Here is a 142,103-nt window from a genome sequence, read left to right as displayed (position 1 = left end):
GATAAAATCAAACTCCAAATAGCGATTTTCTCAAGAAATTATAACAATGGCCGTGAACATCTATAAACAGGAACCATTCCATCACAACAACAACAGCAGCAGCAGCAAAACAAACGAAGAACAACAAGACAAAGAAGAACAATGGATAGCATAGCATCAATGCAGAACTAGATCGACCTTTCATTGTGAAGGAATCCGGCGAAGAAATTCACCAAGATCACTGCGCTTCCTCTCGTTCTATTTCCTCGGCGTTCTTCGCTCTAATATTGGGAAATAATTCAGAAATTATTTATATTTTGTGAAATTCCCTAATTTAGATTTATATTTTGTAAAATTTCCTAATTTAGATTTAATTTTGGGCTTTTTTTCCACTATAACCATCCCTTTTTTTTTAAAAAAAAAAATTGTTAAAATAACCCTACCCAAAATATATTCACCAAACTAACCATGAAACCATCTCATCATCCTCCGTTTTTAAAATATAAAATATTAGATATTTTTTCAAAAAACACCCTTTATTTAAAAAAATACAAAACAAAAACCATTTTCTTTAAGTTATTATTAATAAATATTTATTATTTTTTTATAAAAAACAGAAAAAAATAAAATAATTTCTTAACAAATGCAAATATCAACCCATATGTGTTGTGCCCTTCTTGGTATACTTTAGGCTCCTACAGTAGATATATACTCCATGTTTTCATCAAGTACTGAGTTCATAGTTTTGGCAATCCGTTCCTGAACCAAAGATGGTTCCACTTGTAGGACAACGGACTGCTGGCCGACCAAAGATCAGACATAGACCCATGCACATGTATTTTCTATTTGTACTTAAATGCAATTATTATTTTCTTAACTATAAATAAGTTATTCGATAATAATAATAATAATAATAATAATAATAATAATAATAATAATAATAATAATAATAATAATAATAAAACTATAAAAATAAGTTTTTAATAATAATAATTATTACTTAAAAATAAAAAGATATATAAACCAATAATAATAATAATAATAATAATAATAATAATAATATATTTTTTAAAATAAATGCCGTTAAAAAAGTTTTGGTGTTTTTAAAAAATAATAATATATATTTTAAAATAATATATCTTTTAAAATAAATCCAGTTAAAAAATTATTTTATTTTTTTGGTTTTTTATAAAAATAATAATAAATATTTATTAATAATAACTTAAGAAAATGGTTTAAAAAATAAAAATATTTTTGTTTTGTATTTTTTTTTTTCAAATAAAGGGTGTTTTTTAAAAAAATACCTAGTATTTTATATTTTAAAAACACATGGGTGATGAGATGGGGTTAATGTGATGGTTTCATGATTAGTTTGGTGAATATATTTTGGGTAGGGTTATTTTGATAATTTAAAAAAAAGAATGGTTACAATGGAAAAAAACCCTTTAATTTATATATATATAGATATGTTTAGGGGTCTAGTCATGGGTATACAAGTTGGGTAGAGTAGTGAGAGGAAAATAATCCATTTTTTTATTTTTTATTTTTTTTTTTAATTTACTCAAAAAATTATGGCATCAATTGAATTTTATGCTTTACAAATTTAATTGATTTATAAAATAAGATGGCATGCATTTAAAAATATATTTGTGGAAGAACTTTTAGTAGAAAATATTTTTGTGGCCAATTTTATTCGTAGAGTTGGTTTGATTTTAATATTATAACTAGTAAAATCAGGGTGATTTTAATTTTTTTTATAAATTAAAAATTACACAAATTGTAAGGAAAAATATTAGCTTAATGATTAAGGAAAATTATTAGCTTAACAACAAAAATTTTCTTCTAAGAAAACGGGAACATCACACACTTCAGAGCTTGAATTATTTATTTTCAAAGTCATTTAGAAAGAAAATTAGTGTTTTTTTTCTTTTTTATTTTAAATAAAAAAACTAAAAACAATTATAATTTAAAAGAACATGACAACATGATTCAATCTGATAAACCAAATCCCCACCCTTAATTTTTATCTTCACAAATCTCAAAGCAACCATTGAAATGTATAACACATTTCAGCACAACAGATGACTACACATTCCTGCATATCTTGCTAAATACCAAGCTTATTTCTGGGTTGAATATCATATAACAAACAAACAAACAAATAAATCAGAAATTTATAAACATGGAGGTGAGAATTATGGGAGTCAAGAAAGCAGAGTTTGTAGGGCAATAAAACATGAACACAAGCTGCAGAAATTCTTCCTACCAACCATTAGTTCCATCTCAAAGCACTCCTTTGCGCACTGTATATTTATGATGCTCATACTACCTAGATGAGTTGAAAACAAACCATTATGAATAACCCAACTAAACTTCAAACTGGCAACAAACTCGAACCCTCAGGTATCGTCGACTTGAGAGTGAAACACAAAGCTCGGGAATGTTGTTGTGATGTCCCTGATCGATAAAACACAGCGTTAATCAAAAAGAGTAGAAAGGTTTTGGAAACTGATAAAGAATGTAAGGACATATGTTTAAAATTTCTGTTTAACTTAATTTTAAGGCATTATGATTCACCAACTAAAGATACAAGTTGATATCCTAAAATGCATGAAAACACTTGCCGGGAGGAAATCTTTGTCATCCCCAGGTTCTCCTTGATGTTGTATAAATAATGCTTGCTCTAAGTTGTGTTGAAGTTAATTGGCAAATTGAAAGATGGACTTACTTGAGGTATTGAAGAGTCATATTCTTCAAAAGAGACGGGTGTCGTAAGACAAGATTGCGCCACTCTTCTTTGTCAATTTTCCCGTCATGTTTAGTATCGGCTTCTTCAAATGTCTAAAATAGGAAAGAAATTAGGACAACATGAAGAAAATAATTAAAAAGAAACATAGGCAAAGAAAGTCACACTACGGGATGAAATGAAATAGTAGTATGAAAGAAATAAGACATTCCCAATTGTCCTGAAGATTTTTAAGCACTAAATGGATTACAAAAGCATGATTTATTCATGAAATTTGATTCTGAATAATCAGATTGTTCATAGTAACTAATATAATTCTTTCTGAAACAAGAATTTGTGAGCACCAGTACAGCACTATCAGCGGTAGCAATGCATGCAACAAAAACAATTCCATGTTACAGTCATATCAACTACTCAAAATCAAGATGCATGCTAGTTTTACTTAATTTGTTGATGCAAAAGCCAGAGTGAGTCAAGATTCCTCTTCGCAATGGCAACTTGAATAAGATTTCACATATGACTCAACAAAGATTAGATTCATACAACTCCTTAGTCTTCAAAATCATATCATGCACCAAGAAAATAAATTGGTTATCATTTTCTTCAATTTGAATACCGAGTCATCAGCAGAAAAATTCACTGTTCTCAGTGAAAATAACCAACCGAGAAATACACACTCAATGAAAAACTCAAGCTTTATTATCAAATCAGAAAGGCATGGATAGGCATGTAAAACTGATTTATGATCACCAAAATGCACTACAATCACTTAATCAATGAAGGAATCAGATAGCATAATCTCGTCAAGGAAAGGCTATAAAAATATCATGCAGTGAGCACCTTGTCAATGATGCTTTCTATGACTTCATCAGAGAGATTCATGCCAGACTCGGCAAGAGTGGCCACCACCATTTGCTTCACCTATACGATCAAAACAAACAGTGATTGCACCAAAAAAAAACTCGGAAGTTGTATTCAGTAATGGTAGTATTACACTTTTCAAAGCATCCTACAGTAAAAAGTAAAAACCATAAAGACTGCATAAAATGTTTATGCACACAATCACTTTACAGGCCCAATTGATACTTACAGAAAAATAACATAACAAGAATTCTTTCTGCACAAAAAAATCCACGGTAAATATTTCTCTCATTATGACAAAATATACATACTTAACCCTGGCAGGTTGTGTAAATAAGACAATTGATTGGTTCTAGAAGGATAGGCACTGGGATTAGACAAGTACAAAAGCAGAAGATTTTGGAATAAGGTTATCCACACAATTTATGTCATTAACATTGAGAAAATGAAAAGACATTGGGTATCAATAGTTTCAGAACTGATAGTTGCATGTAGAGATGATAAATAATTTACCTCCTGCCTTTCAATAAAGCCTTGTTGCTTGAGATCATATAACTGGAAAGAAACTGCAATTAAGAAATTAAGTAAATAAGTATTTAACTTCAAATGTTGCAAATAAATACCAAGATAAATACAAACATTCAAAATTAAAAAATACGGATGAAGAGAACATGCGAGTCATCAAGGAAAGGCATGGAAATGTACAAAAAGCAAATTTACTTCCCTATTAATTCAGACCTTGACTTCTAACAATCAAAAGTGTCACCTAAACTACAATCAAGCTGTCCAAACCTCTTTGGATGCAAAATACTCTCTACAAAGACAGTAGAATAGACAAACTGTTGTTCTGGTATAAGAAAGTGTCAGTTATCCCAGGCACCAAAGCAGGATCACATAATATCTTGAATTTTATGAATGATAATGATACAAAGCGTATTTATCTGTGAAAAAAGATAAAATTGATGGCAATTCACATATATATAATCACTGTCCATGAAGCAGACAAATCAAACCTCTGGTAGACATCAGCTTTAAAAAAGAAGCATCAAAACTTCAGTACAGATACATACTACCAAATGGCCATAACTCTATGTGGCACAATAACATCACAAATTGTGGCATTTTGGTGATTAAACTGCTATTTATTAGTGATCTAAGTAGCAAGAGTTGATCTCTCATCCTATCGTCAAAAATGGTAGAGATCGATAGAGAGGAAAGCACAATGTAAGCACCTTTAATTCCAATTATTTCCTTCACATGAAAGACAATAAAGATTATCTTACATAACCAGTGAAGCAATTGAATAAAAGCACATATTACTCATCCTAAGATTCAGGCCATTGATGCAAGTGCATGACATCACCACATCTACCAGGCAAAGTGGCCTAATTCATAACATTGTTGTTTGATGACCAAGTTGCACACAAGTTCTCATAACAGTAACCTATTATGATGTCAACAACAAAAGGCTGACAAATTCAAGCCTCATCTTCTTCACAAGTTTCACCATAGAATAGCAAATCTTGACTTGTTGAGCTCCTGAGTGGTAACCAATCATATTCAAACCAGTCAGTTATAAATCCAAACAAACTTAAGGCCCAGAGCTAGGCATAAAAGAAAATTTGTTTCCTTCATTAAGTAGACAAAATTTCCCTTTCCACAGCTACATCAACCCCTTGCAGGAAAAAAGAGATATCAACCCTCCAATTACTCTAGAATTAAACTCAAACCTAATGTTCTATCTCCTTTGCAAAACTATCATATGCATGTTAAATGCCTAATGTTGCATGCAATTGCAGAAGCCATGCCTAGACCAGTCTCCTGCACATGCCTTCCTGTACAAGTTTACTCAATAGTCTGTATAATACTCAAATTTAGTAGTGGCATGGCCCCCAAGGGCAAAATTACAAAGTAACCAAATGTACTCAAGGAAGCTGGCTTATTACCTATTACAGGCTATAAAAAAGGAAAACTTTGTGCTAGTTTACAGAAGGCAACAGAAAACCAGCCTTCACCAAGTACTAATTCAGGCTACAAACTGAAAGACTTGGAAATATAAATGATCAATAAAATGGAAAAAAAGGGCTTACATTCAATCTTATCATCAATTGGCGCATTTGGATGAAAGACAGAGAGAGCACGTGCAAACTCTTCAAAACCTAGGATCCCATTATGCTTTGTGTCAAACAAGTCAAATACCTGCAAGAATATTTAAAAAAAAAAAAGATGAAAACAAGAAGATTTGTATACATAAGAAGAACCTTTTATCAACAAATACATTTTTTGCTTGTGAATCCTTACAAGAGAATAATTCCAATAGCAGATCATTTTCGAGTAAAGTATAGAATATGGCTAGAAGAAGCATAATCAGCAGCCAGCATCTACTAGCTAGTTATGAATGCTATAAGATCAAAAAGTCTGAGTTTCTTATTCTCGTGCTATGATTACAATAAAGGAACAGTATGCTCCAAACCGAAGGCTGATAACAAGGAACATATCATGAGAAAACTAAATAAATAACGACCGTTATTCTAAATAAGAAATGTGGAGAGTATAACTGGTCACAGGAGCTGCACAAAAGACACATTATCGGCAAAGAATGAAAAAGAAGGAAAATAATGATGTTGAACTTCTTCCCAAACACATGCTTAGATTACAATTTCCCCTGCTAAACACAGATAATGCAATATTAAAAACATTTTAATATTACTTAATATCCTAATACAACGTGTAATGGCATATTAGACTTCAAAGGATTAAGCACAGATATAACGTAAGCATTGAAAAGAGGACTGTAATTCTATAGCCAACAGTCAGCTTAGTCCAACAGTACCCGATCAGCAAATAAGCTCTCTTTCTTGCTAGTCTTGAATAGTGCTAGCTGGAACTCTTCCTGCAGCAAGATAATTAAAACAGGAAAGTAAATACGACAATGTCACCTAGTTAATGCTAGAACAAGATGCGCTAAAATAATGATAAGATTCAAAGTACGACAAATGGAAGGTGAGTCATATAAAGAGACACGTGATACCAGAGTTATTAAAAGCGAGAAAGGCGCTCACCTAGGCGCTCAAGGCGAGGTGAGGCTCTAGCGCCTCAACACCCTCCAGGCAAGGCGCCTTCAATGAGGCGAGCCCAAGCGAGCGCTTTTTGCCAGACAATAGGCATAAAAAAAGCACGTCTGTCTTTTTTTTATTTTATTTAATACTATCAGCCATATATTTAATGTTTTCAATTATTGTTATTGGGATTTTAAAAAGGCACACTTACTAATAAGGAAGAAAATTAATTTAGGAGAAAAAAACTAGGAGATTTTAAATAGCACACCTACTAATAAGGAAAGAAATAAATTTAGAGGAGAAAAACTAGCGACTTTAGAAAAACACGCCTACTAATAAGGAGGGAAATAAATTTCGGAAAAAAAAAACTAGGTGATTTTAAAAATGCGCACTTACTAAGAAGGAATGAAATAAATTTAGAGTAAAACTAGGTGATTAAAGTGTACAATTGCTATTTTTAAAAAAATAATGAGTAAATTAAGGGGTTAACTACTCCCTCCATTCCTAAATACATGTCGTTTAAGGATGTTGCACAAGAATTAAGGATAGCATTAAATTATCTAAACTTTAACATAAAAACCAATCAAATTACTAAACTATCCCTCTCTTGAAACCATATATTTCTTTTGGGACTATAAATATTACTCTCTTCATTTATATAACTTAGGAAATTGAAGATGGGTAAAAATTGGAAAAAATAAATAAATATTGCATTGATATTGTAAAACGACAACTATTTTGGAATAAATTTTTTTTTTCTAAAATGACATGTATTTTGGAATTGAGGGAGTAATTAACAAGAGAAAATTGAAAAAGCAACAAAAGTTGCACTCTAAATCTAGTGATGGGGTTGAAGTTAGTTTAGATGATGAAGATGATAATATTGTAGAAATAGATGACTTATGAAGATAGAATTTGTACTTTAAAAACTTGAGTGATTCTAGACTTATAGGAGTGTTTTGTTTGAGTCTATGTTTTGCTTTGCTTGACTTTAATTATTCCAAAAATTATATATATATATATATATATAAGCTATTTATTAACTACCGCTTTACTTCGCTCAGGCCTGTGCCTTTCGTGGCGCCTCTTGCCTCTGGCAATAAGAAGTCTTGGCGCTTTAAGGGCGCCTAGCGCTTTTAATTACACTGCGTGATACTTGCTCATGTCTTTGGCATGCAAACACTAGATAAAGATGATCTAATGCGAAACTCATAATGATTTGATTCAAATAAGAAATCAAAGGTAATATAGAATGAATGGGATCAAAATTAGCCCCAGATTTAGGAAAGTAGCCAGTGTTTTTGGGCTAAACAAGGTCAGCATGATATGGTATAATGTGTGTTTCCAACATAACATTAGGCCATTGCACTTATAATTCGGAAGTTAATTTTTCCAAAAAATAATTGGAAAGGATTTTTTTTGTGAAATATTTGATCTAAGCTTCACAATGAGCGGATTGATAATCTTATGGACAAGGTTCATAATTCACTTAATAACAGATAAAGTCCACCATGCATGCTTACAAAGATGCCTCATATCACTACACTGCTAAACGACATTATTAGTTTATTACACAGTGATGGTTGCAAGATGCAAAGTGGTACCAACAAAAACTTACCAAAACTAGACGACAAGATTGGGTCATCAGTTTGATGAGAACGACAAAATACTTATGCCCTTGTTATTTCTCAACTGTCATGAGACAAACAAGAAATACGCAAGTTTATTGGTGCTTTCGCCATCATGTTTTTTCATTTGCCATTGGGGGGTTGGTAAACAACTTAAATACTCCCTCCGTTCCTAAATACATGTCGTTTAAGGTAAATGCATGTCGTTTAAGGATGTTATACAAGAATTAAGAATAACATTAAATTATCTAAACTTTAACATAAAAAACAATCAAATTACTAAACTATTCCTCTCTTAAAACCATATATTTCTCTTGGGACTATAAATATTACTCTCTTCATTTATATAACTTAGGAAATTGAAGATGGGTAAAATTGGAAAATAAATAAATATTGCATTGATATTGTAAAACGACAACTATTTTGGAATAAATTTTTTTTTCTAAAACGACATGTATTTTGGAACGGAGGAAGTCCTTTCCCATGGATAACCTCCATAAGAATGCTTTAAATTTATGTGGGCATGTCTCCTAACATAAATTTGGAAATTTATCTTTTGAATTCTAAATTTATACTTCACACAAGTCATTAACGGAAAAAAAAACATATTAGAAAACTTTTCTCAAATCTCAGAACCTACCATGAGAGAGGGATCAATCCAAATTCTGAAAATCCACACATGTAATATCACAGGCATGAGAAAATGAAGAGAAAAAAAATATTGTATTTCAGATGACAAAAAAAATTGTGGTATATATGCAAAAAAAAAAAATGCACAATGTTGCAAGAATTAATTCATAACTACCAAGCAATTAAATTTCTCTACTATGGCAGAAAACATGAAATGAATATGAACAGTAGTCATATTTAATGTAGTTTAAAAAGTTGATGAATTAAGATAATCTGAGCAAAGATATTACCTTGTTGATCAACCCGTCATCAATCACGGCACTACTTATCTTTTTGAATAACTCATATAATGCTTCTATTTCACTTACACTAACTGCAAATCATCAAGGTAACATGGATTAAATTTCAAATAAACAGAACAAAAATTACAATGACAAGAAGTGCATAGATCAATGATAAATCCTCAAGAAAAAAACCCACACAAAAGGTGACCATTATCAGATTATATTTTTTTGTCCCTATAAACCATTAGAAATCTAGGAAGTAGCAAGCAGACATACAAACAGTTTCCCTTGCTAGAAGTTCCGGATCTTCAAGTCCCTTCGGCTGCTTGAAGTCAATATCACAGCACTTCAGCAGGACAGCAAACAAGTGCTTAAACCCCTCTAGGCACTGCAACATGATATTCCCCGTTCATCAACACACTCCATACCTACAGGATTGAAAGAGATATCATGAATAGCTTCTTTGAACATCAAGTTTCTCAGAGAGAAAAAGAAGATACCTTCTGGCCATCTATAGTTATTTCTAGCCCAACCCCAAGTGCAACGGATCATAAGAAATAAAGAGCAATCGAAAAGCATACCTGAATCAAGCAGCAACAAGCAAACTTACATGTTACTACAACTTATTAACACTCACAATCTATGTCAAAAGTCAAATAGAAAGCATATATAAAGTAATCCGGCAATAGCTAAACAACTACAGAGAAACACTTCTTGGTATCAAACCATTCTTTCAACATCATCATGAAAAAAAACATCAAAAGATGAAATTTTTAAATGGTAAAAAAAAAAAATCAACTAAATATAAAAATCTAATGAAAAGCTACTGCCCAAAAATTGTTTTTCACACGAAAATAAACATCAAGAAGAAAATAAGCGATTGCATAGCAATTATTCCAAATTTCCACATCGAATCCCTATTCCAACAACAATCAACTCTCAAACTCCATTCAACTGCCAATAGAGATCATCAAAACACCATCTCTTCAGGTTCCGATCCAATCCCAACGAAAAACCTGAATCCCTCACAATTCCTCTCAAATCTGACGATCATCCACCACTCAACCTACCAATCCAAACACCAAAATCCACGCAAATACAGATTCAAACACAAATCCATCAATCCCCATCCCCCATCCAGAACAATTCTAACCCAAATCCCCCGATCCAAATCCCACCGATTCAAGACGAAACAACACACAAATCAACAGCCAAAATCACCAAAAAGGGTCTCAAAAAGATCAGAAAAAACGAAAATCCACAGAAAAGGAGAAGAAAAGCGAGAAAAGGCGAGAAAGAACCGGCCTTTAGAGGAGAATCCATGGAAGGGGATCCAGAGCTGCAAGCATGCTTCTCCTCTCGCTTCACGTTCGCCATCCCCTCTGAACAGCCTGCCTAATTTATATTTTTCTTATTTTTCTTATTTTTAAAATTTATTATTTTCAATTTATCTAATTATTTTTTCAATTATTTTGAATAAACTGATTAAATAAACGATATTATTACTGTTGCCGTCCATGTGAGCGAATGATTGGTCACATCCGAATCCGATAAAGCTTTGATATGAACCGGGTCGGATCTTCAGCACTCCATGCCCGAATCCGAAAATACTTTTTAAATTCTCCCTGCCATTTGTCTCATTTCAGAAGTTTTCTATAGTTATTTTACATGTCTCATTTTAAAAAAAAAATTTGGTCTTTTTTATATGTCAATTTAGAAAATATACGAAGTATTAAATAGCTTTTTTTTCCTTTTATTTTTAAGATACTATTATATTTTTTAATATTTTTTAAAAAATTAAAATACTATGTTGGGAGAATAAAAAAACAAGTAAATTATAATGAAAAATTAATGAAATCTTAATGGATTTTAAATGGGGTAATTTTAAAATTTTAATATAATTTTTTATATATTTAAGACAATAATTAATTTTAACTGATTTTTTTAATGGGTGTGGATCGGTTAAAATTAACAAAAAAAAAAAAAAACCGATAGAGTATATTTTGAAATTTGAAATCATTTTTTCCTCATTTCTTACTTTTTGAACATCTTTGAGTTTGCCGAGTTACTTTAAAGAAATAAATTTTTGACTAAAAAATATTTTATTTTTTAATTGGACCAAGCACATCTAAAGCATATAATAATTTTTTTTATTTAAATTGATGAATATTTATTTTCATAGTGATAATTATAAATGTAATTTTTATAAATAAAAAATGATATAAATGAGTGCCATCTATTTTTTGGATTTTTTTTTTTTATTATGTGATGTGGTTTCAAAAAAATATATAATAATTAATTAAAAATAGGTGAAAATCTTTTATTGGTCCAAACAATCACCTTTGTCGTTTTATCTCACACAATGCATATGATAGCATGGTAATATGGTAATATTTTATTTTATTTTATTTTTCTAAAATTCAAATGATCCGTTATGAAATAACTAAAGATTCATGCGTTAAACGTGAATATATTTGTATGCTTTTAAGATCAAAGTGATATTTTTGAAGCAAAAATAAAAAACAACACGAATACATTGATTAAATAGAAAAAAATTATGTAATTTAAATTATTAGCAATTTAGAATTATACAAGCCCGATGATAACATATATAAATATTTTATTAATTAAATTTATGTAAATTCGAGTTGTCTACAATTTTTTGGTCTTAGCACCAGACCCCTTGCTTAAGATATTTGTATTTTCTCGATAAGAAACTTTAACTCATAAAGGGTGAAAGCACAAGTGCGATAAAAATATTCATTTTACGTTTATGCTTATTTTTGACATAATTTGTTCATTTTTATTAAAATAATATTTAAATAATTAAAAATTGAGTAAAATATTTAATTTTGTATCTATAAAAATATAGATTGGTGATGAAATTTAATTTTTTTATTTTAAAAAAATAACAAAGTAGATATTTCAAACACATATGTTTTAAACCACATCATGTAAACATCACCATCATGCCAAAAATGGTCAATTTTCAGGACATATCATGAATATGACAATAATCCAACTTTATTCTTGATAAATTTCCAATTAAATAATTCTTGTGAGAAAATGAGTGATAAATAAATAGCAATCCATAGCAAACGTAGACAGCACTAGATCATTTGGTCTATTAATATAAACACCCTCAATAGGATGTTTGTCTCGTTGAAAAAGAGAGCTCCAACCCCAACTCACATTTGTTAAGAAATGATGATAATAATATTAAATTAAAATAAATAGCTCTTTTGTTTATATATTTTTTAGCTTTATATTTTTATAAATTTGATTCATAAAATAATATATTTTAAAAAATTAAAAAAAAAAAAAAACTTTTGTCTATCAGTATTGTAGTCATTCAAACCAAATCAAACCATGACAATAAAAATCTCTCAAATCAATCACAATTTTTTAGAAAATAATAATTTTTTTTTATTTTCATATTTTATAACTAAAAACGGTTTTAAATAATATGTTTAACCTATTTATGTGAATGAGTTGAACAACTTCTCCATTTTATGGTATATGAGCAAATAAAAAAAAAATTGATTATTAAATTTTCATTGCATGGATAACTTAACATTTTGAACTTTTAAAACTTAATCTACATGTTCATCATTTTGTCCAGCAATAATAATAGTAGGCTCCATACCCCATTTATTATGTATAAAAAAAATCATTAATATTTTAAACATGAATTTTGAAGAAAATAAAATAAAAATTTTAAGTTGGACTAGATTTTTTTAATATAATTTTAATTTTATTGAATATTTGTTGAGCTCGTATCAATGATTTATTAAAAATTATTGGGTTTTTGGTTTTTAGCGGAAAAAAGGTACAAAGTAACAAATCCCTCTAGTGGATAATCCTGCTACGTTGGATAAGCATTAAAGCTGGTTAAATTACCAAAATACCCAGAAACTTTTAGAAAATTACTCATCATCAAAATCTCAGCCGTCCGATTCTGATCGGACGGATAAGAATTGGGGATTAACGAAATGTATTAATCATGGTGAAATCTTTTAATATCATCATGTGAAACCAAAGTCAAGTTAATTATGATTATTAGTTCCATCCAAATGGACCCCGCTTTTGCTTTATTCAAGAGATCAGAACCGTCTGATCTACCTGAGTGACAGATCCAACGGCTGAGCATGTCTCTCTCTCCCAAAGAATGGTCACTTCCAAACAGGAAGTCCATTGCATTATTTTGGATTTTTTCATATTTTCAAATAAAAACAAAGTCAACTGTTTGTTTAGTAATGATTAAAAAACATTAATTTATCAAATATATTCTATACAAATAGAATTATTGCTGCTTGACATGATATTTTTGGTAAAAAAAATATTCCTAAAACACCTAGAGCAATATTGATTTGTTTCTGTTGGCCCAAAATATTGGCCCAAAACCACTGGTACAAACCATTGACCCAAAACTAATGGCACAAAACCAATGGCCCAACTACCAAACCATGGCTTCTCTTCTCCTATAAATAGAGAAGATGAGGTTGCCATTCAACACAACCAAAGTGAGAATGTGAGTAAGGAAAAATGAGAGGGAGAGAGAAAGAAGAAGAGTGAGAATACGTGAGAAAATATTTTGAGAATTAGTCTATTTTTCTAGTATAAGAGAGAGTACTGATTTTTTTTTTTTTGTTATTAGAGAGTTTGTAACTTCTGAAAATTTTTCACTTAGTAAATTCTTTTATCCTTGCCCGTGGTTTTTACCCTAATTATTTAGGGGTTTTTCACATAATATCTTTGTGTCCTTTATTTTTCAGCATTATTCTTATTTATTTTGCTGCAATACTGCTCTATTCGGTCTTATATTTTACGACAAGTGGTATCAGAGTCAGGTTATTGACGTAATACATCTACTTATTGTATGCTCTGTGATTGCTACTATTAGTGGATCCTCCACATCAGAAAATAAGTTGGATTATTATTCACCTTTTGAAAGATTGATTATTGCTCTTGTAGCAATTTTTTATAGAAGCAATTGCTGCAAAATATGAGATTGAAAAATTCAGTGGAACTAACTTCTCATTGTGGAAGCTGAAGATGAAGGCAATCCTGAGGAAGAACAACTGCTTAGCAGCCATCACCATAAGGCCAGTTAAGGTCAAAGATGGCAAGTGGAACGAGATGGAAGAGAACGTTGTTACCAATCTTCATCTAGCACTTGCTGATGGAGTTCTATCAAGCATAACAGAGAAGAAGACGGCAAAGGAGATCTGGGATCACCTCACTAAGTTGTACGAGGCTAAGTCACTTCACAACAAGATTTTCCATAAGATGAGACTCTAAACTTTGCATATGGGAGAATCTACTTCAGTGACGGAGCACATGAACATACTAAACACTCTATTTACCCAACTCACATCATTAGGACATACAATAGAGTCAGGTGAACGTGCGGAAATTCTACTCCAAAGTTTACCAGATTCATATGATCAACTCGTCATCAACTTAACAAACAATGTCCCCACGGACAGTCTAGTCTTTGATGACATTGCAGCTGCTGTTCTGGAGGAAGAGAGTCGCTGCAAGAACAAGGAAGACAAACTAGCAATTTCACAACAAGCGGAAGCCTTGATGGTGACAAGAGGAATACCAATAGAATGTAGATCCAGTGGGAGCTACAATCATGGTTGGTCAAAGTCGAGGAGTAAGAAGACTTTCAAGTGCTACCACTGTGGCAAGAAAGGTCACTTGAAGAAGGATTATTGGAGTCTTAATAAAAAGAATTTCTATCCTCAAGGGAATGTTGCAAACACTTCAGATAATGGAGAGGTCATGGTGCGTGAAACAACAACTACATCAGGTAAAAGATTTGCTGATGTATGGCTTCTTGATTCAACAGCCACTTTTTACATGACTTCCCGAAGATAATGGTTTCATCACTATGAACCTATCTCTGGGGGATCTGTGTACAGCTGTAATGATCAAGCCTTGAAGATCGTTGGCATTGGCACCATCAAATTGAACATGTATGATGGCACAGTTCGGACCATACAAGAAGTCCGACATGTGGAGGTCTTTAAGAAGAATTTGTTGTCTATAGGACAAATTAATGATCTTGTTTGCAAAATTGAAGTCCAAAACAAGATCATGAAGGTAATTCGAGGAGCACTTGTATGCATGAAGAGAGAGAAGATAGCTGCAAATTTATACATGCTGAAGGGAGAAACTTTACAAGAAGAAGAAGCTTCAATTGTCACAAATAGTCCACGTGAAAGATACACAATGACATGGCACAGGAAACTTGGACACATGTCAGAGCAAGGAATGAAGATTCTTGCAGAGAGGAATCTACTTCAAGGTCTCACAAAGGTAACACTACCCTTTTGTGAACAATGCATTGTGAGCAAGCAGCATCGACTGAAATTAACACATCTAATTCTAGAAGCAAAATAATTCTAGAATTGGTTCACTCTGATGTGTGGCAAGCACCGGTTACATCCCTGGGAGGAGCAAATTACTTTTTATCATTTATTGATGACTATTGCAGGAGATGTTGGGTGTACCCTATCAAGAGGAAGGTTGATGTGTTTCAAGTCTAAAAATTTTACAAAACGCGGGTAGAACTTGAATCCAGCGAGAAGATCAAGTGCTTGAGGACTGATAGTAGAGGAGAATACATTGACAAAGAATTTAATGAATTCTGTAAGCAAGAAGACATCAAAAGACAATTTACTACAACATATGCTCCTCAACAAAATGGAGTGGCAGAGCGGATGAATAGGACTCTGTTGGAAAGAACAATAGCTATGATGGTAGCTACAGGCTCAAACAAGAAGTTCTGGGCATAAGCAGTCAGCACCACCTGTTATGTGGTGAATCTGGCTCCATCAACTACAATCGAGTTGAAGGCACTGATGGAGATATGGACTGCTAAGCCAGTTGATTTTTCAAACCTTCATATATTTGGAAGTGTTGTATATGTAATGTACAATACCCAAGAAATTACAAAGCTGGATCCAAAGTCCTGAAAATATATGTTTTTAGGATATGCTGATAGTGTTAAGGGGTACCGCCTGTGGGATCCCACTACCCACAAGGTTTTAATCAGCAGTTATGTTATCTTCATAGAAGACAAAGAACAAGAGCAAGTAGATGGTGAAAGCACTTCAAAAGAAAGCACAGAGACTACAACAGTACAGGTAGAAAAATAAGCTGAAATTACACCAAAACACGAGGTAGAAGAGCTAGCTGAATATGAAATTCCAGAAGTTCGGCGGTCAACTCGTACAAGAAAGAAACCTAGTTGGCATTCTGACTATATTATGGAGGGTAACATTGCGTACTGTCTTCTAACTGAGGATAGAGAGCCATCAACTCTTCAAAAAACACTAAACAATTCAAAAGCATCTCGGTGGATGACAACAATGGAAGAAGAAATTGAAGCTATTCATAAAAATAGGACATACGAACTAGTGTCACTACCACAAGGGCGAAAGCCCATTGGCAACAAATGGGTCTACAAGATCAAACGCAATAGTTATGATCAAGTAGATCGTTATCGTGCTAGATTGGTGGTAAAAGGATATGCTCAAAAGGAAGGAATTGACTTCAATGAAATATTTTCACCTGTGGTTCGACTCACAACAGTCTGAGTAGTCTTGGCGATGTGTGTTACATTCAACTTGCAGCTTGAGCAGTTAGATGTTAAATTGTATTTTTTTATGGAGATCTTGAAGAAGAGATTTATATGCTCCAACTAGAAGGATTTGAAGAAAAAGGTAAAGAGAACTTGGTTTGCAGGTTGAACAAATCTCTGTACAGTCTAAAGTAGGTGTCAATATGTTGGTACAAGAAATTTGATTCTTTCATCATGAGCCTTGGATACAGCAAATTCAATACAGACCCTTGTGCATATGTCAAGAGGTTTGAAAAAGAAGATTTTGTCTTCTTGTTGCTGTATGTTGACGACATGTTGGTAGCAGGCCCCAACAAAGATCGTATCAAGGAGTTGAAGGCACAATTGGCTAGGAAGTTTGAAATAAAGGACTTGGGACCAGCAAATAAGATTCATTCTAGGGATGCAAATTCACCGAGACAGAAATAATAGGAAGATTTGGCTTTCTCAGAAGACTTATTTGAAGAATATCTTGCGACGCTTCAACATTTAAGACTGTAAGCCAATTTCTACCCCACTTCCTGTTAATTTCAAGTTATCCTCAAGTATGTGTTCTAGCAGTAAAGATGAGAGGATGGAGATATCTCGAATACCGTATGCATCAGCATTGGGAAGCCTAATGTTCGCTATGATTTGTACAAGACCAGACATTGCACGTGCAATGGGAGTGGTAAGTTGGTATATGGCTAATCCTTGTCAAGAGCATTGGAGTGTTGTTAAGAGGATTCTCAGATATGTAAAGAGAACCTCAGATGTTGCATTATGTTATGGAGGATCAGATTTTACTGTCAATGGATATGTTGATGCTGATTATACAAGTGATCTTGATAAAAGCAAATCCACTACTAGATATGTGTTCACACTAGCAGGAGGAGCTGTGAGCTAGGTTTCAAAACTGCAGTCAATCATGGCTACGTCAATGACAGAAGCAGAGTATTTGGCAGCTACACAAGGTAGTAAAGAAGCAGTGTGGTTGAAGATGGTGTTGGAAAAACTTGGACACAAACAAGAGAACATCACTCTATATTGTGACAATCAAAGTGTATTGCATCTTGAAAGGAATCCAGCATTTCATTCAAAGATAAAACATATCAGAGTTCAGTACAACTTCATTCGTGAGAAAATAGAAGAAGGTACAGTGGACATGCAAAAGATTCATACTAAGGATAATCTAACAGATTTCATGACAAAAACAGTCAACGCTGATAGATTCATATGATGTCGATCCTCTTATGGTCTGACAAGGACGTAAGCAACATCGAATGACAAGGTAGAAAGAATGGTGTGAAGATCTAATTGGATTTCAATCAAATCTTCAAGTAGGAGAATTGTTGGCCCAAAACTAATGGCACAAAACCAATTGCCTAAAACCAATGGCCCAACTACTAAACCATGGCTTCTCTTCTCCTATAAATAGAGAAGATGAGGTTCTCATTCAACACAACCAAAGTAAGAGTGAGAGTAAGGAAAAATTATAGAGAAAGAGAAAGAAGAAGAGTGAGAATGTGTGAGAAAATATTTTGAGAATTAGTTCATTTCTTTAGTATAAGAGAGAGTAGGGGTTTTCCACGTAATATCTTTTGTGTCTTATATTTTTTAGTATTATTCTTATTTATTTTGCTACAGTACTACTCTATTCGGTCATATCTTGTATAACAGTTTTTGAAGATATATTGAGGATTTTTTTATATATAATTTTAATTTTTTTTTATGAATTTTATGTTAAAATAATGAATATGTGTGTGCGCGCCCGCAAATGTTTAGGCAAATAATAGGACAATTAAAATAATTTGATGTCAAATAGATAATTAAAAATAATTTTATGATGTATAAGAGAACATGATAGTAAATGCCGATTGTTTTTTTTTTTAATTATTTTTTAAAAAAAACTCATTTAAAAAATTAAAGAGGATACTTTTTATTAAGTACTGGTTTAGATTTTTTTTTTTTTGATGTGATTTGACTATTGGGATAAAAGCAAATTTTAATTTTTTTTTTAATCCAACAGTTCAAATTTCTCTATTGTTTATATAAAGTTATATTTGTTGGATGGCTATGAAAGAGAGTGAGAGATGGAAATGAGGATGAGTGATCTTGTATATATAATGTAAAAAAAAAATAATAATAATAAAGAAATTAATAAAAAAAAAGAGCTCTTGTTTTTATGTGATCTCATTAAAATAAGATAAAATCTTTATTTTTGAGGTAAAGTAAAGTTCTTAGAGCCTAGTAACTTTTTAGTAATTTTATATTTATTTCCTGTACTCTTGTAAAGTATTGTTCTCTTATAGATATTGTGGGCCCACACATTTTTTAATTATTTTATTAATTGTGCATGGATGACAGTTACGGAATTTTATTTATTTATGTTTTATTTAGGTTTCAAAAACCCCTCTTTGTTTCCTCGTTATGGATCTTTGTTTTGGATTAAGGAAGAATGAGAGATCTAGTTTTTCCTTTTTTTCCTATTTTTTTCTTTTGATTTGGTGTGTGGTGTGGCATGAAAGACGAGGGATAGATCCTCCGCTGCGGGTTTTTGTCTCTTACGTTGTGAGGTTCCATCGAAGAAATATCGTAGGATTTTGGGGGGTTTTGAGCGATCGACAAGTAAGTAAACCACATATAAATCTATATATATATGTGTGTGTATGCAAATTCTGATTTTCGATAATGGTTTATATAATTATTTTGTTAATTTAGATTTTATTGCTTAGAAAATAAAAACCATTCCTATTCACAGATTTATGTTTTGATTTTTGTGGTTATGTTGACCATTATTTTTAGAATTTATTAATATTTATTAATTGTTTATTTTATTATTGATAGTTTGCCCATGATAATTACTTTCAAATATATTAATGTTATTTAATTGATTTATGATATTTTTTGCATAGTACGGTTTATATAAGTTAGACATTAGTTTTTCATTTGGTTATTTATTGTTTACTTTGTTTTATTTTATTATTTGTTTTACTTATCAAATTTTTAAAAGAAAAGAAAGAAACATGTTGTTGAGTGTTGAATTGTTTCACAGATTCTATATATATATAATCTTATTTATGTAGACAATATTGATTATTTATGTTAAGAGAGGTTGTCACATATTGGCATTATCTTATTTGATATAATTGGAATTATTTTTTGTTAGAATTTCAATATTGTTGTGTTGACAATAATTTTGAACTCGACATATTTTTGCTATAGAAACTCGTAGTCCCCAATTAACTGTGCAATAACCTTGTCACTAGGGGTTAAACACTGACCGTGTCGACACGTACTTCTGACATAAAAACTATAGTTTTGCAATGTTCCGTCGGTGAAGAATAACGGCTTTTGATATTTTGGCTCGGGTCACCGAGGGTAAACCTATGAGTTCTGAAATCTGACTCGGGTCACCGAGTTTAAATAAATGAGTTCTGATATTTTGTTTTGGCATTGGTTGTTTGGGGGACTTATATGCTCGTTATTTTGATAAATTAAATCTGTTTTGAACCATTTCTGATTTATGGGTTCATTTTGATATTTATTTCATTATATTACATTTTGTATGTTTTTAAAGATTATTGGATATTTTGTGATCCTGATATTTTTAGTGGTTACTTACTGGGCTCTCAAGCTCATAATCCTGTTGTTAATTTTTTTTTTCTTCAGATTTTGAGGCCTTATATGCCTACTTGGTTTCGGTCTTGTAGGTGTACCGCCGTTTGTCGGCGTCTCTGGTCCATAGAGCTAGGTTCGGGGCGTGACAGATATAAATTTTTTTTAGTTGAACCACGTTAAATTTGATGCCTTCTTTTGGTATTTGTGAAATTGTACATTAAGTGTTCAATGAATTGCTGCACTCGTTTGGTGCTTCCTCTCACGCAACACTCTTCATCGCTCATTTATTACTTTTATGATAAAATTTGTCCAAATATGCACATAGTTGTTATTAAAATAATTCAAACTTAGAAAGGGACAGAATAATTGCTATACCGAGTATATACTTGGGATATCCAGGCCATCCTTTTCAATACAGGTTGTATTATTTGTGAGAGATTTTTTCACAAAATCCCAATTTAATCATGCATTTTTTTGCCTTCCACATTCATCTTTTAAAGGATGATAATTCAAACATAAAATGAAAGGAGCAAAAAATGCTGTAAAAAATGGTCAAACTCAGGTATACAGTTGACCATTTTCATCGATAGATTCGCAACAATTCAGACTTCAAAAATTCTCAGCCATTTGTAATGACTGCAGTATGTATTGAATTAATAATCAAAAGTTATAAATCTCTCATACAAACAACATAATTAGATACACATTAAGTTATTGTACAAACAGATGGCTAATTACAAACATCAATGAAACCATTGTTAGTAACAAAGAACTCCTCAGTGTCACTTTGCAATTTCTCAATCCTTGTCTGCAGGGACGCATATGCATCATGGCATACATTTCTAAATCAAATTTCCGGGAGACTTAACAGACACATCGAAGAAATTAGTGAAGTTAAAAATCAGTATAATTGAGCAGCATCTCCGGCTTCATCCTCAGTGTCGGGATTGCTTGTTTTCTCTATGCTAAATACAACATTGAAGATTTCTGAATGATAAATTGATCTCTTGAGTTTGAAGAATCATGTGTCGTCCGTGCAATTGTTAGTGACGATGAATAATTGTTGTGTTCAAGCACTATTTTGCTGTTGTGAACTCCTTTTCGACTTGCTTAAACATCTCTTTAAGTCGAATGGAAGAATTGGAAATTACATTCTTTGAGATTCTCTTTTGATGCTTGGTACTCTTCAGCCAAGCAATTCCGATAGATACCAGGACATTGCATGCATTGGATTTTGGGTTATCCTCTATCTGGTACCTCAAGTGAAGCTGAAAGACGAAAACCAGAGAGTTAAAAGAAATTTTGGAGGATAAAATGAATATTTAGTTAAGAATGTAAAATCAAAACAGTAGAGATGTTCCTCACATTGAAGAAGTCACCAAGTAGTACTCCTTGTAGTGACATGACCTCTTCGATAAGCCATCCTTTCCGGTCAGCCAACATGGATTTTTGTTGAGTGCTCGTAGCTTCCCCTCCGTAACGGGACAAGTTCTTGTCAAATTTGTAATTAATTTGTCTCTGAAATGCATCAGATCTAACTGGTTCCCATGGCGTGATGGAATAGTCAACACACCCGACTTTCTCCATTACTCTTCTTTCCAAATCACCCCCTTCAAATATCTCCATCAGTGAGTTGATCTGATTGTGAGGTAAGAAAATATCAGGGCTCTGATGTCATTAATATAAATTTAAGCAAGGTATCATGCAAATGTGACAAGAATCAGATGACTCACAGAAACTGGAATCGTTGAGTTAAAAATCTCTGACATATTAGCATCCTCTATGCCTAAGAAAGATCCACTTTCTTCGCTCTGAAGGGTTTTTGCTTCGGAATCTTCCTCGACAATTTGCATCTTTTGTTCAATACTCAACGATCTTGCTTTCCATAGAGCCCCGATTGTTCTGTTAGTCATAATCAGCAATTCCAAGTCAATATTTATGCCAGAGTATATCAAGGTAACAAGTAACACCTTTCAAATTCTAATAACACTGAAACAGAAACTTGACTATGATGAGAATGAGCTACCTCTTGAACAATTGAGATAGGTAAGATAGTTACAAGGAAAAACTTACTAGACATTCATCCCGTTGTTTTAAGTTCATAGAAATTTTACTTGTATAAATAGAAAATTAAGCAATTGATGATCACCTATTGGCCACACTGAATGAAACAAATGATTGGAAATGGAACTTCAGCTTTCCATCTGGGTCTAGGGACTTTGCTCCGTGCTTTGCATCCATACCTCTGCCCTTGCGAAGTATAATAATCATAGACGGGCTACCCATTGATGCAAGTGTTGGAGGAACCACCTGAATGTCTTCAATGTCTTCCCACAGAACAAAAAACTTCGTTTTGTGCCCAAAAAGATTTGCGTGAAACCCAATTATTCGTGGAGATAGAAAGAGTCGTCCCTAAAGAAAAGAACAATACTACATCAGTCAGTCAAGTACTATAATAAGGAAATTGTTTAGATGTTAGCAAGTATAAACGCAGGATCAATGATGATCATCTTTACATCCATGTAAGAGCTACCTGCATCGGCATTTTTCGCTTCAAGTGACAAGTGAAGTCATTAATGAGGAACTCTTCTGGTGGCAAGCCAAAGATCTTCTGGAATGCCGAATTTGTTTGAGGTGACCTCAAATTTATCTACAAAATCAATGTCATCACATAAGAAATAGAAAGGCATTGACCAGATACAACGAAAGGAAACTGCTAAACATGAAGCGACAGCTAACCTTCTTTCCAACTTCTTTCTCCATCTTTGATATATATTGTGTCACGACTTCAGCTCCCCGTGTATTATTTAAAAAGATCCTCATGTGCAATTTAGACTGGCATGCCAAAGCTAGCTTTCCTTCAAGTGTAATCCAAACATCAGCTAGCTCTGATAAATTAGATTTAACAAAGTTGATTTCCGCCTGCCCAAGTGATGTAGCTTCGTCAAAAGGCCCATCAAAGTCATAAACATCAATATTCATCACAGATGGAGGATCATCCATAGCATCAAATTCAAATATTTCTGCATATCCAAGTGATAATAGATTAAAATATGAAATGCAATCAAAGGAGTAATTCACAGATCATTCACAACAGTCATCAAACTAACTGATGTACCATATTAAGTATTAGTTCAATCATTTGAAGGGCTAAAAACATTAACACTAATGGATATATCATCAGGGCAGCTCTCTAGAGAAATTCAATAGTTGCAGAAAATATGCTTCCTAAGCATTAGTTTCCAAGAAAGTTATAATTGAGAAGTCCAAGAGATCAGATAAGTAAAGACTTTATTGGACAGGTGGAAGCTTCATGCTAATGCAGCGTCAGGTGAGATTGTAAGGATCTGGAGAACTTCCTAGTTCCAACTATAGTTTGAGTACATGTTATGCCTGCTTCACAATCTAAGTGCTACTAATAAGTAGACCATCTATTTTTTAAGGCCTATGATTATCAGAGCCTATAATTAGTTTAAAATCCTACAGCCTGTGATCTAGACCAGCTTGTTGCACAAATTCAGATCGGCTAGTTTACTGATGGTGCATCCAGTATCTTGCCTTTGCCATCCTATGAGACTACCATCCCTAAGCAGAAAAGATAAAATACTATGACCAAACATCATAAGGAAGCAGATGCAGCGAACTTATCTACACCACCAATTTCAAGAGAAGCATGCCAAAGGTGGGTTTGCATAGAAGAAATTTCATGCTAAGAGACTAAATTTCTAGTTCACTTAAAGTCTTCCAGTAAATCATAATGAAATATGGTTACAATCACAGCACTTGGTTGTATCAAAATCTAATAGTTGAAGTCTATCAACCATGGACAAAGTTAGCATTTATTAAGATCATCATATATGCAGTATGGCATCATTCAACTCACTTACCATTCCACTGCGGACTGAGAGTTTGGAATTTGATCGAGCTAGTTTTTGTTTTACCATTGCAAGTGAAAACTACATAGGGATCAGAATAACCAGTTGAATCCACAGCAGCTAAGTTAGTCCCCTCAATCAATGCAACAGTCAATATCCATCCATCTCCACGTGCTTTGACTCCATGATCACCACCTGCAGGGAGGCCAAATTAGAATTGTAAATTTCTGTTGTATCATTAAGAAAAGGAAACTAAAAATGTTCAAGTCTTGCCACAGCCTATAGGAATACTGTGTATGCTTACACTAGACATTTGATTGAGGGAAAAGGCATATGTGTGTGTGTGCTGACACTATACTCTTGTTCAAGATGTGAGAAATTTGTCTGGACAGTTCTATTATGCTGCTAACAAGTTATTCAAGTTCAAATAGATGGACTTGGTACAAAACAAAGCCAACAGAATTTCAAGTGAACCAACATGTCCAGTGAGATACTTGTGACCACAGAAATAAACATTGTACTAAGACTTCTAAATTTTTTTTTTAACCAGTTCTTTAAACGTAATTTGATGCATGACAAAACAGTCCCAACTGATACTAACCAATTTAAGCAAGCATTCAGAAACCAGAAACTGGGATTCCTTATTAAAACTAAACAGAGTAATTTTATAAAAAGAAGTATGACAGTTATAGGAAAGGTGAAGGCACTTGCTAGTAAAAAGATTATAGAATACCTCTCTGCTTCCTAGCCTGCAAGAAACGCCCAATCATCTTTAGGACACGCTCTCCTTGAAGAACCAAAACTCCACAAACCACAACTTCTCCTATGGAATCAGGCAAATCAAGACCAACAAACTCGAGCCCTTGGATGGTACTAGGGTTGGATAGAAGGATATGTGCAAGAACATATAATCCAACAAAAAATGTTGATATGACTGTGAAATTCCCAAAGAAACGGAAAGCCAGTCTCCAATCTGACTCCTGCTGTGTCTGTAGAGAAGATAAGATCTGCTCTTTGTTTGAACCACCCATGTCTTTTAAATCAAGTGGTTTAAAACTTTGAGATAACAATTCAGTGAAATGCACATAACTCTCCTTCAGGCCTTGCCTTGTACCATTTTCAATCATTCCTTTCATAATTGTACTCTGCAGAAAATTTGTTCGCCAGGATATTACTAAATGACAAGATTGTTCTTCAGTCGTTGATTCTGGTCCTGGCGTAATGCAATAAAGAACTTCAGTCTTAAAATAGCTACCAAATGGAACATCCGGAGTACTAACACTAGCTAAAACAGAATAAGACTTTCCATCAGCCTTTAAGTAAGTCTGCTCTTCCGTGGCTTTCACAGCTTTCACAAGTTTAGTTGCAGCTTTTGTGTAGGTAATCACTCTTTTCAAGCTGTCTCCATTATTTTCTAGTTTCCAAGCTCCAATCTCTAGCCCCGTGTTCCCTTGAATTTCAGCCAGAGTACGGGAGAAATTCGAACTTGGTGAAAAGATCAGAGAGTTCAGCTCACTAGGAGAGGCAGCATAATACTGGTCAATGACCAACCCTCCTGGCAAATTTCCAGGCATTTCAACAAGCTCACCTTTTGCCTCAATGGTTTTCAATAGTTCATCAAATGTCACACCAGAGCTTTCCTCATCTTGTTTATTAGAAGTTTCAGGCTTTGAAGTTATCTCTTGGATCTCATCAGCCTGATCTTCACCAACTTGGTCTCCACTATCAGATGATTCAATTGGTACATTCCTCCAACCAATAAACTCAAACAAGCGGTCAACCAATGATGTTGCATTCAATTTGTCTGAATCAGCAGGATCCATTTCTTCTGCTATCAGGTCACCAGATGGTTCTTCATGGCCATTGGAAGGTAATGAGAATGATTCTCTTGCTAGTTCCATGGATTTATCTGAATTTGATGCAACATCATCAAAATAGGATTTGGAAATCGTAGATGTTTCATCAAAAGAGTTTTTCTGTGATAAAGATATATGGAGACGAATTTCACCTGCATAATAGATACAAAACACAGTTACTCTTTTAAAGAATGAAGTCAAAGTTTGAAGCAGAAAGACATAATATCAATTGTTTCAGTAAGCAGATATCTATGTGATATTATGAAGCAACAGCCAGTGACCAAGATGAATGGCAAAACAGTGCTATAAAGAATATAATATTAGATCATCAAATACATATATGTATGTATGCATGTATATATGGGAATCATCACAAACTTATTGATGAAAAATGTGACTGAATGTCTTTGTCATCTAATTCAAGATTAACAATGATAAATATAGAAAGAAAGGAGAACAAGATACACAAGAAGTAGAACAATTTCAAATCCTATGTTCATTTAGATAAAATAAAATCAAGCTAATAAACAAAATTATAACCATAGCCATTAAAACAATGGTTACAATCGCTTTAACCAGGGATATCAACCCTACCTAAGTAAAATTTCTACTCTTCTAATCAATCCGATCTAATGTATGATCTTAAGTATAGCCCATGACAGAAACTTGTGAAACAAGCTAATAGCTTGTAAAGAAGCCAACCATATTGATTCATGCAGCAGAACACCTAATTGTCCCTGCTAAATAAAGGACATCATAATTAAACACTAATCAAAGGCATATTATCTTCTTACTTTAGTTTGTCGCAACAAAAATGGTTGATCTGTTTAAAGCTTTTTTTTTTTTCCTTTTTCTCGTCAGTTACTTAATATCTGCTTACAATTTCATATTCTATTACCATTAACCACAATAAACCTTCTACTAATGCAACCATAAACCAAAAAATTTGACAGCATTCTACATTTAACTACATAAATTTTCAATAATCTACAACAACTCCATATCACAGCCATGACAACCAAATAATATGCAAATTAAAGCAACAGATATCACAATTATAAGAACACAAAACAAAAATTAATGCAAGATAGTTCATTTACCACATTCCTTGATCTTTGACTTCTTGTTCTTGGGCTGCAACTGATACCATGCAGTCCCAAGGGTGAGGTTTTCTGCATCTAAAACCTTCCACAATGGCACCTTCACCTGACCAACAAAATCATCACTGAAGTACTTATCTTCATCCAACACAGAGATAGTTAGCTCATCCCCAAGGTCCCCTACAACGAATCGGAAGTTCTCATCCCACACTGGGTTCAGGTTTTTCCTGATCACCTTTGTCTTCCCTCTTTGCTTTCCAAGCTGCAATCTCACATATGGATCACTCAAACCATTGAGGTCCATGGCCGGAAGGCAACGAGCCTCAATCACACGCACCAAGAGCAACATTGCCAAACCCAATGAATCACAACACCCTCAGAAACCAAAACAATATTACAGACAAAAACTTCAACTGTTTCACAACAAAATCGTTTGCTTGAAGAAAGATTACAAAAACTTCAATGGATTTTACAACAAATGATGAAAAAGGACATATAAATCATATTTGTTTTTACCCAAAAAAGGTTTCTTTTTGTTCCTTAGCTGACTATCTAATCCTCAAATCCTCAAATCACCAAAAAAAAAAAATAATAACTCAAATACACAGGAACAAATACAAGCACATCAAATCACATTAAAATAGAAGCGAAAAGCAAATAAAGCAAGAAAAAAATCATACAAATTAGCAGAAACCAAACAAAAAATAGCAAGAAAGCAAGGTCATTTCCACCAAAGAAAACTCAATATCCCAAGATCAAAATCCAAATGAACAAAAGCAAGCAAATTTGGGGCACTTTCCAAGAAAAAAAACGGATTTTCAAGCCAACCGAACCACAAGGATTGATTCAGAAGCCCTAATTGATGACCAACGTGTGGGATTTATGACAAAATAGAGCGGAGATGGACGAAGGAAGAAGACTTCTCTCTCTCTCTCTCTCTCTCTCTCTCTCTTCGTCTCCCCCGCGTACTCTGCTGACTTTTCTTTTTTTCCTTTCTTTTTTTACTTTTTTTTTTTCTAAGTTTGATTTTTCTTAATTTTATATTTAATTTTTCTAAGTATATTATTAAATTATTATTAATTATTTTTAATGATTACTTGATTGCTTTGAATGCTTAGCTTGTGCTACTTCCCAATTGCTTAATAAAGGAAAACGGAAAATGGGAAACGATGACTTTTTTGTTTAAAATTGTCAATAAATTAGGATAAGGATTGATTTTATTTTCTTAATTGATTAAAATGAACTGAGAGAACTATGGAATAAATATTTATTTTTCATGTATATAATTTTTGAAATATTTATTATATTTTATGTCTTTTAATTTGGTTCTAATCATGAAGAAAGTTTAGAAATAATCTCCAAATTATATATAAAATTTATTTTAACCATTGACTAAATGCATAAATTAATTTTTATTCTCATGAACTATAATAAATATAATTATAGACTAATGATCTTTTGGTCTATTGGTATTTTGTTCATTTTATAGGTTGTTCGTATTTTTATTGAGGAAATGGATTTAAAACTTTACTAAAACAGGATAAGTCCACAGATATATTAAAATATTAACTCATTATTTATATACACTCTTGATGTACCTTGTCATGTTCGGAAAAAATAATTTTTAATAAAAAAAAAAGATCAATTTACAATTTTTTTTGAAAAATTAACAAAAAAAAAAAAAGATACATATAGCTCATGCTAATTTTTACAAATATAGGACTAAATAAATAAATAAATAAAATTATAATTATTTCAGGGTTATTTATATTAAAAACTAAGACAGAATGTTGGATTTGGAGTCTTCTAATTATGAAAGGGAAACGCGTTTGTTGACCACATGTAAGACAGGGAAACGTTTGTGTATCCACTCGGTCCGACTGTTCTAAGGTTGTATTTGCCACGTGTCAATATCTTGTGACTAGGAGAAAGAGTCAATTTTGGACAAGATTTTATAATTCTAAAAATGATTTATTTATTTATTTTTGAGTTCAATGTGCATGCATGCTGACCTAAGTCAAGTGGGCCCATCTACCAAAATAAAGTGACCATTTAGACCATTTCTAATCATTCCAAAGTTGGTTTAATCTTTGTGTGGGTTGATGATTAAAAAACTAAAAAAGGGCAAGTGTGTGTTTTCTGTTTTTTGGAGGAAAAAAAACATGGCAATGTGGGGGAATAATCAACGTTTTAATTTAATTGTTCAATTTGCTTAAAATTTCTCTCTTTTTGTGTTTAATAACTTTTATTTAAGTTTTGTACTCCCATCGGTCCTATTTATATGCCCACTTTAATCAATTCATTATATAAAAAAATCAGTTAAAATTAATTATTGTTTAAAATTTATAAAAAATTATATTAACTTTCTAAAATTAATCTCATTTAAAAACCCATCTAGATTTTACTAATTTATCTTTATAATTTAATTGTATCTTTATTTCGAACAACATAGTGTTTTAGTTTTTTTAAAAAAAATATATTGGAAAATATAGGTGTATATTAAAAATAAAATGTAAAGTTGGACATAAAATTTATTTAATGTTTTATATATTTTTCTAAAAGGATATGTAAAAAAATTTAAAAAAATTAAAATAGAACAAATAAAAAAGAATAGTGGAAGTAGTTATTTATTTAAATTAATATAATGAGATGGAAGCAGACTAAGAGGTAAAATTGAAAATAAAAAGATGAAATGAGATGAGATGTCAAAAATGATTTTTCCACATCTACCATAAGTAGAGGGGGGCACGGGCCAATTAACTGGGGTCAACCCATCAGGTTTGGTTCACAAAACCCGGACCTAGACCCAGGTTATTACATAAGAAACTTATAAGGCCGGGTTGACCCGGAGAGGTTCGGTTTTATCATTAAAGTGAACTAGGCTCGGCTCAGATGACCCCAACAACCACTGGGTTCAAGCCAAGCCTGTCTGACCAGGCGGGATTCGAATTAAGGACTTGCATCAAAAATCAAAACTAACAACACTTTAACCACTTGACCTATGGTTGTTTGAATATTGATTTTAAAAATAAATAAAGAAAACTAAATCTCAAAGTGATTTTTTTTAATTATAATCTTATGAATAAAAAAAATTAGAAAACAATTTAAAATTTTTTAAGACAAGTAAAATTGATTTAAAAATAAAAAATAAAAGGCTTGCACATAATTTGTATATCTATTGAATTAAGTTATCGATATATTTTCTTAAATGATAGAATAAAACTCATATAGTTCTCTTTCTTTAGATCAAAGTTGCCATCTACTTATATATTTATTACAATCAAAATGGGCTATTACCCTTAATTTTATTTTCGAACTCTAAAAATTATCATTATTGTACTCATCATGTTGTCATTTAAAAAAAATTCATTAGTTTCAAGGTTTTCGAACATAAAACACCAAAATATATTTTATAATTAATCAAAATAATATAGTGCAATTTTTCATTATTTAGATACTATTAGAAAAAATTGAAATTCATATTTATATTGATACTCTAAAAGATGGATGCAAGTAAATAATATCAAAAGTTAAATTATAGATCAAGTGGTGAGTAAAAGTTAAATTGTAGATCAAATGGTGTGTTTGTTGGAAAACAATCCGATGAATCATAACCAGGCTTGCTACAGTGTGGCTGATTACGGTTTTCAGGCCTAGCCTATTGGGTCAGCTGACCCGGTGGGTTTTGCAAAGTCGGGCCAAATCTCGGCCCGTGTCTCTCTTTATAAGGAGTATAATAGAAATGCTTTTAGAGGTGTGTATAAGTTGAATTGTAGATCGAGTGGTGTGTTTTTTGGAAAACAACCCGATGAACCATAACTAGGCTTGTTACAGTGTGGGCTGATTACGGTTTTCAGGCCCACCCTATCGGGTCAGCTGACTCGGTGGGTTTTGCGGAACCGGGCCAAATCTCAGCCCGTGCCTCTCTTTATAAGGAGTATAATAGAAATGTTTTTAGATAAATTCATTGAGCCATCATTGAAAATGACTTTTGTAAAATATTTTAACATAAAATAATTAAGAATGACAAATATAAATATTGGGAATATATTGTAAGATTATTTATTATTTGAGTAGATATGGTTTATATTTGGTTAAATTCTCATTGTTAACAAACTTAATAAACACTAAATAAATTAAATTCAATGAAGGAAAACCACAAGAAAAATTATTAGCTTTGTTGTATGTTATAATTATGTTATAATATTAGCTCTTTCTTTGTTGGAAAAAGGAAATTAAGAAAAAAAATGATTAAGATGGAGATTAATATGATAATGTGGAGCTTTTTTTTCTCATTGATGTTATGATGATTTTCCTAAATACTTTGTACTTTTTAGATTTATTTATTTATTTTTATTTTTTTTGAACGACTAATAAAGTAATATAATAACCACAATTTCTCATCCTATTTTGAGTTTAGTGTTTGTTTGGAAAGTTTTGGAGTTACATGTAATTTGAATTACTGGGTTTTTATAAATTTAGTGTTTCATTCATATGATTTTAAAAACTCATGTAACTCATATTACGTCCAATGAGGGATTTAGTTTTACAATCAAATTGGTTGTAAAACCATATCCTTTATTTTTAGGCTTCTTCACATATATAACTTGTGACGTATATGTAATTAATTAAGGAAAAACAACTATTGTTAAACATTTATGGATACTTTGTTAAGCGGAAAAATTATAAAATCTAATAATAAATTTAATAGTTATTTTTATAATTAATTTAATAATAAATTAATAGTTAAAATGATCAATACGATAATTAAAATCATTAAATAATATGCTGGAAATGTATGAAAAATTCATAAATACTAATTTTGTTGGGTTATAATTAAATAATTTTTTTTTTAAAATATAATAAATTTTTTTAATAATATACTAATAAATTTAATAACTAATATAATGATAAAATTAATAGTTAAACTAATTAATATGACACTTAAAATCACTAAAATAATGTTAAAATATTTAGTATGTAAAATGTTTTTAATTTCAAATTTACAAATTTACAAATTTCTCTCACCAAATACAAAATCTTGTAATACATCATCTTCAGTTGTACCTAACTAAACATCGGATTTGACTGCATTATATTTTAAAATTTATGAATTTTCAGTTACATTGAAAATGGAAATCTACTATATTTACAGTTACATTATAGTAAACACCATAACAATTGTAATATTATTCTCAAAGGTAATGCTTGTAACGAAAATGGCAAAGGTAACATTTAATTAATTTCAATGTTTACTTACGAATCTTGTTCTATCTTTCTCTAATTAAATTTAAAAAAAAATATTCTTTTTTACAAATAGATGGCAAATGTCCCATTTAACAAAAGTCAATGATGTGAATAGTTTTAAAGTTAATATTTCAACGCATATATGTAATTATCATTGAAACAAACACCATACACAAAGACCTTGGTGTTAATTAGAGGCAGGCCAATAGGTTGCTAGTAAAATAATTTTTTTTATATCAATACTATACATATTTAATTCTTAAAGGATTAAAAAAATTACATAATTCATATAAAAAATGAAAGTTATTAAAAAAAAAAAAATCAATTAGTTAAAAATTCCAAACTACGCACCAAATAATTTCTCGACAAATACAAAAGAAGCAAACAAAAAAAAACCTCTCTTCACGCTTGTTCATTAAACCCATCTTTCCGATGAGGTTAAAGTGGTGCAATGAGCTAAGAAACCTCATCTATAACCATTAGTGATGGTTGCCAAATCTCTATCACTCTCACTCTTTGTTTACCGGACCTATGTTTCACAAACATCATCTTTGATCTATTAATGTTTTCATTAGTACTATTATTTCTCCGAATTCGTCTTCGGAGCTTAAGTAGAGTGTTGACAGGCATGAGATAGAGTCTTTCACCAACAGATAAGATCTCATCTGGATTGACAAGAGAATCCCAGGGCTTATGAAACACTTCCGGCCGGGCCAAGACCGACTTCGGATACTTTGTCATGATCTCTGATGCCGGAATTGCCATGTAATATTGCTCTACAAACCCCCCGGCGTGAATGATCTTTAACGGAGATAGTATTCGATCTTCGTCTATAGCCGGCCGGGAAGGTGGTGAGCACCGGAAACTAAAGAGGTTGATTTTCATTGCTATTGATAGTTAGGCAAGTGGAGGGAATGAGGTGGTTAGTTTTTATAGTTTGAAAAAGGCGGGAAAAGCAAGAGAGTGATGTTGATGATGTTTTGTTGGCAGTCCTAATGATCATTAATGATGTGCTATTAATTGTTGTGTTTTTGTTGTTAAAGATGAAATCTATGGGATTATTGTTATTGTTTATGTTTTGTGAATGTGATGTTTTAGTGTTTTGTTGTGGGTTTAATTAATTTAGTTGGGGAATTAATGGCCGGAAGAATGTTCTTTTCTTTTGGATGTGCTCAGTTGGATTCTGATATTTGGTTCTTTGTGTCTGAAAATTTTATGGTAGATGTTAAGATTTCTTTTATTAAAAAAACATCGAGTGAGAATTTTTTTTTTTAAAGAAATATGAACAAATAGTAAACTATATTATTTATGAATGTTAAAAGTATAAATAATAAAAAATATTTATTTATTTATTTATTCATTTATTTGAAAAGTTGACACATCACATACATTTTTTTTAAAAAAAAATACACCAACTAGAAATGATAGAAACAAAAGACGCAAATTACAATAAATCTATTAAGAATGGAGATGTAGTAGAAATAATAATTAAAAAAAAAAAACCAACACAATACATAAAGAAAAAGTTATGAAAAAAAACTCTTGGTGGGCGAGAGGAATCCCATCATGGTGGGTAAATATGAAAATAAGCTAGACTAGTATGTTGCATGTTAAGAATCCCTTTCCCTTGCTAGTTAAGACCCTAAGAACTCCAAGTTGCATTTAAGTATGGTAACAGAATCTTCCGACTTCAGTCTCTTTACCCTTGGAGCTTTTAATGGAGTGTTTAGGACCCCTTTCTTTTTAGTTGACTTAGGGGAATGAGCTAAAAAACCTACTTTATCATTCTATCTCGATGATGACTTTTTTCGATCATTTGTTTCTCCTAGCACCCTGCTTGTGGGATGAAGTCGTTTGGACTGGGTCAGGTCATGAAGTCACGCCTAGCCCAAATCCAAATCCAAATCCAAATCCAAAACATGCAGATCAAGCTCAACCAACTGCCCTTGTCTGGACTCAGGTTTGGTGTGAGATGCAGCCACCTTTGAACTAATCTAATTGCTTTTCTCTTTGTAACCCATCTTTACCAGCTTATCTAGAGCATCCCATGAAACCAGCTGATCATCCTTGCATGGTTTAAGTTTAACCACGGGATGGACACATGGCAGTGAAGCGCATATGTTTGCATAGGAGTCGTTGTTTTCATGGGATAATTTATAATAAATAAATTTAAATAATTAACAAAAAAAACATATTATTAAAATTATTATAAATCATGTAAAAAATATAATAAAATTGTTAATATGTATTTTTAAAGAAATTCTAACAAGATAAACTCTATGAGGTTAAAGACCGCTTGGTCTAGTGGCATTGAGTCCCATATATATGTTGGTTTGGTGGCCAAACTTCGATCCAGCCCATTTATTATTAGTAATAAAGACATGGGGCAAAATGCAAAAGAAACCCATGTGGCTATTGAGAAGGCATCGATAGTGAGAAAAAAGAAAAAGAAGCGTGGTTTTATTCTCTGTGTTCATTGGAAGGAGAAAGGTGAAGAAAGCATATCTTCTTCTATTGAATCCTACTAAAATCGGCAAGTTTGTTTGGAGCAATCTTGGAGGGTAATTTCTCTAGTTTTTTTTTCTTCTTGATGTGATCATTCAAAAAAAGGGGTTTTCTAGGGTTATTATTTGTATTTCTCCATTCTTGGTGGTGATCTCAAGTGTGCATTTGCTTGAGAGTTTTTTTGTACTTGTTGATTTTGATAGTAAATTTGATTCAGAGTTTGGCCCGTGGTTTTTTCCCTCTGAATAGAAGGGTTTTCCACGTAAATTTTGTGTCTGCTTGATTGATTTCATTTATTGTTCAGTTTAGTACCCGAAATTATTTTATTTACATCAAAAAGCATTTGCTGTGTAAAAACTCAACAATATAAAGTGTTCATATTTTTACCGATGAGGCGTGTTTAAACTTTATCTCATACAAGATGAGAGCACTGGTGATGTGCTTGATTAACTAGTGACATCTTGTTCTATGCATAAGGAGTTTCACCGATGGAATATTCATTATTAATGACAAACGTTTTTTTTTTTCAATAATGAACTGTTTTTTTGTGGTAACTCCACGTTTATACACACTTTAGACATCACTTGTCCACATTTCGGAAAAAAAATAAGATAAGATAAACGTTAGAAATTTTATTTTAAAGAGGCAAAACAATATTTTGAATAATAGACGACAAGCGCCTTTTTTTTATGAATATAAACATTACTAAACAGTACTAGAACCCGGATGTATAGTATATGTACATTATGAGAATAGTATAAGAATTCAGAGTGAGCGATGTATCGCAGATGACGGCACATGATCTTTGTTGGGGAGAGATTTGAACACATGACCTCCCCTTACATTTTGATGTCATACCATTGGACTATCTTGGATCTCGATTTGGATTCCGATTTTGATGTCATACACATGACGCAAAACAATTTATTTATTAGCGTTTATATGAACGTAATATAAACATTTTCTTTATATTATAAGGGGAGGTCATGGGTTCAAATCTCTCCCCCAACAGTATTGTTCCCCCGTCATCGTTCATACAATCGCTTACCCGAGATTCCTATATTATTTTCATCATCGTACATATCATCAGATATCCCAGGGTTTCAGATCTTTGCTTTAAGATCTGCTTTCTATTCATAAAAAAAGCGCTTATTGTCTATTATTCAAAAATTATTCACTCATAGTAATGCACGTACCTCTTTTGAAACAAGAGGGCCAAAATTAAAAAAAAATAGCAATTAATGCTTGTAGAATTTTTAAAGATGACAAGTAATTTAATCAAATGTGACGGTTAATACGAAACGAAGGAAGTAGATTTTTTTTTTTTTCTAAAAATCAATACTCAAATGATTTTGTTAGCATCAAGTATGGAATCATTTATTTTAATTTATCAATAATAGTAAAATGACAAGATTAATGTTATATATATAATTTTTTTTTGAAAGATTAATGTTACATTACGATGAAACTATATAAGATAATAATATAATATTATAAAATCTTAATTTAGCTATCATATGCTATCAAATTTCACTAAAATGAGTTTGTAAGTAAATTTTGGATTAGTTGTCCACAATATTAAATATTTATAAGAGTACATAAATTAAAAGTATAATTTTCTAAATTTTTTTTTTATTTTTTTAATTTTTTTTTTATTTCTCTATTTATATTGTAATATTTTAGTTTCTCTACTATTTTAACTGAGCCACATTAGCCCTCATAAACCCTAAACTCTAATTCTAAACTTTCAAGAAAAGAGAGTGGCATGGCTCAATTAAGATAGTAGATGAACTAAAAAAATAAGTTTGAAAAAGTTAAACAACTATTTATGAAATTATACCAAATTAAAATAAATATATAAAAAAAAAAAGCTAAGAAATGGCTTTTGTCCACGTCTATAAGTAAGAGAAAGCTCGAAATTGGGATATAAAATCAATATAAGATCTTCAAACATAACCATGAGTTGAAATTATCCTAAATAATAATTTAATTCAGTTTTTTTTTACTTGTCTTACTTTCACACTATTTCTCTTTTAACTGTAGAATCACTTAACTATATTCGGCTGTTCTATGTGATTCCAACTATTTCATTAGTGCATTATATATTTGTACATATATTCCAATTTTTTATACATATGTATTGTATGTCCTTATTTTTGCATTATATGTGTAATTACTCTTATTTCAAATATCACTACTAGAAAAATTATTTTTTACTGTGACCAATTACCGTCGCAAAAAACCTAAATATCGTCGCAAAATATTTTTACGATGGCCGCATGTCGTCGTATCTGCTTCCATCACAAAAGATTGTTTTTATGATTAGCTTTGGATCTTCATAAATGACTGTTATTGCGACATCAAAGTGCCATCACAAAAAATTAAATATCTAATTATAAAAACTTTAATAATGTGACGAAATATTGTTCGTCTCAGAAGGTATTATTTACAACAAAGAGTAAGTTGTTGCAACATATTATTATTTGTGACTAACTATTATCCATTAGGAATGAATATTTTTTATGACTAGCTTTGGATCTTCACAATTGAGTGTTATTTGCAACCAATGGACAATGGTCGTAAATTAATATTTTTGCTACGAATTGGTATTATCATAAATAAATTTTATTTGTGACTAAGTCGTCGCAAATGCTTTATGGAAAAATGGGTAGCATACGCCTCATTAATTAGAATCTTAAATTACAATATAATTTAAATTATATAACAACAAGCTTGCACATAACAAACTCATTTATCATAACATTGACTCAATTTAACATGTGAACTTAATAGTAGATTAATATCAATTCATGTTTAATAAAATTAAATATTTATAGATTTCTACAAAACAATGACACAATAAAAGTTCAAATCATGAAAATAAGTATATAAAATAAAGTGTTGTAGACTTTTATTAAACATTGATTCACTAAAAGTTTGAAAAATAAAATTCAATGAGACTTGAAAACATTTAAAACATTTAAATCTTCAATCATTATTATCGTTATCTTCACCATTATCTTTATTTTCATTGTCGTCATCATCATCATTATTTTTTTAAAATATTTATTTAAATTATTCTCAATTTTTTTATTAGCATTTTTATAAAAAATACCTTTTATATTGTTTTTAGAATTAGCTATCACATCTTCAAAATTATGATCACTTCTTGCGTATAAGCATAATAAATAAGAACAATTTAAAAATCAATACCACACTATTATTAAAAAGAAAAATATCCATTAAAGCAAAAGATGGCACACTGTTTTGGATGATTTATTTATTTTTCAAAAAAATTAATCTAGTATAAATCTAAGTACAACTTAATATAATAAGCCAAGGTATCATACTCACTTCTGTTAAAACTATTTAAGAAGCATTAAAATCAAAGACGAATAAGTATACATTTGTATCCACAAAGAACATTTAAAAAATTGGACCAACAACATCTCCCATGATTAAAAATATAAAAGCACAAGACAAGAAGCCAAATTAAAATCTCCTCTCATCAAACTAATAACTTGAAATTTGTCTACCAACCAAACTTAAAAAAATCATCAACATCAAAAAGATTATATGGTAGAAAATATGTATCTATTTAGTTTTTAATATAATTGAAAAGATATTTATTTATTTATTTATTTATAATATGAACAATCCACTACACATACCTCTTTTATTTAGATCTTAGCCATACAATATAAAACAATCAAATTTTCAATTTCTCTCATAGAAGTCAAATATTTTTACTGCTACGCTATTGCGATAATGGTTAATCTATACAAATTAATTTGTCAATGATTTTTTGTCTACTAACACCATATTCCCTCATAGAGTGTTCATATTCGCCGAGAAAATGAATTTGAGCTTCGTATCAGTTTATTCACACCCCAAGCACATGACTTGTTGATATTTAATTGAAAAAAAAAAATTTGACTTTAAATTGTCCATCATTCTTATTTCTTACAAAGAGACAGAATGATATTCCAGTTTTGGACCCAAATCAAAATACTCCATCTAATCCCCATATAATTTAACCATAATAATTTCATATAACAGCATATAATTAAATAAGCAAGGATGTAGTTAGAAAACAGGACAACCATCAACAACAACACCAGGAGCAGTAGGACAAGAAGCCAAGGGACAATGATCATCAAGCACCAACCCCCACCACTGCACACCTTGAATGTTCTTAACCTGCAGAGCAAAATAAGACAATATAGCCATGAACGCCACACCAGCATCCAGTCCAGCAGAGAGCACATAGTTATGCTTTGCCCACCACCCTTTGTATCTTCTATACACCACAAAGTTAAAGAAGATGCCCACAGCTCCCCACATTATATAGTTCACAGCTCTGGCCGGCGGCATCATGCTGGTAGCACTGAGGAGAACCGGCATGTTAATGAGTTTGATCCACTTCTTCTCAGGAAAAGCAACAGAGAGGAGCCAGATAGGGAAAGGGAGGAGAAGTCCAATGAGGAAGAAGTAGTTTATGTTCTCGTAGAGGCCTAAAGACCCGAACATGCGCTTCGGGGCGACAACGCCCCAAATGATCGATGCGCTGAAGAAGACGGCGTCACCGGGGCACGTCCATGGACTTCCCTCCGGTAAGTTGGCCGGATCACAGATGTGATCAACTGATTCCAGTAGCCACCATGCTGTGCCAAAGTACACTGATGATGCTACTACTGTTCCTACTAACTGTAAATTAGTTTTAACAGAATCAGTGAATTAATCAGACACAAAAAGTTTTATAAATAATTAAAATAATAATAGTAATAATGAAAGATGAATGGTATGACCTGAACAATGAACATAGATTTGGGAGGGATCTTCATGTAGTGGCCAAGCTTGAAATCTTGGAGGAACATGATGGCTTGTGACATGCTTATGTATCCATAGGTTTTGAAGGCCACATTGGCCAGTGGCTTGCCAGGATACAAGTACCCTATTATCAATTCTGTTATCACATTCAACCCTGGTTGCTATTCAATCAAATCAACGTAGATATCACCAACCATAGTTAGTTTAGTTAGTTAAGTTAGTCAAACATTATAATATTACTTTTATTATATATATTTATATTTATGCAAAAGTGAAGGCTCAATTGCTTACTTGATTGGTGGTGGCTGTGATGATGCCAATGGGGAGGGTGTAAACAAGAGCAAGAGCTCCTGCAAGAAGAACACCCCAAAAAGGAAGTTGAAGTTGTTTGCCAAAGCCCTCCACAGAGAAGATTGCTAGAGCTAACATGCAAACCAAGATGGTGTAGAACCACCACTGAGGAACAACTTCATAATTCTTCTTCATTATTCTTGTATGCACATCTCCAAACTGATCTGAAAATGCTGCCTTTGTTTGCCTCCAAATACTCCTGATATTCATGTATGAGAAATATGGGACAAATACATTAATCAAATGGGATGAATTATATATATATATATATATCTATATATTATTAAGCTTACTTTCCATGAAAGAGAGCAACGTGAGAGAGAGTGGCAGCAAGGGTGGCAAAGCTTAAGCCATATGTGAAAACAAAGAAGGTACTAAGATTAACTTGGCCAATTTGGTCATAACCATGTTGGCTAAAAGAGAATGTCTTAGGATCAAGAACAGCATTGAAATTATAAGTGCTGCCATTGGCTTGGTAGACATGAGAAGAGAAAATGGGGAAGTTCTTGGCATGATAAGTGTTAGTCCAATAACTGATAGGAGTGATAACATAGAGAACAATGACAAAGCCAACCATGACATTGATGATGGCAAAGCCAGGAGTGGCTAAGGGGCTGCCGAGAAAGCCGGCTACGGTGGACCAATCGAGGGCAAAGGAGCCGAGGCCGAGACCGTAGAGGCCGGAGCCGAGCTGTTGGGCGGTGATGGAGGAGGTCCAGAACCAGCAGATGAAGGAGAGGGCAGTGATGGATGGGAAGAGGTAGTTGGGGATGATGTAGTAAGCAAAGCTGGTGATGAAGACCATGAGAAAAAATTGAAGTCTTGTTAGTCCTCCTTTGGGTCTTCTCTCTGCTTCATGCAATGCTCTGCATGTAATTTCATTCATTCATTCATTCATTTGTATAGAGGAAATTGATAAAAAAAATATTTTCAAGAATTATAAACATTATCAAATTATTTGAAATCGCGTACCTAATATTATTTACTGGAAGATTTATATGTCGAAATCTCTGTTCTCAATATTGACAAAAAAATTATGAAAATTAACTGTTTGTTTGTATGTATCTTATTTATATATGCATGAAGTTGGCGAGGGAGTGTTGTGGGTAATTTCATATAACTATTAATAATAAAATTGTTGTTAAAATCAATGGATTGATGCCACAGAGTCTTAAAAAAAAGCCAAACTAGAAGGACCGACTACTACTACTAAACACAATCTGGAGTTCTTTAAACACTTTATTAGACGGAAAAAAGACTAGCAATGTAAAGGAGAGAAGCTTAGTATCTTGTTTGGTAGGTAGTTTCTTAGGTCTCTTCGGAGCCTAATGACTCATTTTATTTTTTTCTAGGTTTAATATTTGTTTTTGTTGTTATTTTGTTTTGTTCTGCCTGTGAACATTGTGTTCGTTATTGTTGTTTTTTGTCAGGTTTTCACACAGCCTGTGAATAGTGATGTTTTTTATTTTTTATTCTTGATACATGTGGTTTATTTAATTTATAAAAAAATATATTTTTTTAAGAAATTAAAAACAAAATAGACCTGAAAAGTGAAACTTGAACTAGATTTGCAGGCCACCACATGTAAGGGGAGTCTACAAGGAATTTTCTGAATACGCCAGCCCATCCATATCCCATCATCTGGTTATTATTAAAAAAAAACAACAACAACATTAATGTATAGAGCATTGTAATGAAATGAATCAATGATATATCATAGTCGAGTTCAGTAGAAATTTTGTTTTTCCATATAAAAATTAAAATTTTTATATTATAATATATCATTAATTGTGAACTAATGTAATGAAATTACATAAGATCTATATAATAATAATGAATGTGTTGTGATTTATATATATATATGTATTAATTTGCAATCTAATGAAATTACCTAAAAGGCATGACACTTAAACACCAAATTTATTTATTTAATTGTTTCCTTAAGTTGTTGGATTACATTAAGATTTTAGCAAATGCGCAAACTAATTAATAACAATGATAATAAAAGTACAAAACCTTAAGATACATAAAATTTATCTAAACTTTTGGAATTATTTTCTAAGCTCCAAATATTATATAAAAATTACAAATGAAGACAGACAAGAAACTCATTGTACCCATGAATGTCATCAAATTTTCTTTAATTTATTTTTAAAAATATATTTGATATTTAACAATATTGGTATAAATAAATAAATTAAAATCTTTGCACCGGCTAAGCAAAAATATATATATATATATATTTGAATATAATTCTTTTATATATTGATGAACATCATAAAAGTATTTTTTTTAAAAAAAATTTCAAGTGCTTGTACAACCCTAGAAGGACGCATTCTATGTGAACCTAGCTACACCATCATTCATCTTCAAGAGCTCAACTGTTATTATGGTTGGCTTTAACGTGAAACCATCAAAGCATCAACTCACTTTTGGTATACCATATATTTTGTTGTTCTAAATTTTGAAAAAAAAGAAAACCCTTATAAAAAAACACTAAAAAAATAAAAATTTAAAAGAATTTTCAAGTAAAACCTTTTTTTTTTTGTTAAATGAAGACAAACCTCACACTCTAAACTGTGATTTGAGAGAGAGAGGAAACTTTGATTTTTTTGGCTTGGAAGAAGAATAAAATACCGATTTTTCCTGGGAGAGTTACTTCAATAGTTATATTTAAATATTAAATCAATTCAAAAGAAAATTTTTTTTCATTCTTTTCATATTGTTTATTAAAAAAAGAAAAAAGAAAAACATATATAGATAGAGGCAAACTTTATAGAAAAAGAAAGGACAAAACACAAACAAATGGTACAAAAACAAGTTGAACTACTTATTAGATGAAAAGGAAGACTAGCACTAGCAAAATTAAGATAAAGAAAAAGAGAAGACTTACTTGTGTAGTTTGAGTCAACAACATGGCAGCCAATGGATTCAAGCTAACCTTATAGAAAGCCTTGACAATTGTGATGATATTAACAGCATAAACAGAGTTTGAACCAGAGTTGGCAAAGATGGTGATCAAGACATGTTCTTTAAGGTTGAATGGCCCTGGATTGAGTGAGAAAGACCACCCTACAAGAGGCACCTTTACGACGGTGGCCGGAAGCCATTTGGCCATAAGCTTGCCGACCGGTAAGACGGCGATTTGTGCCGATACCGAAGATATATACAATGCATTTTGTCGATACCCGAAGAATTGGTTCAAGAAGGCGAGAAAAGCACATGATATAAGCCCGAGTGACCATGTGCGGAATGTAAGTGCCGGTAAGGTAGGATCATCTGTGATCGGCACAGTTAACCGTACTTGCTCTATCGGATTATCATTCATCATTTCTTCTAGTTTCGCCACTGTTTATACATCATAAGAATATATTTTATAAGCATTTATTTATAATCAGAATTTTGCAAAAAAAAAAAAAAATTATATACCTTTTCCCGGTGGTGGTTGTTCAAGAATATCATCGGCGGATATTGATTTCATCGTCGGAGACTTTTATAGTTTTTGAAAAACACTGTGATGAAGGAGAAGGTATTTGGGTGGGGAACTAATTTATATAAAACTTTTACTTTCTAAGGGTGCTCAGAAACGCTCCATACTCTATTATATATATATACTATATATATATATATATATATAGAAATATGGAAGGATATCATGTATCACAGGAAATGCAACTGGAATATTAATTGGCAATTAATAGGAATACAAGGGAAAATGAGAATGTTGTGAATTCCGGAAATGGAAGGATGATTCAACAAGTTTATTGCTTGAAAACATGAGATTCTATTAAAGAAAGGTCTCTTGTTAGGGTTTTTGGACTGGCATGCAAAGAATGTGGGATCTTTGGCCAACTTTTCTTTTATAACTAGCTTAATGGAGGTATTTTGGGGCACATTATTATATTCAGTAACATGGCTGGTTGCATGCCATTCATGAAAATTAATATCTTTAATGTGATTGCAAGAAGTATGGAGGAGAACATGGACGTCTTTTCTTCTTCTTTTCCTTTATTATTATTGTTAGTTATTTTGCATATATGTATTATAATAACAATTGTTTTTTTGGCATTAGAGGAAAAAAAGAGATTTTATTTTATTTTTAAATTTTTTATGCATAAGAAAAACATAGTTTAATTAATGAACATATATGCTTAGAAGATTGTTAACACCGATCAATTTACATGTCATTCTATACTAAACTCTGATGACACAATAATAATATTTAAACTAACGTGTTAATAAAAAAAATTAAACTAAATGGTCTATTGGTATAGGGGTCACCGATAGAGCTCTTCATTGAGTGGTGAGAGTTCGATTCTAGGCTGAGGACACATTTCTAAGAGATGTGAGCTGTGGTTGTGTGCAGGTGGTCCTAGCGTCCATGTGTGCATGGGCCGCCCTCACTTGCTCCACCAAGGTTTGTGTACGCCCATGACGGTTTAGCAGGGCCTTCGAACTGTCTGTTCTTCTTGTCAAAAAAAAAATCCAAACTAAAGTGATGCAAGAATAATTTTTTATAACCCAATTTTACTGGAGTATAAATATATTCTCCCTCTGTCAGCTCTTTTGAAGTAATCCCCTCTTTGATGTACTCTTCCATTTTGTTGTAGTTTGTCGTTTTATTAATGTATATGGTTTATCTTTTTTTTTTTTAAATATATATTTCATATAGTTGTAATATATTTTTGATAAAATTAGTTATAAATCAGGCTCTATATCGATTAGATCTTTTTCTCTCATTGCAAATTTTATATGATCATATGTTCTTGAAAAATGTTAATGAGCCTTAAAATTTTATTGGAAAATATTGGTAGAATAACAAGATTTTGATGCGTGCTTTGTTTTTTATTTTCCATTTATTTTGATAATTTGTTGAAGTTAATATTATTTTTAAAGTTGAGTAGGGAAAACATTAATGAATTTGTACTTTTTTTTAATTGAATAAACCATAATTGGTTGAATTTGGGCTGTTGATGTTGAAATGTGCATGTTTTATTAAAGTTAATATTATTTTTTTAATATTTTAAAACTTTTTTTAAAATTTTTGAGGGATTGTGCTGAACAAATTTCACATGATAAAATAGTGGAATGGTCTAGTTAGAAGCAAATGATCACTCAGGCCCCCTCAAATGAATCACCATCAAAATATTCCGTACTCTCCAGATAGCAGTTGGGGATTTGTATGAAATATGAAAATAAAAAAGGTCATTTATAACAAGGTGTAATATTCTATATGGTCCCAATTTCAACTATGCTTGTTCAATTTTTTTATTCCAATTGTTTTGAATTGAGCCTTTTTATTATTGTTTGAAATGAGAAAAAATCAGTCCAGTGACTAATGGGAGTTAGCTTTTCTGTCTTAGTTCACTGAGGTGGATTTTTTTGCACATTATTTTATTATCAAAATATTTAATAACAAAAAAAAAAATACACTTGACACTTCGAACTCGGATCCAATGATTTATACCTGCAAATGATCACGCAGGCCCCCTCAAATGAATCACCATCAAAATATTCCGTACTCTCCAGATAGCAGTTGGGGATTTGTATGAAATATGAAAATAAAAAGGGTCATTTATAACAAGGTGTAATATTCTATATGGTCCCAATTTCAACTATGCTTGTTCAATTTCTTTGTTCCAATTATTTTGAATTGAGCCTTTTTATTATTGTTTGAAATGAGAAAAAAATCGATCCCAGATGACTAATGGGAGTTAGCTTTTCTGTCTTAGTTCACTGAGGTGGATTTTTTTTTTGCACATTATTTTATTATCAAAATATTTAATAACATACACTTGACACTTCGAACTCGGATCCAATGTTTTAAACCTGATCCATTGTCTTCACTCTTTTCTTCCATTCCCATCCACATCCCCATTCCCATTTCTTCTTTTTTTTCTCCTCATCCATAGGTCATGTTCCCACTCCAATGTCTTACTGCATCATTCGTCTGCCATAGCGGCTATTGAGTCTTCACCTTCATCCTGCATCACTTTCTTTTCCTCATCAGTCTTGTACTATGTCAAAGCTCGACCTGAAGACAGAGCATTTGAAGAGATCTTAACGAACATAATGGCATTCGAAAATTAGTTGAAAGACTTATGCTTGAACCATTTCTTGTTTTGAAAATTTTGTGAAATTTGTATGGTTATACACAAATGTTTACATTACAATTATGTACATGATTAAATGGGTGTTCTTTTGTGGGAAAGTGGTCTGAAGTAAAAAAAGTGAGGGGAAATATCACTTTTATGAAGTAATAGGAAGTTAATATCACTTCTAATAGTTATAGTGTTCATTTTATAAAAAGTAAAAGAAATTCTAAAACGGGGGAAAATTGGGAGAGTGGGTTTATGTAATATTTTATTTTCCCCACTTCGGTGAAAAATAATGAAGTGGACTTAGTTCAAAATCCAAAAAGTGCTGAAGTGGGGGGAAGTAGCATTTCCCCTACATTAGAGCAAATGAACATCTGAAGTGGGGGGAAGTCAATCCACTTTAGTGACTTCCTCACCACTTTCTCCCAATCGAACACCCCCTAATTAAGTCTTTTGAATTAATAGAGTTGTAAGATTTGACCTCAGTTTTCCTTCTTTTTTTTTTATGTATAATTAAAGTGCTCCACTAGAGCTGATATGCACAAAGCGTAAAATTTGTGCAGTTGGACATGAATGTTTGTTTTGATACCTTGTTTTCTTGTTTTCATACATGAGTGATCACAATATAAGAAACACCATTTTGATGCAAAACAATATCATATTAGTGGACAATTTGGCCTGAACAAAAGTAATAAGGTATTAGAAACTTTAATTTCATTGATCAAATTGAATTTTGCAATTTATCTACTACCCATTAAACAAAACAGTGCATGGCTACCAACTAAGTGACATGCAAATAACATAACATTCAAAACTTACATGTCAATTTCCTCAACATTTGAACATCAAGCATGAAAAAAAAAACAACAAAAAATCAACCCTAGATAACTATATCCTTGTAAAGTATTTGCCTTAGTTGTGCTTTGTTGAGTTAAGAAATCAGGAAATTCAATGTCAATGAAGTTTTGTTAATTTTCTTCAGCTTGTTTTGTCGTATCAGCAAGCTTTGTATCCCTCTATTCCTAATCATCAACCATGGCAAAAGAAATAATGACATATATTTTTATCCAATGAGTGAATCTTATGATAAGATGGAATTAAAATGATAAAAAATAGGTTACGAGCAATTGATTTGTAGTATGAATGAAGTTTTATTTGTTGTCTCCCTTCCAGCAGTAAGGCTACCAAACTAACACAATTCAACAATTCAACATTAAGTTCATCAAACCAACACAATTCAATAGTAAGTTCATCACAATAGAAAAGGGTCAATTTTTTTGGAGAGCACTAAACTATGACATTTTTTCATTTTAGGGTCCAAACTTCAATTTGAATTAAAGTGATTACCCAACATCAATTCTGTTTCACTGGGAAGTCACCCAAAAGATTTCGGTCTATTCGTGATGATGTGGAGGCCGAAAATTCTCTGTCAGAACATAATTGCTATGTCGTCCACCCAACTGGAAATGCCATGTCACTTATTTTGCCACATCACCTGCATAACTCCAAGTGTCAATGAAGCCCCATCCAGGTGTCTCAAAAAGACCTTTCTTTGGAAGATCACCATCAACACCATCTTTGTTCCCAAACCAAGAGACAAAAGGAGAAAGGGGTAACAGTCATGTGTGGATTCTTCAATCCAACTAAGGTGAGATTGAGGCCGCCAATGGAGGACGAAGCCAAGGTCGCCAGTGAGCTAGAAAAGGAGAAGGTTCACCCTTAAAGATGATAGTAAACTGGGAGATACAGTAGGAGGGGAAATAAGCCGTCCTATTGTAAGTGGCATATTCCAAAACCCTGTGTTATCCTGTGTTATTTCTAATTCTTGAAATAGAGGTTCATGTGAAGTTAGGGTTCACATTGTTAATTATTTCTTTTTGGTTTCAATATCTTGAAAGTCTCAAACAATGTCTCTACCGCAATCAACATGAATTGAGTTGGAGAATTCCTTATTATTCTTCTTTTTAAACTATAGTTGGAGATTCCTAAACATTCTCCTTCTTTTTGAACTGTATTGAAGAATTCATAAGTTTTATACAATGTATTGAGTAAAATATGATTTATATATGTGGTGTACTAACAAACAACTTGTGCTACTCAAAAAGCTTGAACATTAGATGATGTCCACAAGAAAAAAAAAATAAAGAGAAAGATAGAAAATACATGGAAGTAAACATCCTTTAGAAAGCTTGAATAAAAATAGACTTGAGCACTCTTTGCCCAAAATACAATACAATATAATACAATAAAATAAAATAAAAACTTGGACACTTATATGATACAGTGTAGTATACAAGTATAGTTGATGTCAAATTCACAATTGGAATCAGTATCAGGAACTTCAATATGTCAACATTGGGAAGATCATTGAAATCACATGGGAGATTAGAAAAGCTACTCAACATAGTATAAATTAATTACCTGCCTTTCAAGGATGAAATTAATTCCCTTAATGATTTTACATGTCAAGGATGCTTGAAATTACTTTTCCTTGGCATAGTTTCACTATTTAGTTGTCATTGATGGATGCAAATGTTTATCTTGATGATTTTTTATGTGGAGGTGCCATTGATTTAATTTACTTATCTTTCATGGAATTAATTTCCTTAATGATTTTTCATGTCAAGGTGGCATATCAATGTGCCATGTGATTTAATTTACATGTCATTGACAGGTTCAAATGATTTCCATGACGATTTTACAAGTCGAGGTGCTACATGAGTTAATTTTCTTAAATATTTTCTTTAATATTTTAATTAATTTTCTTAAATATTTTGCATGTCAAATTGTCATGAGATTTAATTAACTTGCCTTTGATTGTCTGAAAATTTTTCCTTGTTGATTTTACATGTCAAAGTTAGGAATTCTAATTTACTCATTGTTGGTGGTTTCAATTAATATTCTTCATGACTTTATATGTTAAAGTGCCATTTGAATTAATGTAGTTGTCATTGATGGGTTGAATTAATTTTTATTTCATTGGTTTTACATGTCAAAGTGTCATATGATTTATTATACTTGTCATTGAGGTGTTATATAATTTAATTTACTTGTTTTTGGTGGTTTGTATTGATTTCTTTTATGAATTTTCATGTCAAGTTGATATGTGATGTAGAATCCGGTTTCCCTTTGGTGGTATGAATTTATTTATTTCATCTTGCATGTTGATGTGCCACATGATTTAATTTACTTGTCTTTGGTGGTTTGAATAAATTTCTTTTATGGTTTCACATGTCATGTTGCTATGTGATTTAGTTTAGCTACTTTTGGTGGTTCAAATTAATTTAGTTCTTCATGGAACATGTTTAGGTGTCACATGATTTCATTTACTTCCCTTTGTTGCTTTAAATTAATTTCTCTAATTGCATAGGAATATTATTCTTCCTTTTGCGGTTAGTCCACTTACTTTACCCCATTTATTTCCAGTACCAAAAGGAGACCAAAGGATCATGACTCACATGTGATTTTTGCTGGTAAGTATATTAGGAGTTGATGTATTGTTTATGTATTTTGTTTTTTTAAACATTATAGGCAAGTACACTTGTTGTTGAAACACTAAATCGGCCACAAACCTCAAGAGAAATATATAAAAGGGGCAAGAAAAACAATGGCAAGGACATAGGAAACAAAGACTATAGAAGAAGGGGCACAACATGCAAAAAATCCAACAAGAAAATATATTGCTTTTGTTGTAGATGTTCTTATGCTAAAGTCTCAAGGGAAACACAAGGATGCCATAGAAAAAAGCAGAGCAGCAGGTGCTGACAAGAAAAGGAAAATATGCCTACCACTAGGAGTTGGAACCTCTATTGCCTCAGCTAACCCATGCAAGAAGGATTCTTGAAGGAATTGCACTTTTATGTCAATTTCGTGCAATCTTTTTTGTTTTGTTTTTTGGGTTGGATGATTTTGTAATTTTCTTATAGTGCTATGTACTACCACTAGGAGTTGGAGATTGTCCAGGTTTAGCATAGAAACGAAAGAATGCACTTTGCACAATTTTTCTGATTTGGAGGTTCTGTAAAGCTATGAGTTCTGTAGCACTTTGTACATTTAAAAGTATGTCAACAATAGAATACTTTCTTTTCTAGTGGAATGCTGGCATGATTCAGTTCAAAAAAATGCTTTGATTGTTTTTGCAGATTTATACTGAAGTTCATTATCCAATTTCATTATTTCTGCAGATTTTGTAAATTTAATAATTGAATCCTTTTTAAATTATGTAGATTCAACTTAAATGTGGATAGCCCAATGGTATGACATCAAAGTGTAAGGGGAGGTCATAGGTTCAAATCTCTCCCCAACAAGATCGCTCTCGTCATCGTTCATACTGCTCACCCGGGATTCCTATATTATTCTCATATCATGCATATACATCGTACATCCGAGTTTCGATCTGCTTTAGTAATGTTTCCATTCATAAAAAAAGAGCGCATTGTCGCCTATTATTAAAATGTGTGTAGCTTCATTGGTGAGGATTTGCAGCTGCAGGATTTATTTAAATGCTTTATTTGTTTAAGATAGATCTTTTTTATTTACAACTAAAAAATTAAACGATTCATTCAAATGCAACCTGGAATACTTAATACAGTTGAAATGAGAATATAGTTTAAAAACAAATCATTCAAATACAATTCATTCAAATGAAAATACAATTGAAAAGAAAAAAAAAGAAAGAAAGAAACACAACCATATTCGAGAATACATCCACAAATGAAAACTCACATCAAACCCATGAATTCCGTAAAACAAATTATAATGAAATCATAAAAACTAGTACAACTGTTCCCCACTCACATCATCATGGGTGACCCCTAATTCAACTCCTAGCTCACCGATGATTGTGGCTTCATCCTTTGCACTCGGCCTCGCTTTCTCCCTCGTTGAAATAGGGAAGACAAGCATGATCCGATCCCTTTCTCCCTTTCTGGCTCTCTCTTTCTTGATCACGGGAATGAAGAAGAAAATGGTGACCATTCTAAGAGGACGGGGTTGATGTGGAGTTATTCAAGTGATGTGGTAAAAAAAAGTGACATGGCATTTTTAGCTAAGCGGACGACGAGGCAATTATGTGCTGACAGAGAATTTCCGGTCTCCAAATCATCACATATAGACCGGAATCTCTTAGGTGACTTTCCGATAAAACATAATTGAAGTTGGATAACCACTTTGATTCAAATTGAAGTTTGGACCCCAAAATAAAAAAAAAACCATAGTTTGGTGTCCTCTTTAAAAATGTACCCTAGCAGAAAATTTCTCCCCAACTTTAGAAGAAAAGTAATAAAGACATTTCTTACTTTGAGTACTTTTACTCAAACATCATTTACTCCCTTCTCGCTGTTTGATGCAACATACATGCTCTTCCCCTTTGATGCTTGAGCAAAGATAGATTTCCTTTTAGGTTTTCCCTGCCAATATGAAGTAGTATTAGCAGTATTTGATTTTGGAATTATATCAAGTTGAGACTGGTCATTTGTGTCTTGCATAAGCACATTACAAAAATTAGGATCAATCATCAATCAGAGTGGGAACTAAACTAGGGTTGGGGAGAAGATGAAGATGGGATAGGATGAGCAGGAAGGAAGAGGTGAAAATGGTGGATCAAATTTAAAACCTCGAATCCGAATCTAAAAAAGTAAAGTGCATTGTTTAATATATTTTTTAGTTAGTGAATATTTTAATAAAAATAATATGTGAAAAATAAGAAGAAAAAAAAAAAACTTTTGTTAGTGGAAACAATAAAGGGACTCAATTCGGCCTAATCACAATTGAGAGACTGACCTGACATAGTCTAAACCTTACAAGGATCAAGTAGGGTATTACACTCTTACCCCTTGTTTGGCTTAGAGGGGAGGGGACCCAGGGGGGAGTAAGGAGGGAGGAATGGAGGGTTTGAAAAAAATTTATGTTTGGTTCAATGGAGGAGTATAGAGGGGCAATCTATTTTTTATTGTTTGATTGGAAGGAGGAGTGATGAGAGATATAATGTGTATTTTACTAATTTGCCCTTTTATATAAAATTGATCATAATAAATTTTTTATACGTATCTAAGATTATTTTGCACAAACTTTGTTTATATTAATATTAATATTACTAATAATATTATTTGTACAATAATATTATCATTATTATACAAAAAATAATATTTAAATAATACTATAATTATTCAATTTTTTTATATTTGTTTATCTTTTTATATTATTATTATTATTCAAAAAAAAATTATTATTAATCTTCAATTGACACATCAAAATATAAAAAAATAATAATATGAAAAATGAAATTAAATTTTAAATAGATATTATGATAATTTTTCAAATTAATAAGGGGTAATTTGGTCTTTTCATAAAGTTTTAATAAGTAAAAGATAGGGTGTTGTACCCTGTCCTGATTTAGACCTCGGGCCTCTTTAGATTTTTATGCTTGTATTAGGGCTAAAATGGTCATTTAGCAGTAGTGGCATTTTTGTATGTTTGCATGGTAGCTTTTATGTGAGGAACCGGGGGTAATTCCGTCATTTGGATCCATTTTCTATTTCTCTATTAGGAGGACAATTAGGTCATTTCTTATTTATATAAAAAAAAAAGAGAAAGAAAGAGAGAAAGCCCAACCTGTCTCCTTCTTCTTCATTTCTTTTTCTTCTTCGTTTCTTGTTCGGCCGACCACAACATTAGAAGAAATTTTTTTTTTCCCGGCGGGCATTTCCGGTGAACTAAAATACCAAACTTCTTTCTCCTCCACTCTTGAACTCGGTAAGCCTTAGATCTAATGTTTATATTTAGTATTTCTCTCGTATCTCTTGTTTTTAAAATTTTTTAAAAAACTTCGACCTCTCCATGGATTTGGTGGTTTATATGCTCAAATTGAAGCCAATGATTTGTGATTCATGTATGAGAATGTGGTTGAAGAAATTTATTGATTTAGTATTGTAAATTTGAAGAAAACCATAGTATAAGGTCCGGTTTTACTGTAGTAAACCCAAAGTTACTGTAGTACCGAAAATTTTGAGCCTTTTTCGGGTTCTTCCTTGGTCCAAATTGAAACCCTTCTTACCCTGAACTCTTTGGAACTAGGTTTAGTTCATTATGATGTCATTTAGGTCCAAAATGACGTTGTTTTGCCTCAAAACCCTAAGGTTTCGTAGTCGACTTGTATAATTGCAATTGCATGCATTCCTTTTAGCTATCATTCTTGTGTTCATTAGTATTTGGATTCCCTGCTTGTATCTAGGTGGCGAAACATCCTCCAAGGGGAAGGAACTCGCTGATCAGTGAGCGCGTTTCGAGACGAGACGACTATTTCTGTGAGTGGTTTAATTTGTAAATTCATAGATTTAACAACCAAGAGTATTACAGTATTTCCTTATGTGTTTTATAACATAAATTTGATGCATTGGAGTTCATTTGATATATATATATATATATATATGTTGTGAGTATGAATATATTTGAAATGTCTAAACCTAGAATACTTACGTGTATTCATTTTGGAATAAACATGTTTACATGTGTAAGTATGTTATTTGTAAATGGAATAAGGGTTGATGCACATTTCCGTATTTAAACATTGTTAGATGGTTTCCTTGAGTTGGAAATCGGAAAGAATTTTATTCTTGTATTTGATATTTGATGGTAACTACGGACTTTAGTCCAACACTGCAGTGTGGGGTTCCACGGTCCGGCCTAATGGGAGGCGGCATGGTTAACCCTGTGTTTACTCTGGTCAAAAGGTGCGCAGAGCCATTGACAAGGGTTCTTTTTTTGAGAAACCCGGGGTTACCACAAGGGAATCTCAGTGGCCAACACCAAGGAAATGACAACATTATTTATTTTTTTTCGTTTTAAAACATCTTGCTGGTCCCGTAGCTAGTCGCTGCCACGATTAGCTTGGGAATTGTTTGAGGCCAGACTGTATTTTTTATTTAAAAACTGTGTTCAATGTGTTGAAAAGGTTACTTGCTTATTCTATTGTCAGGCATTGTGTTATTTGTTAACCTATTGAATACTTGGAAATTTCTTTTATATGTTAGTATTATTGTGGTAAATAAAAATTTGAAATACTTTATCTCTCTGTTATATCTATGTTGTCACCACTCACTGGGTAACATGTGTTACTCACCACTTTCGCAGACTGCGACGTCGGACTGGGTTGTGCTGTGCAGGCAGTAGAGTGATTGTTTGTTCTCCTTGTCTAGGTTTGTTATAGTGTGCATATAAATTTTATGGATCCATTAGACTTGACCATTATGTATTGTTCTTATATTTGTACCTTTGGATTGTAACTGGAAACCCTGGTCTGTATTTTCTGCGGCGATGTTCTTTTGTATTTAGGGTCCTTGGTGTGAGGGAACCCTATTATGTTTTCATTGTTGATATTGTTCCATGTTCTAGTAAATGTATCAGGTTTGTGTTGAGCTTTACAGCGACTTGAAGGTGGGGGCCGTTGTGGGACCCACTTTTTGTTGTCGTGGCTGTTGCCACGTGCTCGGCTAGGTTCGGGGCCTGACATAGGGTTTCAATAAGTAAAGGATATAATGGGAATTATTAAATAAGTGAAGGGCAATATTGGTATTTTATATTATTTAACAAGGAAAAAAATACAAACACCCACTCTTCTAAAAGACCCCAATTTGGGGAAGTGGGTTATGAGGGGTGAGGAGGGGTGCCTCACCCCTCCTCACCGAGTAGTGATCCCACGGACTCTAGTCCGTGGGATCTAAGGTGGAACCGAGACGTGGCTGCTATGCAGCCACGCTTTTTGTTTTTTGTTTTAAACTATTTTTTAAACATTATTATAATTTAAACTATAAGAAAATAAAACAAAGGGCAGTATGGTCATTTACTTTAACCATACTGGCCTTCTTACCTATTTCTTTTCTTTTCTTTCATCTTTTTCTTCTTTTCTCCTTATTTCCTTCTTTGGCTCCCAGGCTTCTCCATTTCTCTCACAACAATTGTGCCTAATTAAACAAGTAAGCTCTCTCTCTCTCTCTCTCTCTCTCTCTCTCTCTATATATATATATATATATATATGCAAATTCACTCTTAAATTTGGGGAGAAATTAATAGGATTTAGTATTTCTATTTGCCTAAAAACACAAAGAGGCCGAGTTTGATTGAATCTAAAGCTGGATTTGTGCCTATCCTTCTTATTTGGTACGTTCTTATACGTTTCTAGTTGAATTTATCTTGTCATTCATGATTTTTTTTTTCTTGTTATTCATGATAATTTTGATATTAAACTAGTATGCTTTACCAGTTAAACAGATACATAATTTACTTTCTAATATTTTCTGGAAATGACAAGTACTAGTGAGGCACAAAGTTTATGTCCGGATGTATGAGAAGTGGATGGCCATATTTATAATGCAAGTGAATTTGAGTCAGAGAAAGAAAATGAAAACCGACCTATAAATGAAGATGAACTCCATGAACCAAATGAAGCACAAGGAGTATGCTTTTTGATTCGATGGATGAAGCATGTGATTTTTATAATCAATATGCATACAAAAAAGGGTTTAGTGTGAGAAAAATAATAATAAGAAAATCTGCAAAAGATGGTATTGCCATTGGATGACGCTTGCACTGCTCTAAAGAAGGTTATAGAGAAGAAAGATTCAAGAAGACTGAAGGTAAGAAGAAGAGGCATCGGGGTGAAACACGTTGTGATTGTAAAGCTAAACTTTTAGTAAACAAAAACTCATATGGAACTTGGGTGGTTTCGATGTTTGTGGAGGAGCACAATCATATCTTAGCAACTCCAAGAAAATGCCATCTTTTACCATCACATAGAAAAATCGGTGAAAGTCAAAAAGGCATGATTGATAAAATGAGACAGTCAGGCTTTAGAACCAACCTCATGATGAATTATCTTTCACAAGAATCTCAAGGGAGTCGAAATGTTGGATTTATCGAGCTAGATGCAAGGAATTATATGTGTACAACAAGAAAAATAGAATTCTCTGTGGGATAATCATAAAGGTTGTTGAATTATTTGAATGAAATGCAAATAAAGAACCCCCATTTTTTTTTATGCAATTCAACTTGATGTTGATGGAAAATTAACAAGCATAAATTGGAGTGATGCAAGATGTAGAATGGATTATAGCTATTTTGGAGATGTTGTTTGCCTTGATCCAACTTATGGAACAAATAAATATGCAATGCCATTTGTTCCAATTATAGGTGTTAATCGTCATCTTCAAATTGTATTATTTGGTTGTGTATTGATTTTTGATGAAACAGAATATACTTTTATTTGGATACTTGAGAATTGGCTACAAGCAATGAAAGGAAGTCATCCCAAAGTGATTATGACTGATCAAGATTCTGCCATTAGTGATGCAGTTGTCAAATTAAAGTCTTGCCATGTACCATTCATCGATATGGCCTATGGCATGTTTTTCAAAATGCTAAGCGAAGGGAGACTATTCACAAGGGGGGTCCAAGTTTGGACAAGATTTGTCTTATTGTATAAGGAGTCCTGAAACTAGTGAAGACTTTGAAAAAAAATGGAGTGAATTGTCACTAAATATGATTTGAATGAAAATAATTGGATATTGAAAATGTATAGAAAGCGCCACCGTTGGGTTCCTGTGTATTCGCATGAATTCTTTTGTGCAGATATGTGTACCACTCAACGAAGTAAGGTGGCGTTTGGTTGGATACAACTGTAAACGCGGTGGATTTGTAGTTACAATGTAACTGTAAATACTTGGATTTTAAAATTATGTATAGTTAAATCTGGTGTTTGGTTGTCTGTAATTGGAGATGCTGTATATGCAAATTTTGTGTTTGGTTGGAGGAATATGTAAACCTAGAATTTGAAAAAATGTGTTTGGTTTGATGGATTAGATGGATGTGAGCACTCAAGGTGAGATTACTTCCCAAAATCTATTGCATGCTAATTTTTTTATTTATGTTAATGGATATTATTTAAATGATTATAACTATGTGTTAATTATTACTAATATTAACTTTATTAATACAGTATTATTTAATTTATTATAAAATGTAATATTGATTATGTTACTTTAATTTTAATTAACTATTAAATGTATTTTTCAAAATTTATAAAATTTTTATTTTGAATATTTAATCTAATAGCAAGAGCTCTTAGATTAACATATTATAACACAATAAAAAAAACTAAAAAAATGTTACCAAAATAAAAAATTTGCCATTCAAGAAATTGGTTTAGGTTTTGCCTATGGTTCCAATTTCTAATGACAAATGAATCTGGCACATTCATGGTAGTAACATAATATAAAATACTCAAACATTGCATTGTTTTGATAAATGTTTCAAATAGGTTCTCAAATAATTTGAGTCCCAAATACACACTAGATAAATATTACATATACTTCAAAGCAAATCCAAAGAAGCAACATAGGTAAAATGGATACATCATCATGGTCTTTCAATAGTACATAAGCTATATGATCATGAACAAAGAACAAAAGCTTGCCTACCTTGAGTGGAGAAGCTGAGCACCAACCCAATAACGATGTTTGGTGGCGGTGGTTTAGCAGCGGTGGATTAGGGTTTCAAGAAAGAGTTCAATTGAGAGTGCTATATGATTACTCCTCCAGTTGATTACCAAATTCAATGACTCTTCACGTGCTATGCACGTGTAGGAGTGGACATGGGCCGGGCGACCCATGGGTTGGCCCGAACCCAGCCCAAAAAATACAGGGCCTGGGTTTAGAAAGTTGGCCCAAAAAACTGGGTTGGGCTCAAATGTTTTGGCCCGATTGAATTTCGGGCTGGGTTTGGGTCAGATGAATTTTGACCCGACCCGACCCGACCCGGCCCGACCCGAATAAATAAATAATATATATATATCATATATTATTTATAATATATATAATTATATATATAATATTTGTTGATAATATTACTACTTATTTATATAGAATTTATTTGAACCATTTATAATACTTGTATTGCATTTTTTTAAATGTTTGAAAAAATTTTAGGGGTTGTAGTAGTAGTTTTATTTAGTTATTTCAATTATTTCATAAAAAAATTATTTATTTTTTGGGTCGGGTTGGGCTGGGCCTGGGCCTAATGACAATCAAATGGGTCGGGTTTGGATCAAAACAATTTGGCCCGAACATGGCCCGGCCCAGCCCAGCCCGAATATATGGGTTATATTTTTGAGTCTAGCCCAGCCCAGACCCGACCCAGCCCGGCCCATGTCCACCCCTATGCACGTGAAGGAGTTTAAAGTCACTGCATTTTGTCTTACGGCCAATTTGGTCGTAAGACAAAATACTCCATGTAAGGCATTTTCACTTACAAGAATTTCTAAAATTCGGTAAACCAAACATCAGATTTTTAAAAACCTAGTAACTTGAGTTACTTGTAACCCAAAAATACCCCAAACAAACACCCCCTAAAAAGTATAAACAAATTTTTCAAAGGGTTTTTGAGTAGAAAAATGTTGTTGTTGAAGTTTGTTCAAGGTGTTGATAAGGCACTAATTAGACTTCAAGATATAGAAATTGAAACTGATTTTAGAATGAACAATATGCAACCATCCTTAATACTTCATATGCCTATTGAAGAAGAAGCAAGCAAACTATACACACCGGCTATCTTTGATAAATTTCAAGAAGAACTACTTGGAAGTCTTCGATACAAGTGTAAAAAAATTGAAGAGAATGAGAATATAGCTTCATATAAATGTTGGATACCATACAAAGAAGTTAGACTTGTTAAAATGTGCTTGGAATCTAGTTCTTTTGTGAGATGTAGCTATTGCAAGTTTGAATTTGCGGGTTTCTTATGCCGTCACATATTAGAGGTATTTATTATGGCTAATGTGGATAGGATTCCAAGATAATACTTGTTAAACCGTTGGACAAGAGATGCAAAATGTGAAAATTTTTTTGATGAAGAAGGTGAAGAAGTTCAAGAAGATTGCTATACTCATTTAACACTTAGATATAGCACCCTTTCCCATGAAGCACAAGAAGTTGCAACCAAGGAATCTTGCTCTACGCAAGTTTACAAAATAGCTTTGCATTGGTTGAGGAAGACAAGAGAAGAGGTTGAAAAGGCTATTAAAATGCACAAGTTTGAGTTCCAAATAACATCATTGACAAATGTTTATGATAACAAACGATTATGTCAACTGAAGTAACAATCCGTGACCCTCCACTAGCAAAATGTAAAGGAAGTGGTGGAAGAAAAATAACATTTTGGGAGAAAAATCTCAAGAAAAGAAAGGCCAAAGTTGCTATGGGAAAGAATTCACAGATTACTATAGCTCAAGCAAGTAAAGGTACTCAATAAAGTATTAATATTTACATTGAAAAAAAAATGATATATATGTAAGATATTATTATCATAATCTCTGTTTTATTCTTGTTGCAGCACTATTGGTTGAACCTCGACAAGTTTTTGTTTGTGGTGATGATTCCAATTCAAGTGTATCAATCAAGGTTAGTTTTAGTGTGATTTATTAACATGTACAGGCTTTATTGTTGGTCATGTATATAATAATCCTTGTATATTGACTTCGAACAAGAAAATGCTACATTTCAACCTGCCTTTACTAGAGCCAAAATGGCTAGAATTGATGTACTATAGGCAATAATTTCCATGGTAATGATGCTTACGCCATTAAGTTCATTAAGGTAAGTTGCATAACAAAAAAGATTCATTCAAACCTAGTTATTGTATTTAACTGTTTTATAATATTGTCATTGATAAACTTTTCATCCTTTTTTTTTTCTCTAAACAGTATTGCTGGGAAGATTTTGAAATGGAGATGACTATGTTGATACAGAATTGCTAACTACTGTATCTTATTCTACTGCATATTTTTGTTTTAAGAAAAATCTTGTTTACAAGATTTTGTTGTGTGTATATATGATTTTTATATGTTTTGTGGTTTGGGGAAATAGTTATGTATGTGCTTCTACTGATTGATCTTCTCTTCATGTTTATAGTTTTTATTTGTACTATGATGTTTCTAGCATAGGCCAGGCACTAGGGCAAGCACAAGGGGAAATAATTCTTCAGTATTTTCATCTAGTTCTTATTTAATATAGCACATATCAACATTTTATCTTAACAAAAACACTTTGCTTCTTTGTTTATATTTTATGGATTCTTGTAGATGTATGTTTAAACTATTGTATTCTCGTAGAGTTCACACTATTACACCAGAATTGAGAAGCAGAAACACAATGGCTGGAATACTGATGAAATCAATTAAATCAAGAAGTAGAGAGCAACCTAAAACGGATGAGATAATTACAAACAAAGTTAAAATTCAAAATCAAAATCAAGAACATTCTAATAATCCCCTTGCCAATCATAGTTAACAAACAATTAATTAGGCACACTGCGAACCCCGTCATGGATCCTGCGTGATGGCGACCTCCAGTAGGGAACTTCCTCGCTAGTGTTTTGGCACCGGCATCCACATATTGCATCATTGCCGCTTGATGACTCGGGCTAGGGATTATTGTCGTATTAACCGAACCTCACCGGAGACATACCACGGTTGTGGGGCCATCATGATTCTTGGGATTCTAATGGGGGACAGAAGACTACGAGCTCTAGGAGGTGTTCATAGAGACAAAAGACGCATACCCAGACTCCGCCTTCGAATAGGTAGCGCTTGCACTTCATCGACACCGCCGATCGCCGCTCCTCCTTCCATCCGCCATTGCAGACGCCACCATGGATTTACAAAACCTAAGAAAGGGAAAGAGGTAGGTAAGAAAGTCAGTATGGTTAAAATAAAAGACCATACTGTTCTTTGTTTTATTTTCTTATAGTTTAAATTATAATAATGTTTAAAAAATAGTTAAAAACAAAAAAAAACAAAAAACAAAAAACAAAAAACAAAAAAAGGTGGATGCAGGTCTCGGTTCTACCTTATATCCCACAGACTCGAGTCCATGGGATCACTACTCCTCACCCTCTCTCACCCCCTTCACTCCCCCAACCAATCATCCACTGCAACCCTAAACACCCCCTAACCCCTCCCCATTCCCCCAACCAAACATAGCTTTAAAAAACCATTTAACTTATTATTATTATTATTATTATTATTATTATTATTATTATTATTTCATTTTTAAATATCAGGTCATAAACCCTAGAGTGGGTTTTAACTCCAAGAGCAGAGCTCTTTGCGACTCCGCTTCAATGGCTGCTGTCAAGAAGAAGAATCGCGGGAAGCCCCAGAACCCTAACCCTAAGAACCAAAGGAAGAAGAACCAGAAGCGTGAAGAGGATGAGGAGGAGCTTGAGGTCGAGCCCATGGACACTGCCACCGATTCAGACAACGATGTTGCGGAGGTTGAGGGGGGATCTCCATCCGAGGTTTCCAGTGATGACGATGAGCCACTTGGGGATGATTTCTTCGGCGCCAGCGATGATGGTGTGGAATTTCTCGAACAGTTTCTTGTTTTTTTTATCATTTGGATTGGTTTTGATGGGTTTAGGGCTGAAAGTAGAGTGTTTTTTTTTTTTCCTTTGCAGAGAATGAGGAGGGATCGGGGTCGGAAGATGACTTGGAGGCTAAATCAAGGGCGATTGAGGAGGCAAGGGCGAAGGAGGAGGAGGATGCCGAAGCCGAATTGAAGCTTAATATCAAGGAAGAATCCGACGAGTTTCTGTTGCCCACCAAAGAGGTCTATATTCACTCTATTCTGACATTTTTTCTTATTTTTTTTTTTAAAGTAAGGAGCTTGAATCTTTAAACTTTGTTTTGCAGGAACTTGAACAAGAAGGTAATCTCCCACCTAATCTTCGGAGCCTCAACAAAAGGATTAATGATAGTAAGTGTTCACTCTTTCTCTTTATCTAGTCACTCTGGATGTTGAATAACGTCTGATTTTTCATGTGAGCTGATTCTTAAGGAAAATGATTATTTTGATTAGTTGTTCGCGTGCTCACCAATTTCAAGACTTTGAGACAAGAGGGTGCTACAAGGAAAGATTATTTGTCGCAACTCAAGGCTGACCTGATTTCATACTATGGTTACAATGAGTTTCTCATTGAAGCACTTATGGATGTATGTTGAAGTCTACTATCTCCTTCTGTTTTTTTGGTTTTCATATTTGTTATGTTGATTAGGTATAGTTTTTTTGGGTATATCTTGATAGTTATTCCCTGCATTGGAACTTGTGGAACTTTTGGAAGCTTTTGAAAAGAAACGGCCCATATGCTTAAGGACAAACACTTTAAAGGTAAGTTCTAATTGCACACAAATAACTTCATGATTTAATTCCCTGAAATTGATGCGATCAATTGCAGCAGCTTAAATGGTGATATCATATTATTTATCTAGCAAGTTTGCAGGTGTTTAAATCAGCTTTTTAAGAATATTTTTATTACTCAAGGCAATTATTCATATATTAGCAGGCACAAGTTTGGATTTTTAATGCATTCTTTTGTTTCATATACCATTTGTTCAATGTGTATGATTTTTTGCTGTACTGTCTTTACCTGTTCGCAGACTCGTAGACGGGATCTTGCTAATGTTTTGATAAATAAAGGAGTGAACCTGGATCCCATAGGCAAGTGGTCAAAGGTAATTCATTTGTTAAAATTTATTTGATTCCTTGAAATTTCTTTTTATTCTGTAGATTTCTAAACACGGTAATTGATGTGTGAATGACAGGTTGGGCTAGTTGTGTATGACTCGCAAGTTCCTATTGGTGCAACTCCTGAAATTATGGCAGGCCATTACATGGTACTTATGCTTCTTGTTATAATCTTTTGTTCGCTTTCTTTAGAATTTCTTGATAGGTATTGTTAACATATGTTCCTTTTCCTTGTAACCTTGTCCAGCTTCAGGGTGCAAGCTCCTTTTTACCTGTTATGGCACTTGCTCCTCAGGAAAAAGAGCGTATTGTGGATATGGCGTAAGATCATGAGCTTCTTTGCTTGATTAAGTAGTTTGTTCTTTTAACTTAAAATTAGTTCCATATTGAGTTTTGCCTATTAATTCATGGTGTTTTTGTGTGCAAACTTATTAGTCAGTTTTCAACTTGTATGTGCTTGGTAGTCTTGTACTTTTGACTTGCATTACAAGTAAAGTTGCTGATAGTCTCTTATCTCTAATTTCTAGATGAGGAGAGCGAAACAATAGTAACTTTTAACAGTAGAAGGTTGCTTGTAGGCTGCCTAATACTCTAGATTGCATTGCTGCAACTCTGGAGGCTTCAGAAGAAACTTGCATTTGTTGTTTGAGTGATTTGCTTCAAAGTTGCGAAGATAAACAAAATGTCTCCCTTTTTGTGTTAAGTCCATGATTTTGTCAAAATATTAATAGAAATTCTTAAAAAACTTTAGCTAAAGTGGCGGTTGGATAAGTATCGGTTATTGTCAAGGTTAGGCATAATGTGAGATGTCCATTTGAACATGGCTCTGGAATCCAGTTAGCAGTAACTATTGAGTGAAATTGGACGCAAACTCCTGTTGTCTGACCTTTGCGAGTCATAATGGTTATTGGTGGGAAAAGCCTTACATGTTAGAATGTTATGCATTAATTAGCCCTTGGAGAATTGATAGAAGTTTAAGACTCTATATTTTCATATTGTTACATGGTTGTCTGCAAGAACAGAACTTTCTGTATTTCTTTAGTTATGGCAGAGTAAGGTGAGAAGGTACTGTGTTGATCAAATGGGTTTGGTGTAATGAATGCATGGCAATGATTTGAAGCTGTTTTTGAGCATCACAGGTCTTATATGGAAAAGAAGAATGGGACAAAGACTTAAATTGTAATTAGAATTTTATCCTAAAAATCATACTGTTCTTTGGATATTGCTAGAGGCAATACAATCTCCCAACATCTAGCTGTATTTTGTGGGTCCCCAGATAAGAGGGAGGCAAAAAGGGAAATTCGCCTTGTGTTTGAAAGTTGTCCATTGTAAGTTTTATGCAATGTGCAAGGCAATGTTTTTCTTCTCCAATGCATCATTGTGAACTCACAAAGATTAATTTTTGATGCTTGCTTGTCTTTGAAGCAAAGTCGCTTCTTAGTTATCTGGATATAAGGTGCATGCAGTAGTAAATGGTGCTTGTTTTTGAATAAACCTTGTTCAACTTATGTGTGAAATTGATGTTTGATTGTATCCTTTGGCAAGACAATTGATGAAGCAAGCAGTAACTTTGGGACAATCAATAAGCATTCTCAGCTTTGTTACAGAGTATGGCACATTAGTTCATTTCTCATAAAACTGTGTAGTCATTAACTTCTTCATGTTTACTTCATCAGAAGTCCTTTGTTAGATGTTGAGAAAGTGCTTTGTAATACTTTTACAATTTACGGTGCAAGGGCTGTGGATAAAAAAGTCTTAACTGTATTTGATATTGAGAAACCCTCTTTGAGTCAGGGATGTTTTGGTGATTTAAATGGCAAGACTAACTTGTGTTCTCACGGGAACACACAGATAGACACTTCTGTTTCAAGAAATAGCTAGAGATATGCTTCTTATGCTTGCTAATAGCGTAATATCATTTGCTACTGCAGGGCTGCTCCAGGTGGTAAAACAACGTATATTGCAGCTCTTATGAAGAATACTGGTACATTATGTTTTTTTATTCCTTTGGTTTGCAGAATGAATAATTTCTTGAACATCTTGGTTTAACATGAGTTGGATATACAAATATTTAATTTTTAAGAAATGATGGGTACATTCTTTATCATGATCGTTTAGCTTAGAGGCCTTGTTACAAGTTACAGGAATGCTTGAGGTTTGTGTGAGAAAAAACCAATATATTGTCCTGTACACCTGAGTTTCCTACATATCCACATCTTGCTTTTTTTTTGTTTGTTAGGAAAATTATTTTATCCTTGTTTTTTTTGTCTGCAATCATAGCATTCTATTGATGACTTTTAAATCTACCTCATACATTCTTCTGGTATATGTTCTGCAAATTGTTGACTGGAGTTTCTAGATATTTTCTTCCCTTCTTCCCTGCTCATTTATGTTTGTTTCTGAACCTGCAAAATTTCTTTCATAATAGTTGTTTTGTTTTGTTTTTTATTTTTTTATTTTTTTGGGGTGCGCTTAGACCTTGTACTTACCATTTCTTTTTCTTTCTTACAGGAATAATATATGCAAATGAGCTGAAAACTCACAGGCTTAACTCATTAACAGCCAACATACATCGTTTGGGTGTGACAAATACTATAGTTTGCAACTACGATGGGAAAGAGGTAGGGCATCATGTTTGCACTCATTGCGGTTATTCTAATTGCCATCGCCAATTTTGTGACTGTATTGCTTGGCACACTGTGATTTGCTGCTATTGTCTTATGAGGTTTTGTTTCTTTGAGATTTCCTAAAAGATATAGTTTGCTTCTATTTCTTGCTGTTAAGTGCATTGCTATATTCTTTTTTTATTTGGAAGGCAGTCTGTTGATGACTTGATCGAGTTCTTATGCAAGCAGACTATTTTAAGTTTTAACAGTTTTTTGCACTGATCTTTCCTCTCCTATAGATATCCTAGATATAGACAATTCTTATGAGGCCTTTCTTGCTATCTTGTCTATCACTTTAGTACATTAAGAGTTGTTGTTGGCTATTTTGTATGCCACTTTAATCCTCTCATGGCATTGCTTGCTATATTGTTTATCACTTTAGTGCCCCTGTAACGATCTTTGGGCTGGTGTTTCTCACTATTGCCATGTCTTTGTGTATTTTGCTAGCATTTATTTCTCTTATCCACTATGTTTTAGTCCTCTGTTCGATGTGCCAAAAAGTGCTGTAGTTAGATGCAGAAAGGCCATCAGATTTATTTTATACTGATTATGTACTAATCTGATAATGATATGTCTTAATTTTGGAGTGAAGCATTATACTCACCAATATCCTTTTCTGTCTTCATCAAACTAAAATCAGCTACCTAAGGTCTTGGGTTTAAATTCAATTGATCGGGTGTTGTTGGATGCCCCCTGCAGTGGGACTGGGGTGAGTGAATGGAATGTCACGTATACTTTTAATGCAAAAGTTTTCCATCTATATTATGCACTATACTGGTTTTTTTTCCTCCTTTTTAAAGGTAATATCTGAAGATGCATCTGTTAAAACTTCAAAGAGTATTGAAGATATACAAAATTGTGCTTTCCTCCAAAAGGTATGATCGTGTAATCATTTGGAAGTTCTCTTTGCACTCACCAATGAGGTTTTGTTTATGATGTGATATATGTCCTTTGTGTTAATTATCGGTGAAGCAATTTAGTGAATTGACTTTTCTTGCAGCAACTAATTTTAGCGGCAATTGACTTAGTTGATGCCAATTCAAAATCAGGGGGGTACATAGTTTACTCAACTTGCTCAATAATGGTTGCTGAGGTTTGTATGAGATAAATCTGCTAAGTAAAAAAAATATAAACTTCAATGGTGATTATGCATCTTCTGTGGCATTTATTTTTGTAGAATGAAGCGGTCATTGACTATGCACTCAAGAAAAGAGATGTACAACTTGTGCCATGTGGGTTGGATTTTGGCCGGCCTGGGTATGCAACTTTCACATTATGCATTTCTTTGTCACAAGTTGTCTAAGTGACCAACTTTAAATTAATTTTCCAGGTTCATACGCTTCAGGGAGCACCGTTTCCATCCCTCATTGGAAAAGACTAGGCGTTTTTACCCACATGTAAACAACATGGATGGTTTCTTTGTGGCCAAGGTAATTATTTCTATTTCCATCTCATAAGAGAAATCTCCCGATTTTCTGGACAGATTTTTGTACTTTTTTGCGCTAGACACATTCTTGATAAGGTATGGTATTCAAAACTCTGCTTGGTGAATCTGGGCGACAGGTTTTAGTGAGTTATTTATATACAAGTCGCTCATTAATAGGTCTCTATCTGTTACCATTAGTATTGAGGTATTCATATTCAAGTCATTGTCAAACAGCCTCTCTCTCTCTCTCTCTCTCTCTCTCTCTCTCTGTGTTACCATTAGTCGAATAGGAAGAAACCATGGGAAGTGTGAATCATGCATATTGCTGTATTACTGATTCTTTACTGTGTCAAGTGAAAAAGTAGTGATAGCATGTGCGGTTCCCATTTGTCTCTTCCTTTATTCTTGTCTCAAGTTGATCTTGTTGAAGGCATAGAGTTGCCACCATTCTCTATATAAATTGCATTGGAGCAGACCAACAGGCATAGATTTGTTTAATCAACTTGCTTCCATCATCATTGTTTGATATGCGTCATAATACTTGCCCAATTTTCACTGACATTTATAAACATATTCGTTCACATAAGTGCTAGTTAGACTTAAGTTGACTATGCCTGCAATCTAACTGAGGTTGTATATGCCTGCAATCTAACTGAGGTTGTATACCTTATATTCCTGCATTACATACTGTAGCGGCAATTTAACATGTGAATTTCTATGAATGCATTTAGTTATCCCCTGCATTCCTGTACCTGGATTTTTCCTTGTTTCGCATGTGTCTGCCTATGCCTCTGCTGCATGCCCATGGTATCATTTAATTCACTGAAGAAATGAGTGGCATGAGTGAATGCTGGAAGATCTTCGAAATTTTGCACTTGGTATACTTGGAAATTTCAATTTGTTTGTGAACTTGATCAAAGTGGCAGCAATTATACATATCAACACCTTGGTTAACGAAATAAATGTTTCTTATCCATATGATCACCCATTGCAGTTGAAGAAGATGAGCAATTCCAAAAAAGCAACTGAACCACTAAAACCATCAGAAAAGATGGAACAAGCTGCTGGAACAGATGATGTCGAAGATGTTCCAGATGACAAAAAAACTGAAGATGTTCCAACCAAAGATACCACAAAAGCAAGCCAACCTACATCTGGCTTGAGGAAGAAAAAGAAATTCAAGGCGAAACATCCCAAACCACAAAAAGATGGAGCAGTAAAAGAAAATGGAGTTTCCAATAAGACAGATAATGGAACAGCCAGAGAGAAGAGGAAGAAAAGGAAGCCTCCACCTAGAGAGGAGATCTCCCAATTGAGGTGAAACTTCAGAACTATCAATTGCTTTACCAATGCACAGAGATGCATATTGTTCACATCACAATGCAACAATTACCAAGTTGTTAAAAGCATTTACTTAAGATTTTGCTCATTTGTTTTTGTTTGATATTTGCAGAGAGAAGAAAAGGGAAGCTTTGAGGAATAAGAAAGCAAAGAAACAAGGCACCTAAACAGATAGAGAGTTTTCTGTGTGGAAGACATTGCCTTGAGCTCTCAGGCTGAAGAAGAGCTGCTTGTCTTGTGAAGCTTTATATAGCTTTGAAGCATGCAAGCTGTTTTTGACAATGCATTTAGTGAAAGTTTATCAGAGCTATATATCCACGTTCTTGAGCTTATTAAGTGCTGAAGTATTTCAAGATGATGTATAATTTTATTGTTTTCAATTTGCTAGCCTTTTTTTAATTCCTCATTATTAAATCACTGTGCTCAATTGTATTGTGAGAAAGCTTGTTTTGTATGACAATGTTTTTTTGACAAATAGACCCCTGTAAAATTTATTTAATTGCATTTTTTTCTCTCTAAAACCTGTGATAACAATATTGTTCCTAGATTATTTTATATATTTGTAAAACATTTAATCGAGTAATTTAGTTGCTGGTGATGGATCGATGACAAATTAATCCGTGCTCCAGAGTAAAAGAGGACTGATGAGTAATTCAACCAAGACGAGGACCGGAAAAATATTTCTGATATTATTGGGGATTAAAAAGTAAAAACTTCTTTTATTATTAATTCAAACTGTTAAAAAGATCAAACGAATGAACTAGAGGCGATGAGTTCCTTCACTCTCTCACTCCCTCTCACCGTTCAACCCCATCACCGGAGCTCCTCCGCCTCCTCGCCGGCGAGCCCCTCCCAGCTTAAACAACTCCACGCTCACCTCCTCAAAGCCGGAATTCCTCTCTCCTCCGCTGTCTCCCTCTCTGACGTTGCCTCCCTCTGCGGTGTCTCGGACGCCGCCTCCTTCTCCTATGCTCGCTCCCTCTTCCGCCATTGCTACTCCTCCACAACCCCTGAACTCATTCTTTGGAACTCCTGCCTCAATGCCTTGTCTTCCTTCTCACCCTCCGACGCGCTCCTCCTCTTTTCTCGCCTCCGCTTCGCTGACATCCTCCCCGACACGTTCACTTGTTCCTTCACTCTCAAGGCCTGCTCGCGCACCTCCTCCCTCTCCCTCGGCATGGCTGTGCACGCTCTCATTGAGAAGCTCGGTTTCCAAGTTGACGTTTTTCTTCTCAACACTCTGCTTCATATGTATTGCCGCTGCGAATCAATGATAGATGCACGACGAATGTTTGAGACAATGCCGCTGAGAGATGTCGTTACTTGGAACATTCTCATCACGCAGTATACGAAGCTTGGTGTGATGGAGATTGCCCGCGAGCTGTTTGAGGTAATGCCTGAGAGGAGTGTTCGGTCTTGGACGGCGTTGATTGCTGGGTACGTGCAATGTGGACAACCTAAGGAAGCAATTCAGTTGTTTCAAGAGATGGAGAATGCCGGGTGTCAACCCAATGAAGTTACTGTTGTTGCAGTGCTTGCTGCTTGTGCTGATCTTGGTGCATTGGATCTTGGAGAAAGACTCTGCAAGTATGCAGAAAGTTGTGGGTTTTTGAAGAATGTTCGAGTTTGCAACACTTTGATTGACATGTACATCAAATGTGGATGTGTTGACATTGCAAGGAATGTGTTTGATGGAATGACTGAGAGGACTGTGGTTTCATGGTCGGCAATGATTGGTGGCCATGCAATGCATGGGCAGGGTGAGGAGGCTTTGGAACTATTTGCTAAGATGGATGAGACTGGTATCAGGCCTAACAGTGTCACCTTTGTTGGTCTCCTGCATGCTTGTAGCCATATGGGACTGTTAGATGAAGGGCGTCGGTTTTTCACTAGCATGATTGAGGACTATGGCTTAGTTCCTGAGATCGAACATTATGGATGTATGGTGGACCTCCTTAGCCGTGCTGGGTTGCTTGAAGAAGCTCATGAGTTCATCAGAAAAATGCCGGTAGAGCCTAATGGTGTAGTGTGGGGAGCTTTGCTTGGAGGTGCAAGAGTGCACAAGGACATCAAAATGGGGGAGGAAGCAATCAAACACCTTGTCAAGTTAGACCCTTCAAATGACGGTTACTATGTTGTGCTATCAAACATCTATGCAGATGCTGGTCATTTTGATGCAGCAGCACAGGTGCGACGGTTGATGAGGGACCAAGGTGTGAAGAAAACTCCAGGATGGAGTACTATAACTATTAACAATGTAACTCATGAGTTCGTTGCCGGTGAGAGCAAGCACCCTCAGACTGAAGAGATTTATAAGAAATGGGATGAATTGTTGCATGAAATGAAGCTCAGAGGTTATGTACCTGATAGTTCAGTGGTCCTGCTGGACATGGATGAAGCAGAGAAGGAGCATGTTCTTTACCGGCACAGTGAGAAGTTGGCAGTTGTGTTTGGGCTGATGAATACACCGCCTGGAACAACAATTAAGATTATGAAGAACCTTAGAGTTTGCAGTGATTGTCATGTTGCTCTCAAGTTGATATCAGAGATTACTGACAGGCAAATTGTTGTTCGTGATCGAAACCGGTTTCATTCCTTCAAGAATGGCACTTGTTCTTGCAGAGATTATTGGTAGAATTTTATCTGAAGTTCTTGTACAATTAATTCATTGCTGGCTGAAGCTTACTGCATTGTTGTCTACTAAGCAGAGAATAGCATGATAGTGATAATCTCTATTGTAAAATTCAAATGTAAATCATGGAAAACATTACAATGTGAATGGAATGTTACGCATTCAAATGCAAATCAAAATTTGAACCATACTGACTGCAGGTAATTAATTGGTGCAATTTATTGTGTAATTAATTTATTAATTTGTTTTCTTAAACATGAATTTGTTGCTTGATTTTAGGGAAATGAAAGGTTGGCCTGTGAGTTATGAGAATGCTTCTTCCTTGCTGGTGATGGGACTATGATCCCACATTAGAAGACCAAGCATTTTTTCTCCAGGTTAGGGTTTCTTCTCTCACTCGATTTTTTGTTTTTGTTTATGTATCTAAAAATAATCCATTTGTTAGTAATTGCATTTAGATTTAATTTTAGAAAGAATGATGCAATAGCCCTAACCCTGCCCGCCGGTGAGCCGTGAATAGGGCTGGCAAAACCCTAGCAGATGTTGAGGGATTATTCGGATCCAAGATCCAATGCTGAAACCTTTAGCCAAACCAATACCGGCTTGCTTAGGCAGGGACTTATTTGTAATTTCATAGTTTATGAGAGACTAAAATGTAACTAAATTCATATTATATGATTTAAAAATGAATGGATCATGTTTTATCAACTGATAACGATTTTGATCCTAATTACTGGTATATTTCTTAAAACAAAATTTTATTTGAGTTTATATATATGTGTATATATATGTTATATATATAATACTAAAAGGTTTCAAAAGTTCTGTTCAAAATTAGAGTTTTAATAATATGAATGGATATTAATTAAAATAAAATTTTCTTAATTGCTTTAATTTGTATTCTATCCATTTGTTGAAGGTTTTATTGAGAGGGTGAGGTAATATATAAATGGAGCATTTAATGGATAAAATAAAATGATTGATTAATAACCCAAACTAACAAAATCTCAACAGAGTACAAAACTTCTTTTCATTCCTCATATCATCAATTGCAAGTAAACTCTTGATGAAAATTTCTCTCGTGTTTATTGAAGTGCATTGAAAGCCATAGACCTTTCCAAGACTTTAAGTATGCTCCTCTTCTTTAAAACTCTTTGAACTGTGCATTCTTTATGTAAAGATTGTTTTGTTTTTCTTTGAAAGGTCATGCCGTCATTTGATTTTCAACTCTTTTACTATACACAATACCATTCACAATGCATTATTAAGAATCACATGTTCATTGTTTTTCTTCTGATTCCAACGTACTTTTGACACTAGATTTTGATGTAGAGGATAAAGAAAAAAGGTTCAGTTTGTTAAGAATGGCTTTTTATAGAACAAGAAATGCATCAAGAATTGTAAAACATGATGATGTGGAAACATTGTCATACTGCAAAAACTTTTCCAATGTCAAGGATTTGCTGATGACTGGGCTTTTAGAAGGGCTTTCTGTGAATTATATCTTCAAGAAGCATAAGGTAAGATAAATTTATTCCTACAAGTTTGTTGCCCGTTTATGTTATTGAAAGTTCGAAATTATCACATTGTACATAATGTTTTGTTTTTTGATATGGAACAAGGTAAACCTCCATGGATTTATAAAAGGTGATGGTTATCAATGTGGATGTTCGTCATGTAATTACACTCAAGTAAGATATTATCTTAGAACATATTTCTGAATTTTTCTTAAGCTTTGGCATGCTGTTTTTTTTCCCTCCCACTTTGATGGTGTTGGATTTTTCAGGTATTATCTGCGCTTGAGTTTGAGAAGCATGCAAGGGTTACCTCAAGTCACCAAAACAATCATATTTTCTTGGATAATGGAAAAACACTTCACCAAATTGTCGTACATTTGGCACAGGTGCCTGCCAAGTCTTTGTATGAAGAAATGATTGATATAACGGGTCATGACATTGATTTCGGGTTATTCAGTGCTTGGATGAGAGGTGAACCCAATCACCTCTCTCTGAAAGAACTTGGGTTTTTTTTTTGCCTTTTGCCTTAAGGCCTTCTGTATGTGGTAACTTTAACGTCCCTTGCTGCTCTGTGCTGTTCAGGATCACTGCAAACAACAAGCCTTTTACGAGCCAGAATTAACAACTTAAAGTTGAATTCTCCACCAAATCTTATGAGCCAGATTCAACCATTGGTGAGGTGAGTTCTCTGCTGAAATGTACATGATCATAAACTGAATCATGCTAATAATAATTCTTGATATAAAGGAAGAACCATATGACCATGTATATAGCTCTAGTTGTAACTGTCTCTTTATACTTTAGAGCATTGCTTTTCATGTTGAGTAACTGAAGTTATTGTAAAGGTTACGTCATTACTCTTATTTTCTGTTTGTTTCAAAATTGTTTGCTAACATGGCTTTGGGAACTTATTCATTAAGAAATGAGCTGAAGAGGCCTCGCAAGAAACTGAGAAGAGGGGCCTCGTCGAGGACTATTCCAGCGACAAATGGCTCGTGGTCAGTGTCAGGAGTGTCGAAAAATGTACTTCCAGTTCCTTCAGAGACCAAAGATCCCTCAGTTTTAGGACCTAGTGGAGACGAAACTTATACAAGCAAAGGCTCAGGGTTAGAGTCACCACCCTCCCATAATGACTTGCTAGTCCCGTTGGTGACCAAATTTTCATCTCCTTTGGTATTTTATGGAGAAACTGATACAAGAAATTGCCCAGGATTAGATTCACAACCCTCTACTAACAGCATGCTGCTTCCTTTGGAGACCAAAAACCCCTCTTCTTTAGTATTTCATAGCAAGACTGATACAAGCAATGGCTTGGGAATAGAGTCACTACCCTTTGATAGTGGCTTTCTAATGCATTTGGAGACCAATGATCTCTTTCCTCTGGACCTTAATGGAGAAACTGCTACAGGGATCTTCCACACTGATGGTTTGGTTTTCGAGCTGCCATCCTCCAACAATGATGGCAATCCAATCCAGAAATCAGATAATCAAGGATACGGCCCAAATGGCTTTTCCCATCAAGAATTTGAGATGAATGTGGCCCCTTCGGGGACTGGATTCGAGAAGGTGCAAGCAGAGATCCTTGAGAAGTGTCAGGAGGATTTCTTGCCAAGTAACAAGAAGGAATGGAAGAGTTACAATAATGTGTCTTCAATGGTCTTCATTCGTAATGTCAAAAGCTTGCTATCTACTGGCTTGCTTGAGGGGATGCCAGTCAAGTACATCTACAAGAAAGGAAATGTAAAACCCTTCTCTTTCTCTTCAAAAACTGCTTCTTAGCTAATGCATCGTCTTCTCATGCATTGGCTTCTCTTTGTTACTGTCATTACTAGGTGGAGCTTCATGGATATGTTAAAGGTCTTGGGTATCAATGTGGTTGTTCATCATGTAATTATACTGAGGTGAGTTCAGTTTTTCTTTCTTTAAGCTGAATCTTCTACATGAATTTTTTTAACTATCCTTGTAACCTAAACTTTTCTAGGGTTCTTGTGATTGATATCAGGTGCTATCTGCTCTAGAGTTTGAAAGACATGCAGGGGCTGCTACAAAAAATCAGAATGATCACATATTCTTGGACTGTGGGATAAGTATCTATGGCCTGGTTAAAAAAGTGCACAATCTTCCACTTGACTCAGTATGTGGAGTGCTTGAGAGAATGATTGGCCATCCTCCAAATGCAGAATGCTACGAGGCATGGAGAGGTGAAGTATACCATTTTATCTCCTCTGTAGTGATGTGTAGTATTTTTGAAGACCTTTTGCTCTCTCACTTGCTCTGTGTATTCCTTTTACTCATAAGAAGCTCAAGCAATAGGCCCCCAAACACAAAGTTCTGGCCTAAAAAGGAAGGAAAACAATCAGAATCATTCAAGTTCCCATCTTGGGTCTGGCTTAGTTCAAAGGTATGCTCTTCTTTGTCTATTTTTTTGCTTATAGGACGGACATTTCTTTTGAATATTATTTAATACCAACCTTGTTTGCATGTGAGTTCTGTTACACATCATCTGTTGCCACCTCGCCTACTGCTCTCCATCCAAATAATTTTGAATTTGTGATGAAAAACCATATTATTCATAGGAATTTTTGTAACTAAATTTAATAAAGCACATGCTGTTATTTAGCAGGTGACAAGGCTTACCTATTATCTGCGCCATTTTGTTGAATCCTGATTTGTGTACATGTATATATAGGAAATTATCTTTGACTTTCCTCCTTTTCAACTTAATCAAGCTTCTTAGTCCCAACTATGAAAGATAAAGTTTCTCTACCTTTGAATCTTGATGTTGAATTCAGCCATGTGGTGCATAGCATAGGAGACAACGACCGCTCTTCCTTTCCAAATTTCATTGAACAACTTTTACACAGTGAGCAGGATTATCCAATTATGATCAAAGAGCAGAGAAGGTTAGCAGACATCTCTTCTTGTATAATTGCAGTCATTTTAGATATAAATTTTGGACATTGTAAAGATTTTTAATTAATTTCAACATAAATCCAGTTCCCAAGTGCCTAATATGGAAGAGAGAGTTTCCATACCTTTTGATCTCAATGAAGAATGTAGCCTTATGTTTCATGACATAGAAGGAAAGGAGTGGCCTCCTTCAAATAACTTCGGGGACATTTCATATGACCTACCGGATTATCCGAATATGATCAACAACACAAGGTGGTTAGTTCGGGATCTTTTCTTATCTCCTAATCCTTTTACTCTTTTCAATATTGTAACTTTAAAATTCACAAAGCAAATAGATACAGATATAGTTGACCTTAGTTTAATTCAGTTCTTCAGGGCTGCCTACGGAATGCAATGCTGTTGCAGCCTCGAGTGGTGAGGAACTCAATTTCACAATGCCTGCTACAAAGGCCAGTACAGCTTCAGATTCCAGAATCCCCAACGCTAATTCACCTGTAAAACAGAATCATTCGGACATGGAAAGGTCAGAAATAACAGAAAGGTTAGCCATCCATTATTCTGCTTTCCGGTTTGGAAGAGGATTAGAAAATTTATTTTAGCGAACCTTTCTACTTGAATCTTGAACATTTTGGTTACTTAGTTTCTGCATAATTTTCTGAATGCTCTCTCTAATCTTAGTGTATTCTTTGATGTTATTACCTTTCATCTAATTCCAGGTTGCCATTATCACAGAATGTTCACAACATTCCTGAATCCACTCTTTGTCCTACAGGGGAAACTAATTTTGCTCAAGGTTTTTCAAAGAAAAGGTATTTACTTATTTTTTTCACCTCCTTTTCTCATTCTTCACTTTCTCAGAGAAGCCTTCAGTGGTGATGGTTTTCCTTTTTCTCTTCAGGTATAATGATTTGCATGGATTAGTTTTCATGGAAAGTGGTCTAGCAGATGGATCTGAATTGGATTACCGCTCAAAGGGACAGGTATGATTGATTTATATTTACAGTTAGCTGCATTTCTTTCTAACCTTGCATTTTCCTTTGATGATATTTCTTTCATTTGCAGACAATCCTGAGAGGTAAAAAACTTCAAAATGGTATACTGTGTAGTTGCTGTAACAGCAAGGTAGTGAGACTTGATAACTAAAATACATGTGCATGGCTATACCTAAACTCAGACGTTGATATGATTTCATGGTATCAGGTTAGTCCTTCACAGTTTGAAGCCCATGCTGGATTTTCTGGAAGGCGTCAACCGTAAGAAATCTTTTAAATTCCTCTTTCTTTTCAATCAATGATATAGTATTAATTTATTATTTACATTGCAGCTTAAGTTTTGTGTTTCTGACAACTTTGTGCATTTTTTATTTTGTTCGCAGCTATCATAACATATACACTCCTATTATGGACTTATCACTTCATGAGCTATCAATTATCCTGTCAGGTGGTCAAAACTTGACTACGATGTTAAGTGAAGAAAAGTGTGCGATATGTGGAGATGGTGGAGAACTGATTCCTTGTGATGCATGCCCAAAAGCCTTCCACACAGGTGAACATTTCTATCTAAAATGATATTGGGCTTCAAAGGAATTAATTCTTTTATTCCTTCAGCTCAACGTCTCTGATATCATTGTGGCATTTCATTTCTAATCTGACCAATTCTTTATTTGGTGGCGTTATATCAATTGGTCTATTAGTTTACATTTTTCTCGATGTTCAACAACAAATGCATGATGTGGACATTTTTTTCTAATAGTTTATTTCAATGAGTGTATGTTGGTACTTCTCAGATTCTGTTTTTTGTCGACAACTTTCTTACGTGGTTTAAAATTTTTAAGAAAAATGGAACTTGAACAATGAATTATGCATATTGTAAATATAACAAGAAGTGTGTAAGCTCTGGGAGAAGCTTTTCATCTCCTGAACTACTCTTATTTTATAGGTTATAAAATATTTTCCCTTTTTTCTGGCTCATCATTTGACGGTTGATTTGCAGTTTGTTTGGACATACAATGCCTTCCTGAGGGCGAATGGCGTTGTCCATACTGCACAGAAAGCTTTTCTGAAACAACATCTACAGTTACAGCCTCATGTGCTACTCAACCTCTTTCTGTTCATTCAAAACGCATCCTTAAAGCACCAACAAATTTCCTTGGTGGTTGTGCCTTTTGCAAGTATGGTTTTTGTTATCTATTTCCTGAGGCATTCTTATGTTTTGTTATGCTGAATCCATTTTGTTCTCTCACCTCTTATTAAATTGGTCTCCTGTGGGGTGGAAAATGCAGGGGATTCTCTTCCTGTCAAGATAATTTCAGTGCAGAAACAGTTCTGTTCTGTTACCAAGTATGCTTTTTTCCTGACACATCCATTTAAATTTTTATGTTTTTGTTGAACATTGGCTTATACATAATTTGCCTCAGTGTGTGAAGGAGTACCATGTTGGTTGTTTGAAAAAACAACGATTTTGTGATTTAAAGGTAACAGTCAAGACACATTTTTAACAAGTGTGATTCACATGAAGTGCATAAGTTTGAAAATGTTGTCTTCATGCAGGACATCCCTTTGAGCAAGTGGTTTTGCTCTGCAGAATGTGATAGAATCCATGTCGCCTTGGAAAGATTTGTGCTTAAAGGACCGTTGGCTGTTCCCTGGTCACTAATAACTATGATGAAAAGTAAAACCAGAGATATTGGGTTAGCTAATGAAACCAGAGATGAAGTACAGTGGCAACTTCTAAATGGGCAGCACATTCCTGTTTCAGAAAAACTATTTGTCAAGGCTATTTCTATCTTTGAAGTGAGTTCTTATCTGAAGCCTCTATTTTGTCTTTTCAAAGTTCTGATTGGCCAAACTTATCTTCTGATATGGATCTCCGGCTAGTTTCTTGTAACCTGGCTCAGGATCTTGTTTTAAAACTATATCTATTAGCAGGAAAAGGAGATTTGTCTAATTTTGTGATGTTTTGGAAGAAATTTCTCTGTGGAGAATGATCTAGCATTGAGAACTTTATTACGTAAGAATAAGAATAAAAATAAAAATAAAAATAAAAAAAGAACTGCAAGACAGGAAAAGACTAGAGCATAATAGAATTGCTTATATAGTTTATATGTTTTTTTGTAGTTCAAAAATATATTTCCTTTTTTTTCCTCTTAATGCAGCATTTCAAACCTGCTCCGTTTTAACAAGAAAATTCTTTTTATTTCTAGGTTGCATAATTAGGAGTTTGATTTCTGGTTTATTCTAATTTTTTCTTACTTTCCAGGATGAATTTGGTCCTATAGTTGAAAGAGGCAATGATATCATACCAGCTATGGTTTACAGGTATCTTTTCAGCTGCTTCTTACTTGGCATTCTATTTGCAGAAGACTTGTTAGACTTTGTGGGGTTTACTGAAACTATTTTGCAGTCGAGAGATTGTTGATCAAGATTTTGAGGGGATGCATTGTGCAGTTCTAATGGTGAAGTATGATCCCCTGCTTTCCACTCTACTATACATTTGAAGTTTTGTTTTTGTTTTTTTTTCCAAATGCCAGAAAACCAGTTTTTTTCTTCAAGAGGTTATCAGCTAGTGATCCGGGTTCACAATGGATTGAGTACCATTACTGTCTATATATTAATATTTAGACATAGGTTTTAGATATTTGTCTGCATGTTGTTTGACTTTGCTGAGTATAATGGATATGAATTTTGTATGACACCCCTATGTGACAATACTAAGTGTATAAATCCGAAATGCAATCACAGATACTAGACATGGCCATTACTCCAGTAGATAAGCTAAATGCAGTTTTTTTTTTTTTATAAATGCAGGTCAGTAGCTGTATCTGCTGCAGTTTTCAGAGTATTTGGTAAGGACGCTGCTGAAGTTCCTTTGATTGCCACTCATCATAAAAGCCGAGGGAAGGTAAAGTATTCATATGTCTATGTAATCATTTAATCTGCTAATTTGGCTTGAGATCAGGAATAATAATTGATTATTGGAATTGAACAAAATTTGAACTGTGTTTTGGGACGATGATGTTTAGAGAATCTTTCCTTCAAAGAAATTATATCATTACAATTGAGTTCTTTAAATTCTTACTAACAGTTAGTATATTTTATTAGAAATTACAATCAAACTCACTCACATGATTTCACAGGGATATTGCAAAACTCTTCTGCTTTTGATAGAGGAGCTTTTGCGTTCTTTGGGTGTGGAAACTGTGATGCTTCCTGCAGCTGAAGATGAACTTCCATTGTTCTTAGACAAACTTGGCTATACAAAAATGGAAGAAGAGCAGGTAAACACATCCCAGTTGTCTGTTTCTTTTGTTTTCACTTCTCTTGCCTTGTTATAAAGTAGGAAAAAGAAAAACAACACATAATTACGTAACCCAGAGTTATGTAACCTGTTTTGAGTAGTTTTTACTTTTATGTGATCAAACCTTCTCTGTGAGCAGCTAAAGCAGTATTCAGAGGCCCTCCCATTATTGATGTTCCAAAACACAAGCATGCTGGAGAAACAATTGTCTCGCAATGCATTTCCTAGTTGTCCTATGAACAGCTAAAGATTATAATCAACATTGCTTTCTCCAAATTATTTTACGATGACTTACATCCTTTGTTGACGAGAATGGGCTGCCGGGGCATTGGTGAAGTTGTTCTTAGTGTAGTCTCACACATGATTTGGAGGTGAGGAAAGTCCCTTTGTATCTGACTTAAATGCTGCATACATGCAACACTTACCAACACTGCTGCACTTCCTTGAACACAAAAAGTGGATATTGTTTCAACTATTTATCTAGAAATGTCTTTGTATTAGCATTGTTTGCGATGCGAAAACATTCTTTCATTGTTTACACAGAATTACTTTCTTCTTGTGGATAAAATTTATGATTTGTGTCTTTTTTAGCCTGTAATCAGTGAGCAATGCATTTGAATGATACATATTTCTGCAGAAATTTCTTTATGTTCGAAGAAATCGTATTCTTCGCAGCTTTACAGCAATCTCGAAAACAAATTCTTGCTGCAAAATGGAATGTAGGATGAAAATGCAGCCATATGAAGGTTTGCATTATTTGTTTCTTTATTATGTTATTTTAATTTGCATGTTTTCTTGCTGCAAATACTTGAACATTTATGAATTTCTGCAAAGATAGTCTTTGTTTTTGATGCACTGTGAAATGATCTTATGGCTTTTCAGTGATTTCATGAAATTTGTGAAATTTGTGATGACTGTGTTTAAGATGAGAATGTTAAAAATAATTAACTTCTTGTGTTTTTTGTTTTGCATATATACCACTGTAAATTCCGAGTATTATATATATATATATTTATAAGAACTCATGAATTATTCTATACAGCAAACACTACATGTATATAATAATATTTTTAATTTATACAAAACTGAGCCACAAATAAAGATATTGTCAGTTAGATATTTGAAAACCAAAAAAATTAAAAATTAAAAAAAAAACCCTGAGATCGAATTTATTAACATTTATACATTAATTAATTTCCTTTCAGGTTGCTGTCGGTTTGGTCTGTCACCTGTGTGTATGTCCAGGAATCTCTTTAATAAATAAATAAATAAATAAATAAATAAATAAATAAAAAGGGGAAAAAATTGGTTTGATAATAAATCTTGGCGGAAAGCCATTTAATGCAACGTGTGCTTCTTGAGCCTTATACATCAAAGCCCAACATGCTTATTCAAATGATGGTGACAAATTATTATTATTTTTAAGCATATAAATAACACCTAACAATTTATAATTTTCATTATAATAAATTAGATCTCATGCTGATAAACTGAAATATTATTTGTATTTTATTTATAATTTAAATTTAGATAAATTAATTTAAACAATGGATAATATGTAAGTATCATAGAGGGGAATGGTTAGGTCTGGACCAACCATGGTAGCCATTTATTCTTTTGGGATAAAAAAAAAAAAAAGTTTGCCTAGTTGTGACTCCGCAACCAATCTATCAGAGCTTTTTCCATTATGCAACCCACAACCACCTTTTATCATTATCACTTCCATTTTTGTTTTAATTTTAATTATATATATATATATATATACTAGATTATAATTAATATTTAATTATTTAATTATTTTTTTTATAAATAGAGAACAAGCACCTCTGTTTTAAGGGATTGTTAAAAAAATATGTATAGAAGTGTAGTAGTTATGATGGTTTATGAACCTTATAAAAAACCCCTATTACGTAATTTTAGAATGATGAAACTATTGTTTTTTTTATACCGGATTCACATCAAAATTCAATAAATAGTACTAATGAATATAGTTTATGGGTCCAAATTTATAGTGCATAAACAATAAAAAAAAATACTATAAAAGAGGGATTTGAACTTTTGCGTCTTTTCTTTGCACTCTTATGTTATATTATTTTAATATTACAATAATAATAAATTATTGTTCTAATTATTTAAGATGGCTACTGTTTTTTATTTAAAAAAAGGCTAAATAAACTCAACACAATCATTTTATTGTTATGAATGACTGCAGATAGCCGGGTTAAACTTAATTTTGCGAGATCACAATGAAAACAATCAATCATAAACAAAATGAGTAGATTTTGTTTTTTAAATTTTACAAAAATACACAGGTGGTGCATAATGCATATAATGTGTGTGTATACAGGAGAAATAGTTCTTATAAGATAAAATGATGAACTTAATCTGAAATGAGATGAGATGAATCTGATAAAATAATTTTCTTTAGAAAAATACATAATAAAAATAAGTCATATGAAGAAGACGATAAAAAATCAATAATCTTTTGACTTGTTAGTACCTAGTCTTTTACATAAGATATTTATTTTGGAGAAGATTTGAGATAACATTTCTAAAACTCATAAAAAATGAAGGCATATATGTTTATTGAGCTTGTTTTAAATCTGCGTATGTTCTTAAAATACGCTTGTCATATTTTATCTTATAAAAGACAACAAAAACTTCTTTCTTATATTATTGTAAGGGATTTATATATAAAAAGCTAGAAATTTTTGAAGGACAAAAACATAGAGATATATTTAATAGAGCTACATAGCAATTTAGGGAGGCATAAAAATCAATAACCCATATACTTCTTATCTTGTTCAAAGCTAATGGTTTCTTTCTGGATAGACCCTTCTTAGCAAGCTCTTCAACAATAAAATTCCATTCTTTATGCATATATATCACCAAATATTCGACTTGTGCGAATTATATATATATATAATAGATAAGTCACTAATTAGGGATACACATATTTACATAAGATTAGATTACAAATTCGCTCCTATGAATCTTTTTGGTACTATTACATCCAACATGTTTTGAACCCTAAATAATAGAGGTCTTTTGGTCATCTCTAACCGTTTCGGCCACTTGATTTTTCAATTTTTCAGAAGAAATATTAAATTTTATTTATTTATTTATTTTTAAAAGAGATGCCCTTTGAAGGGGATGCATGTGCTTAGAAAGATCATGTTTTGTTTTTAGTGGACCAGAATTGTCTCCTAATCATGGTTTTAAACCTAATTTTTTTGACCCAATCCTTGTCTAACCACGTCATAAAGCCAAAATAACAGGAGCTTCTACATTTGATAAAAAAAAAAGTGACAGTTTTCTTTATTTCTTGACATATATGCCCATCATAAAATTTGTAATGACATTTTAGTCCTTCTATGACATGGATATATTCTCACTAAAATTAATGTATTTTTGAAATAACAATATAAAAAAAGCCAGTTTCTCTATTCTTTATTTTATTATTATTATTTTTTTTTTTTTAACGCTCATCTTGCTCTCATAAAAATAAAACAATATGAGTATAGGACTATGTTATTTTCTTTTAAAATAAACTATTTCTCTGAGTTTTGTTTCCTTTTTTTGAATAAAAAATTAAAGACAGATGTAATAAAACTGTTTTAAACACGATTTTTTTTTACTGTTTAATAAAAAAAAGTTTTGGTCAAAAAATGCCAACATAGAGCATTTGTTTATTCTAAAACAAAACCAAGATTAAAACAATTAGACTAAGAAATAAGATAAGTAGCTTTTATTCTCTCTTCAAACACAACTTAATCCTCTTGAATCCTTTAACAAAAAGACATGTATGTCATTACAAAATCAACAGGTTACACATTAAAAAAAAAAATAACTAGAAAAAATAACTAGAAAGAAATGAGAATATATATATATATATATATATATATATTTAAAAAAAAAGGGACAATAGTTGTTGAGTGGTCATGTATGAGAAAGTGAGATTGATGGTGCGCTGGACTAATTATATGACTTTCTAAGGAAAGTCATATGAAACCCAAAACTCAGTACATAAATTGATAACAAAATATGTTGGTCTCTCTGTTTTTCTGAACAAAGGTGACTCATGATTTAGGATTTACATGGTGGTCCAATTCACAGGAATAGAATCCTATCAAATGAAAATTCATACAAATGTTTCAGAAATGTTTCTTGGATTATTACTGATGATTGGTGCTTTTGAAGGTGACCTCAAAGTTCCCAGAGTTCCATCTGTACACCACTTCAGCATCAAATTGAATCAAATCAATAAGAATTCATGCAAAAGTTTCATCAGAAATGCAGACATAAATAATGCATATGTTTGCTTTCATTATTATTATTATTGTTACTTATGATTTAGTGCTTTGGAATGTGACTTAAATTTTCAGAGTTCCATCTGTACTCAACTTTGGCATAGAAATGAATCAAATCAATATGAGCTTATCCAAAAGTTTAATCAGAAATGCAGACATAATAAACTTTATGATTGATTGAGAAAAAAAAAAAATGAAGGTGTGAAGTTAATTATCTGGTTTGATTAAGGATATGCTAAGAATATACTTTTGATGAGGTTTCTCAGTTATCATCATTTTCACAACATTCCAAGCATTATCCAAACATTGGAAATTAATGGCTCTGCATTCACAGACAACATTGATGAATGGCCACTATCATTAGTTAAAGGCTTATGTCAGTTTGGACCCCCCCCTCTCTTTCTGTCTAACTTTTTCTCTCTCTCTTTTTATATATAAATAATTTCTGAATTTTGAAAATTGTATATAGTTTTTTTCGTTATCTATTGCATAAATATCTCATGAAATAAAATCAATGTAAGCATAAATATCTCATGAAATAAAATCAACAACAATACATTGAGATAGAAAATATTCAAAATATTTTGTTTAACACGAGGAAGCTTTATGTATTTGTTTATTTATTTTAATTTGATAATTTTTTTTTTATTTTAGGAAGTACATCTTGATTTGCTGACGTCCTAAGAGGAGACTTTCTCTATTTCTAAGAGTTTATTTTTTTCTGCTTTCGGATTTTTTTTTTATGTAGGTAAACTCTGATATATGTTTTGTTTGATTTCTCATATTCAATCTTTTTTGTTTTTTGCATTTTTATTTTAATATTTTTTTTCTACCTCTAATTTCGGTTTTAAAGTATTTATGATTTATTTATTTTATTAAAAAAATAATATTATTTCATTGCTCGAGGATAAACAGAAGATGACAAGATTGAGCTAAAAAGTTATCACACTCATAATAAAAGTAATAAAAATTAAAATACAAAACAAGGCAATAAAAAAAAAATGAATAGAATAAAAGCTCTGAGAATATTCCATTACTTCAGTCAACCAAAACAATAAACCTTTCTTTCTCATCATCTGCTTCTCTTTCACATCATGTCTTCTGTGAGACATTTCACAGTTTTGGCATATAACATGAAAGTGATTATATATATATATATATATATAATAATAATAATAATAAAATAAAATGGTATTATATAAACAACCATTCTATTTCTCTCCCATTAATTTGTTTGTAAATATAATCCTAATAATACCACATTTGTACTGCTAATTATATATTATCAAAACTCTATAAAAACAATCCAAAGGACCAAAACTCCTTCAGTTCAGTACTACTAACTGTAAAGATACTTTCATGTCACATGTTAAACAGACCAAGTACCATCTCATTTATAATTTTACACTGCAACATATATATATTCACAGAGAGAAAGAGAGGCTCAAAATGGGTGTCGGGTGTGTGGCAGCAAACTCCGACAAGGCCATTGATTCCCTCATGGACAGTAATATTCATGTAGAAGAGCATCTTCTCCAACAAAAGCTATGAATGCAATGGCATCTTATTATAGCATTGGGTTAAGCAACTCTCTGAGTTTTTACTGAAATACTACTAGCTATGAAAAATATAAAAAAATAGTATATTAGTACAGGGATGAGTGAAGAAAGAAACTGCAAGCATGGAGGAGGATGGCAATTGCTAAGTAGGGGTTGCTTGTAAATAATAAATATATAGAGAATATGTGGGGAAATGTGACATAAATTTGAAAGAGCATTGATTCAAGTAAAAAAAAAAAAAAAGTTAGAATTAAAAAGAAGAGATTACCAAGTTGTTTGGTGTGTTTCAGAGTTATTGGAGTGGAGGGGACAAAAAGATAATAGTGAAATAATTGGAATGGGGAAAGCTTAGCCATGGCTTTGACCACCCACCTCTTCTTTACATGCATTACTAAAATGCACCCTCATATCCGTATATAATTTTTAAGTATTAACACTCTCAAGCCTTGCACTTTGGAGTTTGGAGTTCTCTCTCTTTTTCTCTCTCTTTTTCATTGTCTGTGGATATTGAGTTTGCAGAGCTGTTTTGCCATCAGAGGGAGGCCTAAAGGTTTGGTCTTTGGGCTCAAGGTATGTTTTTGAGTTGTGTTCTTCACTCACTTTATTGCTTGGTTCTAATTGGCATGATAAGTGCTGGTTGCCTTTTTCTTTTTGTAAATCCTGGCTCTTTTTGCATCTGGATGTTTGGTTTTATGAGCTGGTTGGATCTGTGGTGAGTCTTGCTGTTGTGTTTTCTTAAGATCTGGTTTGGAATTTCATGTAAGATGCATCCTTTGCTCATGGTCTGAATGAATTTTGAGCTGTAAAAAGGAGACCTTTTTCTGTTCTTTTTCTGCGTTTTGTGATGTTTTATTTGGGAAAGTTTGCATTTTTTATGATGCCAGTATGATCCTCAGGTTAGATTCATGGTTTTCACATGTTTGTTGTTCTTCTTCTTGTTTATGTGTTTTGGGGTTTCCTGGAAAGGAAGAGCTCTTTGTAAAGTACTTTTTCCTGGTTTGCATCTTTCAATCTATTGTGCTTGTATTGCTTCCTGTTCTATCTTGCAAGTGGAATATTGTCTTCATCTCTCAATATCTGATCTTATCAACTGGTTTATGCTTCTTTGACAGCCCTCTGGCATAAAGATATTCACCATTCATTATTGATTTATTGTTTGACTACACACCCTGTGCTTTACTGATTCATTTTCAGTATGTCATTGCCCTTGTATTTATCTTTCTCATCATCATCATTGCCCTTGCACTGAATTGCATTTCAGCATCACCTTTGTGCTAGATATTCAGTTTGTGTGTTCTTATGGTTTGATTTGAATTTTCAGTATTTCTTCAGGTGATGGGGATGCATTTGGTGCTGTCATTGTTGGTTTAAATCTGATAGAGAGGTGTTGATAGTCCATTTCAATGGCTTCGAAGACAGCCTCGAAGTCTTTATCTGAACAACAGCTCAGGCAACCTGATAACCAAGTTTTATCGGCAACTGATGGCAAGCCTTTACATTTGCAAGCTCCTGATTCAAGTTCATCAGAACCTAATACTACTAATTCTCTGCATTCATCATCCGACGGAACTCTGAGCTTTGAGGAACATACAGACCAAGGAAAGAAACTCTTGGAGCAAGACACCGTCAAAGATAGCTCGGCATTGGCTAAAGCAAGCGATGGAACTAGCAGTTTGAGAAAAACCACTGATAGAGCCGACCTCGTCGAGAGTGGAAAGAGTAGCTTATGCCGGGCTAGCACAAGCAGCGATGTCAGTGATGAGAGCACTTGTAGCAGCTTGAGTAGCAGTATAAACCGGCCTCACAAGGCGAATGATTCTAGATGGGAAGCTATTCAAACAATTCGAACCAAAGATGGAGTCTTGGGATTAAACCATTTCAGGTTGCTCAGAAGGTTGGGCTGTGGTGATATCGGTAGTGTTTATCTGTCGGAATTGAGTGGAACAAAGGCTTATTTTGCAATGAAGGTTATGGACAAGGGATCTTTAGCAGGTCGAAAGAAGCTACTCAGAGCACAGACTGAAAGGGAAATTTTGCAGTCTTTGGACCACCCATTTCTGCCAACATTATACACTCACTTTGAGACCGATAAATTCTCGTGTTTGGTCATGGAATTTTGCCCCGGCGGAGATCTCCACTCACTCCGGCAGAGGCAACCTGGGAAGTATTTCTCAGAACAAGCTGTAAAGTATGACTTCTCTACTAGATTTACTGAAATTTTTATTGGTTGCAGCTAATGATGATCAAATGCTGATATTTCTATGAAATGTTCATATTTGTATATGATTAATATAGTTTTCCTATCCTTTTTAAATGCAGGTTTTATGTGGCAGAGGTTCTACTAGCATTAGAGTATCTGCATATGCTCGGCATCATCTACCGAGACCTCAAGCCGGAGAATGTACTTGTGAGAGATGATGGCCACATTATGCTCTCAGACTTCGACCTCTCTCTTCGCTGCGATGTAAGCCCAACTCTCATCAAGTCCTCTAACTCGGAAGCCGATTCTCTCAGGAAGAACCCTGCATATTGTGTTCAGCCATCTTGCATTCAACCTTCTTGCATTCAACCATCATGTGTGGCTCCTACCACATGTTTCTCGCCTCGGTTCTTCTCCTCTAAGTCGAAGAAAGACCGGAAACAAAAGCCGGAGGTAGTAAACCAGGTTAGTCCATTGCCGGAGCTCATTGCAGAGCCAACGGATGCCCGTTCGATGTCATTTGTTGGCACTCATGAATATTTAGCCCCTGAGATCATCAAAGGAGAAGGCCACGGCAGCGCTGTCGATTGGTGGACCTTCGGTATCTTCTTGTATGAGCTTTTGTTCGGCAAGACTCCATTTAAGGGATCAGGTAACAGAGCTACATTGTTCAATGTTGTCGGTCAGCCATTGCGATTCCCTGAGTCTCCCATTGTGAGCTTTGCGGCGAGGGACTTAATAAGAGGATTACTTATCAAAGAACCACAGCAGAGGCTTGCATACAAGCGCGGCGCAACCGAAATAAAGCAGCATGCATTCTTTGAAGGAGTGAACTGGGCCTTGATCCGGTGCGCAACTCCGCCGGAGATTCCTAAACATGTTGAGCTTGATAAGTCCCCGGTGCCGACCTCGTCGACAAGCGGGAAAGCTAAGCAAAATGCAATGCAAAAGGGTGGTGATAACTATCTTGAATTTGATTTCTTCTAGTGTTTTATTTTTGTTTTGTTGGGCTGAAGTGATGCAATTTGTGGTATAAGTTAAGGTGTAGGAAGATTCTAAATATTTTCATACAGATTGTTTTCATCTTTCAGTACTCAAATGCTGATATGTTTTCATGCTTGAAACTTTTGATGCAATTGAGAGAGCTTTTTGGATGTTCTATGTTTTGTGGATTTTCATTTGAACATTTTTGTATTGTTGCAGATTTATTTGCTAATGTACAGTGTCTTCTGGCCTTCTTGATTTTGCCAAATTGATTTTTAAAATCACTGTTAGTCGTTAGTTCATTATTGGCATTATTATATCTTATTAATCCTGATTAAAGTTAACGTCTCATACTGTGCATACAACTGTTATTTTGGGTTTTTTTTTTTTGAATATAAGTGCTCCTTTGTTCCTTTCATAATTATTTTTTAAAATTAGGTTTTTTTTTTATTTCAACGATTTATTCTGGAAGCTACATTTCAATTAGACTTGTACAAAGACTAGGCTACCCACCCAAACCCGAAAACCACCTAAAAAATGAAAAAATTCTGCTTAAAAAATAAGTTGGGCCTTGGGCATGATATTTTAGACCTGAACATGATCTGGCCCTATCCGAATTATATACAAATAAAATAAATAATTTTAATATTTATAATTATTTATAATAGAGTTAAACAATTTATTTGCATGCATTAATTTTTTTTAGGGGCTGTTTGGTTGTCTGTAAGTAAAATTGCATGTAAGTGAAATTACAGTGTAAGTGAAAATGCTGCATTTCTATTTACATCACTGCTGTTTGGTTTGCTGTAACTGAAAATGTTGCATTACTTTTAATTTGTTTGGTTTGATGTAAGTTAGAAGATATGGTCACCATGTAAGTAGAGGGGGTGAGATTACCCCCAATATACTGTATTATTGTTAATTATTTAATGCATTTTAAAAAAATAATTTAAACTAAAATAATTAATTTAATTTAATTTTTAAATTAAATTAAATGATTTAATAAAGTATTTATTACATTTAAAAATAATAATCAGAAACTCAAATAACTAAGCCAAATAATAATAAGAAACTTAAATAATTAAATACTAACTCTAAATAATTAATTTAACTCTCCCCATCTACTCTTAACACTAATGTAAATTAATTAATTAATTAACTTAATAATAATTTTATTAAATTAAAAATATATAAAATTCTTTAATTTTATATAAATTTTTTTTTAATTAAAATTAAATACAAATTGGTATATTTTAAATAAAAAAATAAATTTAATAAAATATAAATAAGTATAAGTTTAATTATATTAACAATTGATTACATGTAAGTTTTCATTTTCTTTTAATGCATAATTTGGAGAGTGAAGAATGGTGATTTTAGCCCAAATGTTTTGCTGCATTTCAACTTACAGCAAAATTTGCTGTAAGTTGAAATGCAGCAAAAGTACACAAAACTGCAAAACTGTTTACATGTAAAACTGATTTCACAGCAAACCAAACAGCATTTTACATGTAAAACCAGTTACATTACAGCTACTTACAGCTAGTTACAGGTAACCAAACAGCCCCTTAACGAAACTCAGTTAGAGTTATTTTGTTATTAAATTAATTTTATTTTAAAGTGTAACTGTGTAAGTTCTCTTTTATAATAAATTTTAATTTAAAAAAAAATGGGTGGATTTATGCAAGCTTTGATCAAGAACTTAAAAATATGGATGGGCCTCAAATAAAAGTATAGATCCGAAAAACGAGGTTGGGCCGGACCAGGCCGGGCCTAGGCGAGCATGATCGTTATTATAACTAAATCTAGACCCGGCCCGGCCCATGGACATCTTTAATTCCCATGACTTCAAATTTTTTTTTTCAAATATCAATCCAAATATAAAAAATAAACCCATAAATAATTAATTAATAAAATAAATATTTTATAATTAAAAATAAATCAATTCAAATGATTAAAAAATAGTGATATATTTAAATCCTATGCCAACTCACAGCTGCCACGTTCGGGGGAGAGTAAGTTACACAATCTACAAAAATATAAATTCTGATTGAGATTGTAGGTTGAGTATTGTAAATATAAATACAAATCATGCTTATACACCTCTTGGAGAAATTTGGAACCGCCGATTCACCTGGCTGAGACTGTGCACTATGGTAAGGGGTCCTTGCCCCTTACTTATCTGGAGATTCCTATCTCTGATGGTCTCCTAAAGAAGCAGGATTGGGATATACTTATATATAAAATCTCGGCTAGGTTAGGGCTTTGGAAATCAAAGCTTCTTTCCTTAGGGGTAAGGCTCATGCTACTAAACTCTATTCTAACTGCCATTCCCACCTACTAGATGTCGATCTTCAAACTTCCTCGCTGGGAGATGAAGAGCATTAATAAGATCAGGAGGGATTTTTTTGGTCAGGTCCGGAGCCCCAGTAGCGAAAAATCAGATTGGTTAACTGGAATAGGCTTTCTCGATCAAGGGAACAGGGAGGGTGGACCATCCTTAATATTGAAACTTTCAATGTTGCTCTCCTCGGAAAATGGTGGTGGAAGCTCCTCTTGAGAAGAAGGTGGTGCGGAGATGCCATCTTTCATGAAAATTACTTCAGTAGGATGCCTTGCTGGAATCTTTTTCATAAGCGGAGGGGTAGAAGATCATTTTTGTGGAACGGAATTCTTCACTCTTTACCTGCTTTCAGGATCAATCTTATTTCTTCTATGGGTGATGGGTCTACCACCCATTTCTGGCTCGACAATTGGGTGGAGGGTAGTTCTCCTGCTAGCATTTGGCCTCACTTTTACCTGTCAGCTAGCAACAAAGATGGACATCTGGATGCCCTTCGCTGGGGGATTTCCCTCCAATTAGAAGGGTAATCGACAACCTCAGGTCTTCCTTAGCCTTGGCTGCTGATCATAGGCATTGGAGTTTATCCTCGAATGGGACATTCTCTGTTAAATCATTTCACAACTTCTTGAATGATAGAGGACTACGTCGTCGCTGGACCCCTATCATTCTCAAGAGTTGCTGTTCCAAGATGGTTAATCTTTTCAACTGGTTAGCTTGGGATAATAAGATCTTGATGTTGGAAAACTTAGCCCTCAGGGGTTGCAATCCTTTCCCAACTCCCACATGCGTAATGTGCCACGCAGATGTGGAGTCGTCTAATCATTTGTTAACCCAACGCCTTGTGGCATTGCACATTTGGAACTTCTTCGGATAGCTCTTTGAGGTCTGAGGTAGCCCGACCTCCTTGAAAGAATTATGGGGGACATGGCAAACTTCTATTAAGAAACCCCTTTCCTCTTTCTGGGACTTACTAATTATAGCTATTACTTGGAACATTTGGCTTGAAAAAAATGCTCGCATTTTTTCCTCTACTTGTGCCTCTACTTCTACTATTATTATTAAAATTGTTCATATGGTTCTCCTATGGCTGAATGCAGTTCCAGACTCCAAGAGGACAAAGTTGGACGAGCCAATGAAGAAGATTAAGAGGAGCCTAGTGTTCCTCACTTCTAGGGACGTGGAGTGTGTCCCCTCTAAGCCTCCTTCCTCCCCAGGCGCTGCTTAGCTTCTAAGTGTTTTGTTACCCCTCAAAGAGTGACCTCTCTGGGGGAGGGGGTCCTGGGTGTTCTCTTTTTGCTGTTGGTGTTCTCCACTTCTTGTGGTTGTTCTCTTTTGGTCTTTGAGTTTTGTAATGTTTTGATTTTTTTTTAATGAATGTGGTTCATCTTTTTTAAAAATAAAAAATAAAAAAAAATACTATGTGAGCATATAATTAAAAAAAAGACTTATATTCTATTTGGATTTAAATTAATATTTTTCCAACTAATTAACATCTTTGAACCCAAATATGCTAAACAATTATTTAATGAGCTTAATTAATAGCCGAACCATAAACAGGTTTACAATATTTAAAGAAAAAATATATAGCTTTGGGATACCTCCAGAGTTTATGATGCTTATTTAGAAAAAAAAATTATTAAAAGAAACTCAATTTTCAATCCCATTCAAAATATGACTCGGGATAAATTAAATTAAATTAAATTATTTTAAATGGTAGAAGAGATGAGACTTTTAATGCAACTTAAATTAAGATTGGTCAATGATTTCATAACACCAATAGACTTTTGGCTAATGAATGACGGAGGATCTACTGGCGCAAAGTGAAGAAATGTGAAATATTTAAAAAATCTACACATATTCTTATTGGGTTGGGGTATTTATTGTCATATAGTCATATGGAGCGCTATGAATTGTCCATTTGGTAAAAAAAAATTCAATTAACATTGTTATAAACTGATATTTTTCACAAATTATTGAAATTATTAAGTTGTTTCATACCATAACTATCTAATTAATAGTTTCTTATAAAAATAAATTTTATATTTAATTTCTATGTAAAAAATATGAGGTACAAGTGAACGAATATATTTTTAGGAATTTAAATCACTTCAATAGAAGAATCACATTTTATTAATCCCTCCCAGTTAGGTTAGCAAACTATAAATATATATGATGCTTAATTGTTTCTATTATCAACATTGAATAACAGTTCTATATGGCAAATGATCTATTCATTCATTATTAATTTTTTATTTTTTATTTAAAAAATTAATTGTGACATCTAAAGTAATTTAAAAAAAAAATGAACAAACATGTGTGTTAAAAACGTATATAAGTGTGAAATTAATATCTTAACATATATGTACTCTCACCCTATATGAATTAAAATTTGAATTCTTTTTGTTCTATGGTATATAAGCACCCTACACAGAAAATTCAATGTTAATAGATCAAGCAGTCATTGGCATTTAAACTAGATTCTAAATGCAATCACCACCCCACATTTAAAATAAAATAAAATAAAACAATTACATAGACCCACTAACTTTTCTTGCATATATATATATATATATATATATATATATATATATATATATATATATATTATAACAAACACTAGAAAATAATTTCACATTATTTCTTTAATAAGTGAAGTCAGAACTTTCCATCCCCTCCTGCCCTAACCAGGCCTAAATAGTTAAAGAGGAGAAGACTGAGGCATCACTTTGTATTGTGTTTTTAAAAAAAAGAATAAAGAGAAAAAAAATGGAGAAATTAATATAGAGCTTAGAAAATGAGACATGATCTTCTGTTTTTATTTGTGCATCTATTCTTGCAATATAAAACTCATGCAAGTTCAAAGATTACTGCAGCTTCCTACATAATAAGATTCTGATTGATAAAATCTCATATAAACAAACATATTAAATTTATAATATAATAATATTGACTTAGACAAAAAGACAGAGACTTATTTATTATCATCTGGATTTATAATCCTTCACAACCACCCTCTCAGTTTTAAAACTCAAGAATGACGTCTCTTTGATTTGTAGACCCGCATAAAATATAACATACTTGTTATTTACATGATTAATATAAAGAAAAGGAAGACTTTTCAGTTAACAAATTATATATTACTTTATTGCATGTAATTATAAATTACACTGAAGAATAGTATTTGTAGTTTCTACTACAACTATCTACGTTTATGTTAATGCTCATATTCACAGATTACAATAATTTATATAAAAAAAGTTTATTTATGAAATATGAAACATTTTATCTAAATATAAACCTACACATAATACTTCAATTCTTACAAATATATTTTTTGAATGAAAAATTAAAAATAATAATTTATTGCTTTTAGTCTATTCTATAACAGAGAGTAGATAAGAGAGTGGTGTTTATCCATAAAAATAAATAAATAAATAAACAAATGGTAGTGTTAGTATCAGTAGATCCATCTCCCTTCCACTCACCATCAAGACAAGAGATCTCTTCTTGATTTGTAGGTCCCCATATAAATATATAATCAATCAGCACAAGGTAGTTGGCACAAATTTAAATAATATTTATTATTAATGCTTATATAAAGAGATGATGATGAGAGTACTTGAGCTATTTAATAAGTGATTAAATGACAATGGAAACAAGCCAAAGAGTTTTTGCAAAGCATATGATCAGGGCAGTGTTTCTTTTGCTTATCCTTCTCACATGGTTTTCAGGTTCTTCATTCTTCTCTCCTCTCTCGCGTACAAAGCACCAATTAATGTATAAGCAGTAAAAAAAAAAATTTTATTAATTGTTATTTATGTAATACAAAAATATAGAACTATTTATACACAAGTATTCTAAATTATATTTAAAAATTGTCATAAATTAAGGATAGCAGTTATTAATCATTGATAAGCAATGATGCCCAAAAAAATATAAAATCAACCTTCTAAAAATATGTAATATATGTCTCTATAATATTTTTTATAATACAGTGGAGAAGAAAGTGAAGGCTCAAATAAATATTAATTTGCTGCTTTAATTGTTTTTGCTTAGAATTTGGTTGTACATGTATGGATTTGTTAATAGAGTGCTCTGGTACATGTATGGATTTGTCCATAGAGTGCTCTGTGTTTGTAAAGAAGTACTACAAATCTGCTCAACTGGTTGTATTGATAATGTCTAAGAATGTCTTTTTCACTAAGCATATCTAACTATGGATGGTATTTTAATTTAAATAAATATGTAAGATGAGATTATCTACTTTGCTATATTATTCTTGTGAACATTGTTATGGATGAACTTGAGCTTTTGCTGTAATGGTTTTGGTCATTTCAAGTTATTTAAGTTTTATTTTTATTTTTTTTAAATTAATGTGAATAAATCGAGGGAATCCCCACGGGGATGGCAATGGGGAAGCAAATTCCCCACGTCGGGGAATCGGGGATGGGGAATGTTGGGTATTGGGCTCTTTTCCTATGTGGAGAAAAGCCCAAATGGTCTAAGCCCATTAGAGTTCACTTTATTAAGTGTTTTCTATCATATCAGGGTTGAGTGAGTGAAAAAAATATGGAGAGATATAGCAGCCGCAAAGGAAAAAATTGCAGATTTTCGCAGGTTCGGATTTGATAAGGGCAGCAGCTTCGAGCTGGTGTTTGGAGGGTCAAACGAAGTCTGATTGAGCTAAATTTTTGTGAGCACGTTTGGGACTTGCAGAGCTTGATTTTCACCAGACGGTTTGTGATTTGGCTTCTCCTAGATCGAGATATGAGGGTCAGAACATAAGCTGCAGAATATTGCTTTTGCTTCCAATATAGCTTGTTTTAGCTATTGTTTTGGTCAAGTTGTATTTTTCTGATTTGTGCTTGTACTTGAGACTCTCTTGTACCCTGAATTTGATCATAATGGAGCTTGGCTTGGTCAAGATTGACCCGTGGTTTTTTACCCTTGATTTAAGGGTTTTCCACGTAAAAATCTGGTGCCTTGTGTGATTGCAATATTTGTTCTGTTTAGGTTGATTTCCTTAATCGAGCAAGCATGGGGATTGTTTATTTGCTGTTATTCTATTGAGATTATTGCTTAATTCCCATCAGGGAATCCCCATCCCCGACATATTGAGATTGTTGCTTAATTTCCATCAGGGAATCCCCGTCCATGCCAATGGTGGAGACGGGGAAGGGAGGGCATTCCCCGCCCCCATCCCCGTTTAGGGATGAACCCTGTCCCCGTCAGGCCGAGTCCCGGCGGGGATCGGGGATTCTCCTCCCCATGACCACCCCTAGTCTACTAAAAGTGGGGTCTAACAACAGAAGCCACTAAAACATCATAAAAATAAAATAAAATAAAATGAGGGAATACCATTGAAACAAGGTGTCACGGCCTTCCCGATCGCCCCTACGATCACCGCGCGGTGCTCGTCACACCACCAAGGCGCCGAGCCAGCCTCCAAGACCTGGAACCAAAAACAGTCCAAGAACTAGCAATCAACCATGCCCTATCAAGTAAACAAGGCTAGTAAACATGCAAGCACACACAAAGACATCATCAAAGGTCCAGGATAGATCATCCGCACATCGCACCAAGGCTACCCGAAGAAAACCACACAAGACAAGGAGCTTGAGAGAAAAACATAAATTCTCAATATAAATGGATCCGAGATACACCACAAGCCAACAACACAGCCAAGACCTTCTCTCCACCAAGAGATGAAGGTGAACAAAGCCCCAAAGAACAAGCTTCTCTCCCAAGGAAGCTCAACCCTTTAACTTGGTCTCTAGCTGCCCATATGAGAGGGAGGAGGCGGGCTATTTATAGCCAAACACCCTCCAAGGAGAAGGGAACCGACCCTTCAAACTTGTGGCCAAGAATCATTCAGCTGTCTCGTCACAACTAACACACTGCTATAGTGCTACAGTACCAAAGAAGCACAGTGCTACAGTGTCCCAGACTCAGCCGGCCTCCATCAGGATCGCGCTACAGTGCCGCCCATCGCCACTGTTCACCTGATCGGTAACGGTCTCGGATCACCCGGCCAACGCACCGCATGCTCCCGGCAGTGCGCGCTTATCGGCCCGTGGATGCCGATACGCTTCGGTAGTCTGTTAATTCTCGGTCATTCCTCTCGGTAAAGACCCTCGGTAGCGCGCCCATGCGCCTTGTGTCATGCTGGCTCATGGCTGGCTAAGAGCCCCCGCTCCGCCTGCCCTATCTGCTGACCGACCGTACAAGTCCATATCGACCGTACTGCCGATACTAACGCCGATCTGGCTCCATTTTGGCTCATACTTAGCCAAATATTACCCATCCCGGTTCCTCGGTCATGATCCCATCACCACGCGCATCACGCCCCGCACGTTGCCTAGCGAGCTCTCGGTATTGCGCGGTACCGCGCCCGCGCACCCCTCGCTAGGCACTCCCGGTCGGGATCCCTGATCATGTGTAGCCGCTACCCGCACATAGGCCACCGGACGACTAGTGCTTCATTTGGACTCGGATTTTGACCTATCTTGGCTTCATCGGTCATCCTCCCTCGGCATGGAACCGTCCACCGCCAAGCGCATAAGGTGAAACCCTTACACAAGGCCTGATGCACCTCAGGAAGAGGAGCTAAAACCCTAGCTCTTGACTAATATGTCATTTCTATGTGATCACCTAGATTGGTATGGTAACCAAGGAACTCCAAGCTACGTTTTGCTGTTGCAGTCAAGTCTTTTTGTCTTGCAGTTTTGGTTTCATGGGCTGCATTGAACCATGACAAAAACATATAAATAATTTTTATGATAATAGCAAAGCAAGAAGAAAATTTATCATGAAAAAAGCACTCATTTCTTTCTAGTCATATATCTTGTAGAGAAAGAGAGAGATGGGACCTTTGTGGACCCCCACAATGCATGCAGAGTACTTGTAGGTTGGAAAGCCTAAAAGTCTGGGTGAAGAAATACCAAATAACCTCAACTAACAAGTAAATAATTAGCAAATGGTTGGTTAATTCGATTGACTCTTGGCAGAGAACGTATGTGGTGGTTGGAAGTCAATTGCATCTTTAAGCCGCTAGGTTTTCCAGTGTAAGAATGCGATTGTCCCAAACTAACTAGTTGAAGAGATTGATTTTTCTAGGGTACGCTCATTTCCATATTGTCTACACAATCGGACATTATATGCCTCATGGTTGAGAAATTCACAAAATGACTTGACACTGAATTTCCCATTTGTAGATAAACACTACCTTTTACCATCTCATGGAATCTAGGAATTAGTCAAGTCTTTGTTAAGCCTTCCCTTAATGACAAGGTCTACTGAGAGCGGGCTTGCAGCAAATATGCCAAGTCTCGCAATGTTCCAAATGGTTGCAAGGTCATTATGAATAGCTCAGGCCAAAGATACTAGGGCACACAATTGTTAGCCTAGTTATAATACCAAAATAGGAGTCACAATGCCATCTTAGATATCTAGTCTGATGTAGGACCTGAACTCAGGTAAACATCTTACAAAAATAAGAACTTATATATTCTACTAATGACCTCTTGGATTATTTGTACCGGATCCTTTACGTAAAGTGTTTATTTTAGGGAGGAACTGAGATCAAACTCTAAAGCCCTCCCAAGTGAAGGCGCAGATACTTATTGAGCTTGCACCACACCTATGTACGTTCATAACACATACTTATCGTATTTCATAAATAAAAAAAAACCTTATTGATTTTACATAATAATGGTATTTGTTTATATATTTTTATAAATTATTTTCAGTTGCTTATATCTCACTCTAATCAAAAGTTAATTAAAATTTTTATAAAAAGATTAAACTATCATCTCCTCTATCCTCTGTCTCCTTCAAGGAAAAAAATCAACTTATATTTTTTTCAACATTATTTTAATTTATTATTGATATTAGATCTTTTATATAAAATATTTATATCCTGCTGAGAACACAGCTTTGAACATGCCTGTAACCATCCATGACATGTGATTTATCTACCATTTATACAAAAACACTTATATTTTCAAATATTAAAATAAATAAATAAGTAACTATGTTTTGCTAGGGAAAACATGATAAAACATAATATTTATTAACCACTTTTGTAAAGTTACGCAAGCACATTTTTAATTAATATAAAATGCATAAATATTTGTTAAAAAATTGTACAAGGAAATCATAATTAGCCAACATGACTATAGCCTATTAATAAAACATATTCTTTTTAAAACACATATTTAAATCCTATCCAAAACATGATCAATACGTGTTTTGTGATCTTCAATGGATACCGACAATTAGTCCTATATTTATAGGGTAGAGCGTGTGGTGCATTTAACACTAGTTACTAGATTTACAATAACTAGCAACCTAATTTAAAAAAATCATAAAAAATAATTTTTTTGAAATATTTGATGTATATATATACATTAATTTTTTCGGTAAATCATTTAATTTTGATCAAATATTATTTTGATTATTGAATTTTGATTTACTTCAAAATACTTACTAAAACTATTAATAGATCATTCGATGAATTAGTATTTTTACTAGCTGATATAGAGGTAAAAAAAAAAAAACTTAATAAGCGCACCATCAAAAAATAATCTATGGTGTGAATTTTTTGAAATAAATTAAAATTCCGTGGTTAAAGTGATATTTAACTAAAGTTTTATAATTAAAAAAAAAAAATTAACTATATATACACACATAAATAAGTATATAAAAAAGTGGCCACTAATAAAGTGAGAGGGAGCTCACTCTTCGAGGCCACATCGAAGGAACGCACTGCTCCAATGGACGACTTCGGTCGCTCTTCGCCGATCGTCTTCTCCAGCGGCGGCGCCGACGACTCCATCCTCTCCGGCGGCGAGCCTAGTTCCCAAGCCGGAAGCGCTGCTGGGAGCTTTCAGAACGATGGACTGCTTTCCGGGTTCGCTACCCCTTCCGGCGACGCGACAGGCATCAGCGACGCCGATTTCGGGTTCCAGCGCCCTGATTTCGGCCGTGACCATCTGGTGGGCACCGTCCAGGAGTACGATCGCCATGTCTTTCTCTGCTACAAGACTCCTTTTGTGTGGCCTTCCCACCTTGAGGCTCCCGAGTCCGACCGCCTCCCTCGCCTCCTCTCCGCCGCCCTCGCAGCTCGAATGCCTGATATCAAACGCAAGGTGATTTCCTTATTTTGTGAAAATAAAATGGAGTTCCCTTTCTGAATGCTTTGATTGAGATTGCTTTCTCTTGTTCCAATTTGAACTTTGGATAAATTTATAGTTTTTTTGGATAATGAATACTTTGGAGCACCTGTTATGATCATTTCTTCCAAATTTTAAATCTCAATGGAGTTCCCTTTCTGAATGCTTTGATTGAGATTGCTTTCTCTTGTTCCAATTTGAACTTTGAATAAATTTATATTTGTTTTGGATAATGAATACTTTGGAGCACCTATTATGAGCATTTCTCCCAAATTTCATGTTTACTTTATCTCGTTTAATGGTGCTCTATTAAGAAAGACTTCTTAGCATGTTTCAAACTACTTGCTAATAGTTTCTTTGATGTATTGATTATTAAACTATTGAATCAGAATGAGTGAATACCTCAGTACTCGGAGCAGCTATTGGAACTTGCTTGGAATGTGATTTTTCTTCTATCTTAGAACTTGTGTTATTACAAAAGGTCTGAGTTTTCTTTTTATTTTTTGAGTGTATGATTCTTGATTCTCACACTGTTACTTATCTTTAAACTAAATCTGTGTTCAGACATATGATTATTCCTAGTGCCCATTTAAGGATCTTTGCAAAAATGAAAAAGAGGCTGTTTTGCGGTCAGGGAGAAAGGAACTTGAGTTATACTTATAAGTGAGCCAGAAAAGAATTGGCCAATTTAATTTACTTTCTTGCTTTTTAGGTCATGAATCTGGATTTATTTGTCAGACTATGTCAACACAAATTAAGTGCTTCTAATGCTTCCATAGTTTTCAGATCAAGGATGAGTGTGGAATTTTGACATGTGAATAGTTATTTGTAATAGGTGATCATTTTAACTCTTCAATTTTATTTAGTGCCTTTGCTAATGTATCATACAATTCAGACAGCCACGCTAACTGGTTTTATATCAAACACAACGATACTTATCAGGCTGTAAAGTATTCTGTTATGGGTTGTAACAGAAGAAAACACGATTAAGTATAGACCAAGAGCAGATGAAATTGAAGAGGCAACCAGAGGTCCAGAAGTTCTCCAAATATGGCCCCAATCACTTTTTAATATAATACAAGCATAATTTAGTTTTCCCTTAAAGATAATGGATTATTGTCGATATTTATTGGGATGACAGGCTCTCTCTTGTATGGTTATCTATTGTTTTATGGCATACGAAATAATGCAAAAAACCTTTGGTGATTTATGTCCAGCTTAATTACTCTTTTGAACAGTTGATCCATATCTCCCTCTATATCATGTATCTGTTAATTTCCCAGATGTTTATTATGTGAAGTCCAAAATGATAATTATCTTTCGTCCTGCATTCTAGTCGTTGACTTTGTGGACCTCAACAGAGTACATTTATGTTGGATTAATTACGTTTGGTTAATAACCATCTTTTCTATTTGAATGTTTTGTTGTGAATCTTCCTTTTGTTTCATATGTACCCCTAGACACGCTTGACCATATGTGAAGGAGAGGACGGAACTGAATCATCAAATGGAGATATATTGATCTTTCCAGACATGATCAGATACAGGTTGTTCCACTCATATCATCAGTTTTTACTGGTTGTTTCTTTACCAAGCTACCGAAACATTAGAAAGACCTTTCTCAAGCCACATTATATTTCATTAATGCAGGCAATTGACACATTTTGATGTCGATAATTTTGTCGAAGAAGTTCTTGTCAAAGACACTGAGTGGCTCTCTGGAGCAGTTGAGACGCTGACAGGTTCCTATGTTTTTGTATGTGCTCATGGAAGCCGTGATAGGAGGTGTGGTGCTTGTGGGCCTGTTCTCGTTCAAAAATTTAGACAAGAGATTAACTCACGAAGCCTTCAAGAACAAGTTTTTGTTAGTCCTTGCACACATATCGGGGGTCACAAGTATGCTGGAAATGTCATCATATTTAGCCCAAATAGTAGTGGAGAAGTGACTGGTCATTGGTATGCAAATCTAGACCTGAGCGCTTTCTCTTGTTTCCAGATGTTTTCTTCAGTGGTGGTGTTGTCCTTTTGTTCTTCGGTTTTTTTTTTCTTTTCTTGTTTTTGGCGAACTTTGTTCCAGCTAGAGCCCTCTTGAGCTTATTTTACTTAAGGTGACAAAATTTACTGACTGAGTCACTAATTCCAGGTATGGATACGTTACCCCAGATGATGTCCGTGCATTGCTTGAACAGCATATTGGAAAAGGTGAAATTTTAGACCGTCTTTGGAGGTACATTTCTCTTCCCAGACTTCCATTATACTCAAACTTTTCATCTGAAAAGGCCCTATGGTATCATCTAGAGGATTTTAGTCTAGGTTCTTTTGTCTTTCTCCTTTGAATGTTTGACATGCTACCAAATATTCTCCTGCTTAGCAAGCCTGCTGATGGTTTCATGTTTGGTTGATCTGTAATCCTTGCTCCTGTTTATGTTACCAACAAAATTCATATCAATTGTTAACACATTTAACATGTTATAATATAATTGTATATCAGTTGTCTTTCCTCCGGTAAGGAACATATGGAGTAACTTATGGGTAGAGTTTCTTTAACACTTCCATTTCATGATTTGACACATGCTGAGTGGCATTCAATGTCTACTTCTGAATTCCTAGAATGCTTATGTGCTCCTTTTGCCATCAGGTAAAATTTTCATGCAGTAAATTTTTGGTCTGATTTTTTATATGAGAGATTACCCTTCACATTGCCATAAAAATTCCTTTCCCTATGTGATATCACAGTATGATTTCTATTTCCTTCAGTTTTTACAATTTTGATAAATGTGCAGTATCATGTTCTAAATTTATTTGTGAGAATCATATTGCAGGGGCCAAATGGGCTTGTCAGAAGAGGAACAGAGAAAATCGCTAGAACTTCGCCTTAAACTGAATTCTGGGGCCACAGATGATAAAATTTCTTCAGAGTCCATGCAATCCGCTTCTGAAACCAATAGCTCAATGAATGGCGTAAAGGCCTCCGCAGCTAGTGGCTGTCCGGGAATGGAAAACTCAGGTTGTTGCCAGAATGGTGCCATGAAGGAAAAATTGGAAAATAATCCAATAGTTGAGGATGATGCCCAGATGATTATGGAGAAGAAGAGCAACAAGGAAAGCAAGGCCAATAACAGCAAAGGCGCCAGTGCTCGAAAGCCATGTCCAATGCCAACTTGGTACGAGTGCTGGGAACGTGAGGATACCTATGCTGTTTTTGCTGTTGTTGCAGCTTTGGCATCAGTTGCTGTTGCTTACGGCTATTATAGGCAACTCAAATGAGGATCATATACTCTCATGTTAATGGCAATAGTTAATTTCATGCTGATATAGCTTTTGCTATTGTTGTATTGCCTGTTGATGATGATAATCGTTGGTAATGTGTTGCTCTGTTCAATCAAGTTGCAATACTGCAAACAGTTTCCCAAGTTTATAATACATTTGCAAATTTCAGCCTAAACGTTGTCTACAAGCAACAATAAATAGGCAAACCACATATTTTGAACTGTCCAAACTTCTCAATGGATGATGAGAGTAGAACCGGCCCTTATTAATGTACAGAATGAAAGCCTGTATATGTTCTTTAAGATCAAAAAGGAAGGGTTGCAAGGCACACAACAAACTTGGGAAATCACTCTTGTTTTTCTCCAGGAAGATAAGATGCAAATTCATTATCAACCTGGCCCTTCTTTCTGCCGAGTAAACTGCTAAAACTGGGAATAAGCTTCTTTTTCGGCATTGAGTTCTTCTCAGTAGTTTGTATTTCTTTGGCATCTCCCATTGATTTTGCCCTCTGTGTCTTCTTTCTCGACGATGATGGCCCAGCAGGCATTGGTGTCTCAACTAATATAATAGAAGCGGTATCAGCAGCTTTCTGTTCCTTTTCGCGCCACCTTCTCAACTCCCCTTGTACCATCTTCTTCGCAGCCTCTGCCATTTCAGCTCTCCTCAATGCCTCACCCGTGGCCAGCTCAATCTCTTCCATCTTCTTCCGAGCTGCCTCTAGTTTCTTAATTGCCGAATTTTCACTAGCTCTTATAGCTTCCACCTGAGCCATGGCAGCAGCCACTTTCATTTCTGCCACCTTCTCACAAGCTTCCACTTTTTGACTCAAAGAGTTGTACTCCTCCCTTGAGATACTAATGCTAGAACCAGATTCTGAAGTTGATGATCGAGCTACATTTGCTTTGTCCGATAATATCTTTATCTGGTTGGCTGCTTTCGCCTCGGCTTCTTTTGCTGCTTCTGCATCCTTCAAAGCAACTTCTAATTTCTTCTCCATTTCATTCAGCAAAGCCCGGGATGTGTCAGCTTCACTTCTCAACTCACTAACATTGCTTGTAAATTCTTCTGCTTCCATTCTCGCATTTTCTGATTCAGTGGAGAGCTGTTTTAAGGTTGCCATCAAGTCATCATGTGCTGAAGATGCTTTTGATTGCATAATTGTGGCAGCCTCAAGTTCCAATTTGCCGTAATGAAGCTTGGCATGAAGTTCTGCGGCAATAGACTCAGTTTCTGCATCTTTCTCTTTCACTTCTGCATGCTCCTTCTTCACAGCTTCTAGTTCCAGCTTCAGGGAGTCGACTAAGTTTCGAAGTGATAAGTCCTCTTCTGCTACTCTTTTCAACACCCCTTTAGCATCATCCAACTCCTTTGTCACATTAGTGACAGACTCCAATTCTGAATCCTTGGCATGTTTTATCTGCCTTTGAACAGCACCAATCTCAGCATGTTCTTCATTGAGTCTTGTCCGCAGATTAAGATAAACTTGAGGATCAAACTCTTTCTTCAGAGCTGAGAGCTTCTTCTCCGTCTCTTCTAATTTATGTCGGTAGGACTGCCTGCTACCATTTTTCTCAGAAAGAACTTTTGATTCGTCTTGCTGTGTCTGTAGAAGAGCAAGCTTAGCTCGCTTGAGAGATTCTTGTGTAGCTGCAATTTCACAGGAGAATTGGCTTGCCTTATCTTTGTTAACATCTGATAACTCCTTAGCTTCCACCTCTTGCTGAATCGCTGCAACTTTCGCTTCCAGGGATGCATCAAAATCTTTCTTGATTCTCGATAATTCTTGTTTAGCAACATCAAGCTCCGCAATGGCAACTGCATATTGTTTTGTCATGTTATCCAGTTCATGTTTCCAAGCATCATTCTTGCCGTTGTGATTACCGGAACCAACTTCTTTGAGTTGCTTAGTTTGAGTCTTTGTCAACTCTTTGGATTTATTTATACTGTTGAGTTTCTGGTTTAGATCCTCAACTGTTCTTTTAGTCAAATCTAGTTCAGTGAGTGCTTGCCCTCGAGTTGTTTCCGATTTTCTCAGACGTTCCTTGTACTTGTTCAACTCATTTTGTGCCAACTGAAGCTCTGTCTCACTTCCCAAACTCCTCTAAAATAAAGAAAGAAATGAATCAATGCAAGCATACATTATAAAAATCACTCACTCAATACAATTAATCTGTATGTTAAAAGCTTCAAGGTTCAAGCATGAAGTTATCGAACATTGATAGATTGAAATTCTTCAATATGTGAACCACTTGATTTCAGTAATTCACTTGTCTTATTTTTATCTAAACAATCAACAGGAATCTACTGAAAAACAAGTCTAATTCAACGAGTCAAAACGAGAAATACCTCTGCAAGGAGAGGCTTTGTTTTCGGCGAAAACGTTCTCGCCGCTGAAAATGCAACCTCCCCGAATAAATTGACAGCAGCTCGGACAGACTGAAAAGGCGCACTCGTATCTATCTCTCCAACCTCTTTTCTTACATCAAATGCCTTTTGAGGAGCTTTGATTGCCATGTTTTTCTCTACACCAATCTGTGTAGATTAAGAAGAGAAGAAAATATTTAGATGGGTAACATTGCAAGGTTCAAACATAATCAACAAATTGACATGAAAGTTCATAAAAAATTTCTTCTATTAAAGATTTGATCAAAAGTATGGTTTATAGGAAGCCCCTCAGACAAGAGAGTACAGCAATTGTTTATCATTGAGGATTTCAATTAGCAATATTTGTAGTCAAAGACACACAATATGAATAGGCAATTAATTCAACACAATCTGAACTGCAAAATTAGCATGCTCCTCTAAAACAAGCAAATACTAGGAACTATGGACATAAATTTACCAAAAAAAAAATATTCAAGTTTGCAGAAACAAATCTCATATCAAACAAGAACAAAACACACAAAAAACAGTTTATTTTTTAATTCATTAAAGAACCATATAACAAAGACTTTCATCTTGAATGAAACCCAAATAAGAGTGCAGTTATTAACCCAAATCACTGAAAAAAATAAAAAAATTATCCCCATATTTAATAGACAATCAAAATAATTCAAACACCACAATCTAAGAACAACAAAATCTTTTAAGATGTTCTTTGAGAGCCACAAACAATAATCTAGGAAACACCTCTCCAATAATAAAACACCTTAAAACTTTTCATTTAAGAACAATAATATATCAAGAAAGAAAGAAAGAAATAAGAACAAAAAACTTCTTGTTACCTCTTCACAATAATCCTGTTGAGGAAGAGACAGAGAGAGGGCAAGAGTTCTTGAAGGAAGATGTCTTGTAAGGCAAAGGACTTTGAAGCTTTGAATTGAAAAGTTTGAAATGTGTTTTATTTTTTAATTTTTTTAATTTGATGTTGTGAAAATTATTGGTTATATATACCCGTGAGACCAAAAAATGACAAAGGACAGAGACATCCAGCAAGTGAACAAATGTCTTCCTTTCAGTTTCTTTACAGCGTGGGCCAACAGTAAGTATGAGTTTTAATGCCTAGGATTCGCCAGAGTGGCCCCCATTTTTGGTTAAATTTTACCTATTTTTAATTTTTTATAACTTTGTAATTCTGGATAATTATTATTATTTTTTACCTGCTGTTAGTTGTTAGTTTATTATTTTTCAGTTTATGTATTGGTTGGTTGTATTTTTGGTATAGATAAAAATGATATAATCATAATCATGAATATATATATATATGATGTTATTTTATAATGAATTGAACTTATTTAAATCATGGATTCTTGCATTCAATTCGCTTTTGTTTAAGAAATTACTTGTCATCTTCTTCTTTTAGTATTATTATATTTGTGAGTACCAAAACAATTTTATATTTTAAATTAAGTTTGTATAAAATCTTTGTCCAATATATATATTATTAAATATAAGATATATCATATCACTGATATGTTCTACAATATTTTATAATTAATATTTAATGCTATGTATTATGAAATAGATTTTGTTTTTTTAAATATTATTTTATTTTTGGTGGAGAGTGTTAATTGGGGTTGATGGAATGAATTATTGGTAGCAGATAACACCTATCTCATTTACAAGAGCCATTGGATCAAATTGATCATAACTTTTTTAAATCTTTTATTTTTTGATTTGATAGAAGAGAACAAAAACTATTATTTTTTATTCTTTATAAAAATACACTCATTGTGGCTTATGACATGCACATTTTCTACTTTTGTCCATTCCCTCTTTCTCTTTAAAACTCACAATAAAATATTTTAAAAATATCAATTGAAAGTAAATAAATAAATTATTTGACAAACAACTTATGAATAATCAATTTTCATAACAATTACTTATATAGCAATTTTATATTTTTATATTTTAAAAAATATTGTTAGGTTTATAATATTTTTAATAATTTTTTCTTTTTAAATCTTTGTAAATACTATTATAATAATTTTAAGTCTTTGTTGCTTGAATAACATGATAATAATCTTCTAAAAACATTTTTTTAGAAGATGGAGAAACATGTTTTCTATGGGTTATCCTGATCAATAAGAGCTTTGGAAGTACTTAAGAATGACCTCCTAATATTTATTTGTTAAGTGGAAGCTTATATAAACCGTAGAATTCTTTTTTATGAAAACATACCAATATTGTTGTAAGAAAGATAATTAATATAGAGAAGTTATCATTTAAAACTTATTTCATTCTAGATTATCAATATGGTAGAAATAAGAGAATCCAAATGAAAATAAAATAAGTTATAAAAAAAAATTATAAAATTATAAAGAAAATGTATTTTAATTTAAAAAACTAGAAAACCTGTGATTTTTTAAAGAAATTAAATTTTAATATTAAAAAACTAGTGGAATTTATATATATATTTTTTTAAAAAAATAAAAGTTAAATATTTAAAAACTAATGAAAAATAAAAATAAAATTTAATATTTAAAAAAAAATAAATAAATAAATAAACGCATTCCCTAAATAATTACAACTGATGGACCCCAACCAATTAAAATTGGACATCTCCGTTGACTAAAAACCAATAATTCCCGGTATTCGCACTCAATCGCCATCAAAAGAAAGTTACAAATACAGAGAAACAAAGCAAGATAAATTTATTAAAAACCATTTATTATTATAAAACCCCACATAATTAAAAACACAACAGTCATTAATTCATTAATAATAATAACAACAGTTCACACCTTCAACTTAGCAATGAACTCAGCCAAGTTTTTCTCAGAGCTTCCACCTTCTCCAACAGCTTTCACAGCCTCCGCCGCGACCCTCGCCGCCGACGAGCGCACCACCGGGCTCTCCATCAACTCCTTCACTTTCTCAGTAATCTCCTCCCCCTTCACCAGCTTACCTTCATGACCTCCCCAGCTCCACTCCTCCACCCAAATCCCCAACCCACTCCTCCTCACCACCTCAGCAGTCACCCTCTGATCTCCTCCTCCCTGAGGCCACGCCAGCATCCTCACTCCATGCATCGCCGCCTCAGTCACAGAGTTCCAACCACAGTGACTCACAAACCCACCCACAGCTCCATGCTTCAAGATCTCCTCTTGTTCCAACCACCCATGCACCACCATTGATCCTTTCTCCTTAATCCTCTTCACCAATTCCTCTCCTATAATAACTCCTCTAACTCCACTTGAGCTTCCTCTTTATCCACCTTCTTCGTTCTAACCACCCACAAGAACTTAGCTCCACTCCTCTCCAACCCAATTCCCAGTTCTCTGATTTGCTCAACTGACATCCCCGTCCTGCTACCAAAGCTCACGTACACCACCGACCTCTCCAGCTGTGCATCAAGCCATGGCAACGCCGGGGACGATGTTCCCTTCAATAATAGGAATTGCTTCACTGGCCCAACAGCAATGACGGGAGGGAGCCCAGGCAACACAACTCCATTATTGAGCGCTGTGAGAGTCTCTGGTTCTAGAGCTTCAAAGGTGTTTATCAAGATTCCCTTGGCTTGCATGAGAGCACGTCCATTGTCGATGAACTGGGTGGTGAAGAGATCACTGAGGTTGTGCAGTGGAAGAGGGAGTGAAGCCATTGGAATAACTCCAACTCCAGGGACCTGTTGGAAATATAGTACCACATCGGTTGTGTAATAGAATTGTAATGGGTTTATATATAGCTATAGAGGTTGAGCCACTAAGTCTTGAGAAGTTTTTTCTCGGAGAGCATGCTGCGAACCAAATTCATAATGGTTCTATTTTTCCTTTCATCGACTCCGCTACATTGTGGTGTGTAAGCAGTAGTCAATTGTCGTTGGATGCCATTAGCAATACAAAAAAACTTGTAAATTCCTTGGATGTAAACTCTCCTCCACGATCTGTGCGCAAACAACTGAGGAACAAGTTTGCTTCCTTCTCAACTCGAACTTTAAAGCTTCTAAAAACAGCAAAGAACGACTGCTTTTTTTCCGCCAAAAAAATAAACCCATGTTTTTTTCTCGCTAAAGTCATCGATAAAAAGTAAGTAAATACCTCTTATTCGTTTGTTAGAGATAGGCTTGATTGGTCCACAAATATCAGCATGGACTAGCTGAAGAATTTGTGACGCTCTCCATGTACTCTTCCTTGGAAAAGAATCTCGTTGTTGCTTCCCCACCAAACAATCTTTACACAGCTTCAAGGAGACTTTATTGATGGCAAACCATCTACCATTTTTTTTTGCTGAAGAGTCTGCAAGCCTTTGTGACTCAAGTGTCCATATCTACAATGCCAAAAGTCGCATTTCATCCTCGATGAATTGTGCTAAAAGCAAACCGATGGCAAAGGAAGAGAAGTGGCACGCTAATATGAACATTCGATTAGACCGCATCATTGTCTCCATTATCGGACCTTTCTTAGGATGAAATACCTTACATTTATCTTGTTGAAACATAATAGTCGGGGCCTTTTTTTCTTGCAGTGCCCTAATGCTCAAGAGATTATTTTTTTAAGTTCGGCACAAAAAAACACCCCTGTGATGATCTCGCACAATTCCATTCACCTTCATTCTAATATTTCCCTTCCCCGCAATGACAAAAGGTCGGAATTATTGCCAAGCTTTTATCGAATCTTTGTATTTTTTTCATCAAAATCGAAAAAAATACTCTTCCTTCCCACACATGTGATTGCTACTGACCCGAATCAAGAAACCATGTATCTTCATTAGTACCTTTATCAACATCCATATGTGCCATCAACAACATCTCTTCATGTGTTTTCACGTATAATTAGCCTCTTCCCCCTTGCTTGAACATTCCCATTGAAAATGTCCAAGCTTGTGACAGTTATAGCACTCCACCATAGCTTTGTTGAAACCTCCTCTGCCTCTATCACGTCCTCTGCCTCTACCACGTCCTTGTCTTCTTCCTCCATAAGAAATCTTCAAAGCATGCTCTTCTTCATCATTGGAGCTCATGCGTTGTTCATGCACAAGCAAACTACTTTGCAATTCATCAATAGTCAATGTACTTGTATCTTTAGACTCCTCGATAGAACAGACAATGTAATCAAACTTGGAAGTCATTGATCTCAGAATCTTTTCAACAACAGCAACATCTCCCTTATCTTCTCCATTAGCTTTCATCTTGTTAGCTATGGTAAGTACCCGAGCAAAGTACTCATTCACAGTCTCACCTGTTTTCATGTGCAATGTTTCAAACTCCTTTCGCAATGCTTGAAGATGAGCACGTTTAACTCGAGTGGTTCCCTGATATTTTTGCTTCATAGAGTCCCATATATCCTTTGATGTATCTTTTGTAAGGATTGTCTCTAGAATTGAGCGATCTAATGCCTGAAACAAATAGTTCTTAGCTTTCAAGTCTTTCAACTTTTGATCTTCATAGTGCTTCTTCTCTGTATCTGTGAGAACCACCCCTGTTGCCACCATAGGTATGCCATTCTCTACCAAGTTCCAGTACTCCTTTGACCGCAAGAAGTTTTCCATAAGCATTGCCCAATGATCATAATGGCCATCAAATTTAGGAATTGCCGGCTGGACGAACGAGTTATCTGTCGCCATGAATTGCAATGACACGAAGACTGCTGCTTCTGTTTTCTTCAATTAAAACTCACCGCAACCTCTCTGATACCAAGTGATAAGAATTACAAGAGTTTTTAAGAAGAAAAATCCCCCCATTTATTATCAACAACGATGGCTATATAAAAGCCTTACAAACCAACTAATTTAAATACAAAGAGATAAGAAACCATATCTAACAAACTCATGATATGCAAAAACTAATTTAATCAACATATTTATTGACTAAATCCTAATAATAATAGGGATTTATTAACAAAATCCTAACAATCCTTCCCTTAAACTAAATGCTAGCATTTAGTTTACATCATTCTCTGAACAAACTCCCAAGAGTTCACGCAACTTCAAGAAAGCTTCCAACTTAAGTGGCTTTGTCATAATGTCCGCCAATTGCTCTTGAGTTCCACAATGAACCAATTTCATAGTTCCAGCCTTCGTGAGATCACGAAGAAAATGGAAACGCACATCTATATGCTTGCTGCGACCATGCATCACTGGATTTTTGGATAAATTAATTGCAGAACTATTATCACAATAAATAATAGTTGTTTCACCTTGATTTTTATCCAGCTTTTGGTACACTCTTTTTAACCATATTGCTTGACAAGCACAAAAGGCTGCAGCTATAAATTCTGCCTCTGTAGTTGACAGACTTACTACAGGTTGTTTTTTAGATGACCATGATATAGCTCCTGAACTCAACAAAAACACATATCCTGATGTGCTTTTTCTGTCTCCTAAGTCTCTAGCATAATCACTATCAGTGTAGGCAATAAGCTCATCTCCTCCTCCTTTTCTATAAAAAATTCGAAACCCAACAGTTCCTTTCAAATATCTGAAAACCCTTTTTGCTGCCTGTAGATGAAGCTCAGTAGGAGTTTCCATGTATCTGCTAATTAGACTAACCACAAATGCTATATCTGGTCGTGTAGCTGTAAGATACATAAGACTACCCACTATTTGTTTAAAGTAAGTCTTATTTACCTGATCAGCCTTTTCCTCCTTCGTAAGCAAACTGCCAGGATCAATTGGATTATGAACAGGATTGCTTTCTGCCATGCCAAATCTTTTTAGCACCTCCAAAGTATATTTCTTTTGACTGATAAAAATCCCAGTTGATCTCTGCTCAATTTCAAGGCCAAGAAAATACTTCATCTTTCCAAGATCTGTCATATCAAACTCTTGCTTCATGGAATTTTTGAATTCTGCAATCAATAGTTCATTATTGCCAGTAACAAGAAGATCATCAACATACAAACTTACAATTAACATAGCTTCATCTTCTCTGACAAATAATGTATGCTCATAGTCACACTTTGTAAAACCTTCCTTTAAGAAATAGGCTTCTATACGACTGTACCAAGCACGTGGAGCTTGCTTTAGCCCGTATAATGCCTTTTTCAATTTGTACACTTTCTGCTCACTTCCCTTCTGTACATATCCACATGGTTGTTCCACATAAACATCTTCTTGTAAATGACCATGTAAAAACGCTGACTTCACATCTAACTGGTAGACGGACCAACTTTTTTTGAGTCTGCAAATCCGAGCACCAAACGAGCTGTCTCCATCCGCTGCTACGGTGCAAATACTTACGTGTAGTCTATCCCATACTCCCCGAGCATATCCCTTTACCACAAGTCTATCTTTGTATTTATCGACTTCTCCTTTTTCATCAAATTTAGTTTTTGAAGATCCACTTTACTCCAACTTTCTTTCCTCCTTCGGGTAAATCGCTTAATTCCCAAGTGTCATTCTTCTTTATCGCATCCATTTCAATGTCCATCGCTTTTTCTCCACTTCTCTTCCTTCACTCGCATCTTGATAATGAATCGGATCAACATCGCTAAGCATCACTAAGTGAGCGGAATCATCATCGAAAAGCCCTTCACCGACTTCATAGTTATTCATCCATATTGGTGGGACGTCCCTGTTTCTACCTTCGGATCTTTCTTGGGACTGAAGAACCAAGAGTTTCTTGTTCATTTATGACTGGTTCTGTGTTTTCCTCAACTATTTCATTATCTCCACAATCCAAATCACAAAGTACACCTTGTTCATGTGTTTGATCCCACTCCCAGTGTTTGTCTTCCTCGAATTTTACATCCCTGCTTATAATGATCCTTTTGGAAATTGGTTGTGTAATAGAATTGTAATGGGTTTATATATAGCTATAGAGGTTGAGCCACTAAGTTTTGAGACTTTTTGGTGTAAGACCCCTAAGCCCATATAAAGCCCATATAGGGCCCACTGTACCAAAATGTAAAATCCAACATGGTATCAGAGCTTCAGGGAAAAAAAAATAATTGATTCTGATAAAAAAAAAAAGACAAGTTATAGTGGGACCTAGTAAAAAGACCTCTGAGGTTCCAGAAGGAACACAAGTCAAGTTAAAATAGGACCTCTGAGACACAAGTAGTGTACAAGTCCTGGTAAACAGACCTCTGGAGTACAAGTCTGTGCAAGTTCGACCGCAGTTAAACTTGAGGGAGGGTGTTGGAAATATAGTACCACATCGGTTGTGTAATAGAATTGTAATGGGTTTATATATAGCTATAGAGGTTGAGCCACTAAGTCTTGAGACTTTTTGGTGTAAGACCCCTAAGCCCATATAAAGCCCATATAGGGCCCACTGTACCAAAATGTAAAATCCAACAGGACCTCCACATGATCTTTGCTTCTTTTGTTGTTGAAATAGAACAAAAACAAAGATTCAACTCACTGAATTGGCCTTGAAGCTCTTGACCTGCAGAGATTGGAATTCATGCTACTTGAGTTGAAGCTTCCTTCAATGAAGCAAATCTGCAGGAAAACTAAAGATCCACACAAGAACTCCAATTGCTTAATTGAGAGAAAAGAAAAGACGAAGGAGATGAAGGAGAAAAGAAGTTTCCATTGATTTCAAGATGATGGGTAACAATGAAAAGAGAGCTTTATATAGCTTCTCTCTGATTGTACAAAGCCGATGATTCAGTTATAACAACTTGTGTTGATGTGGCATAATGTAACACCCATGTGAGTTGCACGTGAAAATGAAATGAGAAGGCTTTGAAACAGAACAAGATCTCTTCCTTTTTTGCTTCAGTTATAAACTGTGAATTACTTCTTCATTCTTCTCCACTTTTTATTTGTTTTGAAATAAGCTTAATGTCTTCAACATCATCATCTCCAACATTTGTTCTGATCAATGTCAATGTGAGTGGGAAAGTAAGCACAGAGAGCGAGCATTGACGCTGATGAAATGAAATAAATGAAACTACTGATCCCTGTCGGAGAGATGGCCGGTAACAAGGTGGAAGATAATGAGATGTCGACGATAATGGAAGTAATTGGTGAAGTAGAAGCTGTAGTGAGGTGAGGGAGTAGGAGGTGAGCAGACTGGCGAATGGCTTCAAACTGGAGAATGAATGGATCTCCATGACCGGTGAGTGGGACTATGTTGAGGTGGATGGGGTGGATGGAAGGGAAGGTGGACAAGAGGGTGGTGATGGAGTTGGACTCAGCGGAGGAAACCATTGGATGGAAGATGAAGAGGGACACATGGCAGCCTCGGGTGGCAAGAGTGGCGGCGAGACGGCATAAAGGGTTGAGATGGCCCATTCCGGAGCTTGGGATTAGGGCGATATGGGGTGGTGCTTGGTCGCCGGAGAACGCCATGGGTGAACAGGTTGGAGCTTCAAGGTGTTGTTAGCTAGGTTTTGTGTTTTGGATTTCCATGTTTTGGCTGCATATATATCATAAATATGCTGAGTGACAGGCCATGTTACAAAAATAACCACATTGTGCATCATTCACGGTAGTTGGTAAAAATGGGACCGAAATGATAAATATAATAAATAAAAAAGGTTTTTATTTATTACTGAATTTAGATGGTTTATTTTCATCATTAAAAAAAAAATTTTTGGGTTGGTAGTGTTAGTAAAGGAGAAGGTAAATAAATAAATAAAAAAAATTGTTTGGTTTGGCTAGTTGGACTGGAGGGGAAGATGCTTTGTATCATTTTTTTTATTAAATCAGATAGTATATATTTTATTTATTAAGAAAAATTGTGCGGTTGGTATTTGTGATGGAGGTGGTGACAAATAGACAATGATGAGAATTTTTAATAAAATAGGGAAATTTTTGAAAAACCGATTTTGTTGATGTAATGGTTTTAAGAAATGCTATTCATCACGAATCCAATATGAATATTAATTTTTAAATTTGAGTTCTGGGGTTAATTTTCATATGATTTTTCCTACAAATTATTTGTGATGAATTGCATTGTTAAATGGTTTTATTTATTTTAGATGATTCTCACCTACATGAGTTAAGATTTTAACCTTCTCCTAAAAACTATAAATACCCTACACAGTTGATCATAGGTGCAAGAAAAAATTATGAGAAAAAATTTAAAAAAATATAAAAATAAAATAAAAATGAGAGAGAGAGACTCTTTGTGATAAATACACCATAAATTTGGGTAGTTGCACTCATGATGTTGTTCAGATCATGGTTACGCTTCAAATTAATTATTATTTGATCAATTCTCCGGCTATTGTCATTTATACATTGCTCTACAACTTTCTTGGCCCTAATGCAGCCAGTAAAAATTGTAGCAATGTTCACCCTCCACTCTGTAGCTATTTTGAGCCCAATATTGATATATAGCATGTAATTTGACTTCAACCAACGTCGTGTGCCGGCATTTGACTTTGTGAGGCAGTAGTTGCTCGCCGGAGAAGACCATGGATGAAGATTGAAGAGTTCGGAGTTTGTGGGCATGTGTGGAGAAAGGTGGTGGATTTATGTTGATGATGATGCCACTGTACACCAACCAAGAAATAATACATAATAGTTTTGAGAATTATTTATTATCTCATTAATAATTTAAAATATAAATTGATAAAATTGCCCTCTTAGTTAGTTTTTTTCATTTTGTTACATCCAATTATTTTACCTTACCTCTAGTCTTTTTAATTTTTATAACTCAAAAATTTTAATCCTCCACCTAATGAACATTAGGTTTGCCGTTTGGTTAATAAGTGAAAATGCCCCTTTTGGTCCCTAAATAAGTATACTTTCTGTTATTTTAATTCTTATAATACATCATTATTAATAATAAATAAAATTATTCTTTTAATCCTTAAGTAAGTAAGTAAACTGCCTTCATTTTTTATTATTTTATTATTTTTTAGTTTAAAATAAAAAAAATTTCACATAAGTAAAATCGAATAATAAATTTATGTCTATAAATAGAAGAAACTAAGATTTCCAAATAATATAAATTAAAAGGGCTTAAATGTATCAAAAAATATTGAAGCCAATAAAAAGACATAAAATTGTAATTGTTGAAAGTCTGAAAAGATAAGTTTACCAAATGAATTAATAAAAAATAAAAAAAAAATCTTACAAATTTTATATTTTTAACAACTATTTTCATAGCACATAAAATGATTAAAAACTTTTGAATTTTAAGTTTTATTGCGCAATTAAATATGCCCGAGCATTTCAGAGATATTATTTGCCGTGAGGGGATGACAAGTGCAGAAAAAGATATATATGCTTTTTTTTTTTAATACAAATTTTATGAGTTCCAGAATGTACATTGAGAAAATGGTTTTATGGATATATCTAAAAAATTATTAGTTTGCCTATGTTGATATAACCCACCAGAAAAGTAATAATGAAGTTTTGTATGGGAGGGCAGAAGCTCTAATCCCTCTTCACGCATGTATTTTATAAAAAAATTATTTATTCATATTATATGTTTGTGGGCAATTAAAAACTTAGTTGAAATGTAAATTTTGGTTATTAGCACTATGGGTTATTTTATTTTTTTATTATTTTTTTTAACAAAGACAACAAGTCCTGCTTCATAAAGAGTGTCAAGCGACATGCAGATATGGTGATGTACCAATTATAGTGGCTTAACGAACCTTTAAGAATTTATTAACTCGACCAGACATCACATGAGGTGATTAGAATTCTATCATGTGCATGCTTGGAAGATATTTCAAAAATCAAATCAAGTTAATAAATCCCCCTACCATGCAATTCTAGAGGGGAAAGAAATGACATCGTCCCACAGGAGGACCTGTGAACAATGAATGAACATTACTATATACAATGTCCTACATTGTATGCACATTATAGCAATAGTACAGTAGATAGAAGAATTTGACTCTGGGTCTGTCATTCACTATTTTCATAACTTTTCATAAGTAGTCGTTGCTAGCACTAAAGTTATTGATAATAACAAATTTGATTTTTATTTTTCTTAAAAAGCACAATTCATATGGTTGATATATATATATATATATATTAATATGCTAAATATCATTGATAGACTTTGAAGATATGAAAAAAAAAAGTAAGAAAGAGATTTTGCGAGGAACAAATAGTGTTAAGATTTAAAGAGAAAGTGGGAGATGGGAAAGGGGGAGGGTGCAGTTGGATGTCAATCTAATAACACTTGTGGGCCTCCGTAGAAGATGCGGATTTATATATATATATATATATATATATATATATATATATATATATATATTGTGCTAGAAAAGTTGAAAATTGCTTTTACATTCGTTTAAATTATGTCTCTATATGTATGCCCAGGAATCTCAATTTGTCATCCATTGTTTGTTGTTAATGTGAACCCCACTCCTTAATCAAATCCTAGCCATTGCTTTTATTTTAATCCTAGCTATTGGTTTTACTTTGAATCTTAGCCGTTGGTTTTTGTTTTTTAGTTTCAAAACCCTAGCTGTCTCTTCACATCATTTTTTTTAGTTTTGAAACACTAACCAACTCTTCACCTTCTTCAGTTTTAGATCACCGTTTAAAAAAAAGGGGGAGAGAGAGACTTGCCACATCTCTTCCTCTCCCTATTTGCGGGTGGTGTTAGTGGCGAGAATGGGAGAAGGGTCATATCGTCACGGATTTCGTTTCACTGTTATTTTTGAGGTAAGGTTCTAAGTTATTTTTGTTTTTTCTCTTTCTTATGCTTGTTTGTGACGTACTACTAGTTAGGGTTAGGGTTTGGTGAGAGTTGATTTGATTTTAATTTGAGGATAAAATTCTGAAATTTCCTGTTAGCATAGTAGAGATCCCTAATTTATTTGGAAGATCTGGAGACAGAATATGGAAGGGACCAAAATAGACGACCGAGGTCTTGTTTATCTTGCTGACAAATTTCAGAATTTTTGGAGTAGTATTCTGTAAATTATAAATTTTTAGACGCAGGTGGCGCAGACAGGATCTCTGTTCAGACCTTGAGCCTGTTTTGATTAATTTCATAGTTTTTAGTTCTGATTTAGATTTATATTTATATAATAAAGTTATAGAGGACTATTTTATCTTTGACTCTGCGAAATTTCAGAATTTTTAGCCATGTAAATTGTGAGATATGATCATATTTCTATAGATGTGCTCAATAATATTTCTGCAGAAAACATAAAGATTGCTTAGAAACTTTGATGGTCTTGTACATGAAATTTGGAGAAGAGTAACATAACAAAGTTATAGAGTTTGATGTTTTCTAGATACTTGTAAAAATTTAGATTCTTTGGATGAGTCGTTTAAAAGTTATAGCATTATTAGTGTAGTTGTTCCCAATGATATTACTGTGTAGAATCTGAAGTTTGTTTGGTGTTTCTCATGGTACTAGATGTTGTATTTGATATAGCATAAAATAATAAAGTGATGCATTACTGAGCTATCTGACTGCATGTAAAATATTATTGCTTTTGAAAATTTGTATTGAGAGATATTCATATTTGAAAAGGATACGTCTGAATTACAAGCCTACCGAAATAGTTGGACATTTAATTAAATGTTATAAATTGTGTAGTACTCTAAATTGTGTGAGTTTCGGTTATGTCATAGTGTTAGGTGTCTATTTTTCCCAGAATTTTGAAATTTGTGATTTGGAAAAGTGTATCTGAAGTTATGAGGATTTTAGTACTCATTGATCATGTTGGAATTATTGATATGGCTTTTAGAGTGGGTAATTGCTATTGTATCCTCGCAATAATAAATATTTGGGAGTGTAGAATAATAGTTGAACTTTTTGCATTTGTACCCTTCTAAAAATCTTTTTGTTTAATACTATTGCTTGTTAGTCTCGATTTGTTATTTGACCACTCTTGTATTGTTGTATATTGAAGCATAAGAATTGTGACTTTCAAGATTTTGATTTGAGCTGCCTGAAATTTTGTCCAAATTCAGAGACTATAGATATAGAATTTGGGGAAGTTTAAAACTAGAGAATTGTGGCATTTATTGTTATCTATCTACTTGCAAAATTTTAAATTTATTAGATTTGTATCTTAAGAGATATGCTCCTATTAATAGGTCTATCTTGGTTGTTACTGTTGTGCAAGACTTGAAGAGTGAATGGTACTTCTCATGACTTTGCAAGCCGAATTAACCAAAGTGTTAAATATAAGAAATGTTTGTTATGACCTTAGCTAATTGTCTGTAAAATATCTTTATTATTGGATTTGTATTTTGGAAGATATTCCTGATTTTGTAAGACTTTCCTGAAAAATAAATGTGCTGAAATCACGTGAGATTTAGATTGATGCTATAATTTGAGGAGGGCTAAGAATATTTTGGAATTTGATCACATTGTAGCTTGGTGGGTCTGAATTTATTTGAAAGAGGAATGATGATATTTTTCAAGTTAAACATTGATATAATTAGGAAAAATCCCAAGAGGTTAATGTGTGCTTGTCCCTAGTCTCCGCTTGGTTGTTGAGTATAATTTGGTGCATTGCTGGCCAATTAATGCTTGAAATCTTTGAGGAGTAAACTTCTTATAATTTGATATTTTAGTGTGTTTAGTTGCATTGATTTTGTGAATTAGTGGATAATCTACATAATATTTATGTACTTGGAAGGTGAAATAAGCCTCATTGTTGTATTGTAAAAAAAAAAACTGTAAAGGATCATACCATAGTATTTAGGAAGATTTGATCAATTTTGATGATTAGATTCCAAATATTTGATTGAGGATAATTCAAGCAAGTTTAAGCTTGGTAGTTACTTAGTGGTTCTTGGTTGGTTTTAATTTGTTTATGCTTTTCAATCAATGAGAAAATTTTAGAGTGTTCAAATATTGTTGTGGACTTGAGTATATGTATAATTTTGATGTTATGATGCTTGATGGATGTAAAATTTGATCTTTGATACTCATGTTAGGTGGCTGTAAGCATGTGACATGGATTTCAGTTGACAAAAAAGGGAAAAAAAAAACTAGGATCTTAATTTTCAAAATCTGGTTGATTTAGTCATCATATCCATGGGATGCTACACACATTGATGTTTCCAAATAAGGGATGCTAATGTATTGCAATGGTGGTTTTGTATTTGCGGTTTAAATGCTAGTTAAATGACACTTACACTATAGTATGGTCTGAATCTGACTGGAAGTTTGCTTCGATGGAGCACATTTGAGTTTAGAGGACTAAACTCTTTTAAAGGAGGGGAGATTGTGAGCCCCACCCCTTAATCAAATCCTAGCCATTGCTTTTATTTGTAATCCTAGCCATTGGTTTTACTTTCAATCCTAGCCGGTGGTTTTTGTTTTTTAGTTTCACAACCCTAGCCGTCTCTTCACCTCATTTTTTTTAGTTCTGAAACCCTACCCGACTCTTCACCTTCTTCGGTTTTAGATCACTGTTAAAAAAAACGGGGGAGAGAGACTTGCCTCATCTCTTCCTCTCCCTATTTGTGGGTGGTGTCGGTGGCGAAGATGGGAGAAGGGTCATGTCGTCACGAATTTCGTTTCACTGTTATTTTTGAAGTAGGGTTCTGAGTTATTTTTGTTTTTGCTCTTTCTTATGCTTGTTTGTGACGTGCTACTAGTTAGGGTTAGGGTTTGTTGAGAATTGATTTGATTTTAATTTGAGGATAAAATTATGAAATTTCCTGTTTGGTAAGAATTGATTTGGTGAGAATTGATTTGATGTCACTGAGTTTGATTCTTTGTTTTGTTTTAGATCAGGTTTTGAGGCCTTGTATGTCTACTTGGTTTCGGCCTTGTAGGTGTACGGTCGTTTGTTGGCGTCCCGGTTCCATAGAGCTGGGTTCGGGGCGTGACAGTTAAAATTGACATGAAACAATAACATGAAACAATATCAAATGATCATGTTTAGTATATACCTTGTAAAATAAAATATATGCATGTCTTATAAATCTGGAAGTCAATTAAAACTCTAGAATAAAATATATGATCATGTTTTTGTTTTTATTTATTTTATTATTATTTTTAGAATAATATCGAAGCCCCCAATATATACACTTAATAAATCTCAATTATGTATTGAGAAAGAGTTGAACATATCACCCATCATATGGGAGTTAAATATCTTGTTGCTTACTTATTACCCATATAGAAGTTGAATAGTCGATATTGTTTTGAAATCGTTGAAGTTAATTAGTAGAAACAATCTTAGAAGATCATAATTAGCAATGTAACACCGTCATTATTATCACCTCATAATTATATAAAATATCATATTAAATTGTTCCCAACTTAAAAGCTAAACAAATAAAAAAAAACATAAACAAAAGCAATATTCACATCTATGTCACCATAGTTATTTCTTTTAAAATCTATTTCATGAGCATCGGGTTTAATATTTGTTCTTGATATATATCTTGTTGAAGTTCGAGTTTTTGACAAGATTTTATTTATAAAAAAAAAAAACTTGAATTTAGCCCGTGTTTGTTATAAAAAAAACTAAAAAATAAATAACATGTGCATATAGAAAGCTACGGGCTCTTACTCCTTGCTCTATTTTTAGTAGATTTTGTTTTTAGTGTATATCTTGTATTGTACTTCTTCTTTTAATAATATTGGAGTTTATCTTTTTTATTTAAAAAAAAAAAAACAGAGAACAGGCTTTATGAAAACAAGTTTATTTTTGTTCTTTATGCATGGGAAACGAAGAAGAAGAAAAGAGATTAGGTGGATTCATGCAAGATTCACTTTATCTTGCTCTTATTTATTGTTCAATTGAATTCAAATCGAATTAATTAGTAAGTTTTAAGAGCAATTTTAAAAGGTTATTTCTCTATTTTTTTTTTTTCTAAGTGCCATCATTCAATAAGAGTTTGTTTTCTAGGGAGATATTATTAATTTGTATTTTTTTCATTATTGGTAATCTCTAAATATAGATTTACTTGAGTTAGAATATTTGATATTTATTGATCAATAGTGGTTATCCTTTTTCATTGGAGGGTTTTAGAGTTTTCCAAATAAAACTAGTGTCTTGTTGTTGGTTGATTTTCTTTGTTTATTATTTTCAATTATGTATTGGCTTGATTTGAAATTATTTAATTTGGTATATGTAAAAATTTTAATTTACACATTTAGGATTATTTACTTGTGAAAACTCAATAATTCACAAATAAAGTTTAAAACAAGCTCAGACTAGATATCATGTTCAGTTTAAATAGTGCTGAGATGATGAGTTGAAATAGTACTGAGATGATGAATTTGATGAACTTCAACATGACAAAAACTAACCAGGCTTGATTGCAGTATCTTGGGTGGTTTATCCGTCTTATTCAAAAATAAAATAAATAAATAAATAAATAAATAAAACTCTCAAGTATCTTGTGATCTCCAGTCCATCAAGTTTTTTTTTGAACTCTAGCTCTTCTTGTCTTTTATTCTTAGTTTTATCTGCGGCAGCTTCAACACAATTCAAAACAAAAACTATAAATTAAAGAAAGCAAATCAATAGAAAGAGTCAAATATAAGAAAACAAAAACAAGATAAATTTATTAAATACCATTCATTATTATCGTATCCATATAATTAAAAACAGTAACTAATTTATTAATCCCATATATTTCACCCCTTCCAACTTAGCAATGAACTCAGCCAAACTTTTCTCAGAGCTTCCACCATCTCCAACAGCCTTCACAGCCTCCGCCGCCACCCTCGCCGCCGACGAGCACACCACCGGGCTATCCATAAGCTCCTTTACTCTCTCCGCAATCTCCTCCCCCTTCACCACCTTACCTTCTTGACCTCCCCAACTCCACTCCTCCACCCAAATCCCCAACCCACTCCTCCTCACCACCTCAGCGTTCACCTTCTGATCTCCTATTTGAGGCCACGCCAGCACCGGCACACCATGCAGCGCCGCCTCCATCACCGAGTTCCAACCACAGTGACTCACAAACCCACCCACAGCTCCATGCTTCAAGATCTCCTCTTGTTCCACCCATCCATGCACCACCATTGATCCTATCTCCTTGATCCTCTCCACCAATTCCTCTCCTAATAACTCCTTTAACTCCACTTGCGCTTCCTCTTTGTCCACCATCTTAGTTTTAATCACCCACAAGAACTTAGCCCCACTCCTCTCCAACCCAACTCCTAGTTCTCTGATTTGCTCCACCGACATCCCCGTCCGGCTACCAAAGCTCACGTACACCACCGACCTCTCCATCTGCGCATCAAGCCACGGCAACGCCGCAGACGTTTCCATCAACGGGAGTTGCTTCACTGGCCCAACGGCCATGACAGGAGGGAACCCAGGCAACACAACTCCATTATTGAACGCTGTGAGAGTCTCTGGTTCTAGAGCTTCAAAGGTGTTTATCAAGACTCCATTGGCTTGCATGAGAGCACGTCCATTGGCGACGAACTGAGTGGTGAAAAGATCACTGGGGTTGTGAAGTCTGGGAGGGATTGAAGCCATTGGAATAACTCCAACTCCAGGGACATCCACATGATCTTTGCTTCTTTTGTTCTGATCAATGTCAATGTGAGTGGGAAAGTAAGCACAGAGGGCAAGCATTGACGCCGAGGCAGTGAAGAAAATGAAGGTGCTGATCCCTGTCGGAGAAATGGCCGGTAAGAAAGTGGAAGCTAAAGAGATGTCGACGATGATAGAAGTAATCGGTGGAGAAGAAGAAGAAGTGAGAAGAGGGAGGAGGAGGTGAGGAGACTGGCGAATGGCTTCAAACTGGAGAAAGAATGGATCGCCAGAGCCGGGGAGGGGGACGACGTTGAAGTGGATGGGGTGGATTGAGGGGAAGCTGGAGAAGAAGTTGGTCATGGATTTGGACTCGGCGGAGGAAACCATTGGATGGAAGACGATGAGGGACACGTGGCATCCTTGGGCGGCTAGAGTGGTGGCAAGGCGGCATGAAGGTGTGAGATGGCCCATGCCGGCGCTTGGGATGATGGCGATGTGAGGCCGTGGTTGTTCGCCGGAGAACACCATCGATGAAGAGGTTGGAGGCTGGTTGGTGTGTCTTTGTGTGTGAGAGAGAAATGGTGGATGTCATCAAATACCCTCAAATAATTTTTCTCATTGTTTGTTATTTAATAATAATTTATTACAACAGTCTTTGGGTCAATTAGTATCGGATACCTTATATAAGACGTTTATTTCAGAAATGACCGAGATCGAATCCTATATCCACACAAGATGAGGGCACATGGGTCGACGTTGAGCTCTGCGTGCATGTCCCTAATTTACCCTTAAACGGAGGCGCTTGTCGTCTATTTGTCAAAAAAAAAATAAAAATAATGACTCATTAATAATTCTCTAAAAAAACATTAATAATCTAAAATAATAAATTAATAAAACATTAAATTTTTAATTTGCAAATCCAGCGGCATAGATGGTGTGACTTATCTAATTTATAAATAAATAATTAATTAATAAAATTAAAAGAGAGTCTTATGATTTTTATATTTTAATAAATTTTTTTTACTAATGTGAACAACTCACTATATCTGCAAATTTAATAACACAAGTATCTCATTCTGTACAGGTTAATGTTGAAAGATAGTTAACATATTTTATTTAATGGGTATTTTTTAAAGCACATAATATAATTTAAATTTTTTTAATTTTAACTTGTATTGTGCCCATGTGTCTGAGCATTTTATACATGTAAGTAAATAAAATAAATATTGTATTTTATCAAGGATCACCATTTAATGTTTTGAGGGGATGTCGGAAAATGGATGGTAGTGGCTGCCTAATAAATTTACATACAAAAATCAATAAATATTCATGCATTAAAAATTCTTTTGGTAGTTGGAGTTTGTGGAGGAGATGATGACAAATGGAGAAAAATCTATATATATGCATTTTTTTTAATACTAAGGTTTATGAGTTCCAAAATGTTGATTGAGAAAATAGTTTTATGAACATATTTAACAATTTATTAATTTATTAATATTAATATAACCCAATAGTAAAGTAAGGGAGTTTTATTTCAATAGCAAATAATATAAATAATGATTTGTGTATTTTATAAAAATAATTATTGATTTATATTATATATCTGTGGCCAATTAAGAATTTTTAGTTGAAATATAAATTTTAGTTGTTAGCACCAAGATTATTGATAATAATACATCTGGATTTTTTTTGAAAAAGTATAATACATCTGGTTGAAATATATATATATATATATATAGATACATATAGATATATATAGATATCAATTTTTCATGTGTATACAATTGTTTGCTGTTAAAATTGACTAAGAAAGGATATCAAAATCACCATTTTAAGTATAGATATCTTAAAATAAAATATTTGCATACCTCATAAATTTCGAAATTAAAACTCCTAGATAATTATACTGTTTATTTTTATTTTTATTTTTTATGATAGTGTAGACAAATCAATACACATTTTTTCAGTCTCAGTCATGCATTGCAAAAAAATTTGAACTTATGATTTTTTATATGAGAGTCAAAATGGCACACTCCTCACTTTCTCTCAGCATGAGTACAATTGAATTATACATATTATTTCGCAATTGTTAAAGTAAATAACAATCATCCTAAAAGACAATTAATCAACAATGTAAAACCGTCACTGTCATCACGTCAAACTTTTAGAAAAGATCAAATCAAAGAGATACAAGCTTCAAAGCTAAAAGTTAAACGAATGTAAAAATAAATAAATAAATAAAAATACTCGCATCTATGTCACCATGGTATATTTTCTTTAAGTTCCAGTTTTTGACAATTTTTAACTCTAACCGAAAGAAAATCAAGAACAAATATAAAACCTGATGACTTAAATTGCTTTTGTTTACTGTTGGATGTGGAGAGAGACGTATAACTAGTATGTTAACTTCTTTATTAAAAAAAAAAACAAAAAAACAAAAAAAACAAAAACAAAATCCTTTCTCTTGTCCTTTATAGTTGGTTGAGAATCCGTTGAGAATCCCTTTGGCTTCTTAATTCTATCGTACTTATTGACAAATATAGATTCTTTATACTGTAGGACAAAAACCACAAAGTAGACTTTCAATTGATGTATAATATCTACCAATTATCTAAAAAAGTAGTTGGGAACATTAAGATTATGCCGATCCAACAAAACCAGCTACTTTGAGTTGTTATCCAAGTGCTTGTTCTTTACCATTTGGTGTGTAAATGTATAGCTAATGTTCAATTTGGAAAGAAAGCCTTTTGTTTAAATTTTTTAAAAGCAACTGCATGCTGGTTGGTAAGCCATTTGTTTAGATTCAATATGCAGATGCTTGGAGTTTTGACCAAGGTGTTTAGTGATTTATATTTCTATCTTATAGTATTTAATATTTTCTCAAACTATTTGTTTAAATTTCTAATGGTGACTATTTACATTCATGGAGCAATTGTTGTTATTATCTATTTAAACTCATTCAATCATAATTGGCCAAGTTATGCGGAAGTCATTGATGGTGAATCAATTGCCATGTAGTGGCCTATACCAAATGATGACAAGTAGATCAATAACAATTAAGACCTCCAACTTTGCTTGATGAAAACAAAGAAGCAGCTTAGCTAACTTCATAAACAGAAAATGGCACAATGCTACAGTAAGATACTTACTAACTTATCTCCTGCATATCAAATTACATTCCTAACTAAAATGTATATCTTGCCTATGATACTCTCATTAAAGTACATTCCTTTTAATATACACTAGTGAATTGAGACAATTAAGTTTTTTTTTAATAATATAAATAAACCATAGTTTTATTGAAAAAAAAAGCGGCAAGACAAAAAAATTGAAAAAACAATACAAAACATCGAAGACAAATTAAGACCTCACTAGGAATAAGGTTTACAAAACTCAAAAGGAGCAAAAATAGAAAGGAAAAAAAAAACTGGGATGGCGAAGACTACCGTCTAGAGACACAGACCTGCCCAAGCTATAGAAAAGAGTGAATTACTCCTAGGTGAGATCTACTAATCTATCATAAAAAGATTACTACAGAAGGGAGTACTTAATTAAACTACTGTATTTTTAGAATATCACTTATCTACCATTCAAGGCATATCTTCTCCATTGATATCAGTGCTAATTTTCTGCTTGGTGAAAGCAACTATCAATTGGGATAATTAAACTTGTATCATAACTTATCCCTCTTACCTGCTACGCCAGCTATTATCATATGTTCAGTATATATAAAGATACCTACATGCTTAGTAGATGCAAGTAACAATAAAAATAATATTAGCATTGTAATTCAAAGGTCTACCGACTCATAATATAGTGGTTCGGATTACGAGTGGAGCTTTTGGCAACATAAGACCTAATGTGTTGACCCACCGAATCACCTAGGTTGAGCTAACCATTATATATTAAAAAAAAAAAATTCATTCTTTTTCGTTCTATGTGTAATTCTCTTCTCACAATACCAATCCTACACCAAATTCTCTTCTATTTCTTTAAGGGATTTTTACTTACATACCCCAGTAAAATCATGAATTTACTTAAATACCCTTATAAAAATGATATTTATTTGTATACCCCTACAAATCAATTATATTTGCTTCTATACCCTTATGGTTAAGTTGACTCTTAATTGTGTTAAATCAATGGATGGAATAAGTGTAAATTACCAAAATATGTTTCCTTATATACCCCTCTAAATTTTTTTTCTTCTTATTTTGTAGACATTACTCATTTTATTCAACAAATGACCATTATGAGTTTGTTAATATACCCATCAAATTTTTTTATTATTTTATAGACTTAAATTATTTAAATTATAGATAACCAATATAATTTTTTTTATATACGCTTTAATTATTTTTAAAAATTATTAAAAATCATGAATTTTTGAGTAAATTCATATTTTTAAGGTTTTTACAAACATCTCTAAAACATTTTTCATTATCACATGTTCTTTACAAACAAAACCTAAAAATAGGTAAAATTACAACGTGTAACAATATATAACAAATAATTTCATACTATGGTTAAGGGTAATTGGGTAATTTTGGATAATGTTAAGGGTAGTTAGATGATGTTAAGGGTAATTGGGTAATTTTATACTAAAAAATAACAAATAATTTCATACTAAAAAATATGACCTTGGATTGGGGCTGTAAACGAGCCGAGCTTTGTCATGTTCAAGCTTGGCTCGTTACTATTTAATCGAGCTTGAGCTCGAGCCGAGCTTTCTTCGAGTTTCATTTTTCATGTTCAAGCTTGCCTCGTTACTATTTTAACCGAGCTCGAGCTCTAATCGAGCTTATTTCGAGCTTCATGCTCGAGCTCAACTTGTTAAGAAAATTCGAAGCTTAACCTTGGCTCGTTAGCTTAATTAAGGCTTGAATATTTTTTTATATTCTATTTTTTCTTATTTAGTAAAGTATCATTTAAATCTTATTTAATGAATTATTATCAAGTGTGACTCAACTCGATTTGAGTTTGAGGATCAAAAGAATAATTTAAGCTTATTTATTGAATCATTAAGGTTTGAGTTCAAGCTTGTTAAAATCTTCATTAAATAAGTTAACAAATAATTACAATAATAACAAAATAAACATTGTGATGTAACTATCTATAAATATTTTTTTCGATATTATTAACGATGCAATAAATAAGCTTGTTCATGACACTATGAATAGTTATATTAATGATTATTATAAATAAAATTGGAACTGATACTATAAAACAACTTTTAATTATACAATAAACAAGTTGTTCAAAAGATTTAACGAGGCGAGCTTGGTGGTGTTCAAGCTTGGCTCGTTTATCTTACGAGCTTATTTAACTTAATGAACTAGCTGACCTGAGCTTTTAACGAGCTGAGCCTTCGAATAGTAGTTTAGAGCCCGATATGTGTGACTCAAATTGGCAACAACGACATAGTCACATATACACCTTAATATACATATATATAAACGAGCTCACAGCCGAGCTTATAAACAAGCTTGTTCGCGAGCTGTGTTCACGATCCAAAATGAGCCGAGCTTTCGGCTGCTCAAGTTTGGCTCGTTTATTAATCGAGCTTGAAAATGATGTTTAAGCTTGGCTCGTTTACAATATGAGCTGAACACGAACGAGCCCTTATCGAGCCGAACACCGAGTCGTTCACGAACGGCTCTGCTCAAATGCACCCCTACCTTGGATGATGTTAAGGGTAATTAGGTAATTTTGTTAAGTTGGGTTAAGTGGGAAATATGGTTAATTCCATAAACTCTAACGGTGGCTAACGGTAACTAACGGTAGGGATATATAAGTAAATAAGTTAATTTTATGAGGGTATGCAAGTAAATAGTATTTTTATGGGGGTATTTAAGTAATTCTATGGTTTTATAGGGGTATGCAAGCAATTTTTCCTTTTTTAAATCCTCCTAAAATTCTAAGCTTTTTCTGTAAACAATTTTATAAGCTATGCTAGATCTCAAAGCTCTCTTAATTTCTGGCTTAGCTAGTTAAGAAAATATCAAACTTGAGCTCTATTGCAAACTAAACTCTTCTTGCAAATGGCATGGTTTCATATGTAGACTGTAGTTAGACCAGGCAAACTCAAACTTGGTATTTTCTTAATGAGCCAAGTCTATGTTGAGTAAATTTGCCAAACTTAGATTTGACCCATATTTGTGAAAAAATAATCTTAAACAAATAAATAAGATGTTCATATAAAAAGTTACAGGCTTTGTGAAAAGAAGTTTGTTTTTCTTTTCTTTTTTTTTTTTTGGACGAAAATGAAGAAGAAACGATAAGATTCTTGATCAGTATGTTTCACTTAATTTATTTTACTTTTTGTCTTTTTCAATTGAATCCAAATCAAATTAATTGGTACATTGTGAGACCAATTTTTAAAAGTTATTTTTCTACATAGTTTTTTTGGTGTCATCCTTCAAGGAAGGGTATGTTTTCTAAAGAGATATTTGTATTTTTTCAAGTGTAGATCTACTTGAGCTAGAATATTTGATACTCATTGATTAATAATGATTTCCCCCCTTTTATTGGAGAGTTTTCGGGTCTTCTACGTTAATCTAGTGTCTCATTATTTGCTGGTTTTTTTTTGTTTATTATTTTTAATTATATATTGGTTTTTTGGGAAAGAGGAGCGGGCCGAACCCACTAGAGACCCAAGGACGTGCACAAGCCTTGGTGGAATAAATGAGGATGGGGCCGCGCTCACGTGGGCGCTGGAACCACCCATACACAACTACCATTCACAATTCCTAGAAATGTGCCCTCAGCCGAGAATCGAACTCTCACCACTCGGTGAGAGCTCTATCGGCGACCCATGTACCAATAGACCCAAAGCTCGTTGGCTAATTATATATTGGTTTGGCAACCATTCATCGTTATTAGAAATAAAACAAGATAAATTGATTAGAAACCATTCGTCATTATCAACCCTGCATAATTAAAAACAGTAATTAATTCATTAATAATAACAACAGTTCACCCCTTCAACTTAGCAATGAACTCAACCAAGTTTTTCTCAGAGCTTCTACCCTCTCCAACAGCCTTCACCGCCTCCGCCGCCATCCTCGCCACCGACGAGCGCACCGCCGGGCTCTCCATCAGCTCCTTTACTCTCTCCGCAATCTCCTCCCCCTTCACCACCTTCCCTTCACCTCCCCAGCTCCATTCCTCCATCCAAATCCCTAACCCACTCCTCCTCACCAACTCGGCGTTCACTCTTTGGTCACCGTGCCGTGGCCACGCCAGCACCGGCACGCCATGCAGCGCAGCCTCCATCACCGAGTTCCAACCACAGTGACTCAGAAACCCACCCACAGCTCCATGCTTCAAGATCTCCTCTTGTTCCACCCACCCATGCACCACCATTGATCCTCTCTCCTTGATCCTCTCCACCATCTCCTCTCCCAAGACCTGCTCTAAATCCACTTGCTCTTCCTCTTTGTCCACCTTCTTCATTTTAATCACCCACAAGAACTTGGCTCCACTCTTCACCAATCCAACTCCCAATTCTCTCATATACTCCACCGACATCGCCGTTCGGCTACCAAAACTCACGTATAGGACCGACCTCTCCGGCTGCTCGTCAAGCCAGGGAAAACCCATCTTTTCCTTCAACGAGAGTTGCTTCAATAGTCCAACAGCAATGACCGGAGGAAATCCCGGCACAACAACACCATCATTGAGCGCCATGAGTGCTTTTGGCTCTAGAGCTTCAAAGGTGTTGATCAATACTCCATTAGCTTGCACAAGAGCACGTGCATTCTCTAGTACTTGGATGGTGAAAAGCTCCTCAGGATCATGCAACGCCATTGGTGATAGATTTAGTGGGTGTGTGTGAGTGAAGAGTGTGAAGAGCTTGAGAGACAAAAGGGTGAAGAACAGAGAAGAACAAGGATGGGAGTCAAACTTGAAGCTTCCTATAGCTTTTTACTCAGTTTGCTTACACAGATATTAGCACATATATAGCTGAGTCAATACTGACACAGCATACAAACATTAAACACTTCAAACAAAAGATAGAGACAACTTGCACTAGTATGGCACTGTTGTCATACAGGGTACGTCCAGACATAAAAGCAAAGTACTTTGTATCTAAAGACCAACGGTTTCTTCTGAGTATCCATCAACACACTCCCCATACTCAGAAGATCTTCACTCCCATTAGCTCTCTGAGCTCAGCATGCTTACGGATGGACAGCGCTTTAGTAAGGATATCTGCAACCTGGATGTCTGTGCTGCAATGTATCAATTTGATAGCACCTTCTTCAATTAAGCCTCGAATGAAATGGAAGCGCGTGTCGATATGTTTTGTTCTTCCGTGATGGATTGGGTTTTTGGCTATTGCAATGGCCGATTTGTTATCACAAAATATTACCATAGGTTCAGTCTGGATCTCCTGTATGTCTTCTAGCACCCTTCACATCCAAAGAGCTTGACATGTAGCAGAAGTTGCCGAAATATACTCGACCTCGGTGCTTGAAAGAGCGGTTATGACCTGTTTCTTTGAGCTCCAAGCTATGGCCACTGATCCAAGATGAAACACCCACCCGGAGGTGCTCCTTCTATCATCCAATGAACCTCCCCAATCCGAGTCTGAATAACCTACCAATTTGAATGCATCACATTGTTGATATAGCAGACCAAGGTGAGATGTTCCTGCAACATGATGCAAGATACGCTTGACTGCACCTAGATGGTGCATGGTAGGTTTGTGCATGTACCTTGACACGAGGGATATAGCATGCATAAGGTCTGGTCTGGTATGTGACAAGTAGAGGAGACCCCCGACCAGTCTTCTGTACTTCTCGCCACATGCTACCCCCGATCCATCGTTCAAGCTTAGTTTTTCATTAGCATTCATTGGACTCATCTCAGTCTCACAGTGCATCATCCCAGCCTTACTCAAAAGATCCTCGGCATACTTCGTTTGTGAAACAAAAACAGATCCGTTACTTTGCTTGACTTCCAAACCTAGGAAATACTTGAGCAGACCCAAGTCAGACATTTCAAACTTGCTCAACATGTTAGCCTTGAACTCCTGTAACATGTCTTGTGAGGACCCCAAGTAGATGATGTCGTCAACATAAATGCACAGAAGTAACAGTCCTTTGTTTGCTTGAGTCTCTGTATACAAGGTAGGTTCGTTAGGACTCCGTTTGAAACACAATTCTGAGAAATGATGGTCCACCTTGCTATACCAGGCCCTGGGGGATTGACGCAAGCCATGTAGAGCTTTACTAAGCTTGTACACCATTGTCTCTTTGCCATGGATGATGAATCCTTCTGGTTGCACAACATACACTTCCTCTTTGAGATCTCCATTCAAAAAGGCAGATTTTACATCCAATTGGTAGCTAGGCCATCCTTTTTGAGCTCCCATTGCAAGAAGTACTCGAACTGTTTCCATGCGCGCCACTGGGGCGAAGGCATCTTCAAAGTCCACACCCTCCTTCTGAGAATAACCTTTTGCCACGATTCGAGCCTTCTTCTTGACCAGCTTCCCATTGGCATCATATTTTGATTTATATATCCACTTGAGGCCTACAGTGTGCTTTCCATCTGGCAAAGGCATCAGCTCCCAGGTTTTATTTGGTGAATGGCCTGCATCTCTTCTTCCATTGCTGCTTTCTAATCATCACTCTTGATAGCTTCTTTGAAGGTAGATGGATCTGTGGCATCAAGTGCAAAGGAACAAGTGTCATATATGTCAGCTAAAGCCTTATACCTTACTGGTGTGTACACAAGTGTGGTTGGTGTTGAGTCAATGACTTCAGGTGATGCAGACGTGTTTCCAATTTGCATGGGAATTTCATTCTGCTGCTCCACTGTGAATGGTTGACTCCTTTCACATGTATTAACTGTCACAAATTCAGGTATTGAGGTGTTGCGGTTAGTTGACAAAGCCCATGCCACATCTTCAAAAAAGGTTACATTTCGACTGATTTTTACTCGCTTTCCCACCGGGTCAAAGAACCTGAATCCTTTGGTTTCATCATAGTAACCAACAAACACATCGGTTTATTCGGGGGTCCAGCTTCTTATGGAACTCCGGCTCAATGAAGGCATGCGCGACACAGCCAAAGACCCTCAAGTATCCGACAAACGGCTTGACTCCTTTAAGTGCCTCGTATGGAGTCTGTCTCTCGACTGCACGACTTGGTGATCGATTAAGAAGATAGATAGCGGTGGAGACCGCTTCAGCCCACAGAAAAGAAGGAACATTCATACCATTCATCATAGAATGGGCCATCTCCATAACAGTGCGGTTCTTTCTCTCCGCTACTCCGTTCTGTTGGGGTGAGTAAGGTGCAGTTAGTTGCCGTTGGATTCCGTTGTGCAAGCAATAGTTGGAGAACTCTTTGGATACAAACTCACCCCCTCTGTCTGTCCGGAGGATTTTAAGGGTGTGATCTAGTTGTTTTTCCGTCAAGGTTTTGAAGTTCTTGAAGTGGAGAAGAGCATCACCTTTGTTTGAGAGAAAATACACCCAAGTGTAACGTGAGTGATCATCAGTGAGTAGAAAGATGTACCTGTTTCCCCCGAGTGATGGTGTTTGCATGGGGCCCATCAAGTCAGCATGAATCAGCTCAAGGATGGTAGATGCCCGTCTTTCTTGATGGTTCGGGAAAGCAAGTCGAGTTTGCTTTCCAGATGAGCAAATCTCACACGCCTTAGTTGGTGCAACATGAGGTAAACCCAAAACAAGGTTTTGGTCTTTCAGTTGTTGTAACCTCCCATTGCCTAGGTGTCCGTATCTGTGATGCCACAGTCTTGCCACATCCTCAGTACTTAGGACTGCTTGTGCAAATCCCATGTCTGTCAATTCAAGGAGAAACAACCGTCTAGCTGTCATTTGAACGCAAGCAACCAATGCACCATCATCCAAGCTTGTGATCTTGCATTCACTTCTAGAGAAGTTAACATCGAACCCATTGTCCATCAACTGACCCACGCTCAGCAAGTTGTGGGTCAACTGAGGAACATATTGAACATTCTTTAACAAGCTGAGCTTCCCACCGTTTTGATGAAGTTTGATGCACCCTACACCAGCAACTTGTAACATCTTCCCATCTCCAAGTTTCACAGTTTGATGAGAAGTCTCTTGTAGATTGTGGAAGACCGTTTTGTTGCCCGACATGTGGTTTGAGCATCCACTGTCGATGAGCCACAAACTCCCAGCTTGGACACCGTAATTGTCACTAGCCATAAGAGAATGGCTTTTTCTACTTCCTCTATGTTAGTTACATTAGCAGTCTTCCCTTCTACAATGTCCGCAACCACCATAAACATACAACCTTCTGTTGGTTCTTCTGTTTTAACTTCCTCGGCAACATTTGCTTCTTTGGTTTCGTTATACCAACACTGAGTCTTAGTATGTATGGCCGAATTTTTTGCAAATAAAGCACTGGATGTTTGGTTTTTGGTGTGTCCTAGCTGTGTGATCCATGCCTCGCCCTCTGCCACGTCCACAGAAGCGTCCGTTGAAGGAGCCGCGTCCCCGTCCTCGCCCCTCATAGCTGAAAGTGTCCGGTGAGATACTGTGAGAAGCATGGAGTGCAGTTTGCTCTTCTAGTCCAGCAGACAAAGTGAGCATGGACTCATGGCCTTTCAGAGACCCTCCTAACTCTTCCACGGTGAGTTTACTTAGATCTTTGGCTTCAATGATAGATGACACCACGTGCTTGAAGTTCGGTGCAAGACTCCTCAAGATTTTGGCCACCACGTCTCGTTCCGGGAACTCTTCTCCTAGCATTCGGATCTGGGAGGATGTTGACATACAGAAGACTGGTCGGGGGTCTCCTCTACTTGTCACATACCAGACCAGACCTTATGCATGCTATATCCCTCGTGTCAAGGTACATGCACAAACCTACCATGCACCATCTAGGTGCAGTCAAGCGTATCTTGCATCATGTTGCAGGAACATCTCACCTTGGTCTGCTATATCAACAATGTGATGCATTCAAATTGGTAGCTTATTCAGACTCGGATTGGGGAGGTTCATTGGATGATAGAAGGAGCACCTCCGGGTGGGTGTTTCATCTTGGATCAGTGGCCATAGCTTGGAGCTCAAAGAAACAGGTCATAACCGCTCTTTCAAGCACCGAGGTCGAGTATATTTCGGCAACTTCTGCTACATGTCAAGCTCTTTGGATGTGAAGGGTGCTAGAAGACATACAGGAGATCCAGACTGAACCTATGGTAATATTTTGTGATAACAAATCGGCCATTGCAATAGCCAAAAACCCAATCCATCACGGAAGAACAAAACATATCGACACGCGCTTCCATTTCATTCGAGGCTTAATTGAAGAAGGTGCTATCAAATTGATACATTGCAGCACAGACATCCAGGTTGCAGATATCCTTACTAAAGCGCTGTCCATCCGTAAGCATGCTGAGCTCAGAGAGCTAATGGGAGTGAAGATCTTCTGAGTATGGGGAGTGTGTTGATGGATACTCAGAAGAAACCGTTGGTCTTTAGATACAAAGTACTTTGCTTTTATGTCTGGACGTACCCTGTATGACAACAGTGCCATACTAGTGCAAGTTGTCTCTATCTTTTGTTTGAAGTGTTTAATGTTTGTATGCTGTGTCAGTATTGACTCAGCTATATATGTGCTAATATCTATGTAAGAAAACTGAGTAAAAAGCTATAGGAAGCTTCAAGTTTGACTCTCATCCTTGTTCTTCTCTGTTCTTCACCCTTTTGTCTCTCAAGCTCTTCACACTCTTCACTCACACACACCCACTAAATCTATCAGTGGTATCAGAGCTTGTGAAAGCATGGCTGATGACAACGTTTCCTCTCAAACTCATGTTCCTCTGTTCAAGGGGGAAAACTATAACTTGTGGAGTTTGAAAATGAAGACCATGTTCCGGTCCAAAGGGTTGTGGCCTACTGTTGAGCTTGGTTTCTCTGAAGAAGGTGAAGAGGAGGATGTTGAAGCCTGGAGGATGAAAGATGCGAGCGCTCTTTACTTAATCCAACAAGGGGTTGAAGAAAGAATATTAATTCGGATAGATGAAACACCCACCCGGAGGTGCTCCTTCTATCATCCAATGAACCTCCCCAATCCGAGTCTGAATAAGCTACCAATTTGAATGCATCACATTGTTGATATAGCAGACCAAGGTGAGCTGTTCCTGCAACATGGCGCAAGATACGCTTGACTGCACCTAGATGGTGCATGGTAGGTTTGTGCATGTACCTTGACACAAGGGATATAGCATGCATAAGGTCTGGTCTGGTATGTGACAAGTAGAGGAGGCCCCCGACCAGTCTTCTGTACTTCTCGCCACATGCTACCCCCGATCCATCGTTCAAGCTTAGTTTTTCATTAGCATTCATTAGACTCATCTCAGTCTCACAATGCATCATCCCAGCCTTACTCAAAAGATCCTTGGCATACTTCGTTTGTGAAACGAAAACAGATCCGTTGTTTTGCTTGACTTCCAAACCTAGGAAATACTTGAGTAGACCCAAGTCAGACATTTCAAACTTGCTCAACATGTTAGCCTTGAACTCCTGTAACATGTCTTGTGAGGACCCCAAGTAGATGATGTCGTCAACATAAATGCACAGAAGTAACAGTCCTTTGTTTGCTTGAGTCTTTGTATACAAGGTAGGTTCGTTAGGACTCCGTTTGAAACACAATTCTGAGAAATGATGGTCCACCTTGCTATACCAGGCCCTGGGGGATTGACGCAAGCCATGTAGAGCTTTACTAAGCTTGTACACCATTGTCTCTTTGCCATGGATGATGAATCCTTCTGGTTGCACAACATACACTTCCTCTTTGAGATCTCCATTCAAAAAGGCAGATTTTACATCCAATTGGTAGCTAGGCCATCCTTTTTGAGCTCCCATTGCAAGAAGTACTCGAACTGTTTCCATGCGCGCCACTGGGGCGAAGGCATCTTCAAAGTCCACACCCTCCTTCTGAGAATAACCTTTTGCCACGATTCGAGCCTTCTTCTTGACCAGCTTCCCATTGGCATCATATTTTGATTTATATATCCACTTGAGGCCTACAGTGTGCTTTCCATCTGGCAAAGGCATCAGCTCCCAGGTTTTATTTTGGTGAATGGCCTGCATCTCTTCTTCCATTGCTGCTTTCTAATCATCACTCTTGATAGCTTCTTTGAAGGTAGATGGATCTGTGGCATCAAGTGCAAAGGAACAAGTGTCATATATGTCAGCTAAAGCCTTATACCTTACTGGTGTGTACACAAGTGTGGTTGGTGTTGAGTCAATGACTTCAGGTGATGCAGACGTGTTTCCAATTTGCATGGGAATTTCATTCTGCTGCTCCACTGTGAATGGTTGACTCCTTTCACATGTATTAACTGTCACAAATTCAGGTATTGAGGTGTTGCGGTTAGTTGACAAAGCCCATGCCACATCTTCAAAAAAGGTTACATTTCGACTGATTTTTACTCGCTTTCCCACCGGGTCAAAGAACCTGAATCCTTTGGTTTCATCATAGTAACCAACAAACACATCGGTTTATTCGGGGGTCCAGCTTCTTATGGAACTCCGGCTCAATGAAGGCATGCGCGACACAGCCAAAGACCCTCAAGTATCCGACAAACGGCTTGACTCCTTTAAGTGCCTCGTATGGAGTCTGTCTCTCGACTGCACGACTTGGTGATCGATTAAGAAGATAGATAGCGGTGGAGACCGCTTCAGCCCACAGAAAAGAAGGAACATTCATACCATTCATCATAGAATGGGCCATCTCCATAACAGTGCGGTTCTTTCTCTCCGCTACTCCGTTCTGTTGGGGTGAGTAAGGTGCAGTTAGTTGCCGTTGGATTCCGTTGTGCAAGCAATAGTTGGAGAACTCTTTGGATACAAACTCACCCCCTCTGTCTGTCCGGAGGATTTTAAGGGTGTGATCTAGTTGTTTTTCCGTCAAGGTTTTGAAGTTCTTGAAGTGGAGAAGAGCATCACCTTTGTTTGAGAGAAAATACACCCAAGTGTAACGTGAGTGATCATCAGTGAGTAGAAAGATGTACCTGTTTCCCCCCGAGTGATGGTGTTTGCATGGGGCCCATCAAGTCAGCATGAATCAGCTCAAGGATGGTAGATGCCCGTCTTTCTTGATGGTTCGGGAAAGCAAGTCGAGTTTGCTTTCCAGATGAGCAAATCTCACACGCCTTAGTTGGTGCAACATGAGGTAAACCCAAAACAAGGTTTTGGTCTTTCAGTTGTTGTAACCTCCCATTGCCTAGGTGTCCGTATCTGTGATGCCACAGTCTTGCCACATCCTCAGTACTTAGGACTGCTTGTGCAAATCCCATGTCTGTCAATTCAAGGAGAAACAACCGTCTAGCTGTCATTTGAACGCAAGCAACCAATGCACCATCATCCAAGCTTGTGATCTTGCATTCACTTCTAGAGAAGTTAACATCGAACCCATTGTCCATCAACTGACCCACGCTCAGCAAGTTGTGGGTCAACTGAGGAACATATTGAACATTCTTTAACAAGCTGAGCTTCCCACCGTTTTGATGAAGTTTGATGCACCCTACACCAGCAACTTGTAACATCTTCCCATCTCCAAGTTTCACAGTTTGATGAGAAGTCTCTTGTAGATTGTGGAAGACCGTTTTGTTGCCCGACATGTGGTTTGAGCATCCACTGTCGATGAGCCACAAACTCCCAGCTTGGACACCGTAATTGTCACTAGCCATAAGAGAATGGCTTTTTCTACTTCCTCTATGTTAGTTACATTAGCAGTCTTCCCTTCTACAATGTCCGCAACCACCATAAACATACAACCTTCTGTTGGTTCTTCTGTTTTAACTTCCTCGGCAACATTTGCTTCTTTGGTTTCGTTATACCAACACTGAGTCTTAGTATGTATGGCCGAATTTTTTGCAAATAAAGCACTGGATGTTTGGTTTTTGGTGTGTCCTAGCTGTGTGATCCATGCCTCGCCCTCTGCCACGTCCACAGAAGCGTCCGTTGAAGGAGCCGCGTCCCCGTCCTCGCCCCTCATAGCTGAAAGTGTCCGGTGAGATACTGTGAGAAGCATGGAGTGCAGTTTGCTCTTCTAGTCCAGCAGACAAAGTGAGCATGGACTCATGGCCTTTCAGAGACCCTCCTAACTCTTCCACGGTGAGTTTACTTAGATCTTTGGCTTCAATGATAGATGACACCACGTGCTTGAAGTTCGGTGCAAGACTCCTCAAGATTTTGGCCACCACGTCTCGTTCCGGGAACTCTTCTCCTAGCATTCGGATCTGGGAGGATGTTGACATACAGAAGACTGGTCGGGGGTCTCCTCTACTTGTCACATACCAGACCAGACCTTATGCATGCTATATCCCTCGTGTCAAGGTACATGCACAAACCTACCATGCACCATCTAGGTGCAGTCAAGCGTATCTTGCGCCATGTTGCAGGAACAACTCACCTTGGTCTGCTATATCAACAATGTGATGCATTCAAATTGGTAGCTTATTCAGACTCGGATTGGGGAGGTTCATTGGATGATAGAAGGAGCACCTCCGGGTGGGTGTTTCATCTATCCGAATTAATATTCTTTCTTCAACCCCTTGTTGGATTAAGTAAAGAGCGCTCGCATCTTTCATCCTCCAGGCTTCAACATCCTCCTCTTCACCTTCTTCAGAGAAACCAAGCTCAACAGTAGGCCACAACCCTTTGGACCGGAACATGGTCTTCATTTTCAAACTCCACAAGTTATAGTTTTCCCCCTTGAACAGAGGAACATGAGTTTGAGAGGAAACGTTGTCATCAGCCATGCTTTCACAAGCTCTGATACCACTGATAGATTTAGTGGGTGTGTGTGAGTGAAGAGTGTGAAGAGCTTGAGAGACAAAAGGGTGAAGAACAGAGAAGAACAAGGATGAGAGTCAAACTTGAAGCTTCCTATAGCTTTTTACTCAGTTTTCTTACATAGATATTAGCACATATATAGCTGAGTCAATACTGACACAGCATACAAACATTAAACACTACAAAAAAAAGATAGAGACAACTTGCACTAGTATGACACTGTTGTCATACAGGGTACGTCCAGACATAAAAGCAAAGTACTTTGTATCTAAAGACCAACGGTTTCTTCTGAGTATCCATCAACAATTGGAACTGAAGCCATCGGCACAAGACTCACTCCAGGGACTTCAACATCACCGACAGTTGCCGCTGCGGTTTTATTAACCTTGTGAATTGGAAAGTAGGAAAAGAAGGCGAGCATTGAAGCCGAGGAAGTGAAGAAGATGTAAGTGCTGATCCCTGTTGGAGTAATGGCTGGTAAGAAGGTGGAAGCTAAAGCGATGTCGACGATGAAAGAAGTAATTGGTGGAGAAGATGAATTGAGAAGAGGGAGGATCAAGTGAGGAGACTGGCGAATGGCTTCAAACTGGAGAAAGAATGGATCGCCGGAGCCGGTGAGTGGGGCGACGTTGACGTGGATGGGATGGATGGAGGGGAAGCTGGACAAGAAGGTGGTCATGGAGTTGGACTCGGCGTTGGAAACCATAGGATGGATGACGACGAAGGACACATGGCAGCCTTGGGTGGCGAGAGTGGTGGCTAGGCGGCATGAAGGTGTGAGATGGCCCATGCCGGCGCTTGGGATGATGGCGATGTGAGGTGGCGGTTGGTCGCCGGAGAACGCCATTGATGAAGAGGTTGGAGCTTCAATTCAATGGTTTGAGTTCTGTGTGTGTGTGTGTGCAGGGGTTGAAGCATTATATATAAATCTTATAATAATAATTAATTTAGTGTAGGGTTTTCTAAATTGAGGTTTATATATATATATATATATATATATATATATATATATATATATATATATATATATATATATATATATATATATATATTTATAAATGTGAGAAATATAGTTAGTTAAAGGCGTGCCCAT

General features: G+C 34.6%; 13 protein-coding genes and 1 pseudogene across 25 annotated transcripts in view; 6 read left to right on the top strand and 8 right to left on the bottom strand.

Moving 5' to 3' along the window:
• LOC120267976 (DNA-directed RNA polymerases IV and V subunit 4-like) overlaps positions 1–287 on the bottom strand; it is a 6,189-nt gene extending 5,902 nt beyond the window's left edge. For all 4 annotated transcript variants that reach the window (XR_005538647.1, XR_005538648.1, XM_039275659.1 and 1 more), the window contains exon 1: positions 178–287. Coding sequence is in view for 2 of the 4 variants with exons in the window: in XM_039275659.1 (XP_039131593.1) it covers positions 178–184 (7 nt within the window). In the remaining 2 variants the exon portion in view is untranslated. The remainder of the gene's footprint in view (positions 1–177) is intronic.
• A 1,690-nt stretch (positions 288–1,977) lies between these two features.
• Positions 1,978–10,598, bottom strand: LOC120266875 (calcineurin B-like protein 3). 4 transcript variants are annotated; one of them, XM_039274523.1, is made up of 10 exons: positions 10,493–10,550; positions 9,688–9,768; positions 9,464–9,615; positions 9,194–9,276; positions 6,420–6,479; positions 5,677–5,785; positions 4,100–4,152; positions 3,566–3,646; positions 2,708–2,820; positions 1,978–2,436 (listed from the first exon to the last, which is right to left on the bottom strand). In XM_039274523.1, exons 3-10 carry the CDS (start codon positions 9,582–9,584, stop codon positions 2,379–2,381), a joined length of 678 nt encoding a protein of 225 aa, XP_039130457.1. In that variant the 5' UTR covers positions 9,585–9,615; positions 9,688–9,768; positions 10,493–10,550; the 3' UTR covers positions 1,978–2,378. The 4 variants fall into 4 exon arrangements, with proteins under 4 accessions (XP_039130457.1, XP_039130458.1, XP_039130456.1 ...); XM_039274524.1 differs by lacking the exon at positions 9,688–9,768 and having other exon boundaries at positions 10,493–10,598; XM_039274522.1 differs by lacking the exon at positions 9,688–9,768 and having other exon boundaries at positions 9,464–9,575; positions 10,493–10,583.
• A 10,430-nt stretch (positions 10,599–21,028) lies between these two features.
• Positions 21,029–28,211, bottom strand: LOC120266971 (C2 and GRAM domain-containing protein At1g03370). The gene is made up of 9 exons (XM_039274635.1): positions 27,252–28,211; positions 25,029–26,303; positions 24,308–24,490; positions 23,160–23,443; positions 22,954–23,070; positions 22,570–22,832; positions 22,154–22,322; positions 21,786–22,058; positions 21,029–21,688 (listed from the first exon to the last, which is right to left on the bottom strand). The coding sequence occupies exons 1-9, from the start codon at positions 27,598–27,600 to the stop codon at positions 21,497–21,499; spliced, it is 3,105 nt and encodes a 1,034-aa protein (XP_039130569.1). The 5' UTR covers positions 27,601–28,211; the 3' UTR covers positions 21,029–21,496.
• A 10,801-nt stretch (positions 28,212–39,012) lies between these two features.
• Positions 39,013–43,772, bottom strand: LOC120266533 (oligopeptide transporter 1-like). Its single transcript, XM_039274173.1, has 7 exons — positions 43,614–43,772; positions 43,078–43,532; positions 41,728–41,825; positions 40,478–41,050; positions 40,125–40,383; positions 39,812–39,994; positions 39,013–39,710 (listed from the first exon to the last, which is right to left on the bottom strand). The coding sequence occupies exons 1-7, from the start codon at positions 43,663–43,665 to the stop codon at positions 39,090–39,092; spliced, it is 2,241 nt and encodes a 746-aa protein (XP_039130107.1). The 5' UTR covers positions 43,666–43,772; the 3' UTR covers positions 39,013–39,089.
• An 11,964-nt stretch (positions 43,773–55,736) lies between these two features.
• LOC120267235 (protein FAR1-RELATED SEQUENCE 4-like) lies at positions 55,737–57,096 on the top strand. The gene is made up of 3 exons (XM_039274921.1): positions 55,737–55,842; positions 56,468–56,677; positions 57,020–57,096. Exons 1-3 carry the CDS (start codon positions 55,737–55,739, stop codon positions 57,094–57,096), a joined length of 393 nt encoding a protein of 130 aa, XP_039130855.1.
• Positions 57,097–61,401: 4,305 nt separating this feature from the next.
• On the top strand, positions 61,402–68,811 carry LOC120267127 (probable 28S rRNA (cytosine(4447)-C(5))-methyltransferase). The gene is made up of 17 exons (XM_039274831.1): positions 61,402–61,685; positions 61,787–61,938; positions 62,022–62,085; positions 62,188–62,321; positions 62,413–62,496; positions 62,766–62,840; positions 62,931–63,002; positions 63,101–63,174; positions 64,785–64,837; positions 65,365–65,474; positions 66,160–66,228; positions 66,320–66,394; positions 66,520–66,612; positions 66,697–66,776; positions 66,850–66,949; positions 67,940–68,262; positions 68,399–68,811. Exons 1-17 carry the CDS (start codon positions 61,451–61,453, stop codon positions 68,451–68,453), a joined length of 1,848 nt encoding a protein of 615 aa, XP_039130765.1. The 5' UTR covers positions 61,402–61,450; the 3' UTR covers positions 68,454–68,811.
• Positions 68,812–69,055: 244 nt separating this feature from the next.
• LOC120267234 (pentatricopeptide repeat-containing protein At5g66520-like) lies at positions 69,056–70,921 on the top strand. The gene has a single exon (XM_039274920.1). The coding sequence runs from the start codon at positions 69,056–69,058 to the stop codon at positions 70,919–70,921; it is 1,866 nt and encodes a 621-aa protein (XP_039130854.1).
• A 15-nt stretch (positions 70,922–70,936) lies between these two features.
• Positions 70,937–80,259, top strand: LOC120266985. 4 transcript variants are annotated; one of them, XM_039274655.1, is made up of 27 exons: positions 70,937–71,118; positions 71,198–71,295; positions 72,251–72,438; positions 72,541–72,609; positions 72,705–72,906; positions 73,018–73,114; positions 73,356–74,175; positions 74,268–74,336; positions 74,438–74,636; positions 74,734–74,836; positions 75,228–75,338; positions 75,433–75,603; positions 75,716–75,889; positions 76,065–76,157; positions 76,247–76,328; positions 76,411–76,470; positions 76,549–76,601; positions 76,724–76,893; positions 77,341–77,518; positions 77,630–77,687; positions 77,765–77,821; positions 77,898–78,140; positions 78,607–78,665; positions 78,751–78,807; positions 79,155–79,248; positions 79,484–79,624; positions 79,784–80,259. In XM_039274655.1, exons 3-27 carry the CDS (start codon positions 72,283–72,285, stop codon positions 79,889–79,891), a joined length of 3,624 nt encoding a protein of 1,207 aa, XP_039130589.1. In that variant the 5' UTR covers positions 70,937–71,118; positions 71,198–71,295; positions 72,251–72,282; the 3' UTR covers positions 79,892–80,259. The 4 variants fall into 4 exon arrangements, with proteins under 4 accessions (XP_039130589.1, XP_039130591.1, XP_039130590.1 ...); XM_039274657.1 differs by having other exon boundaries at positions 72,239–72,438; positions 74,737–74,836; XM_039274656.1 differs by having other exon boundaries at positions 72,239–72,438; positions 75,433–75,600.
• A 5,484-nt stretch (positions 80,260–85,743) lies between these two features.
• Positions 85,744–88,872, top strand: LOC120267078 (serine/threonine-protein kinase D6PKL2-like). 4 transcript variants are annotated; one of them, XM_039274770.1, is made up of 3 exons: positions 85,744–86,083; positions 86,846–87,701; positions 87,833–88,872. In XM_039274770.1, the coding sequence occupies exons 2-3, from the start codon at positions 86,917–86,919 to the stop codon at positions 88,698–88,700; spliced, it is 1,653 nt and encodes a 550-aa protein (XP_039130704.1). In that variant the 5' UTR covers positions 85,744–86,083; positions 86,846–86,916; the 3' UTR covers positions 88,701–88,872. The 4 variants fall into 4 exon arrangements, with proteins under 4 accessions (XP_039130704.1, XP_039130703.1, XP_039130706.1 ...); XM_039274769.1 differs by having other exon boundaries at positions 85,747–86,083; positions 86,835–87,701; XM_039274772.1 differs by lacking the exon at positions 85,744–86,083 and adding an exon at positions 86,132–86,225 and having other exon boundaries at positions 86,835–87,701.
• Positions 88,873–99,765: 10,893 nt separating this feature from the next.
• On the top strand, positions 99,766–103,694 carry LOC120266731. Its single transcript, XM_039274392.1, has 5 exons — positions 99,766–100,190; positions 101,675–101,760; positions 101,864–102,169; positions 102,357–102,440; positions 103,036–103,694. The coding sequence occupies exons 1-5, from the start codon at positions 99,816–99,818 to the stop codon at positions 103,478–103,480; spliced, it is 1,296 nt and encodes a 431-aa protein (XP_039130326.1). The 5' UTR covers positions 99,766–99,815; the 3' UTR covers positions 103,481–103,694.
• A 19-nt stretch (positions 103,695–103,713) lies between these two features.
• On the bottom strand, positions 103,714–106,819 carry LOC120266730 (WEB family protein At5g55860-like). Its single transcript, XM_039274391.1, has 3 exons — positions 106,708–106,819; positions 105,830–106,015; positions 103,714–105,584 (listed from the first exon to the last, which is right to left on the bottom strand). Exons 2-3 carry the CDS (start codon positions 105,995–105,997, stop codon positions 103,830–103,832), a joined length of 1,923 nt encoding a protein of 640 aa, XP_039130325.1. The 5' UTR covers positions 105,998–106,015; positions 106,708–106,819; the 3' UTR covers positions 103,714–103,829.
• Positions 106,820–108,594: 1,775 nt separating this feature from the next.
• On the bottom strand, positions 108,595–115,215 carry LOC120267233 (annotated as a pseudogene).
• Positions 115,216–123,250: 8,035 nt separating this feature from the next.
• On the bottom strand, positions 123,251–124,800 carry LOC120266518 (UDP-glucose:2-hydroxyflavanone C-glucosyltransferase-like). The gene has a single exon (XM_039274157.1). It carries the CDS (start codon positions 124,729–124,731, stop codon positions 123,325–123,327), a length of 1,407 nt encoding a protein of 468 aa, XP_039130091.1. The 5' UTR covers positions 124,732–124,800; the 3' UTR covers positions 123,251–123,324.
• A 6,378-nt stretch (positions 124,801–131,178) lies between these two features.
• LOC120267231 (UDP-glucose:2-hydroxyflavanone C-glucosyltransferase-like) lies at positions 131,179–141,880 on the bottom strand. Its single transcript, XM_039274919.1, has 2 exons — positions 141,320–141,880; positions 131,179–132,014 (listed from the first exon to the last, which is right to left on the bottom strand). The coding sequence occupies exons 1-2, from the start codon at positions 141,855–141,857 to the stop codon at positions 131,179–131,181; spliced, it is 1,374 nt and encodes a 457-aa protein (XP_039130853.1). The 5' UTR covers positions 141,858–141,880.
• Between the last annotated feature and the right edge of the window lie 223 nt (positions 141,881–142,103).

Source organism: Dioscorea cayenensis, chromosome 8 (genome assembly GCF_009730915.1).
Source record: "Dioscorea cayenensis subsp. rotundata cultivar TDr96_F1 chromosome 8, TDr96_F1_v2_PseudoChromosome.rev07_lg8_w22 25.fasta, whole genome shotgun sequence".
Classification (NCBI taxonomy): Eukaryota; Viridiplantae; Streptophyta; class Magnoliopsida; order Dioscoreales; family Dioscoreaceae; genus Dioscorea; species Dioscorea cayenensis.
Note: the sequence above shows the minus strand (reverse complement) of the source record. Positions and strands in the feature narration are given on the sequence as shown.

What these genes read in the sequence shown, in the direction of transcription:
- LOC120267234 (XM_039274920.1), top strand. Translation starts at nt 69,056, where the DNA reads ATGAGTTCCTTCACTCTCTCACTCCCTCTCACCGTTCAACCCCATCAC.
- LOC120266518 (XM_039274157.1), bottom strand. Translation starts at nt 124,731, where the DNA reads ATGGTGTTCTCCGGCGAACAACCACGGCCTCACATCGCCATCATCCCA.
- LOC120267235 (XM_039274921.1), top strand. Translation starts at nt 55,737, where the DNA reads ATGCTTTTTGATTCGATGGATGAAGCATGTGATTTTTATAATCAATAT. An exon ending in AAGAAAATCTGCAAAAGATG is followed by an intron (nt 55,843 to 56,467) that starts GTATTGCCATTG and finishes TTCCAATTATAG; the next exon opens with GTGTTAATCGTCATCTTCAA. An exon ending in ATTCATCGATATGGCCTATG is followed by an intron (nt 56,678 to 57,019) that starts GCATGTTTTTCA and finishes AATTATGTATAG; the next exon opens with TTAAATCTGGTGTTTGGTTG.
- LOC120267231 (XM_039274919.1), bottom strand. Translation starts at nt 141,857, where the DNA reads ATGGCGTTCTCCGGCGACCAACCGCCACCTCACATCGCCATCATCCCA. An exon ending in TGTGCCGATGGCTTCAGTTC is followed by an intron (nt 132,015 to 141,319) that starts CAATTGTTGATG and finishes TAAATCTATCAC; the next exon opens with CAATGGCGTTGCATGATCCT.
- LOC120266533 (XM_039274173.1), bottom strand. Translation starts at nt 43,665, where the DNA reads ATGAAATCAATATCCGCCGATGATATTCTTGAACAACCACCACCGGGA. An exon ending in ACAACCACCACCGGGAAAAG is followed by an intron (nt 43,533 to 43,613) that starts GTATATAATTTT and finishes ATGTATAAACAG; the next exon opens with TGGCGAAACTAGAAGAAATG. An exon ending in TCACAGCCACCACCAATCAA is followed by an intron (nt 39,995 to 40,124) that starts GTAAGCAATTGA and finishes TTGATTGAATAG; the next exon opens with CAACCAGGGTTGAATGTGAT.
- LOC120266730 (XM_039274391.1), bottom strand. Translation starts at nt 105,997, where the DNA reads ATGGCAATCAAAGCTCCTCAAAAGGCATTTGATGTAAGAAAAGAGGTT. An exon ending in CAAAGCCTCTCCTTGCAGAG is followed by an intron (nt 105,585 to 105,829) that starts GTATTTCTCGTT and finishes TCTTTATTTTAG; the next exon opens with AGGAGTTTGGGAAGTGAGAC.
- LOC120267127 (XM_039274831.1), top strand. Translation starts at nt 61,451, where the DNA reads ATGGCTGCTGTCAAGAAGAAGAATCGCGGGAAGCCCCAGAACCCTAAC. An exon ending in CTTCGGCGCCAGCGATGATG is followed by an intron (nt 61,686 to 61,786) that starts GTGTGGAATTTC and finishes TTTCCTTTGCAG; the next exon opens with AGAATGAGGAGGGATCGGGG. An exon ending in ATTGTGCTTTCCTCCAAAAG is followed by an intron (nt 66,395 to 66,519) that starts GTATGATCGTGT and finishes CTTTTCTTGCAG; the next exon opens with CAACTAATTTTAGCGGCAAT.
- LOC120266985 (XM_039274655.1), top strand. Translation starts at nt 72,283, where the DNA reads ATGGCTTTTTATAGAACAAGAAATGCATCAAGAATTGTAAAACATGAT. An exon ending in AGGTCAGAAATAACAGAAAG is followed by an intron (nt 75,890 to 76,064) that starts GTTAGCCATCCA and finishes ATCTAATTCCAG; the next exon opens with GTTGCCATTATCACAGAATG. An exon ending in CAAGGTTTTTCAAAGAAAAG is followed by an intron (nt 76,158 to 76,246) that starts GTATTTACTTAT and finishes TTTTCTCTTCAG; the next exon opens with GTATAATGATTTGCATGGAT.
- LOC120266971 (XM_039274635.1), bottom strand. Translation starts at nt 27,600, where the DNA reads ATGTTGCTCTTGGTGCGTGTGATTGAGGCTCGTTGCCTTCCGGCCATG. An exon ending in TCTCAGTCCGCAGTGGAATG is followed by an intron (nt 23,444 to 24,307) that starts GTAAGTGAGTTG and finishes TTGGATATGCAG; the next exon opens with AAATATTTGAATTTGATGCT. An exon ending in TCATTCAGTGTGGCCAATAG is followed by an intron (nt 22,323 to 22,569) that starts GTGATCATCAAT and finishes TATGACTAACAG; the next exon opens with AACAATCGGGGCTCTATGGA.
- LOC120266731 (XM_039274392.1), top strand. Translation starts at nt 99,816, where the DNA reads ATGGACGACTTCGGTCGCTCTTCGCCGATCGTCTTCTCCAGCGGCGGC. An exon ending in TGCCTGATATCAAACGCAAG is followed by an intron (nt 100,191 to 101,674) that starts GTGATTTCCTTA and finishes ATGTACCCCTAG; the next exon opens with ACACGCTTGACCATATGTGA. An exon ending in GGAGAAGTGACTGGTCATTG is followed by an intron (nt 102,170 to 102,356) that starts GTATGCAAATCT and finishes CACTAATTCCAG; the next exon opens with GTATGGATACGTTACCCCAG.
- LOC120267078 (XM_039274770.1), top strand. Translation starts at nt 86,917, where the DNA reads ATGGCTTCGAAGACAGCCTCGAAGTCTTTATCTGAACAACAGCTCAGG. An exon ending in TTCTCAGAACAAGCTGTAAA is followed by an intron (nt 87,702 to 87,832) that starts GTATGACTTCTC and finishes TTTTAAATGCAG; the next exon opens with GTTTTATGTGGCAGAGGTTC.
- LOC120266875 (XM_039274522.1), bottom strand. Translation starts at nt 10,564, where the DNA reads ATGGCGAACGTGAAGCGAGAGGAGAAGCATGCTTGCAGCTCTGGATCC. An exon ending in AATTGATGATAAGATTGAAT is followed by an intron (nt 4,153 to 5,676) that starts GTAAGCCCTTTT and finishes TCTTAATTGCAG; the next exon opens with TTTCTTTCCAGTTATATGAT. An exon ending in TAGAAAGCATCATTGACAAG is followed by an intron (nt 2,821 to 3,565) that starts GTGCTCACTGCA and finishes TTCCTATTTTAG; the next exon opens with ACATTTGAAGAAGCCGATAC.